Source organism: Gossypium hirsutum, chromosome D01 (genome assembly GCF_007990345.1).
Source record: "Gossypium hirsutum isolate 1008001.06 chromosome D01, Gossypium_hirsutum_v2.1, whole genome shotgun sequence".
In the NCBI taxonomy this organism is placed as follows: Eukaryota; Viridiplantae; Streptophyta; class Magnoliopsida; order Malvales; family Malvaceae; genus Gossypium; species Gossypium hirsutum.
The window spans coordinates 1405830-1527725 of NC_053437.1; the positions used below are offsets into that span (position 1 = coordinate 1405830).

Below are 121896 nucleotides of genomic sequence, written 5' to 3' on the forward strand. Positions count from 1 at the left end.
ATAAACGACCTTCAGAGCCAACTGTGGGTTTAGAGTCCTATGTCAATCAGGTTTGGAGCTATATTCAAAACGAACTAGTGGGAATTAGTGGCATATATGGCTTAGGAGGGGTTGGCAAGACAACCCTCCTAAACCAAATCAATAACAGATTCCATGATAGTACCCATGGTTACCTTGTCATTTGGGCAGTTGCATCGCAAGATCGGCCAATTGAGAAAGTCCAGGATGAGATTGCCAAAAGAATAGGCCTTTCCAATGAACGTTGGAAATCTAAGAGCCTTGATGAGAAAGCTGGAGACATACGCAGCATATTATATGGTAGGAGGTTTGCATTGTTGTTGGATGATATATGGGAATGGTTTGATCTCACAAGAGCTGGGATACCTATTCCAACACTGGACAATGAGTCTAAAGTCATTTTCACAACTCGTCGTCTTGACGTGTGCTGTCAAATGCAACCGAACATGGATAATAATATCAGAGTGGCATGTTTACCATCAGGAGAAGCTTTCAAACTGTTCGAGGAAAAGGTTGGGTCAGAAACCCTTCAAATGCATCCAGATATTCACAAGTTAGCTGAAGCGGTGGTTGAAGAGTGTGCAGGACTACCTCTCGCTCTCATTACAATTGGGCGAGCCATGGCATCCAAGAAGACCTCTCGAGAATGGGAATATGCTGTTGAAGTTTTAAGGCAATCAGCAGCCTCTGTGTTGCCAGGGGTAGGGAAAGAGATGTATCCCAAGTTAAAATTCAGTTATGACTGTTTAACGAGTGAAAGAGTCAAATCTTGTTTCTCGTATTGTTCTTTATATCCAGAAGATTATCGCATCCCAAAAGACGAACTAGTAGATTGCTGGATCGGGGAAGGACTTTTGGACGAGCATACCAATTTGAGCAGTGCCAGAAACCAAGGACATTTCATTATAGGTTCTCTTATTGACGCATGCTTATTGGAGAAAGAATGTAATCACCATGTAAAGATGCACGACGTGATTCGTGACATGAGTTTGTGGATTGCTGGTGAATCTGAGAAGGAGAAGTTTTTTGTAAAATCAGGTGTTCAGTTAAAGGAACAACCGAAAGCTAAAAAGTGGGAAGAGGTAACAAGAATGTCGCTGATGGATAATCAAATTGAAAATCTAACTGAGATATTGGAATGTCCCAATCTCCAAACTTTGTTTCTTAGGAGGAATCGTTTGAAGGTAATCATGGATGATTTCTTTAATTTCATGCCGATGCTAAGGGTTCTGGACTTGTCTAGAAATATGAATTTGGAAGAACTGCCAGTAGGAATTGCAGAGTTGGTTTCACTAGAACATCTCAATTTGTCACGGACAGGAATAAAAAAGTTGCCAGTCCAATTGAAGACCCTAGCAAAGCTGAAATATTTGAATCTGGAGTGGACACGCGATCTAGAAATGATCCCACGACAATTGATATCCAGTTTCTCCAAGTTGCAAGTACTGAAAATGGAGAGATGTGGCTATGGATGTTTATTGGTTTTGGAGGAAATGGAGCATTTAAAATATTTGAATGTGTTGACCATTAGTTTTAGAAACGCTTCGGAGTTGGAAAAAGCTTCGAGGTTCAACAAGTCCTTTAGCTGTGCAATTGAAGCTGTAAGCCTTGTAGATTTCAGAGATTCAAGATCATTGACTATTATGGCTTTAGCAAATCTACAGCATCTATGTACTTTAACACTCTGGAGGTGTACGGATCTAGAGAAAGTGAAGATCGAACGTAACATAATTTTAGGTGCAGGACGCTTCCATAGCCTTCGATCTGTAATCCTAGACGAATGCAATCATTTGAGGGATGTGAGTTGGGTAGCCTTTGCTCCACATTTGGAAGTACTAAGGATAGCTGAATGCAATGGTTTAGAAGAAATCATCAGTGAAGAAAAACTTGGTGAAGTCGCTGAGCTAAAAGGAAATTCAAACTTGTTTTCTAAGCTCGAGATTTTGTATCTACATAATCTGGCCAAACTAAGGACTATATATCATCATGCTCTGCCTTTCCCACTGCTGAAGAAAATCAGAATTGTAAAATGCGGAATGTTGAAGAAGCTCCCACTAAACTGCAAAAGTACAAAAGGACAGAGGCTGGTCATTGAAGGAGAGGAGGGATGGTGGAAAAATGTAGAATGGAAGGATGAATCCACTCGAATTGCTTTTCTCCCTTCTTTCAAACCTTATGTAATCTAAGAAATGTTGGACATTAATTAAGGCTTAAAGCCTTGATTGTATCATAACATACCTAATTGTAAGTTCTATTTTGCCTGTCCTTAGATTACATGTAGTTTGGTTCTGTGTTTTACACAAGACTTTTTTTGTTTAGTATGAATTTGAAAATATATTATGTTAAGAAATTAAAATTTGAAGTATAACTTTCAACATATTATATCATTTTCTTCTAAATTTTATAACCAAAAATTTCCATAATTATAGTAAAATTAAAATTTTTCTTATAAATGTTGTTTTAGGTTGTATTTCTGTATATTTAAATATGAGATAATTTTTTATAGGAGAGAAAAATGTGTTAAATATAAATTTGGAATTTTAAAAAATTAAAAATTTAAGTTTTAATAAGTTAATAAAATATAATTTATTTTCATTTATTATACATGTTATCAACAAAAAAAACTTATCATGTAAGATTAGACACTAAATTTATATTATAAATTTCAATATTTTTATATTAAAACTCATTAATACAAATTATTAACATTTTAAAATTGTTTATGATTATAGAATCTGATATCATGCAAGTACAAAAATTAACATATTTTTTAATGATGTTTCAATGTTGAAATATGGTTAAATGATTAGATTAGGGTGTTTCAAATTTAAATATATATATATGTAGGGTAAATTACTAAAATAATTACTTTTATTTGTCTCAAGTTACATTTTAGTCACTTATGTTTGAAATATTACGTTTTAGTCACTTACGTTATCGTGTTGTAACATTTTAGTCACTGAGCAATTTAATTTTTTTCTTTTATATTCTTTTAACTTCCTTTTTTTTCCATTTTCTTCTGCTTCTCCCTCTGCTTTCCTCCCTTCTCTATTTCTTTTAACGTAGTTTTTCTATATTTTCTGTAAGGCCCAATTTTATGCCCAGGCCCGAATATTAAAACAATAAACAACAGTCCAATTACAAAATAACAAACCAACCCACTACCTAGCCCAATAGCCCAAATAAAAAACAAATGTTTGCAGCAGAAAACCCTAGGCGCAGCATGCCTAGGGCGCGCCGCTCAGCCTCGTCTGTCCCCCTCACGCTCGCACGCCTCGGCCTTGGCCACCACGACGCCCACGCGTCTGACACTCCACCGTGCCACCACCTGCAACAAGAACAGACACCACAGCAAGGAGAGCATGCAAATGATGGGGAAAACAATAAACAAAACAAATGTATTGGCTTTAAAAGCCGAAATCGGTCATGGGAATAGGGGGATGATTTTTTTTCCTTTCATTTTTCAGTTGTAATACTACTTAGAATACAAAAAAGCAGATTGAAACGAGAAAAAGATCCGAAACAGAAAAGGCAGAGATCTAAGGTTTCTTTTATTTTTATTCGAAAATTCATCTATTATATATATCTATACATAGCATAAATTTATAAAAAAAAAGAATAACAAAAAAATAAAAATTTTACCTTTCCGGCCACCGCGTGCGGTGGCCGGCGCCGGCGCCGGCGAGCCTCCGGTGGCCGTCCGGTGACCCCCCTTTTGCCGGAAATCGCTCCGGGCTCCTCTCTCCTCTCTCCCTTTTCTTTTTTTTCTCCCTCAGCTTTACAAATGATTTTTTTGAAATTTTTTTGACTTTTATAGGGGGTCAAAACGCACCGTTTTGGACCCCCAGTTTAAACAAATAAAACGACGTCGTTTTGAACGCTGGTCGGGTCGACCCGACCCGCACCAGGGAGGATCCGCGTGTTTTTCTTTGGAAGGGCTAATTGCACTTTTAGCCCTTCCGCTTTTTCGGGAGTTTACAATCAAGCTTTTCTTTATTTTTAATCTGGCTCCATGGTTTCGCCCCGAATTCATTCTGGTCCCCCATGCTGCGCAGCGTTTTAATACTTGGGTTTATTGCGCTTTTGACCCTCCAAGTTGCACGCGCGTTACAATCAAGTCCCTTTTCTTTGTTTTCATTTTAAATTGGCCCTACAACTTCGTTTTTAATTCGATTTTAATCCTTTTTTCGTTTATTTTTGTATTTTTATCAAATATCCTTGTTATTTTTATATTATTAGTATTATTAGTATTACTATTATTATAACTATGTACTAGTGTATATTTTTATTACGTATGTGTATACACATATACTTTTGTATTTAACGTTTTTCATTTCACTTTATTTTAATATTTTATTAATTTTATGTACGTTTCTTTTATATTCCAATGTTATTATTATTATTATTATTATTATTATTATTATTAGTTTATGCTTTGTTATATATCTATACATTTATAATATGTATATATACGTACTTATACATACTTAAATATATTTTTTTTTACATTTCATAATTTTTATACACTTACATATATTTATGCATATTTTACATCATATACATACTTATATATTTTACACTCTTAAAATGCTTTTTGTATATTTCACATATTTTATAATTCACATACATATATTTTATATTATCACGATTTGTAAATATATAAATACACATTTACATTTTTTATAGTATTTACCGATTTCATATATGTGTACATACTTATCTATGTTTTCATATTCTTAATTTATATGCATTTCTTATCTTATGGCTTAAAATTATATGCATATACATTTTTACATAATTGTATTTATTGTCATTATTGTTAGTTGTTGTTTGTTTATTTATGTACACATGTGCTTTTTCTAAAATGTTAGTCCTATTTATTTATTTGTATGCTTTGTAATCGCCTCGTCATTTCATTTTGCCTATTGTATTGTTGTTACTCACTTTACTTTGCTCACCTTGTTGTATTCGTTATTGTTTTGTCAAGCATCGACACTAAACACCAAAAGGAAAATTTTTCTAAATAAGGCAATATTTCGCGTTTGGAAAATCGAGAAAACGTGCCCTAACGTGCTGGGTTTCGATTTCTTGTTCGACCAAATAGCCAAATATCCTTTTTAAACTTTTAAATAAGGCAATATTTCGCGTTTGGAAAATCGAGGAAACGTGCCCTAACGTGCTGGGTTTCGATTTCTCGTTCGACTAAACAGCCAAATATCCTCTTAAAGCTTCAAAATATGGTTTCATTAAACTATAAGGTGATCTTGGTTTCGATGGTTTAGGGTATCGTGTCCTAATGTGCTGGATGTGATATTCCTTCGGAACAAGAGAATCTTATATTTCAATTCACGTTATCAGAATTTTCTTTTAAGGATCGTATTTTTAAAACCCTTCAAATTTTCAATTTTCGACACTAAGACACTAATTAATCAACTAGGTACCAATTTTGGGCGTATCGAGGGTGCTAATCCTTCCTCGTGCGTAACCGACTCCCGAACCCGTTTTTTTAAAAAAATTTCATAGACCAAAATCTTTGTTTTAATAAAAATTAAATCGTTTATTAAAAACAACCACTTTTCAAGGTGACCCGATCACACCTCATCAAAAAGGATCGGTGGCGACTCCCGTTTTCATTCTTTTTTAATCCAAGTCGACCCCGTTTTCATATAAGAAATGGTGTCAACATTTTCCATTTGTTAAAACTAGTCCACAACCTCGCCTCACTCGAAAAAATTTAAATTGTTCAAAAAAATAAAAGTATAGGGATTAGTTTTAACAAATAGAAAACATAAAAAAACTACGTTAAAAAAATAGAGAAGGGACGAAAACAGAGAGAGAAGCAGAAGAGAATGGAAAATAAAGAAGAAAAAAGAAAGTTAAAAGAACATAGAAGAAAAAAATTAAATTGCTCAAAACGAAAAAATATGGGGACTGATTGTATAAATTAACCTAAAATTTTTGTTTGAAATGATGATTTAACGTGCCACGACAATTAACGGCTCAGTGATAAAATGTTACAACGTGATAACGTAAGTGACTAAAACGTAACATTTCAAATATAAGTGGCTAAAATGTAACTTGAGGTAAACAAAAGTGACTATTTTGGTAATTTACCCTATATAAATATGTATAATAATAATAAAATTATTATTATATAAATTATTATGGCAATAACAAGAGAACGTGAGTTTGAGCACAAATAAATACAAATTATTTTTTTATTCACACATTAAAGAGACTATAAGTAGTAATAGGAAATGTATAGAATTTTTTATTATTTATATTGGTTTTTGTTTAATTATTTTCTTTAAAAGAAATCAACTTAAGCATTTTTTCGATATCATATCTGAGCCCGGCTTAATCTGTGAACATCTTTACTCAAACTCGATTACTTAAAGTGAGATTATTTATATGAATTCTCTAGAATTACAGACTCATAAACAAGTTATTGCAATTAATACTCAAATGGCAGTCTCTGAATTTAATAAGTTACAACAAACTGATTAGTTAAATGTTTGATGAGTATGATTATTAGACATCTCCTACTTCCTTTGCATTTTGAATTGATCCCCTCTTGTAACACTAAAATAACATTAACAGGTAAAGACTGTGTGCAGAGGTAAGCATCCTATGCCCAATTTCAACTTGATTTTGTAATATTTCCATCAAATAATTTATGCGTCTTTATCATAGTGCCATAATTAAGAGTGTGTGTCCACTTCTGCTAATTCTCTTGTGTGGTGTGCTGATAATTCTGGGAAATGCTCAGTACTAAGTGGGTATAAGCTGATGAAAAAGTGAAATCTTATTTCGTATATTGTTCTTTATATCCAGAAGATGATCTTATTGAAAAAGATGCACTAATACATTGTTGGATCGAGGATGGAATTTTGGACAAACATACCAATTTGAGTAGTGCCAGAAACCAAGGACATTTCATTATAAGTTCTCTTACTGAGGCATGCTTATCGGATAATTTGGTAAATTTGAAATGTGTAAGCACAATACCTGTGATGAAGTTGTATTTGGTAAGCTTTTCTCAAACTTTTGCACCCGCGAAAGCCAGCATAGGTAATCAGTAAATCATGAGAAAAATTAACACTGTAATTTTTGGTACTAAAATCATGAGAAAAAATTGAATACTAAATGATTTATTAAGTCTTTAAATAAATATTAGCTTTAAACTTTTAGAAACAAAATTTTTTTAATTAAATAAAATATAAAACCACTTAAATTTAATACAAATATAACCTGTTCTATTATTTTAAATACTTGTTTATATATTTTAAAAAAATTTAAAACAGTTTTGGAAAAAAAACTTTTTTTTTGAAAACATATTTATAAATATAAATCATTTTAAAATATTTAAAAATATGGTATTTTAATTATAATTATTAATAATTTTAAATCTTTGTACATTTTTTAATCAACAAATTGTGATATACCTTTAGCATATTTTTTAATCAACAAATTATGCCCATTTATATTAAATTTTAAAGTAGTAATTTAACTATGTTCCAAATAGATAACGTGTTGAAGTAAAATATAAATATTAAAGTTGAGTGACACTCGATAATACTCACTACATTTACTTACCACAACCTCAATCATGTTGGAAAAGGACAGCAACTGTCCCTGAAAACTATCTGACCAAAACTTTCATCCCCACAATTAGAATATGCAATTAGTTATGGTTTAATCATATTATATCATATTGTAACCTAAAGCTCATGAGTGAAAATCCTCATATCTTTCTTCTTCTTCTTCTTCCCTTTTTTTTTTGTCTATGGTGCTCAACTTACCTCCTCTGCATTTTGAATCTAGACACCTGCTTTGACGGTTGACAACTAGATGACTGCAGAGGGCATAAATTTTGCAATAAGTTGGTGGCTATACTACTTAATAACTACATACTCACAAAGATGTGTAAGCACAATTTTTTACATGGGTTCCATGTCCTTAATTGGATTATGATAACCCCTGAAACAATTTCTGAATTCTTCCATTGGCATATATGGTCATGAATTCAGTTACCTTGATCTTCCACTGTTATTTGTTTTTTGCTGATGTTTGTCTAAGTGTCAATGATAGTGCTTGTGAATATCTCATACATGAATGCTGTGGGAAGCTAATGCAGGGCAAAGCAAGTTGTGAGTTTCTACCCAACATGCTCATCTTAGTCTTTCTTTTCTGATGGGATCTTAATAATTGAGGAAGTGGAAGCCTTTAAAGAAAGAGGTAGCTCCTAACATGCCTGCTTTTTATATTAAACAAACTTTACACCTACCATGATTAATTAAAATATGTTGTATTAATGTTGCTCAAGTTGTAAAATAGAATAATAAATTGCATATGGTATCCATGGCACACAAAAGATGCCTTACAATGGACCCATTGTGTCAAAACCAAATAAAGTGGGATAAAAAAGAGCTGTGTGCAATGCAAGTCTTCCCGCCAAGTAAATGATTTTACACACTTTACTGTAATTATCATCATATTCACCATCTTTTTTCCTTTTTTTTTTGGTATCAAAATGTATGTGAACTTCCAACAGTTTGTCTTTGTTTTTCTCCCCCTTGTAGTCTCAAACTTTCATAGAACTCCATAAGCATCTTTGATTTATTCCTTGCTTCTATTTCCTGAAATTGTTCAACTCATTGTTCTACAATCAACACCAGGTATGGGTAATATTTTCTCAATCTCACTCGATCCCATCATTACCCGTTGCTGGGATTGTGCTACTGGACAGGCAAGTTACATATGCAACCTCGAAGATAACCTCCATGATTTACAAGCTGAAGTAGCAGGACTGGAGGAGCTCAGGAGTGATCTGATGAGCAGGGTCAGAATTGCTGAAGATGAGCAGCAGCTTCAGCGCCTAAACCAAGTTGAGGGTTGGCTTTCTAGGGCAGAAACTCTGATAAACGATGCTGATCAACTGATTGTCCAAAGTCCTCCGCATGTTGAAAATCTATGTATGGGAGGTTGTTGCTCCACTCATCCTAGGTCCAGCATCAAGTTCGGGAAGCAAATTGCCAAAAAACTCCAAGAGGTGAAAGACCAGAAGGAGAATGGAGATTTCAGTGATGTGGCCAGCAAGCCACCACTTCCTTCAGCAACTGAAAGACCTAGTGAGCCAACTGTGGGTTTAGAGTCCAATTTCATCAAGGTTTGGAGCTGTCTTCGAAAGGACCAAGTGGGAATTATTGGCATATATGGCTTAGGAGGGGTTGGCAAAACAACCCTCCTAAACCAAATCAATAACAAATTCCATGATTCTACCCATGATTACCATGTCATTTGGGCAGTTGCATCACAAGATCGGCCAATTGAGAGGGTCCAGGATCAAATTGCCGAAAGAATAGGCCTTTCTAATGAAGGTTGGAAATCTAAGAGCCTTGATGAGAAAGCTAAAGACATCTTCCAGGTATTATGTAAAAAGAAGTTTGCATTGTTGTTGGATGATATATGGGAATGGTTTGATCTAATAAGAGCTGGGGTACCTCTTCCAACACAACAAAATGGCTCTAAAGTCATTTTCACAACTCGTCGTTATGATGTGTGCTGTCAAATGCAACCGAACATGGATAATAATATCAGAGTGGAATGTTTACCGCCAGGAGAAGCTTTCAAACTGTTCGAGGAGAACGTTGGATCAGAAACCCTTCGAATGCATCTAGATATTTGCAAGTTAGCTGAAACGGTGGTAGAAGAGTGTGCTGGGCTACCTCTCGCTCTCATTACATTTGGGCGGGCCATGGCATCCAAGAAAACCCCTCGAGAATGGGAATATGCTAAGGAAGTTTTAAGGCAATCAGTAGCCTCTGTGTTCCCAGGGGTAGGGAAAGAGATGTATCCTAAGTTAAAATTCAGTTATGACTGTTTACTTGATGAAAGGTTCAGATCTTGTTTGTATTGTTCTTTATATCCAGAAGATTATCTCATTGAAAAAGACGAACTAGTAGATTGTTGGATCGGGGAAGGACTTTTGGACGAGCATACCAATTTGAGCAATGCCAGAAACCAGGGACATTTCATTATAGGTTCTCTTATTGACGCATGCTTATTGGAGAAACAAGGTAGTCATCGTATAAAGATGCACGATGTGATTCGCGACATGGCTTTGTGGATTGCTGGTGAATCTGAGAAGGAGAAGTTTTTTGTAAAATCAGGTATCCAGTTAAAGGAACAACCGAACGCTAAAAAGTGGGAAGAGGTAACAAGAATGTCGCTGATGGAGAATCAAACTGAAAATCTAACGGAGATATTGGAATGTCCCAATCTCCAAACTTTATTTCTTGGGCGGAATCGTTTGAGGGTGATCATCAATGATTTCTTTAATTTCATGCCGATGCTAAGGGTTCTGGACTTGTCTAGAAATAGGAATTTGGAAGAATTGCCAGTAGGAATTGCAAAGTTGGTTTCACTAGAACATCTTAATTTGTCATGGATAGGAATAAAAAAGTTGCCAGTCGAATTGAAGGCCCTAGCGAAGCTAAAATATTTGAATCTGGAGAAAACAAGAAAGCTGAGTATGATCCCTCAACAACTGATATCCAGTTTCTCCAAGTTGCAAGTACTGAAAATGGAGGGATGTGGCTATGGATGCTTATTGGTTTTGGAGGAAATGTGTTGAAAGCTGGACTGCAATGCAACATGGAGCCAAAAGCTTGCTACTGTCGAGACCAGCAGCTATCGAGCTTAGCTCATTTTGCTTGGTGCGCACGAATGGTTTTTGAACCGAATGAAGCAACCAACCTTGCTGCTTTGTTTTGATGTAATTTGGTTCAGTTCAACTTTAGTTTGTTTGTAATGCTAGTTAAACTTAAGTTAGTGACAAGATCTTTTGATGTAATGGCTGATTGGTCAGCTATGTTTGATTATTTTTTTGGCTAGTGATCAGGTTTGTATTAGTTGGGGCAGTTAAATACATTAGGTAACTGTCAATGTATAATGTAACTCTTTTATATATTTCAAGTTGAATGAAAAATGATGTATGTTTTCAGTCACAACATTGCTGAGTATTTTTTTGATTTTTGATCAAATTTTTGCTTTGCTTTGCCTCGATTCTTCTTGCTTCAGTCTTGCACACACTGAGTTGCAACTTTGTTTTGATGTTTGCTGCTGCCATTGTTCCAACAAATGGTATTATGAGCCCGAGTCTTTGAGGGGCCTTTGTATGCAATCTGTTGTGTTCGAATCAAAACCAACAGCAAGTTCAAAATTTGGTAAGATCGAAGCATTTGGATTCAGTCTAGCAGAATGAGTTTCACTCCACCACCTCCACCAGTGTTCACTGGAGAAAACTATCACATTTGGATAGTTAAAATGAAGACTTATCTCCAGGCACATGATCTTTGGAGTGTGATCGAGAATGATGCTGAACCACCTCCATTGAGAGCCAATCCCACCATTGCACAGATGAGGCAACATACTGAGGAGCGAGCCAAGAAGCATAAGGCTATGGCCTGCTTGCAAAATGGAGTCTCTGATGTGATATTTACTCGCATCATGGCCTGTGACTCACCAAAGCAGGCTTGGGAGAAGCTGAAGGAGGAGTTCATGGGGACTGATAAGACAAGGCAACAGCAAGTGATCAACCTCAGGAGAGACTTTGAAAATTTGAGGATGAAAGAGTCTGAGACCATCAAGCAGTACTCAGACAGGATAATGGCCATTGTCAACAGCATTAGGCTCCTGGGAGTGGACTTCACAGAGAGCAGAGTTGTTGAAAAGGTTATTACAACTCTCCCTGAGAAATTTGAGTCTAAAATCTCTTCACTTGAGGACTCGAGGGACTTATCAGCCATTTCTTTGTCTGAGCTGATAAACTCCCTGTATGCACTTGAGCAAAGGGGGGCAAATAGGCAGGAGGAGAATCCTGAAGCTGCTTTCCAGGCTAAAGCCAGTGAAGGCTCGAGTGTGAGTGCAAAAGGCAAGAAGCCTTGGCACAATAGAAGGGTCAAGTCAGGAAGAGATGAAGCAAAAAGGGTGTTCCCACCATGTGTTCATTGCAAGAAGACAACACATTCAGAAAAGTATTGCTGGTTTAGGCCAGATATTCAGTGTAGAAAATGCAAGCAGTTTGGCCATGTGGAGAAGGTGTGCAAGGGCAAACCAAGGGAGGCTGCTCTGCAACAAGCTAGACCTGCTGAGGACATTCAAGCTCAGGAGGAGCAAGTGTTCACAGCAACTTGTTTTGTTGGCACAACCAAGGCCAGCAATGATTGGCTACTAGACAGTGGCTGCTCACACCATATGGCAGCAGATGAGAAGCTGTTCAAAAGCCTAGACAGAAGCTTCCACTCGAGTATTAGAATTGGAGATGGTAGGCTGATTGAGGCTAAAGGCAAGGGCAGTGTGTTGATTAGCACTGGTTCAGGTAACAAGCTGATCTCAGATGTGTTTTTTGTACCTGACTTAGACCAGAATTTGCTTAGTGTAGGCCAATTAGTTGAAAAGGGCTATACATTGGTTTTTAAGAATGGTTGCTGTATTGTTCAAGACATGAATGGTCTGGAGTTAGTCACAGTCTCTATGACTGATAGGTGCTTCATGCTGGATGTTAGCCAAATAGAAAGAAAGGCATACACCAGCCTTGTTGAAAGCACTGACTTGTGGCATAGGAGACTAGGCCATGCAAATTTTAGATCCATCGATCTATTACATAGGCTGAATCTGGTTGATGACATTTCAAAAATTGAAGCTAGTGAGAATGTTTGTGAGGTTTGTCAGCTTGGTAAGCAGGCTAGACTGCCTTTTCCTGCTGACAGTGCTTGGAGAGCTCAAGACAAGCTCGAATTGGTGCACTCTGATGTTTGTGGCCCTATGAGAACACCTTCAATCAGTGAGAACAGGTACTTTGCCTTGTTTATAGATGATTTAACAAGGTTGTGCTGGGTCTACTTCTTGAAGCAAAAGTCAGAAGTGTTTGAAGCCTTCTGCAAATTCAAGGCTTATGCTGAAAATCAGTCAGGCTGCAAAATTAGAGCCTTGAGGACTGATAATGGATCTGAATATGTGTCTGAAAGATTTCAGAAGCTTTGTGACAGTGCTGGGATTCACCATCAGCTCACAACAGTCTATACTCCTCAACAGAATGGAGTCTGTGAGAGAAAGAATAGGACTGTACTGAACATGGCCAGGTGCCTCTTGTTTCAAGGCAAGCTTCCAAGTCAGTTTTGGGCTGAGGCAGTCAACACCTCAGTGTATCTGCTCAACAGACTGCCAACTAGAGCAGTCAAGGATAAGACTCCTTTTGAGGCTTGGCATGGAGTCAAACCTGTGGTAACACACTTAAAAGTGTTTGGCTGTGTATGTTATGCACTTATTCCAGTAGAGAAAAGGACCAAGCTTGAGAGCAGAGCAACTCCAGGAATCTTTGTTGGCTACAGCAGCAACAAGAAGGGCTATAGAGTGTATGATCCTACAGCAAAGAAGGTTTTAGTCAGCAGGGATGTTAAGTTTGATGAGGAAAAGGTGTGGAATTGGAATGGTGTTGTGGCTGACTTGTCTGAATTGGACCAGTTAGACTTGGTTGCTGAACCTGCAGAAGAAGGACCAAGTAATGATGCTGTCGATGATATACCAGTGAGGGGCACCAGAACTTTGGTTGATGTTTATCAGAGGTGCAATGTTGCTGTGATTGAGCCCTCAGACTTTGAAGAAGCTGCTAAAAACAGAAGCTGGATGAAAGCTATGGAAGCTGAGTTGGAAATGATCAACAAAAATCAGACTTGGGAGTTGGTGAGCAGACCAGAACACAAGAGGGTCATAGGAGTTAAATGGGTGTATCGGGCCAAGTACAATGCTGATGGCTCACTGAATAAGCACAAGGCCAGGCTTGTGGTGAAGGGCTACAGTCAGCAGTATGGTGTTGACTACCTAGAAACTTTTGCTCCAGTGGCAAGACTGGATACAATTAAGCTGCTGTTTGCTTTAGCAGCTCAGAAGCAGTGGAGAGTTCACCAATTGGATGTCAAACCAGCATTCCTGAATGGTTTTCTCAAGGAGGAGATCTTCATCGAGCAACCTGAAGGTTTTGAAGTTGTTGGACATGAAGACAAAGTGTATAAGTTGAGAAAGGCCCTCTATGGCCTGAAACATGCACCAAGGGCCTGGTATGACAGAGTTGATGCCTACCTGACCAAACTTAGATTTGTAAAGAGCCTTAGTGAGCCTACTCTATATGTGAAAAGGTCAGAACATGAAACCTTGCTGATAGTCTCCTTGTATGTGGATGATTTGCTTGTGACAGGGAGCAAAATCGAGCTCATTGATCAGTTCAAGGTCCAAATGCAGCAAGTGTTTGAGATGACAGATTTGGGGATCATGACTTACTTCCTTGGCATGGAAGTGCACCAATCTGATCGAGGTATCTTCATCAGCCAACACTCATTTGCTTTGAAGATCCTAGACAAATTTTGCATGCATAACTGTAAAGCAGTCAGCACACCTGTGGCTCAAGGAGAAAAGCTGACTAGCAGTGGTGATCAGCAGAGGGTTGATGAGAGGCACTATCGAAGCCTAGTTGGTTGTCTGTTGTATCTAACAGCAACCAGGCCAGATATCATGTTTGGTGTCAGCCTGTTATCGAGATTTATGCATTGTTGCAATGAGGCACATTTGAAGGCAGCAAAGAGGATCCTTAAATACATCAAGGGCACTGCTAGTTTTGGTGTAATGTTTGAAAGTCAGAACCAACTGAAACTAGAAGGCTACTCTGACAGCGACTGGGCAGGATCTCTCGATGACATGAAGAGTACCTCTGGATACTTCTTCACACTTGGATCGGGCATGTTTTGCTGGAGTTCTAAGAAGCAACAAACTGTTGCTCAGTCCACAGCTGAAGCAGAGTACATTGCTGCAGCAGGAGCAGTTAATCAGGCCATTTGGCTAAGAAAGCTGCTTTATGATCTTAATGAAACTCAAGATGAAGCAATTGAAATCTGGGTGGACAATTAGTCTGCAGTTGCAATAGCCAAGAACCCTGTGTTCCATGGCAAGACTAAGCATTTTAAGATCAAATTGCATTTTGTTAGAGAGGCTGAACAAGCAAAGGAAGTCAGCCTTGTGCATTGCAGCTCAGGAGCACAATTGGCTGACATAATGACCAAGCCCTTAGGGGCTGCTCGATTTGAATCTTTGAGAAGTGCAATTGGAATGTGTTGCATACAGTCCAAGGAGGAGTGTTGAAAGCTGGACTGCAATGCAACATGGAGCCAAAAGCTTGCTACTGTCGAGACCAGCAGCTATCGAGCTTAGCTCATTTTGCTTGGTGCGCACGAATGGTTTTTGAACCGAATGAAGCAACCAACCTTGCTGCTTTGTTTTGATGTAATTTGGTTCAGTTCAACTTTAGTTTGTTTGTAATGCTAGTTAAACTTAAGTTAGTGACAAGATCTTTTGATGTAATGGCTGATTGGTCAGCTATGTTTGATTATTTTTTGGCTAGTGATTAGGTTTGTATTAGTTGGGGCAGTTAAATACATTAGGTAACTGTCAATGTATAATGTAACTCTTTTATATATTTCAAGTTGAATGAAAAATGATGTATGTTTTCAGTCACAACATTGCTGAGTATTTTTTTGATTTTTGATCAAATTTTTCCTTTGCTTTGCCTCGATTCTTCTTGCTTCAGTCTTGCAAACACTGAGTTGCAACTTTGTTTTGATGTTTGCTGCTGCCATTGTTCCAACAAAATGGAGCATTTAAAATATTTGAATGTGTTGACTCTTACTTTTAGAAGCGCTTCGGAGTTGGAAAAAGCTTCAAGGTTCAACAAGTTCTCTAGCTGTGCCATTGAAGCTGTACGCCTTGAAGATTTCAGAGATTCAAGATCATTGAATATTATGGCTTTCCCAAAATTGCAGCATCTATGTGCTTTAAGCCTCTGGGGTTGTAAGGATCTAGAGGAAGTGAAGATCGAACGTAACATAATTGAAGGTGCAGGATGCTTCCATAGCCTTCTATTTGTATCCCTAACTGGATGCAATCATTTGAGGGATGTGAGTTGGGTAACTTTTGCTCCACATTTGGAAGCACTCTTGATATCTGAATGCAATGGTTTTGAAGAAATCATCAGTGAAGAAAAACTTGGTGAAGTCGCTGAGCTAAAAGGAAATTCGAACTTATTTTCTAAGCTCGAGCGTTTAGTGCTAAATAGTCTGCCCAAACTAAAGACTATATACCACCACGCTCTGTCTTTCCCACAGCTGAAGAAAATCACAATTGTAAAATGTGGAATGTTGAAGAAGCTCCCACTAAACTCCAACAGTGCAAAAGGACAGAGGCTCATCATTGAAGGAGAGGAGGGATGGTGGAAAGATGTAGAATGGGAGGATGAATCCACTAAAATTGCTTTTCTCCCCACTTTCAAACATCGTATATTGTAAGAAATGCTGGATATATACTAATTAAGGCTTAAAACCATTATTGTATCATAACATGTCTCATTGCAAGTTCTATTTTGTTTATCCTAAATTACATGTGGTTTAATTTTTTTTTTACACAATGACGTTTTCCTGTATATAAAATAAAATATTTCAATTTGAGATTATATTATATTAATGAATTAGAATTTGAAGTATAACTCTCAACACATCACATCATTTTCTTTGAATTCTATAACTAAAAATTTTGATAATTATAGTAAAATTAAAATATTTCCTATTCTGTATATTTAAAAATGAGATAATTTTTCTTATAGGAGAGTATACTATAATGTGTTAATTATAAATTTGCAATTTTAAAAAGAGAAAATTTAAATTTAAATATAATTGACTTTCATTCAAAATACACGTTATCATAAGCATAATATCAATAAATAAAAAACTCATCATGTAAGATTTGATACTAAATATTGATAATTATATTCAGTGACGACATAATATATATGTTACAATATTTCAATATTTGCCACCAATCCTTTGTTTTTATGAGATGTGATCGGATCACCTCATAATTTGATCATTTTAATAAGAGATTTGATTTATTAAAACGATGTTGTTAGCCTACGAAAATTCAAAAAATAGGTTCGAGAGTCGGTCGCCGAGACGGCGCCGTAGTCTTTGGCTGCCAAAAAATTGAAATTTCCTTTTTTTTTGGCGATCGAAAACCGGTGAGCCTTCTTTCATTTTCTTTTATATTATATATGTATATGTATATGTATAAAAAGAAAAAAAAGCAGATTCGAAAAAAAGGAAAAAATAAACATAAAACCACCTTTTAGTTTTTGATTCGATTTCCCCTTTTTGTATTTCTTTGCTTGTATTTTGTGAACTTCTTTCTCTGTTTTTTTTTAATTTCAAAAATCTCCCTCCACAAAGATAAATTATGCTGGCTTTTATAGCCGAATGATACATGCTATATTTACTATTTTTTTACAATTTGTTTTCGTTCTGCCACAGTTTCTATTGTTATTTCTGTGTCTGTCTCTTTTTTTTCCTTGTTTGCAGGTCTTGGCGAGGTCGACAGAGATGACGGGACTCGAGTCTTGCCGTTTTGGTGCAAGGTGGCCAGGCCTCGGGCGATGGGCGCGCTGCGGAGGCACGTGGATGGCACTGGCAACAGAGGGTGCGGCGTAAGGCAGGAGGTAGGGTTTCCTGCTAGCTTAAGATAGTGGGCGATTTGGGCCATTAGGTTTTTTTATTTATTTTGGGTCATTGTAATTTTGTTTTGGGCCTGTAATAATTTATTTTTTATTTGTAAATCGGTCCCGGGCTAAATTGGCCTATTACATATACCCCACTCTTAATTTCATCCCATTAAAAAGTTCTTATTATAATTAATTAAGTTTTAATTCAATTAACACCAGACAATAATACTTAAACATGTATTTACAGATTATTTAAAAAAAATATTATTCATATCTAATAATTAAATGAATTGGTGATATTATTAGTTTTAAATAATTTTCTTTAAAAGAAGCCAACTTAATAGTTTCAGCAACCAAATTATTAAATAGAAAATTAAAGATAAACAGGGTTATAGCAACTTAATTTTTGGAAAAAAGGGTGAGAAAATTAACTCTTTTTTCATTTGAAAAATCAATAGCTATTTAATTGCTTATTTATATTTATCTTTTATCTTTTATCTTTTTATTGTTAATTTTAAAAATAAATAAAGCTAGACTTCTGACTCATATCTGTCATTTACAGGAATAAGAAAGTTGCCAGTCGAATTGAAGACCCTAGCAAAGCTGAAATATTTGAATCTGGAGTGGACAGCGGATCTAGAAATGATCCCACAACAATTGATATCCAGTTTCTCCAAGTTGCAAGTACTGAAAATGGAGAGATGTGGCTATGGATGTTTATTGGTTTTGGAGGAAATGGAGCATTTAAAATATTTGAATGTGTTGACCATTAGTTTTAGAAACGCTTCGGAGTTGGAAAAAGCATCGATGTTCAACAAGTCCTTTAGCTGTGCAATTGAAGCTGTAAGCCTTGTAGATTTCAGAGATTCAAGATCATTCACTATTATGGCTTTAGCAAATCTACAGCATCTATGTACTTTAACACTCTCGAGGTGTACGGATCTAGAGAAAGTGAAGATCGAACGTAACATAATTAAAGGTGCAGGACGCTTCCATAGCCTTCGATCTGTAATCCTAGACGAATGCAATCATTTGAGGGATGTGAGTTGGGTAGCCTTTGCTCCACATCTGGAAGTACTAAGGATAGCTGAATGCAATGGTTTAGAAGAAATCATCAGTGAAGAAAAACTTGGTGAAGTCGCTGAGCTAAAAGGAAATTCAAACTTGTTTTCTAAGCTCGAGAATTTGTGTCTACATAATCTGGCCAAACTAAAGACTATATACCATCATGCTCTGCCTTTCCCACTGCTGAAGAAAATCAGAATTGTAAAATGCGGAATGTTGAAGAAGCTCCCACTAAACTCCAATAGTACAAAAGGACAGAGGCTGGTCATTGAAGGAGAGGAGGGATGGTGGGAAAATGTAGAATGGAAGGATGAATCCACTCGAATTGCTTTTCTCCCTTCTTTCAAACCTTATGTAATCTAAGAAATGTTGGATATTAATTAAGGCTTAAAGCCTTGATTGTATCATAACATACCTAATTGTAAGTTCTATTTTGTCTATCCTTGGATTACATGTAGTTTGGTTCTGTGTTTTACACACAGAATTTTTTTGTTTAGTATGAATTTGAAAATATATTATGTTAATAAATTAAAATTTGAAGTATAACTTTCAACATATCATATCATTTTCTTTTAATTTTATAACTAAAAATTTCCATAATTATAGTAAAATTAAATTTTTTCTTATAAATGTTGTTTTAGGTTGTATTTCTGTATATTTAAATATGAGATAATTTTTTATAGGAGAGAAAAATGTGTTAAATATAAATTTGGAATTTTAAAAAATTAAAAATTTAAGTTTTAATAAGTTAATAAAATATAATTTATTTTCATTTATTATACATGTTATCAACAAAAAAAACTTTTCATGTAAGATTAGATACTAAATATTGAGAATTATATTATAATAAAATAACAGTGACATAATATAAATTTCAATATTTTTATATTAAAACTAATTAATACAAATTATTAACATTTTAAAATTGTTTATGATTATAGAATCTGATATCATGCAAGTACAAAAATTAACATATTTTTTTAATGATGATTCAATGTTGAAATATGGTTAAATGATTAGATTAGGGTGTTTTAAATTTATATATATATATATAATAAAATTATATACAAATTATTGTGGCAACAATAAGAGAACGTGAGTTTGAGCACAAATAAATCCAAATTATTTTTTGATTCACACGTTTAAGAGACTATAAGTAGTCATTGGAAATGTATAAAAAAAATTTATTATTTATATTGGTTTTTGTTTAATAATTTTCTTTAAAAGAAACCAACTTAAGCATTGTTTCGATATCATATATGAGCCCGGCTTAATCTGTGAACATATTTACTCAAACCCAATTACTTAAAGTGGGATTATGTATATGAATTCTCTAGAATTACAGACTTATAAACAAGTTATTGCAATTAATACTCAAATGGCAGTCTCTGAATTTAATAAGTTACAGCAAACTGATTAGTTAAATGTTTGATGAGTACAGTGATTAGACATCTCCTACTTCCTTTGCATTTTGAACTTAGCCCCTCTTGTAACACTAAAATAACATTAACAGGTAAAGACTATGTACAGAGGTAAGCATACTATGCCCAATTTCAACTTGATTTTGTAATATTTCCATCAAATAATTTATGCATCTTTATCATAGTGTCATAATTAAGAGTGTGTGTCCACTTCTGCTGATTCTCTTGTGTGGTGTGCTGATAATTCTGGAAAATACTCGGTACAAGCTGGTGAAAGGGTGAAATCTTGTTTCGTGTATTGTTCTTTATATCCAGAAGATGATCTCATTGAAAAATATGCACTAATACAATGTTGGATCGAGGATGGAGTTTTGGACAAACATACCAATTTGAGCAGTGCCAGAAACCAGGGAAATTTCATTATAGGTTCTCTTTTTGAGGCATGCTTATTGGAGAATTTGGTAAATTTGATATGTGTAAGCACAATACCTGTGATGAAGTTGTATTTGGTAATTTTTTCTCCAACTTTTGAACCCGTGAAAGCCAGCATAGGTAATCAGTAAATCATGAGAAAAATTAACACTGTAATTTTTGGTACTAAAATCATAAGAAAAAATCGAATACTAAATGATATATTAAGTTTTTAAATAAATATTAGCTTTAAAGTTTTAGAAACAAATTTTTTTAATTAAATAAAATATAAAACCACTTAAATTTAATACAATATATAATCATTTTTATTATTTTAAATACTTGTTTATATAATTTTTTTTAATTTAAAACAGTTTGGGAAAAAAACTATTTTTTTTTTTGAAAACATAGTTATAACTATAAATCATTTTAAAAGATTTAAAAATATAGCATTTTAATTATAATTGTTAATAACTTTAAATATTTTTTACATTTTTTAATCAACAAATTATGCACATTTATCTTAAATTTTAAAGTAGCTATTTAACTATATTCCAAATAGATAACTGTTGAACCTGTGGCCTGCAGTGCAACAAAAGACCAGCAGCAGCAAATTGTACAAGTCAAGTTGCTATACTGTTTTGAAGAGAAGCAATGGAGCTGGTTCGGCTGAAGGATCACATTTTGAATATTTTGTTCCTTTGGAACTTTGTCCAAATCTTTTGTAATATGATGACTAAGTTAGTAGGATAGATTGACTGATTTACTTTGATGTAATAGCTGGTATGCCAGCTTCTTTTTGTAAACAAGTTGCAATATTTTAGTATGTATTAAGTAAGAGAAGTTAAAACTAGTAGGTAACTGTCAAACATTTTGTAACTCTCATATATTCAAAATTTGAATGAAAATTGTTGGAACAATGGCAGCAGAAAACAAACAAAAATGAAACTTCACAGAGCATAAGCTCACAAAACAGCAAAGAAAACAATGAAAAAGATGAAAGACTAAGAACAACTAGTAACCGATAAAGCAAAATCAATTTTCTCATTGAAACTTTGAAATATATGGTGCTACAAAAAAATATGACAGTTACCTAACATTTGTAACTGCTCCCATCAGTTTTAGCAAGTTGCACTACAAAATAATACAAATTAAAGAGCTAAATAATTCAGCCATTACATCTATCAAATTCAAATCCTAAAAACTCTAAAGTCTAGTTACATTTAGCTTGGATAGCATTACAAAATAAACAAAAGTAAACAAAAGAACCAAGCTGCTTCTGATCCTGCTAGAATGTTGGTCTGCTGCAGCTGCTAGTCTGCTTCCTGGCCTTTTGTTGCATTGCAGTCCATGTTTAACACTCCTCCTTGGACTGTAGGCAACAAACACCAACCGAATCTCTAAGAAATTCAAATCTCATAGTACCAAGGGGCTTTGTCAAAATGTTAGCCAATTGGTCTTGTGAGCTACAATGTGCAAGACTTACATCCTTTGATTGCACTGCCTCTCGAACAAAATAGAATTTAAGTTTAAAATGTTTTGTTTTGCCATGAAAAACAGCATTCTTGGAGATAGCTATTGCTGACTGATTATCAACCATAATCTCGGTAGGTTCAAATTGTTCCTCATTCAAATCACACAACAATTTTTTAAGCCAGATTGCTTGGCTTACTGCTCCAGCTGCTGCTATGTACTCTGCCTCAGCAGTTGATTGAGTAACAGTTTATTGCTTTTTAGAGCTCCAACAGAAAGCTCCCGAACCAAGTGAAAAAAGGTAGCCTGAGGTACTCCTCATATCATCAATCGAACCTCCCCAGTCACTGTCTGAGTAGCCAGTTAACTTCAGCTTACTTCCTGACTTAAACATCACTCCAAATTTCAAGGTTCTTTTGACATACCTGAGGATTCTCTTTGCTGCCTTTAAATGTGATGTGTTGTAGCTATGCATGAAATGAGATAGAAAATTGACTGAGTATATAAGATCAGGTCTAGTTGTTGTTAAGTATAACAAACATCCAATTAGACTTCTATACTCCCTTTCATCCACTTTTTCTTCATTGCCATAGTTGCTCAACTTCAGTCCTATAACCAGAGGTGTACTCTCTGGCTTGCAATTTTCCATATGGAATTTAGTGAGTATATTCAAGGCAAATGCATGCTGACTAATGAAAATGCCTTGATCAACCTGACTTACTTCCATACCAAGGAAATAGCTCATAGTTCCCAAGTCTGTCATATCGAACATGACTTGCATTTTCTCCTTGAACTCTTGAATCAGTTCAATTTTTCTTCCAGTCACCAACAAATCGTCCACATATATTGACACAATCAACAGTGTCTCATCATTGGACTTTTTAAAAACAAAGTTGGCTCACTCAAACTCTTTTCAAAGTTGAGTTTAGACAGATATTCATCAATTCTGTCATACCAGGCTCGAGGGGCCTGTTTCAAACCATAAAATGCCTTCTTCAGCCTATAAACCTTGTCCTCCTTTCCTTGAACTTTAAATCCATCAGGCTGTTCCACATAAATCTCCTTTTTTGATTCACACGTTTAAGAGACTATAAGTAGTAATTGGAAATGTATAAAAAAAATTTATTATTTATATTGGTTTTTGTTTAATAATTTTCTTTAAAAGAAACCAACTTAAGCATTGTTTCGATATCATATATGAGCCCGGCTTAATCTGTGAACATATTTACTCAAACCTGATTACTTAAAGTGGGATTATGTATATGAATTCTCTAGAATTACAGACTTATAAACAAGTTATTGCAATTAATACTCAAATGGCAGTCTCTAAATTTAATAAGCTACAGCAAACTGATTAGTTAAATGTTTGATGAGTATAGTTATTAAACATCTCCTTCTCCTACTTCCTTTGCATTTTGAATTTAGCCCCTCTTGTAACATTAAAATAACATTAGCATGTAAAGACTGTCTACAGAGGTAAGCATACTATGCCCAATTTCAACTTGATTTTGTAATATTTCCATCAAATAATTTATGCGTCTTTATCATAGTATCATAATTAAGAGTGTGTATCCACTTTTGCTGATTCTCTTATGTGGTGTGCTAATAATTCTGGGAAATACTCGGTACTAGGTGGGTATAAGCTGATGAAAAAGTGAAATCTTGTTTCGTGTATTGTTCTTTATATCCAAAAGATGATCTCATTGAAAAAGATGCACTAATACATTGTTGGATCGAGGATGGAATTTTGGACAAACATACCAATTTGAGCAGTGCCAGATGACTGCAGAGGGCATAAATTTTGCAATAAGTTGGTGGCTATACTACTTAATAACTACATACTCACAAAGATGTGTAAGCACAATTTTTTATATGGGTTCCATGTCTTTAATTGGATTATGATAACCCCTGAAACAATTTCTGAATTCTTCCATTGGCATATATGGTCAAGAATTCAGTTACCTTGATCTTCCACTGTTATCTGTTTTTTGCTGACGTTTGTTTAAGTGGCAATGATAGTGCCTGTGAATATCTCATACATGAATGCTGTGGAAAGCTAATGCAGGGCAAAGCAAGTTGTGAGTTTCTACCCAACATGCTCATCTTAGTCTTTCTTTTCTAATGGGATCTTAATAATTGAGGTTCCTTTATCTTTGTTGAAGTGGAAGCCTTTAAAGAAAGAGGTAGCTCCTAACATGCCTACTTTTTATCTTAAACAAACTTTACACCTACTATGATTAATTAAAATATGTTGTATTAATGTTGCTCAAGTTGTAAAATAGAATAATAAATTGCATTTGGTATCCACGGCACACAAAATATGCCTTACAATGGACCCATTGTGTCAAAACCAAATAAAGTGGGATAAAAGAGAGCTGTGTGCAATGCAAGTCTTCCTACCAAGTCAATGATTTTACACACTTTACTGTAATTATCATCATATTCACTATCTTTTTTCCTTTTTTTTTTTTGGTATCAAAATGCATGTGAACATCCAACAGTTTGTCTTTGTTTTTCTCCCCCTTGTAGTCTCAATCTTTCATATAACTCCATAAGATTCTTCCATTTATTCCTTGCTTCTATTTCCTGAAATTGTTCAACTCACTGTTCTACAATCAACATCAGGTATGGGTAATATTTTCTCAATCTCACTCGATCCCATCATTACCCGTTGCTGGGATTGTGCTACTGGACAGGCAAGTTACATATGCAACCTCGAAGATAACCTCCATGATTTACAAGCTGAAGTAGCAGGACTGGAGGAGCTCAGGAGTGATCTGATGAGCAGGGTCAGAATTGCTGAAGATGAGCAGCAGCTTCAGCGCCTAAACCAAGTTGAGGGTTGGCTTTCTAGGGCAGAAACTCTGATAAACGATGCTGATCAACTGATTGTCCAAAGTCCTCCGCATGTTGAAAATCTATGTATGGGAGGTTGTTGCTCCACTCATCCTAGGTCCAGCATCAAGTTCGGGAAGCAAATTGCCAAAAAACTCAAACAGGTGAAAGACCAAAAGGAGAATGGAGATTTCAGTGATGTGGCCAGCAAGCCACCACTTCCTTCAGCAACTGAAAGACCTAGTGAGCCAACCGTGGGTTTAGAGTCCAATTTCGACAAGGTCTGGAGCTGTCTTCAAAAGGAACAAGTGGGAATTATTGGCATATATGGCTTAGGAGGGGTTGGAAAGACAACCCTCCTAAACCAAATCAATAACAAATTCCATGACACTACCCATGATTACCGTGTAATTTGGGCAGTTGCATCTCAAGATCGGCCAATTGAAAAAGTCCAGGATCAGATTGCCAAAAGAATAGGCCTTTCCAATGAAGGTTGGGAATCTAAGAGCCTTGATGAGAAAGCTGAAGACATCTTCCAGGTATTATGTAAAAAGAAGTTTGCATTGTTGTTGGATGATATATGGGAACGGTTTGATCTCACAAGAGCTGGGGTACCTCTTCCACCAAAAGAAAATGGCTCTAAAGTCATTTTCACAACTCGTCGTTTTGACGTGTGCTGTCAAATGCAACCGAACATGGATAATAATATCAGAGTGGAATGTTTACCACCAGGAGAAGCTTTCAGACTGTTCGAGGAGAAGGTTGGATCAGAAACCCTTCGAATGCATCCAGATATTTGCAAGTTAGCTGAAGCGGTGGTTGAAGAGTGTGCAGGGCTACCTCTCGCTCTCATTACAATTGGGCGAGCCATGGCATCCAAGAAGACCCCTAGAGAATGGGAATATGCTATTGAAGTTTTAAGGCAATCAGCAGCTTCTGTGTTGCCAGGGGTAGGGAAAGAGATGTATCCCAAGTTAAAATTCAGTTATGACTGTTTAGCCGAAAAACCGAAATCTTGTTTCCTGTATTGTTCTTTATATCCAGAAGATTATCCCATCGGGAAAGATGAACTAGTAGATTGTTGGATCGGGGAAGGACTTTTGGACGAGCATACCAATTTGAGCAATGTCAGGAACCAGGGACATTTCGTTATAGGTTCTCTTATTGACGCATGCTTATTGGAGGAAGGGAAGAATAAGGTTAGGGTAAAGATGCACGACGTGATTCGCGACATGGCTTTGTGGATTGCTGGTGAATCTGATAAGGAGAAGTTTTGTGTAAAATCAGGTGTTCAGTTAAAGGAACTACCGGAAGCTAAAAAGTGGGAAGAGGTAACAAGAATGTCGCTGATGTGGAATCAAATTGAAAATCTGACTGAGGTATTGGAATGTCCCAATCTCCAAACTTTATTTCTTGGGCGGAACCGTTTGAGGGTGATCATCAATGATTTCTTTAATTTCATGCCGATGCTAAGGGTTCTGGATTTGTCCTATAATATGTTGGAAGAATTGCCAGTAGGAATTGCAAAGTTGGTTTCACTAGAACATCTCAATTTGTCATGGACAGGAATAAAAAAGTTGCCAGTCGAATTGAAGGCCCTAGCAAAGCTGAAATATTTGAATCTGGAGTGGACAGAGCATCTAGAAATGATCCCACAACAATTGATATCCAGTTTCTCCGAGTTGCAAGTACAGAAAATGGAGGGATGTCGCTATGGATGTTTATTGGTTTTGGAGGAAATGGAGCATTTAAAATATTTGAATGTGTTGACTCTTACTTTTAGAAGCGCTTCGGAGTTGGAAAAAGCTTCGAGGTTCAACAAGTTCTTTAGCTGTGCCATTGAAAGTGTACAACTTATAGGTTTCAGAGATTCAAGATCATTGAATATTATGGCTTTAGCAAAACTGCAGCATCTATATTCTTTAAGCCTCTTGTTTTGTTTGGAGCTAGAGGAAGTGAAGATCGAACGTAACATAATTGAAGGCGCAGGATACTTCCATAGCCTTCGACATGTATACCTATTCGGAAGCCGTTATTTGAGGGATGTGAGTTGGGTAACTTTTGCTCCACATTTGGAAGTGCTATGGATATTTGAATGTATTGGTTTAGAAGAAATCATCAGTGAAGGAAAACTTGGTGAAGTCGCTGAGCTAAAAGGAAATTCGAACTTATTTTCTAAGCTCGAGATTTTGATGCTAGAAAATCTGCCCAAACTAAAGACTATATACCACCATGCTCTGTCTTTCCCACAGCTGAAGGAAATCACAATTGTAAAATGCGGAATGTTGAAGAAGCTCCCACTAAACTCCAACAGTGCAAAAGGACAGAGGCTCGTCATTGAAGGAGACAAGGGATGGTGGAAAGATGTAGAATGGGAGGATGAATCCACTCAAATTGCTTTTCTCCCCTCTTTCAAACCTGTATTGTAAGAAATGGTGGATACTAATTAAGGGTTAAAACTATTATTGTATCATAACATGTGTCATTGCAAGTTCTATTTTGTTTATCTCTGAATTACATGTAGTTTGATTTTTGTTTTACACAATGACGTTTTCCTGTATATAAAATAAAATGTTTGAATTTGAGAATATATTATGTTAATGAATTATAATTTGAAGTATAACTCTCAACACATCACATCATTTTCTTTTCATTCTATAACTAAAAATTTTGGTAATTATAGTAAAATTAAGACTTTTCCTATTCTGTACATTTAAAAATGAGATCATTTTTCTTATAGGAGAGTATACCATAAATGAGTTAATTATAAATTTGTAATTTTAAAAAGAGAAAAAATAAGTTTAAATATAATTGACTTTCATTCAAAATACATGTTATCATAAGAAGAGGTGTTTCATAAGCATAATATTAATAAGTAAAAAACTTATGATGTAAGATTAGATACTAAATATTGATAATTATATTGAGTGACATAATATAAATGCTACAATATTTCAATATTTGTATATTAAAATTCATTAATACAAATTACTAACATTTTAAAATTTTTATGATTATAGAATGCTACTACAAAAATTTAACATATAATTTTTTTATGATGTTTCTGCAAAGATAATTGGTTTGATTAAATTAGGATATTACAAATTTAAACATATTATTAAAAAAATTTGGGGAAACTTAAGTGTATACCCCACTCTTAATTTCATCCCATTAAAAAGTTTTTATTATAATTAATTAAATTTTAATTCAATTAACACCTGACTTAAACATGTATTAACCTTACATTCACAGATTATTTTAAAAAAAATTATTATTCATATCTAATATTTGAATGAATTGGTGATATTATTAGTTTTAAATAATTTTCCTTAAAAGAAACCAACTTAATAGTTTCAGCAACCAAATTATTAAATAGAAAATTAAAGATAAACAGGGCTATAGCAACTTAATTTTTGGAAAAAAGGGTGAGAAAAAAGAAAGGCTTTGCATTACCTGCTACTGAAACAGTAATGACAACTCTCCCTAAAATCCATTCGAACAAAACTTCAACCCCACAATTAGGATCAGCAATTACTTATGGTTTGATCAGATTATACCATACTGAAATGTCTCATTTTTTACATCTATTTTTGTCATACAATGCTCAACCTACTTCCTTTGCATTTTGAATCTAGACACCGGCTTCCAAGGTTGCGAACCAGATGACTGCAAAGGACATAAATATTGTAGTAAGTATTCAAGGCAGTCAATATGCAACTTATTTGCTATATACTCACAAAGATGCGTAAGCACAATACCTGTAATGAAGTCGTATTTGTTCCCACTGAACTTCTATCCAAATTCTGCGTATGCTCAACTATAGAACCCGTAAAAGCCTGCACATATAGCCAATAAATCATGATGGATAAAAGCACATAAACAACATGCATCATGCCCTAATAATTAATCAAAGTAATCAGCATGGTAGAGGTAGCATACCTTGGAACTATCAAATTTTGATTTTGAGGCCTGGACAGATTTCTGTAACACAAAATTGGAGTTTAAAAAAAATGGTTAGCAGCCCTCATTGGTGATCTTGCATTTATTAATATAATATAGAGAGGACAAGGCTCGATATAAGGTCATTGATGTTATCCAAAGATCTATTCTGAAATAACATGAATGATATCATGTTGGTTTTCTCTACTTTTCCTTCTCCCAAAGACCAGAGCTCAAATATAAGCTACGGCTACTTTATTTCATTATGATGGTTCTGCTTCAAGCTTACCTTCTCGAAAGGAGCAGAGGCATTTATGGAAGGACTTAAAGTCTTTGTGTCTTGTTGTATGATTCGACCGTGTGAAATTTCACCTGAATAAGATAAAATAAAGGAATTGCCTCATCTATAAATCAAACTCAAAATGATATTCACATCTATCAGTAGATAACATAATATCTTTACCCTCCTTGAGTTTACATGATTGACCACATGCATAAGTCAGAAACAAAACCATCATAGTTACCTTTGGTAACAGGTTCCTCTGTCAATCCAGTAGACTGCATTTCAGATATACAGATATCAGACTTCAGGATTAATTTATCATTAAGTTAGAAGGATTATCAAAGAAAGGCTAAAAGACAAAGAAGGCATACAAAGATTTAATCACTTACAGCAAACGGATTAGTTAAATCTTGATGCTTATATTTATTGGACATCTTTTCAATTGGTTCTTTGCCGTTGAACTGCTGTAGTTGTTTCCTTGACTGAGACTGATACAGCTATTTCATAAGTGACACATTCAACATACAATTGTATTAACAGGTAAAAAGCACCAAGTCCCAATTTACCTCTGAATATCTTTGACCATGATCAAGATGACTGTAACATTCATCCTTTTTTCTATGAAAAGCAGCTTTAGTCAACTCATCTTCATCACCATTACCTTCAGCAGCTTTAGTCAATTCATCTTCATTGCCGTCACTTTCAAGTGCATTAGCATCTTCATCTTCATCTTCATCTTCAAGATTCTCCTCATTATCTTCAGCTGAAAGTTCTTCTTTCTCAAGTTCTTCCAACCTTGACATTATACGAGCATATTCATCATCCTCAGATGCACCCATTTTATTGTCTGCTTCAGCCACACTAGGAGTTTCAAGTTCCAGTGAACCTGAAAAGAAAACATTTTGTCTAACTTAAATTCCTCAACTTCATTAAAATAGCCAATAACCATTTCATCACAATCAGTTAAGATAATTAGGCTGCATAATAACAAGTACCTCGACAAAAGAAGAACGAACAAGATATTATGCAACATGTTAAAAGAGATATTGCAAGCAACCAGCATATGAAGTTCACATAAAACATAATCCAGAATCTCTTTGCTAGAGTATCTGTTGGAGCTAAGTGCAACAAATAGCAAGGTTCAACAAAAAACTTGCCGAGCAAGAATCGAGACTTGCGGCAGAAACAAAGAAGAAAAATGAAATAAATTTTAAGCAAAGCTAAAATAGAGAGTATATGGATGAAATCTTGATTGAATTCATTCATTTTTTTTTAAATGGCATAAAGCCTATTTATACAAGCTTACAACTTAACAAACTTAGTTGGAATACAACTAAGTTTCATCATTACATCCACTTAAAATAAATCACCACCTACTACCACTAACAAACTTAGTTGGAATACAACTAAGTTACATCATTACATCCAAACAATAATAATAATAATAATAATAATAAACATGTGATTGCTACATGCTAACCATTGCTTCAATACTCCTCCTTGGTTTGCATGGAGCAAACACCTAGCTTCCTTCTTAGACATTCGAACCTTGTGACATTAAGGGCTTTAGTCAAAATGTCTGCAAGTTGATCCTCAGAATTACAATGGATCAGCTTCACTTCCTGAGCTTGCTCCATTTCTCGAACAACATGCAACTTGATGCTGAAATGCTTTGTTCTTCCATGGAACACTGGATTTTAGCAATTGCAACTGAAGATTGGTTGTCACAGAAGATCTCAGTAGCTTCCTTTTGATGCACTTTCAAATCAGCTAAGATTTTCCTTAGCCAAATGGCTTGGTTGACAGCACTTGCAGCTGCCACATATTCTGCTTCAGCAGTAGATTGAGCCACCAGACTTTGCTTCTTCGAGCTCCAGCAAAACATGGCTGAACCAAGGTTGAAAGCATACCCTGAGGTGCTTTTCATGTCATCTATCGAGCCAGCCCAGTCACTATCAATGTAGCCAACCAGCTTCAGATTTCCTTCCTTGTTGTACCTTAAACCATAGCTCAAAGTGCCTTTGACATATCTAAGCACTCTCTTAGCAGCTTGTAAATGCTTTTTATTGCAACAATGCAAGAACCTTGAGAGCAATCCTACAGCATACATTATGTCTGGTCTAGTGGCAGTTAAATATAACAGACAACCAACTAGACTTCTGAAGGTTGTTTCACAAACCTTCTCAAAATCACATTGGCTCGATAGTTTTTCTCCAACAGCAACAGGTGTTTTAGTTGCTTTACTGTTTTGCATGGAGAACTTGGTTAGAATCTTTGTGGCAAAGTTTATCTGACTTAGAAATATCCCATTTTGTGCTTGAGTCACCTCCATTCCAAGGAAATAAGACATTTCCCCTAGATCAGACATTTCAAATACTTCTTGCATCTTGGTCTTGAAATCGACCAGCACTGCTCGATCTCCTCCTGTCACCAGCAGGTCATCAACATATAGGGATACAATGAGCTGTGTTTGTGTCCCTTGCTTCTTGACATACAGTGTTGGCTCACTCTTGCTTCGATCGAATCCCAAATTAGTCAAGTAGCCATCGATTCTGCTGTACCAGGCCCTTAGAGCCTGTTTTAAGCCATATAGGGCCTTCTTCAGTTTGTAGACCATATGCTCTCTGCCAGCTATCTCAAACCCTTGTGGTTGTTCAACATAGATCTCTTCATCTAAGAGACCATTCAAAAAGGCTGATTTCACATCGAGTTGATGGATCTTCCACTCGAGCTGTGCTACTAAGGCAATCAGTAATCTGATGGTGTCTAGCCTGGCCACTGGTGCAAAGGTCTCCAAGTAGTCCAGGCCATACCTCTGACTGAACCCCTTGACAACTAGCATTGCTTTCAGTTTGTTCAAGGTACCATCAGCATTTTGCTTGGCTTTGTACACCCATTTCACCCCAATTATCTTCCTTTTGACTGGCCTTTCAACTAATTCCCAGGTCTGGTTCTTCTCAATCATGCTAATCTCCTCAGCCATTGCCTGCTTCCACTCTTGCTGAGCTTCAGCCTCTTCAAAATTGCTTGGTTCAGCTATGGCTACATGAGCTCTTTCATAAATCTCAGTCAATGGTCTTGTTCCTCTAACTGGTTCATCATCAATGTCCAATTCAGGAACATTTTGATCTGGCTCAGCTTGATCTGCTGCAAGTCCTTCTGAAACTTCCTTAGGTTCATGTTTTTCCCAGTTCCAACATGACTTTTCATCAAATACCACATCCCTACTGACTGACACTTTCTTTGTTGAAGGATCCAAGATCCTATAGCCCTTCTTAACAGTGCTGTAGCCCACCAAAATACCAGGTCGAGCCCTTTTCAGACAATTTGTCCCTTTTGACAGCAGGTACATGAGCATAACAGATGCATCCAAAGACCTTCAGATGAGCCAGTGATGGCTTGAATCCAAACCAGGCTTCGAATGGAGTCTTCTGATCCAAGGCCTTGGTTGGAAGCCTATTTTGAATGTAGTTTGCAGTGTTAACTGCCTCTGCCCATAGTGCTTTAGGCAGATTCTTCTGAATCATCAAGCACCTGGCCATATCCATCAAACTCCTATTCTTCCTTTCACTTACACCATTTTGCTGAGGTGTATATGTGTTGGTAAGTTGATGTTTGATGCCTGCCTTATCACAGAAGGCTTGGAACTGAGCTGAGGTGTACTCAGTCCCATTATCAGACCTTATGGACTTCAGCTTGCAACCTGTTTCAGTCTCAGCAGCAGTCTTGAACTTCCAAAACACTGAGGCCGCCTCTGATTTCTGTTTTAGGAAGTAAAGCCAGCAATATCTTGAAAAATCATCAATGAACAGTATGAAGTACCTGTTTCCACTTAATGACTCAGTCCTCATAGGGCCACACACATCAGTGTGCACCAGTTGGAGTTTTTCAGAGGCTCTCCAGGCTTGATTCAAGGGAAATGGGAGTCTGGCCTGCTTTCCTAGCTGACACACTTCACACACATCATCATGATCCACTGAGTTGATGAAGTTTTCAGCCAAGTCCTCTCTGACCATTCGAGCCATCGATCTGAAGTTGGCATGTCCCAGTCTTTGATGCCAAAGCTTGGATGCATCTGATGTGACTGTGTAGGCAATGTCTGACTCCCTGGTCCAGTCAACTACAAAGCTCTTATTAGCCATAGGAACTGCCATTAGCTTGGATCCACTTGGATCATTGATTTGGCATTGGTTGTCTTTGAACACAACAGAATAACCTTTCTCCAGCAACTGAGCTATGCTGAGCAGGTTTCTGTCAATTTCAGGTACCAAAAGCACATTTGAAATCACTTTGGCACCTGTGGGGGTGCATATCAGCACATCACCCTTGCCTTCAGCTTGAATAAAATGTCCATTTCCTATCTTGACTTTAGTTCTGCAGCTTCTGTCTAAAGACTTGAAGATTGTAGCATCAGGTGTCATGTGGTTGGTGCATCCACTGTCTAGAAGCCAACCAGATGAGAACCTTTCTTGAGCAGCTGAGCATAACCCAGCAAAGACTTGCTCCTCTTGGTCACTGTCCTCCTTAGCTACTCGAGCCTCAGCTTTCTTCTGTTGAAATTGACTCTGCCTTGATTTGGCCTTGCTCTTGCAGACTCTCTCAACATGACCCTTCTTTTTACAATGCTGACATACAGCATCTGGATTGAACCAGCATTTTTCTTTTGGATGACCAGCCCTTCTGCAGTGCTTGCAAGTCTGACCCTCTTTTCTTGCAACATCAGTCATTGGCTTGTCTCTCCAGGCCTTCTTGCCTTTGTAGGCAGTGTTTGTTCTTGCCTGAAAGGCACTTTCTTGATGCTCCTCCAGTCTGCTTGCTCTTCGTTGCTCTTGAGCATATAAAGCATTGATCAACTCTGTCAGGGAGATGGTGTACAGGTCCCTTGAGTCCTCGAGAGATGAGATTTTTGCCTCATACCCCTCGGGCAGAGTTGCAATAACCTTCTCCACTATCCTAGCTTCCTTGAGCTGCTCTCCAAGGAGCCTTATGCTGTTAACCACAGCCATAATCCTGTCAGAGTACTGCTTGATAGTTTCTTCTTCCTTCATCTTCAAATTCTCGAAATCCCTCCTTAAGTTCAGCAACTGTTGCTGCCTTGTCCTCTCTATCCCTTGAAACTCCTCTTGCAACTTGTCCCAGGCTTGTTTTGGTGATTCACAGGCCATAATCCTTGTGAAAATCACATCTGACACTGAGTTCTGGATGCAAGACATGGCTTTGTGCCTCTTGGTCCTCTCATCAGCATGCTGCCTGATTTGAGCCACTGTTGGATTGCCTCTAAGTGGCTCTGGTTCAACATCTGAGTTGACTACCTCCCACAGATCGAAAGCTTGTAGGTAGGTCTTCATTTTAACCATCCATATGTGGTAGCCTTCTCCATTGAAGACTTGAGGTGCAGCTGGTGAAAAGCTTGATGAAGCCATGAATTTGTATAACAGATCCCTTAAGAAATAGGCTCTTGATACCAATTGTTGGAGCTAAGTGCAACAAATAGCAAGGTTCAACAAAAAACTTGCCGAGCAAGAATCGAGACTTGCGGCAGAAACAAAGAAGAAAAATGAAATAAATTTTAAGCAAAGCTAAAATAGAGAGTATATGGATGAAATCTTGATTGAATTCATTCATTTTTTTTAAATGGCATAAAGCCTATTTATACAAGCTTACAACTTAACAAACTTAGTTGGAATACAACTAAGTTTCATCATTACATCCACTTAAAATAAATCACCACCTACTACCACTAACAAACTTAGTTGGAATACAACTAAGTTACATCATTACATCCACTTAAAATAAATCACCACCTACTACCACTAACAAACTTAGTTGGAATAAAACTAAGTTACATCATTACATCCAAATAATAATAATAATAATAATAATAATAAACATGTGATTGCTACATGCTAACCATTGCTTCAATAGTATTATCCTTACTAAAACAAGTAGACTACAAAGTTCTCCCACAACAATTGATATCCAGTTTCTCCAAGTTGCAAGTACTGAAAATGGAGAGATGTGGCTATGGATGTTTATTGGTTTTGGAGGAAATAGAGCATTTAAAATATTTGAATGTGTTGACCATTAGTTTTAGAAACGCTTCGGAGTTGGAAAAAGCATCGAGGTTCAACAAGTCCTTTAGCTGTGCAATTGAAGCTATAAGCCTTGTAGATTTCAGAGATTCAAGATCATTCACTATTATGGCTTTAGCAAATCTACAGCATCTATGTACTTTAACACTCTCGAGGTGTATGGATCTAGAGAAAGTGAAGATCGAACGTAACATAATTAAAGGTGCAGGATGCTTCCATAGCCTTCGATCTGTAATCCTAGACGAATGCAATCATTTGAGGGATGTGAGTTGGGTAGCCTTTGCTCCACATCTGGAAGTACTAAGGATAGCTGAATGCAATAGTTTAGAAGAAATCATCAGTGAAGTCGCTGAGCTAAAAGGAAATTCAAACTTGTTTTCTAAGCTCGAGAATTTGTGTCTACATAATCTGGCCAAACTAAAGACTATATACCATCATGCTCTGCCTTTCCCACTGCTGAAGAAAATCAGAATTGTAAAATGCGGAATGTTGAAGAAGCTCCCTCTAAACTCCAAAAGTACAAAAAGACAGAGGCTGGTCATTGAAGGAGATGAGGGATGGTGGAAAAATGTAGAATGGAAGGATGAATCCACTCGAATTGCTTTTCTCCCTTCTTTCAAACCTTATGTAATCTAAGAAATGTTGGACATTAATTAAGGCTTAAAGCCTTGATTGTATCATAACATACCTAATTGTAAGTTCTATTTTGCCTATCCTTAGATTACAAGTAGTTTGGTTCTGTGTTTTACACAAGACTTTTTTTTGTTTAGTATGAATTTGAAAATATATTATGTTAATGAATTAAAATTTGAAGTATAACTTTCAACATATCATATCATTTTCTTTTAATTTTATAACTAAAAATTTCCATAATTATAGTAAAATTAAATTTTTCTTATAAATGTTGTTTTAGGTTGTATTTCTGTATATTTAAATATGAGATAATTTTTATAGGAGAGAAAAATGTGTTAAATATAAATTTGGAATTTTAAAAAATTAAAAATTTAAGTTTTAATAAGTTAATAAAACATAATTTCTTTTCATTTATTATTCATGTTATCGATAAAAAAAACTGATCATGTAAGATTAGATACTAAATATTGAGAATTATATTATAATAAAATAACGGTGACATAATATAAATTTCAATATTTTTATATTAAAGCTCATTAATACAAATTATTAACATTTTAAAATTGTTTATGATTATAGAATCTAATATCATGCAAGTACAAAAATTAACATATTTTTTATGGTAACAACAAGAGAACGTGGGTGTCGAAACCATTTTTTTGAAAACAAAAAATTTTAGGTTGTCGACTCTAAAAAAATGAAAATTGGGAGTCGCCACCAATCTTTTATTAAGGTGTGATTGGGTCACCTAATACGACTTTGGTCTACGAATTTTAGAAAAACGGGTCCGAGAGTCGGTTACGTATGAGGAAGGATTAGCACCCTCACTACGCCCAAAAATTGGTACCTAGTTAATTAATTAAGGTCTTAAGGTCGAAAATTTTAAAAATATAATCTTTTAAAAAACTTAAAACGTTGCATATTAAAACCCTTTTCAATTCAGAGAAGCAAAAATGCCACATCCAATACGTTAGGGCACAACATTCTAATTTCCTCCAAAATGAATTAGGTCAGAATACTTATGCAATAAAACTTTTAAAAGAACATCCACTCATCCAAGATTTAAGAAATCACACCCAATACGTTAGGGCACGATCCCTTTAGAATCCCAAACTCGGAATATTTCCTTTACTTTAAAAGAACATCCACTTATCTAAGATTTAAGAAATCAAACCCAATACGTTAGGGCACAATTCCTTTAGAATCTCAAACTCGGAATATTTCCTTCATGATTTTTTAAAAAAATCTTCATTTCGAGAAATCAATACATCACATCCAATACGTTAGGACACGTGTTGAATTCCCAATAATGAGTTTATTTTGATTTAAAGAATATTCATTTCGAAAGAGCTTGATTTTTTTTTAAAAAATATTGAGTAAAAAATGTAATGTTATGCTACATTAAATATATAGTGCAATAATAAATACTACGATAGCATAGAAATAATGCAAATATATGAACAAATAAATAAAATAATGGTCTGCAATATATCAAATAAATGGACAAGATAATAAAAAATATGTAAACATAAATTAATAGACAAATAACTAAAATAAATAAAAATATACATACATCCATGAAAATATACAAGTTTAAAATAATTAAGATAATATCAAAATTAATAAAACATGTGTCGAAAATATACGAAAAATATTAGTTTTCTAAGGTGTAAATATATGCAAAAGAAACATATTTATATATATACATATAATAATAACAATAATTTCATAAAAAATTATTAGAAATATTGATTTTAAGAAAACTATGAGAAAGGACTAAATTGGGTCGGAAATAAAAAACAGGGGCGAATCCGCAAATAAATAAAGTTTGGAGGACCAAATTGAACGCGCGAATTACATAGAGGGGCTGGAAGGGCAATTTTCCCTTCTCCTCTAAAACGGTGTCGTTCAAGAAGGGTCAAATTGAAATTAAAATAAATTACAGGGCGAATTTAAAAAAATAAAAAAACCTAATTATAAAGACATTTAAAGGCGGAGGGGCTAAAAGTGTAATTTTCCCCTCCGCGCAAAAACACGTGGATCCTGGGTCCGGGTCGGGTCGACGCGCGGTCCTCCCCCCCCCCAAAACGGTGCCGTTTTCAATTGGCTATTTAAGCCATAATTAAAGCCCCAAATTTTATTTTCAAAACCTTCTTTAAAAAAACAAATCCTTTTTAAAAAAACCTCTCAACCCTTCAGTCCTCCGACCATCAGTCAGTCATCGGACCCTCACCGGCCACCGTACCGGCCGCCTATTTACGGCGCCAGTACCACCGTCCACGGTGGCTAGGAAAAGGGAAAATTCCCCTTTTAACCTTCTTAACCTCCTGAGCCTACATCCAGGCTCAAATCTCGCGAAATATTGACGAATGGGCCCCTAGAAGCAAAGAAACCTTTCGGCTTCCGGTCGTCAATCCTCGGTGACGACTTCCTCGGCCATCCACGGCGGTTAGGGGCTTAAAAACAGGTTTTTTCCTTTCTTTTATATTTATATTATTTATATAAATAATAAAATAAATAGATATAATCGAAAAAAAAGAATAAAAATAAAATAGAAACGCAAATATCAACCTTTATTCGCTTATGCCTCTGTTTGTGATGTAAAAGATCTAAATGTAACACCCCTTACCCGTATCCAACACCGGAATAGGGTACGAGGCATTACCAAAACACATACACTTGTAAACGTATTTAACCGAGTTATAAAATTTCATCAAAATTAAAACTTTCAAAATAATTAACATGTTTCTATAACTTTTCACAATATATCCTCAAAATATTATAATCATAATAATTAGGGCCTGCGAGACCCGATACATACTCATGCAATTTAATGCTTCATTTCCATTTCATTCAATTCGCAATTTCTCATGCTCATAATTTAAATCATATCACTAGAAATTTCCATTTAATTCACGTACAATTCAATGACATCAAATTCAAAACTAATACGTATTTACCATTTAACTCAATGTTTATTGATTATACCATTCAATAACACATTTATGAAATTCTCAATTTAGCAATGAAAATATCACTTTAGTTTGAATAACAACATCGTCCTGATATAAATACACTACCACTTATCCATTTACTTTAATTCTTTTGGGCCATTTGTCACTTACCATCCTTAATCAAATTAGGGAACGGTCACGGAAAATTGAGTACTTCACTTTCACTTTGCCATAGTATAACTATGGTCTTACGTATGATCACTTATCACTTGTCCCTTGATCAGATAAGTGTAGCCACTTATCACTTTGTTTCTTGATCAGATAAGTGTAGCCACTTCTCACTTTGTCTCTTGATCAGATAAGTGTAGCTAAAGCTATCACTTATCACTTTGTCTCTTGATCAGATAAGTATAGCCGAAGCTATCACTTATCACTTTTCACTTGTCACTTGATCAGATAAGTGTAGCCGAAGCTATCACTTATCACTTTCCACTTGTCACTTGATCAGATAAGTGTAGCTGAAGCTATCACTTATCACTTTGTCACTTGATCAGATAAGTATAGCCGAAGCTATAACTTATCACTTTATCACTTGATCAGATAAGTATAGCCGAAGCTATTACTTATCACTTTCCACTTGTCACTTGATCAGATAAGTGTAGCTAAAGCTACCACTTATCACTTTATCACTTGATCAGAAGTACTCAAATCCGGCGTTCCGCTCAATTTGATCATTTATTCATATATCATGCTTACCAACATGTGTTAATTCATAAACCATTCATGGTATTATTTCATGCCAAATCATATACTGAATATACCATACACACATACTATGAAACTTTATTTTCACACATGAGCTTAAACCATGACCAATAATGCACAAAAATAAGCATCATTCATATTTCATCGTTTATGAGTTATAATCAAACATATGACCATTTATACACGAATCATTCATATATTTCCCAATTTTCCTCCTCCTCCTCTCCATTCCACATCCTTAATGTGTATAACACACTTAAACAACATTAACCATAATTTCAATATTCACTAACATGTATATTCAAAGCTGTTTATCCGAGTCAGAGTCACTAAATTATTTTTATCCGGAGCTACAGAGCTCCAAATTAAGATCCGTTAATTTTCCCTGAAACTAGACTCACATATCTTCATACCATAAAATTTTCATAATTTTTGGTTCAGCCAAATAGTACAGTTTATTCTTTAAAATTTCCCCTGTTTCGCTGTCTGACAGTTCCGACCACTCTTCACTAAAAATTAATTATCTCATTGTACAGAATTCGAATGATGTTTTAGCTTGTTTCTTCTAAAAATAGACTCATTAAGGATTCTAACCATATAAACTATAACTCATAATCATTTCTGTACAATTTTTAATGATTTTCCAAAGTCAGAACAGGGGAACCCGAATTCATTCTGACCTTTTCTCACAAAATCTATTATATCTCATGATTTTCAATTCCATTGCTCACATCATTTCTTTTATAAGAAACTAGACTCAATAAGCTTTAATTTCATATTTTATTCATCCTCTAATTCAATCTCTACAATTTTTGGTGATTTTTCAAAGTTACACTACTGCTGCTGTCCAAAACTGCTTTAGTGCAAAATGTTGATTTCCATTTTGCCCCAAATTTCACAGTTTATACAATTCGGTCCTTTCTCAATTAACCCCTCAATTAATCTAATTTTCTCAATTAGTACTTTACTAGACATTATAAGTTGTTACACAACTATTGAAATTCAGAATTGCCACATATAACTCTATCTTCAAACTCTTTTACTATTAGGTCCCAAACATTCACTTTCTATTCAATTCTTTCAATAAAATCAGCATATGAACAATTTAAAACTCTAATTTCATGCTAAATCATCATATACTTCCAGCACATATTCATATCAACTTTCAACTTCTTTCATAAAATCAAAAACTAATGAATTTAACAAGTGGGCCTAGTTGTAAAAGTCATAAAAATACAAAAATTTCAAGAAATAGTCAAGAATTGAACTTACTTGTAATAAAAATATGAAGAACCAGCTTGAAGAAGCCCTTCCATGGTGTTTTAGCTGATGAGAATTCAGAAAAATGAAGAGAAATCTAGATAATTCCACTTGGGTCCTAATTTTATTAAGCAAATTTTGCAATTTTCCAATTTTGCCCTTAATTCTCCTTACTTTCTTGCTGATTTCATGCCTCTGCCGTCCAGCCCAAATATACCTTGGGTCTATTTGCTTTTAAGCCCTCTTCCTTTTATCATTTAAGCTATATAATCATTTTCCAAAATTTTGCATTTGTTACAATTTAGTCCTTTTTGTTCAATTAATTATCGGAACTTTAAAATTTCTTAACGAAACTTTAATACTAACTTTTTAACACTCCATAAATATTTATAAAAATATTTATGGCTCAGTTTAAAATCCCCGAGGTCTTGATACCTCATTTCGATTCTAATTATTTTAATATTTATTTCTAGTGCACTATTCACTATTTCAAAAATTTTCCTAACTTCATATTTAACTTATACTTGCTAAATTAATAATATTTTCTACCCATTTGTCGAATTTAGTGATCTCGAATCACCGTTCCGACACCTCTGAAATTCAAGCCATTACATTTTTTTTTTCGTCGGATTTGTGGTCCCGAAACCACTGTTCCGACTAAGCCTAAAATCGGGCTATTACAACTCTCCCCCCTTTAGGGATTTTCGTCCCCGAAAATCTTACCAGATGGTAGGTTAATGATTTACTTCCACAGTATATTTCAAATTCGCACATGATTTGGATTTTCATATCTTTTACAGATAATCACATAAATTCATAAGAAAATCAGGATAGCGATATTTTAGCATCTGAAGCTACACAAAGTATCGAAAAATTACAATCCATATAGAATGATATCCATTTTGATAATCTGAGTAGTTTTCAGAACTATCAAATATTTCTCTCTTTTTATATTGTCCTCATTTTCTAATTCATTCACTTTTCCGACCACATTATTATTCTTCCGTACACGAACTTCTGTAACACTACACTCGTAAGCTTATTCAACCAGAATCTCACAAATTTCATTGTAACATTTTACTAATATGGGGTGAGTGTAGTAAAGCCTCAAATTTATCTTACACATAAATGCGCATAACACATACCATCACAAATAGCCAATTCATTACTAAGTTCACATTCTCAAAGCATTTAATAAACATTTGCTTTTAATCACTTTTGTTCTCAACACAAAATTCTAACTCAAATCACTAATTCACAATCAAAATTTCTATATAGCATCATAATCCAAATATCATAACTCATATGCTTGTATAATTATAACATTCATCAATAATAAAAAATGTTTTATTCTTTGATCCATACTTTTATGAGTTTCAACTCATAATTAATACATTTTCACTCAAACATTTTAGTATTTATTTCTATACTATTAGAATTAACTCAGTTGAAAAACATATCTGTCTCATCAAGATAATTTTCGTCATAGAACAATACTGATAAGGGGGTGTTGGTGAAGTCATAAATCTTTCAACTTGCTCTCATAGATACATATATATATATGATTTTGTATTCATCATCAATGTAATACCATCAAAACCACGTAATTCATTCCAAGCAAATTAACACATCTATTTATTACAAATGTTTTCTGTCACTCACAATTTCACACAACGAATTTACTTACTCAAGCTCAATGTTAATATCTAATTAAATTCCAATACTTGGCTTCTATTTTACTTACCGACATTTGCCAAATTAGAGAACGTCTTACGGAATTGAGTACTTCGTTTTCTCGATGCCATAGTCCAACTATGGTCTTACACGTAATCACAAATCACATACCGATGCCATAGCCCAGCTATGGTCTTACACGGAGTCACATATCACTTACCGATGCCATAGCCCAGCTATGGTCTTACACGGAATCACATATCACTTACCGATGCCATAGCCCAGCTATGGTCTTACACGGAATCACATAATCACATGTTCACATGTTGCCATGGTCAAACCATGGTCTTTTCCGTCAATTCATCACATATCACTGAACGAAAGTACTCATTCCTGCGTTCTACTCAATTTGACTTCCAATTCAATTTTCATACTATTATAATATTCATGGTTTAGACATAAAACAAAATATCTTATTATCTTTAATTTAACAATTAAACATAAGATTCTATCATATGAACATACTAATTTCACTTATTCAAGCAGATGTACATACACACGTTCCATCTATTTAAGTAAATTTGCTTATCATATTCACTTAATCAAATATGTTGAGCACATAGCATTATATAATCACCAACATACTTGGATGAGCTTATCACAACATAAAAATTTTTTTTTTTAACTTATAGTCATCTCTTTTCATACATGAACACATCCATATCACAAATTTTTATACTTACCTTTCCAAATTCCAACATAACGTGAGCATTTTTCATTTATCTCAATATCATTTTTAGCATTATCGAAAATAGCTCGATTGAAAATCATCTCTGTCTTAACAAAGCAATTTCGTTAGAGCCCGGAGATATCACATCATCAAGAGTAATAACGTGGCATGTATAGCTAGGCTCACATATGCTACGTTTGGTCCGAGAACCGACTAAACCGTAGCTCTGATACCACTAAATGTAACACCCCTTACCCGTATCCAACACCGGAATAGAGTACGAGGCATTACCAAAACACATACACTTGTAAACGTATTTAACCGAGTTATAAAATTTCATCAAAATTAAAACTTTCAAAAATAATTAACATGTTTCTATAACTTTTCACAATATATCCTCAAAATATTATAATCATAATAATTAGGGCCTGCGAGACCCGATACATACTCATGCAATTTAATGCTTCATTTCCATTTCATTCAATTCGCAATTTCTCATGCTCATAATTTAAATCATATCACTAGAAATTTCCATTTAATTCACGTACAATTCAATGACATCAAATTCAAAACTAATACGTATTTACCATTTAACTCAATGTTTATTGATTATACCATTCAATAACACATTTATGAAATTCTCAATTTAGCAATGAAAATATCACTTTAGTTTGAATAACAACATCGTCCTGATATAAATACACTACCACTTATCCATTTACTTTAATTCTTTTGGGCCCATTTGTCACTTACCATCCTTAATCAAATTAGGGAACGGTCACGGAAAATTGAGTACTTCACTTTCACTTTGCCATAGTATAACTATGGTCTTACGTATGATCACTTATCACTTGTCCCTTGATCAGATAAGTGTAGCCACTTATCACTTTGTTTCTTGATCAGATAAGTGTAGCCACTTCTCACTTTGTCTCTTGATCAGATAAGTGTAGCTAAAGCTATCACTTATCACTTTGTCTCTTGATCAGATAAGTATAGCCGAAGCTATCACTTATCACTTTTCACTTGTCACTTGATCAGATAAGTGTAGCCGAAGCTATCACTTATCACTTTCCACTTGTCACTTGATCAGATAAGTGTAGCTGAAGCTATCACTTATCACTTTGTCACTTGATCAGATAAGTATAGCCGAAGCTATAACTTATCACTTTATCACTTGATCAGATAAGTATAGCCGAAGCTATTACTTATCACTTTCCACTTGTCACTTGATCAGATAAGTGTAGCTAAAGCTACCACTTATCACTTTATCACTTGATCAGAAGTACTCAAATCCGGCGTTCCGCTCAATTTGATCATTTATTCATATATCATGCTTACCAACATGTGTTAATTCATAAACCATTCATGGTATTATTTCATGCCAAATCATATACTGAATATACCATACACACATACTATGAAACTTTATTTTCACACATGAGCTTAAACCATGACCAATAATGCACAAAAATAAGCATCATTCATATTTCATCGTTTATGAGTTATAATCAAACATATGACCATTTATACACGAATCATTCATATATTTCCCAATTTTCCTCCTCCTCCTCTCCATTCCACATCCTTAATGTGTATAACACACTTAAACAACATTAACCATAATTTCAATATTCACTAACATGTATATTCAAAGCTGTTTATCCGAGTCAGAGTCACTAAATTATTTTTATCCGGAGCTACAGAGCTCCAAATTAAGATCCGTTAATTTTCCCTGAAACTAGACTCACATATCTTCATACCATAAAATTTTCATAATTTTTGGTTCAGCCAAATAGTACAGTTTATTCTTTAAAATTTCCCCTGTTTCGCTGTCTGACAGTTCCGACCACTCTTCACTAAAAATTAATTATCTCATTGTACAGAATTCGAATGATGTTTTAGCTTGTTTCTTCTAAAAATAGACTCATTAAGGATTCTAACCATATAAACTATAACTCATAATCATTTCTGTACAATTTTTAATGATTTTCCAAAGTCAGAACAGGGGAACCCGAATTCATTCTGACCTTTTCTCACAAAATCTATTATATCTCATGATTTTCAATTCCATTGCTCACATCATTTCTTTTATAAGAAACTAGACTCAATAAGCTTTAATTTCATATTTTATTCATCCTCTAATTCAATCTCTACAATTTTTGGTGATTTTTCAAAGTTACACTACTGCTGCTGTCCAAAACTGCTTTAGTGCAAAATGTTGATTTCCATTTTGCCCCAAATTTCACAGTTTATACAATTCGGTCCTTTCTCAATTAACCCCTCAATTAATCTAATTTTCTCAATTAGTACTTTACTAGACATTATAAGTTGTTACACAACTATTGAAATTCAGAATTGCCACATATAACTCTATCTTCAAACTCTTTTACTATTAGGTCCCAAACATTCACTTTCTATTCAATTCTTTCAATAAAATCAGCATATGAACAATTTAAAGCTCTAATTTCATGCTAAATCATCATATACTTCCAGCACATATTCATATCAACTTTCAACTTCTTTCATAAAATCAAAAACTAATGAATTTAACAAGTGGGCCTAGTTGTAAAAGTCATAAAAATACAAAAATTTCAAGAAATAGTCAAGAATTGAACTTACTTGTAATAAAAATATGAAGAACCAGCTTGAAGAAGCCCTTCCATGGTGTTTTAGCTGATGAGAATTCAGAAAAATGAAGAGAAATCTAGATAATTCCACTTGGGTCCTAACTTTATTAAGCAAATTTTGCAATTTTCCAATTTTGCCCTTAATTCTCCTTACTTTCTTGCTGATTTCATGCCTCTGCCGTCCAGCCCAAATATACCTTGGGTCTATTTGCTTTTAAGCCCTCTTCCTTTTATCATTTAAGCTATTAATCATTTCCCAAAATTTTGCATTTGTTACAATTTAGTCCTTTTTGTTCAATTAATTATCGGAACTTTAAAATTTCTTAACGAAACTTTAATACTAACTTTTTAACACTCCATAAATATTTATAAAAATATTTATGGCTCAGTTTAAAATCCCCGAGGTCTTGATACCTCATTTCGATTCTAATTATTTTAATATTTATTTCTAGTGCACTATTCACTATTTCAAAAATTTTCCTAACTTCATATTTAACTTATACTTGCTAAATTAATAATATTTTCTACCCATTTGTCGAATTTAGTGATCTCGAATCACCGTTCCGACACCTCTGAAAATTCAAGCCATTACATTTTTTTTTTCGTCGGATTTGTGGTCCCGAAACCACTGTTCCGACTAAGCCTAAAATCGGGCTATTACAATTGATTTCTAAAAAAAATCTTGGATCATGTTACAATATTACAATGGCTTTATATAGCCGAATGAAAATACAAGAAACGGAAATGAGAAATCTTCTTGATTTGATATGGTTTGATTTGATTTTTGTTTCCTTTCTTGTGTTCGCAGGTGTAGATCGTGAAGATTCGGGGCTTGGTCTTGTGGCGCTGTTGAAGATTAGAAACCCTAGGGTTTCATTATCTGTCTTGGGCATCTGTATTCGGGCTTTTGTTTGTTTTGGTTTGGGCCTTGTGGCCAATTTGTAATTTAGGTTTTTAAACCCGGGCAAAATTGGGTATTTACAGTGAGTTTGAGCACAAATAAATACAAATTATTTTTTTATTCACACGTTTAAGAGACTATAAGTAGTAATAAGAAATGTATAAAAAATTTTATTATTTATATTGGTTTTTGTTTAATGATTTTCTTTAAAAAAAACCAACTTAAGCATTGTTTCGATATCATATATGAGGCCGACTTAACCTCTGAATATCTTTACTCAAACCCGATTACTTAAAAGTGAGATTATGTATATGAATTCTCTAGAATTACGGACTCATAAACAAGTTATTGCAATTAATACTCAAATGGCAGTCTCTGAATTTAATAAGTTACAGCAAACTGATTAGTTAAATGTTTGATGAGTATAGTTATTAAACATCTCATTCTCCTACTTCCTTTGCATTTTGAATTTAGCCCCTCTTGTAACACTAAAATAACATTAGCAGGTAACGACTGTGTACAGAGGTAAGCATACTATGCCCAATTTTAACTTGATTTTGTAATATTTCCATCAAATAATTTATGTGTCTTTATCATAGTATCATAATTAAGAGTGCGTGTCCACTTCTGCTTATTCTCTTGTGTGGTGTGCTGATAATTCTGGAAAATACTCGGTACTAAGTGGTTATAAGCTGGTGAAAGGGTGAAATCTTGTTTCGTGTATTGTTCTTTATATCCAAAAGATGATATCATTGAAAAAGATGCACTAATACATTGTTGGATCGAGGATGGAATTTTGGACAAACATACCAATTTGATTAGTGCCAGAAACCAGGGACATTTTATTATAGGTTCTCTTATTGAGGCATGCTTATTGGCGAATTTGGTAAATTTGAGATGTGTAAGCACAATACCTGTGATGAAGTTGTATTTGGTAAATTTTTCTCCAACTTTTGAACCCATGAAAGCCAGCATAGGTAATCAATAAATCATGAGAAAAATTAACACTGTAACTTTTGGTACTAAAATCATGATAAAATGTAACAACCCCTGACCCTAAACCATCGCTGGAACAGGGTTATGGAGCATTAACATATATATCGGATAACTTATAACTAATTCACAAATAAATAACAGACATAACATACTTTAATTGTAACAGCCCGATTCTGGGCCTAGTCGGAACAGTGGTTTCGGGACCACAAATCCGACGAGGGAAAATATTATTGTCATTATATTTTTATGATCTAAAATTTTAGGGAAAAATTTTGTAAAAATTTCATTCGAAAATTTCGACATTTGGGCACTCAATTTAGTCAAAAGTATTAAATTGTAAAAAGTGCAAAAGTTGAGTTCTACATGTTAGAAGTGTCTAATTGTTATGAAATTATAAATTGGGGGTCCTTATATGGTAATTAGACCATTAGTTAGTGATGGACAAAAATAGACATAAGAAATGGGTGAAATAGATTTTTTTTTTAAAATGGGGGCATTTTAGTCATTTAGTAATAAAAAGAATTAAAAAGGGAAAAAGATGGTAAAATGTGCTCATCTTCTCCATGGTGAACAAAATCAGCAAGGGGAAAGCCATAGTTAGGGTCTTTAAGCTTCCAAGCTCAATAGTAAGTGATTCCAAGCCCCGTTTTTAATTTTTTTTACGTTTTTGGAGTTCCGGTAGCTTAATTTAGTTTATTCTAGCAATAATTCATGTTAGGGTTCATATTTGGAAAAAATTCATCGGTGAAATGTGTTTATTTTTCTGTTTTATGGTAGAATATGAAGCTAGAAATTATGTTAAACAACTTTTGCTAAGCGATTTTAAGCGAAAACGGGTAAATTGACATAATCGGTAAAAATAATTAATATTCAAAAGTATGTGTTAGGGTGAGAATTTGATGTTGTCATAGAAGGGAAAAATGTTCAGCATGTTATAAAACATAAGAATAAGAGATGAAATTTAATTTCCAAGCTTAGGGATGAAAATGGAAATATGCAAAAGTTTGGGGGCAAAATTGTAATTTTTCAAATAGTTGAGTGGAGGACTATTTTATTAAATGTGAACAGGGAAAAGAGAAGATAGTGGAGTAAATTACAAAATTACGATACTTTGCACCGAGATAAGTAAACATGTGAATTAAGGCATTATTTTGATATTATCTAATATATGTTGAGATTTAATTGAACATAGAATAATTTTCTTGGTATAGATACTAGAAAAAAATGGTTAAGTTGGGAAATGTGGTAAAGTGATGGAAAACAAGGTTTCCGGTTGAACACTCAGAATAGGCCGGAGTACATTGAATATAAAGGTGGTTGCTAAGTGCTGATTCCCCCAAGGGGTTATTAAGTGCTGATTCCCGACTCATTGGTGGTTGCTAAGTGCTGATCCCACCGTATCTTAAATGTGAAAGGGGTTGCTAAGTGCTGATTCCCCGAATCACTGGTGGTTGCTAAGTGTTGATTCCACCGTATTTTAAATGTGAAGGGGGTTGCTAAGTACTGATTCCTCCAAGGGGTTGCTAAGTGCTGGTTCCCCGAATCACTGGTGGTTGCTAAGTGCTGAATCCACCGATAACGGACAACATTCTGAGTGTTCAACAGGGGAAAATCGGAAAGGTGAATATATATATAAGGTGGACGAGAATATATGAGGGATATTGGGTTTGATACTTTGTAATGGCCCAAATTCAAGGTTATTGGAATAGTGGTTTCGTAACCACAAATCCGATTTAAAGAGAAATTTATTTTAATATTTTTGCATGAATATTGGTATGATAGGAAAATCGTATGAAAATATAAATAGAAAAATTTTACCGATTTAGTGGTTAGTTAGAAAAAGAAATTATTGAAGAAATTGGGTAAAATAAGGTACCGAGACTTCAATCTCAAAAAACCGAGTCAAAAATATTTTTATAACTATTTGTGAAGTGTTAGTAATATGGTATTAAAATTTAGTTAGAAAATTTTAATGTTTGGGTAGTCAATTAAGCGAAAAGGACTAAATTGAAAAAGGTGTAAAAGTTACTAGAAGGGTTAAATAGCTCAATTGTTAAATGAAGAGGGACATAAATTGAAAATAGCCCCAAAAGAAGATATTTTGGGCGGCATATGATGAAAAAATCAGGAGAATTGAAGAATTAAGGGTAAAATTGGAATATTGCAAAATTTGCTTTAAAAGTTAGGACTAAAGTGGAATTATCTAGATTCCTCTTTATTTTTCTGCATTCCCATCAGCCAAAAACGTCCTAAGGGTTTCTTCAAGCTGTTTTTTCATAATTTTTGCACCAAGGGAGTTAATCCTTGCCTTTTTCTTGTAATTTTTGTGTTTCTAAGACTTTTACAACTAGGTCCTATTACTAAATTCATTAGTTTTTTATTTTATGAATGAATTTGAAAGTTTCTATGAATATGTGATGGAATTTTATGATGAAATAGGATGAAATTGAAGCTTTAATTTGTTTATGAGATGATTTTATTAGGTAATTTCAATAGAAATTGATTTCTAGGACTTAATTGTGAAAAAGTTTGGAATTAAAGTCTAGTGCTAAAATTATGATTTCCAAAGCTTATAAAGTAGTTTAAAGTGATGGGATAAAGTGTTAATTGAGAAAAATCAGCTCAATTGAGAGGTTAATTGAGCAAGGATGAAATTATCATTTATTGAAAGTTTAGGGAAAATGGTAATTAACATCATACACTAAAACAGTTTTGGACAGCAACAGTACTCTAACTTTGAAAAATCACCAAAAATTGTAGAGATCGAATTAGAGGATGAATAAAATATTAAATTAAATCTTATTAAGTCTAGTTTCTTCTAAAAAGAAATGGTGTAAGCAATGGAATTGTAAATCATGAGATATAATAGATTTTGTGAGACAAGGTCAGAATGAACTCGGGTTCCCCTGTTCTGACTTTGGAAAATCATTAAAAATTGTAAAAAAAATTATTATGAGTTATAATTTATATGGTTAGAATTCTCTATTTTCAGAAGAAACAAACGGAAACATAATCCGAATTCTATACAATGAGATAATTAATTTTTAGTGAAGAGGGGTCGGAACTGTCAAACAATGAAACAGGGGAAACTTTAAAGAATAAACTGTACTTGTTGGCTAAACCAAAAATTCTGAAAATTTTATGGTAAGAATATATGTGAGTCTAGTTTCAGGAAAAATTAACAGATCTTAATTTGGAGTTCAGTAGCTCAAGATATAAATAATTTAGTGACTATGACTCAGTGAGACAGCTTTTAATGCACTATAAATGATAATGGAATTTTAGAGAATGTTACATATGAACATGAAATGTATTAGATTAATGATCAAATTTATTTATTTAGATCCGGAAATTCAAATACGAAGCAAGATCGAGGGAAAGAAAAAGTTTGGGATTAGTAGATTTTTGTTTACGAACAAGTGTCGAGGTAAGTTCGTGTAACTTGAATTATATTCTTAAATGCTTGAATTGTTTGTTATTGATGTGAAAATGAGTTGGATGTTTATTGTATGATAATTGATGAAGTATTGATATTCTTGATGAAAAGAGAAAATAAATCCCGGTTGAATGGAAGGAAAATTCGATGGATCTCTGAAAAGGAATTGACGGTAAAAAGGATCTAGCCCGGACGGGTGATCCTATCCTGATATAGCCCTCCCAAAGAATATGTGGAAAATGGATTTAGCCCGGACGGGTAATCCGAATTGGGGTCTGAATTTAGCCTAGACTGGTAATTCAGATCCAAGCTCATTAGAGTAATTGTCGTTGCAGGGGATTTAGCCTGGACTGGTAATCCCGACAATACTCTATGAGTTTATATTACAGGGGATTTAGCCTGGACTAGTAGTCCCACTGTAAGGATGAGGTTCGCGGGAGTGTGCTCTCTGAAATGGAAATGTGCGCACATGAATATGAATTGACGGACCCGGATTTGTACACTAAAGTGTACCTCTGAAAATCCATTGAAATTCCGAGAAATTCAACGGGATAAATATGGAAAAATAACAAGGGAGTGGAAAATATGGAATTGATGAGCTCATCAATCATTTGTCTTTGTAATGAATTTATATGATGTTTACTTAACTAATGCAAAAGTTGAGTTTGTATGTGATAGGTATATGTTTATGTAAATTGGAGGTGTGCTCGTGCTATTAAATGATAGGTGTATAATATGGTAAGTATAATTCTTGTTGCATGAGCTTACTAAGCACAAAGTGCTTACCTGTGTTCCTTTTTCTCTGTTTTGTAGTGTTAAGAGCTCAGAGGTCGAATTTGATCGGAGACTCATCACACTATCAACCTCAAAATCTCGGTATATAAAGAAACTTTATTTTGGAAATCAATGGCATGTATAAGCTAGTAAAGTAGATGTTAAAGTGAAATGAATGTATAGTTAGCCATTGGTATGGCTAACAAATTTTGGTTTTGGTATGTGATGAGATTATCTTATGAATACGATAAATCTATCTTGAAAATATATTGAAATGGATAGGTTGTGTCGGATTGATCTCGGTTGAAAATTTGCAGGGAAGATTAGATATTTATAAAGGGGTTATATTGAGTTTTAAAAAATTAGTAAAATCTGATAATACCTCGTATCCCATTCTGGCGACGGATATGGGTAGGGGGTATTACATACTTAATCAACCCATGTGTGAGGTGGAAGGAAACATCAAACCTACAAAAGAGCAAATTTAAACACAAAACTGTTGTGAACAACAACAGTTGGGAAACTTTAAAAAAACACTATAAATGGTGGAAAATGAATTAAAAGTTTACTAATATATGAAATCGAAGCTGGATGAGCCTATTTTCATATGAAAGAAAAAGGGGAAGCAAAAGAGTTGTATATTTGGGGATATTTGAATTTTATTGAGACAAGGTTGAACTGATTTCAAAATCCCCTATTCCAACTTTGGAAAATCACAAACAATTGTAAAAAACTAATTATGGCTTGGAATTTACATGCTTGGATTTGTTAATGAGTCTATTTTTAATATAAAGAAACGAGAACATTGTTTGAATTTTTTACAGTGAGATAAGTAAATTTTAGTAAGGCGAGGTCAGAACTGTTAGGCAGTGAAACAGGGGAAGGTTTAAAGAATAAATTGTACTAATTGGATAAACCAAAAATTCTGAAAATTTTATGGTGGAAAGGTATATGAGTCTAGTTTTGGTGAAATTTTATGGAACTTAATTTGGAGCCTTGTATCTCCAGATAAAAATAAATTGGCGACTGTGATGCAGAAAAACAGCTTGCTAGAAATTGAGCAAACAATGAAATTTATGTGTGTTAAAAATTATGTCACTATGGAATCTTGTGAAAAATTTATTTACTTGTCATATGTTTACTTACTAAGCTATATGCTTACTCGTTTGTATTTTCCCTTGATTATAGTGATATCAGCCAGTTCAGAACTTTGACGAAGTCAGGAAATCATCCACACTATCATCAACTTTTTGAGTATTTTGGCAATCAACACTTTTGAAAAATGGCATGTATAGATGGCTTTATGTAATGTAGTATAAATATGTATATATATTATTGTTCGGTTTAATAGGTTGGTGTTTATTAATGGATAAATTGTGTATACACATATATACCTGCAATTGGTTGAAATGTTGAAATCGTTTGAAATTGTGTTTTGAAAACTTGCAGGGGGTTTTATGTAAAAATAAGTAGAAATGCTGCCGAAATTTTTTTATAAAAAAATTTAGTAATACCCCATACTCTATTCCGTCAATGAATATGGGTAAGGGGTGTTACATTAATCATTTTCATTTCATACTTGTATCAATTATGTCATTTTAGTTCCATTTCATACTTATAACCAATTTAAACATCACTCTACAATCGTAATCACAAAACTCTTATACTTAACCTATACATCACCTAGGTACATGCCACATTATCAAAATAAAGATGCATCACTAAAATTTCTCTGAGGTCGAGATTGCTCTGGATGCTGGACCAGACACTGACTTTCTACTAACTTGCGCACGGAAACAAACCGTACGCTGAGTATATTTACTCAGTGGTATTACTATAATTCAAATACTTAAAGTAAAATATTAAACTTGTATTTTCAATCATAAGCCATTCTCTTCCAATGAATCACTTATTTGTTCATCTTTTAATTTCATACTACCACCTAGTTTAAATAGCTTTATTCATTTCAATTTGCACTTCAAACTACTGTATCATTATCCATTTTACATAGATTCTTTTGGTTCATATATCTTATTCCAATAATTCATTCCATTTCATATATAAATCATTCAATTCAACAATTCATACAATATCAATTCTAATTATCGAATTGTTCATTACCTCTATTAACAACTTATAATCTTTATACTAATAATCTTTAATAACCATTTCATGCATAAAACAATTAGTTTCATTAATAGTATTAACTATCTCAAATTCATTTCCCTTTCCCTTTCCATTTTAATAACTCATCCATTATCAATTCCATTGTCAATTCGTTCTTTTATAATCAATTTACAGTTATAGTCTTTTAATACTCAATTCATACATTAAATCCATAAATAAATTTCAATAACTTCTATTCAATTAAATTCAAGTATTATTTCACTATTTCAAATCAGTTTATTTTCACTTCTCATTTCAATGTCTCATTTTAATTCAATTTAATTCAATTCAATTCACTTTTAATTTCCAATCAATATACCTTCAAATATTCACATAATTCATAATTCAATATTATTTCTTACCTCAATTCTTTTATTTTTCCCCTATTAACATGATTCGGACTCGGCGAATACACGAATTCCAACCAACACACCAGTAAACAGTAATCAGTAACGGTAGCAGTAACAGTAACAGTAACAGTAATAGTATTCAACACACAAAGTGTTGAATCTGTAACAGTAGCAGTAACAGTATTCGACACACAAAATGCCAAATCGGTAACAGTAACGGTAGTCAAAACATAAGTGCTTGATCAGTAAGCCGGCAAAAACCCATACTCTTCCATATCCTATGGCATGCTGACTAGTTAAAACGGTATTCAATATATATTGTAAAGACCCATTTTTTCCCGGTGGCCCAAAACCCAAAATAAATAAATAAAACCCAAAAAAAAAACAGTCCAACTACAAAGGAAAAATAACAGGCCCAATGTAGCCCATGGCCCAAAACAAAAATAAACCCTAGCCCAATAACAAAAAATTTTCAGCCAAACAAAAAACAAAAAAACCCTAGCTAGCCGCCGCTTCTGACCCCTAGCCGCCATGCCTCTGCCATGCTAGCCTGCCGCCGCTGTTCACCTATCACCGGCCATCCATGAGTCTGCCACCTGCAAGAGAAAGACACATGCAACAGCAGAAACAAAAACAACAAAACAAATCGCAAAACGACAAAAAAAGAAGAAGTTAAGAGTTTGTAATCTAGCTATAAAAGCCACAAGCAATTTCTTGTTGTTTTTTTTCAGACACTGAGTAATAAAAAATACATATTTCAACTATAGAAGGTGATTTTTTTATTTTAGTTCTTTTAGATTTACTTTTAAGAATAAATAAATAAATAAATAAGAACAAAGAAGGGGGTTGAACGTACCCGTAGCCGGACTGCACGCCATCGTCGGAGATCTCCTCCGTTCACCGAGGCCGCGGAAGCTCTTTAGAGTTTCGCTTGGGTTGCGGCCGAAAGGACAGTAAGCCCGAAAGGCCGTTCTTTTTTTTTCGTTTTTCCTTTTCCTTTTTATTTTTTTGTTTAAAACACCCAAACCGGGTATATATTTCAGAAGAAAAGGATCCTTTTTTTAAAAAAAATTCTGGTCGTTTTTGGGTCCGTTTTCAATTCAGTCCCTAGTCGGTTTAATTGTTTTCATTTATTTATTAAAAAATAGTCTTATTTAATATTTCATTTAATGTTTTTTTATTTACTTATTTGCGATTTTGATCAAACTTACATTAGTTTTTATTTTTTTTATTTATTTATTCATTATTTTTAATATTGATTTTGTTTATTTTAATTCTTGCCATTATTATTGCAATTTTATTCAGTTATTTTTTTGTTATTTTTCAAATACTTTCGAAATTTGGATTTATTATTATAGTTATGTTGTGGTTATTATCGTTATTATTATATTGTCATTTACTGATGCGGCATTTATTCATACATCAAATTTAACATTACATCAAATTTTACCCAAATTCGTAAAAAAGGAAAATTTTGAAAATAAAATACTCGATACTTGGGATCTTCGGGAGGATTGAGCCCTAACGTGTTGGGTTCCAATTTTCTTCGTTGAATCTAAATAATCGAGAATGATCTTTAATAAAAAAAAACATAAATAAAAATCTCATTATCGGGAATTCAATATGTTGTGTCCTAACGCATTGGACATGACATGTTGTTTTCTCGATACGAGGATTTCTCTAAGAAATAATAAATGCAATATTTTGCATTTAGAAATTCGAGAAAGTGTGCCCTAATGTGCTAGGTTTCGATTTCTCGTTTGACCAAATAGCCAAATATCCTCTTAAAACTTCAAAGTATGGTTTTTTGAAACCATAAGGTGATCTTGGTTTCGATGGTTTAAAGTATCATGTCCTAACGTGCTGGATGTGATATTCCTTCAGAAGAAGAGAATTTTAAATTTCAATCCATGTTATTCGACTTTTTTTTAAGAATCGTATTTTTAAAACTCTTCAAATTTTTCAATCTTCGACACTAAGACACTAATTAATCAACTAGGTACCAATTTTTGCGCGTTACGAGGGTGTTAATCCTTCCTCGTACGTAACCTACTCTCGAACCTGTTTTTCTAAATTTTGCAGACCAAAAGCGTTGTTTTAATAAATCTAAACCGTTTATTAAAAACAATTGTTTTTCGAGGTGACCCTATCACACATCATCAAAAAAGATTAGTGGCGACTCCCATGTTCGTTTTTGTTTTCAAAATCCAAGTATTACCCCGTTTTATCAAAAAAATGGTGTCAACATATATATTTCTCAATTCAATTTCAATTAATGCCATTTCAATCACAATATCTCATATTTTCCATTTGATTCAATTTCACATTTCAATCGATATTTCATTAAATTTCGATAAGCAAATTCACTTCCAATATCAGCATCACATATCAATTTCCACTGTCTCAATTCAATTCCAATAAAATCCATATCAATCACCAATTTCAATCTAATTTCATTCAATTCAATATTAATACTTAATTTCAATAATCATATTCACTTGAAATCAACTCCATTCAAAACAATATTATCATACCAAATTTCTTACCTTATTTATTTACCATGCATTTCAATTAAAACACAATAATTAATAATAATAGATTTGAATTATAGTAATACAAATCGTAATTTTCTCGAATCACTCCTAATTAAATCAAATTCACCTAATCAAAACATAATTAACTACACAACTAACTTCGTAAATATTTATTAAAAATATTTACGAGTTTAATTTACCAGAATGGAGTCGTGGGAATGCATTTTATTTATTTATTTTCCTTTTTAAACAATTAACCATTGAAACGTTAAAATTTCTTAACGAAACTCTAATACTACTCTAATGACACTCCGAAAATATTTATAAAAATATTTACAGATCAATTTATAATATCGAGGTCTCGATACCTCGTTTTCGACCTAATTTACCTAATAATTTCTTTTAAATCACAAAATTTACTAATTCAAAAATATTTCTAAAATCACGCTTAAATTATAAATATTAATTAATTAATTTTTTTTAACTCTTTCATCGGATTTAGCGATCTCAAATCACTGTTCTGACACTATTAAAAATTGAGCTGTTACAGAAAAAATTGAATACTAAATGATATATTAAGTCTTTAAATAAATATTAGCTTTAAAGTTTTAGAAACAAAAATTTTTAATTAAATAAAATATAAAACCACTTAAATTTAACACAATATATAATCATTTTTATTATTTTAAATACTTGTTTATATAGTTCTTTTTAAAATTTAAAAAATTTTTGGAAAAAAACTTTTTTTTTTGAAAACATATTTATAACTATAAATCATTTTAAAAGATTTAAAAATATAGTATTTTAATTATAATTGTTAATAATTTTAAATCTCTGTACATTTTTTAATCAACAAATTGTGATATATTTTTAGCATATTTTTTAATTAACAAATTATGCCCATTTATATTAAATTTTAAAGTAGTAATTTAACTATATTCCAAATAAATAACGTGTTGAAGTAAAATATGAATATTGAAGTTGAGTGGCACTTGACAATACTCACTACATTTACTTACCACAACCTCAATCATGTTGGAAAAGGACAGCAACTGTCCCTGAAAATTATCTGACCAAAACTTTCATCCCCACAATTAGGATATGCAATTAGTTATGGTTTAATCATATTATATCATATTGTAACATAAAGCTCATGAGTGAAAATCCTCATTTTTATTTTTATTTTTTTGTCTATAGTGCTCAACTTACCTCCTCTGCATTTTGAATCTAGACACCTGCTTTGAAGGTTGAGAACCAGATGACTGCAGAGGGCATAAATTTTGCAATAAGTTGGTGGCCATACTACTTAATAACTACATACTCAAAAAGATGTGTAAGCAAAATTTTTTATATGGGTTCCATGTCTTTAATTGAATTATGATAACCCCTGAAACAATTTCTGAATTCTTCCATTGGCATATATGGTCATGAATTCAGTTACCCTGATCTTCCACTGTTATCTGTTTTTTGCTGATGTTTGTTTAAGTGGCAATGATAGTGCTTGTGAATATCTCATACATGAATGCTGTGGGAAGCTAATGCAGGGCAAAGCAAATTGTGAGTTTCTACCCAACATGCTCATCTTAGTCTTTCTTTTCTGATGGGATCTTAATAATTGAGGTTCCTGTATCTTTGTTGAAGTGGAAGCCTTTAAAGAAAGAGGTAGGTCCTAACATGCCTGCTTTTTATATTAAACAAACTTTACACCTACTATGATTGATTAAAATATGTTGTATTAATGTTGCTCAAGTTGTAAAATAGGATAAGAAATTGCATTTGGTATCCACGGCACACAAAAGATGCCTTACAATAGACCCATTGTGTCAAAACCAAATAAAGTGTGATAAAAGAAAGCTCCGTGCAATGCAAGTCTTCCCACCAAGTCAATGATTTTACACGCTTTACTGTAATTATTATCATATTCACTATCATTTTTCCCTTTTTTTCTTGGTATCAAAATGCATGTGAACTTCCAACAGTTTGTCTTTGTTTTTCTGCCCCTTGTAGTCTCAAACTTTCATAGAACTCCATAAGCATCTTTGATTTAATCCTTGCTTCTCTTTCCAGAAATTGTTAAACTCACTCTTCTACAATCAAAACCAGGTATGGGTAATATCTTCTCAATCTCACTTTCCCTCGATCCCATCATTACCCGTTGCTGGGATTGTGCTACTGGACAAGCAAGTTATATATGCAACCTCGAAGATAACCTCCTTGCTTTACAAGATGAAGTAGCAGGACTGAAGGAGCTCAGGAGTGATCTGATGAGCAAGGTCAGAATTGCTGAAGATGAGCAGCAGCTTAAGCGCCTAAACCAAGTTGAGGGTTGGCTTTCGAGGGCAAAAACTCTGATAAACGATGCTGATCAACTGATTGTCCAAAGTCCTCGGCATGTTGAAAATCTATGTATGAGAGGTTGTTGTTGTAATGGCCTAAATTTAAGGTTATCGGAACAGTGGTTTCGTAACTAAAAATCCGATTTAAAGAGAAATTTATTTTAATATTTTTGCATGAATATTAATATGATAGGAAAACCGTATGAAAAAATCGATAGAAAAATTTTACCGATTTAGTGGTTAGTTAGAAAAGAAATTATTTTAGAAATTGGGTAAAAATAAGGTATCAAGAAATCGATCTCGTAAAAATTGAGTCGGAAGTCTTTTTATAAATATTTGTGAAATGTTAGTAATGTGGAATTAAAATTTCGTTAGGAAATTTTAATGTTTGGTTAGTCAATTAAATGAAAATGACTAAATTGTAAAAGGTGTAAAAGTGGCTGGGATGATTAATTAGGTTAAGTGTCTAATTAGAAAGGATTTTAAAGGCAATTGGACACAAAATTTATTTAGGCTGGACGGCAAGGGCATGGAATCAGCAAGAAAATGGATGATTTAAGGGCAAAATTGGAATACTGCATAATTAACTAAATAAAATTTGGACTAATATAGAAATATCTAGAGTTCTTGTAATTTCTCTTCATTCTCATTAGCCAAAACACCATAGGAGGGGTTTTTTTTAAGCTGGTATTTCATAATTTTTGCACCAAATGAGTTAATCCTTGTATTTTTCTTGTAATTTTTGTGTTTTTAAGACTTTTACAACTAGGTTCTACTATTAAATTCATTAGTTTTTGATTTCATGGATGAAATTGAAAGTCACCATGGTTGAGTGCTATAAGTTTATGATTAAATATCATGAAATTGAAGTTTTAATTTGTTTACGAGATGATTTTATTAGGTAATTTTAACAGAAATTAACTTTTTAGGACTTAATTGTGAAAAAGTTTGGAATTAAAGTCTAGTGCTGAAATTCTTATTCCCAAAGGTTATAAAGTAGTTGAAAGTGATAGAATAAAGTGTTAATTGAGAAAAATCAGCTCAATTGAGAGGTTAATTGGGCAGGGACGAAATTATCATTTATTAAAAGCTTAAGGGAAAAATGGTAATAAACATCTTGCATTAAAATAGTTTTAGACAGCAGCAGTAGGCTAACTTTGAAAAATCACCATAAATTGTGAAAATCGAATTAGAGAGTGAACAAAATATAAAATTAAATTTTATTGAGTCTAGTTTCTCATAGAAGAAACGGTGTAAGTAATGAAATTGTAAATCATGAGATATAATAAATTTTGTAAGATAAGGTCAGAATGAATTCGGGTTCTCCTGTTCTGAATTTGGAAAATCATCAAAAATTGGAGAAAAATAATTAGGGGTTAAAATTTATATTTTTAAATTATTAATGAGTCTATTTTCAATAAAAATAAATAGAAACATCATCCAAATTTTGTACTAAGAGATAATTATATTTTAGCAAAGAAATGTCGAAGCTATCAGACAACAAGATAGGGATAAGTTTGAAGATTTTACTGTACTTATTGCCTGAACCAAAAATTCTGAAAATTTTATGACAGAAAGGTATTTGAGTCTAGTTTTAGAAACACCAAGCAGTTTTTAATTTAGAATTCTGTAGCTTGAGATATAAATAATTTAGTGACTACGACTCAAGTAGACAGCTTTTAATGAACTATAAATAATAGTGGAATTTTAGAGAATGTTACATATGAACATGAAATGTATTAAATTGATTATTAAATTTATTTATTTAGATCCAGAAAATTTAAATATGAAGCTAGATCGAGGAAAGGAAAAAGTTCGGGATTAGTAGATTTTTGTATACGAACAAGTATCGAGGTAAGTTCGTGTAACCTGAATTATTTTCTTAAATACTTGAAATATATGTTATTGATATGAATATGATTTAAATGTTCATGTTATGAAAATTGATGAAACATTGGTATATTTGATAAAAAGGGGGAAGAAATCTATGTTGAATGAAAGAAAATTCGATGGATCTTTGAAAAGGAATTGACGGTAAAAAGGATCTAGCCCGGACGGGTGATCCTATTCTTATATAGCCCTCCCGAAGAATACGTGTAAAATGGATTTAGCCTGAACGAGTAATCTGAATTAGGGTCTGAATTTAGTCTGGACTGGTAATTCAGATCCAAGCTTATTGAAGTAATTGTCGTTGCAGGGGCTTTAGCCTAGACTGGTAATCCCGACAATACTCTATGAGTTTATATTACAGGGGATTTAGCCTAGACTGGTAATCCTGCTGCAAGGATGAGGTTCACGGGAGTGTGCTCTCTGAAATGAAAATATGCGCATATGAATATGAATTGACGGACCCAGAATTGTACCTCTGAAAATCCATCGAAATTCTAAGAAATTCAACGGGATAAATATGGGAAATAATAAGGGTAATAGAAAACATGGAATTGATGAGCTCATAAATCATTAATCTTTTTATTGAACTCATATGATGCTATTTGATTAATGTTTTGGTTGAGTTTGTGTGTGATAGGTAAATGGTAAATTGAATGGATGTATGAATATTAATTGTATTGTATCGAAAGTATTAGGTAAGTATACTTCTTGTTACATGAGCTTACTAAGCACAACATTCTTACCCTGTTTCTTTTTTCCTGGATTTATAGTATTAAGAGCTCGGAGGTCGGATTCGGTTGGAGACACATCACACTATCAACCTCAACATTTTGGTATATCAAGAAACTTTATTTTGGAAATTAATGGCTTGTATAAGTTGATAAAGTAAATGTTAATGTGAAATGAATGTAAAGTTAGCCATTGATATGGCTAACGAATCCTGGTTTTGGTATGTTATGAGGATATCTTCTGTATATGCGTAAATCTATCTTGAAAATATGTTGAATTGGATTGGTTGATTTGGTTTAATCTCGATGTATGTTTTGAGCTTCGGAGGTCCATCTAAGGGACGTCATAATATGTTTTAATAAATAAATAGTATTTAACTCGTAATAACAGAAAAATTAGTTTAGAAAACTCCAGTAATGAATCGTACCCTATTCCAGCAACGAATACGGGTAGGGGTTGTTACAGTTGCTCCACTCATCCTAGGTCCAACATCAAGTTCGGGACGAAAATTGCCAAAAAACTCTTAGAGGTGAAAGACCAGAAGGAGAATGGAGATTTGTGTGATGTAGCCAGCAAGCCACCACTTCCTTCAGCAACTGAAAGGCCTAGTGAGCCAACTGTGGGTTTGGAGTCCAATTTCAACAAGGTTTGGAGCTGTCTTCAAAAGGAACAAGTGGGAATTAGTGCCATATATGGCTTAGGAGGGGTTGGCAAGATAACCCTACTAAACCAAATCAATAGCAAATTCCATGATGCTACCCATGATTACCATCTCATTTGGACAGTTGCATCACAAGATCGGCCAATTGAGAGAGTCCAGGATCAAATTGCCAAAAGAATAGGCCTTTCTAATGAAGGTTGGAAATCTATTGAAGAGAAAGCTGAAGACATCTTCCAGGTATTATGTAAAAAGAAGTCTGCATTGTTGTTGGATGATATATGGGAATGGTTTGATCTCACAAGAGCTGGGGTACCTCTTCCAACACAAGAAAATGGCTCAAAGTCATTTTCATAACTCGACATGTGCTGTCAAATGCAACCGAAAATGCCTTACAATGGACCCATTGTGTCAATAAAACTTTCAAAATCAAAGAAAGTGGGATCACAGAGAACTCTGTGCAATACAAGTCCATGGTTTTACGCACTTTACTCTGAAATTATCATCATTTTCACTATTAAAGTGCATGCCAACTTCCAACACTTTGTCTCTGTTTAACTGCCAATTTTCTTTCTCTGTTTCTGTTTACGAAAAAAATTCTTACTCTTTCATGTAACTCCATAAGCATCTTTGATCTATTCCTTGCTTCTATTTCCTGAAATTGTTGAACTCACTCTTCTAAAATCAAAACCAGGTATGGGTAATATCTTCTCAACCTCACTTTCACTCGATACCATCATTACCCGTTGCTGGGATTGTGCTGCTGGACAGGCAAGTTATTTATGCAACCTCGAAGATAACCTCCATGCTTTACAAGCTGAAGTAGCAAAACTGAAGGAGCTCAGGGGTGATCTGATGAGCAGGGTCAGAATTGCTGAAGATGAGCAGCAGCATAAGCGGCTAAACCAAGTGGAGGGTTGGCTTCAGAGGGCTGATCATGTGATAGCCGATGCTGATCAACTGAGTCGGGAAAGTCCTCAGCAAGTTGAAAAGTTATGTATAGGAAGTTGTTGTTCCAGGCATCCCAGGTCCACCCACAAGTTCGGGAAGCAAATTGCCAGAATACTCCAAGAGGTGAAACACTTGAAGGAGAATGGAGATTTCAGTGATGTGGCCTGCAAGCCACCACTTCCTTCCGCAACTAAACGACCTTCTGAGCCAACTGTGGGTTTAGAGTCCTATGTCAATCAGGTTTGGAGTAGTCTTCAAAAGGAACAAGTGGGAGTTATTGGCATATATGGCTTAGGAGGGGTTGGCAAGACAACCCTCCTAAACCAAATCAATAACAAATTCCATGATACTACCCATGATTACCGTGTCATTTGGGCAGTTGCATCACAAGATCGGCCAATTGAGAGAGTCCAGGATCAAATTGCCAAAAGAATAGGCCTTTCTAATGAAGGTTGGAAATCTATTGAAGAGAAAGATGATGACATCTTCAAGGTTTTATGGAAAAAGAAGTTTGCATTGTTGTTGGATGATATATGGGAATGGTTTGATCTCACAAGAGCTGGGGTACCTCTTCCAACACAAGGAAATGGCTCTAAAGTCATTTTCACAACTCGTCGTCTTGACGTGTGCTGTCAAATGCAACCGAACATGGATAATAATATCAAAGTGGAATGTTTACCACCAGGAGAAGCTTTCGAACTGTTTGAGGAGAAGGTTGGATCAGAAACCCTTCGAATGCATCCAGATATTTGCAAGTTAGCTGAAGCGGTGGTTGATGAGTGTGGAGGGCTACCTCTCGCTCTCATTACAATTGGGCGAGCCATGGCATCCAAGAAGACCCCTCCAGAATGGGAATATGCTATTGAAGTTTTAAGGCAATCAGCAGCCTCTGTGTTGCCAGGGGTAGGGAAAGAGATGTATCCCAAGTTAAAATTTAGTTATGACTGTTTACCTGATGAAAGGTTCAGATCTTGTTTCTTGTATTGTTCTTTATATCCAGAAGATTATCTCATCGAAAAAGATGAACTAGTACATTGTTGGATCAGGGAAGGACTTTTGGACGAGCATACCAATTTGAGCAATGCCAGAAACCAGGGACATTTCATTATAGGTTCTCTTATTGACGCATGCTTATTGGAGAAACGACAAAATAGTGTTAGTGTAAAAATGCACGATGTGATTCGCGACATGGCTTTGTGGATTGCTGGTGAATCTGAGAAGGAGAAGTTTTTTGTAAAATCAGGTGTTCAGTTAAAGGAACAACCGAAAGCTAAAAAGTGGGAAGAGGTAACAAGAATGTCGCTGATGGATAATCAAATTGAAAATCTAACTGAGATATTGGAATGTCCCAATCTCCAAACTTTGTTTCTTAGGAGGAATCGTTTGAAGGTAATCATGGATGATTTCTTTAATTTCATGCCCATGCTAAGGGTTCTGGACTTGTCTAGAAATATGAATTTGGAAGAACTGCCAGTAGGAATTGCAAAGTTGGTTTCACTAGAACATCTCAATTTGTCACGGACAGGAATAAAAAAGTTGCCAGTCGAATTGAAGGCCCTAGCAAGGCTGAAATATTTGAATCTGGAGTGGACAGCGGATCTAGAAATGATCCCACAACAATTGATATCCAGTTTCTCCAAGTTGCAAGTACTAAAATTGGAGGGATGTGGCTATGGATGTTTATTGGTTTTGGAGGAAATGGAGCATTTAAAATATTTGAATGTGTTGACTCTTTCTTTTAGAAGGGCTTCGGAGTTGGAAAAAGCTTTGAGGTTCAACAAGTTCTTTAGCTGTGCCATTGAACAAGTAAGCCTTCTAGATTTCAGAGATTCAAGATCATTGAATATTATGGCTTTAGCAAAACTGCAGCATCTATGTACTTTAAGGCTTTGGAGTTGTATGGATCTAGAGGAAGTGAAGATCGAACGTAACATAATTGAAGGTGCAGGATGCTTCCATAGCCTTCGATATGTAATCGTAGACGAATGCAATCATTTGAGGGATGTGAGTTGGGTAACTTTTGCTCCACATTTGGAAGAACTATGGATAGCTGAATGCAATGGTTTAAAAGAAATCATCAGTGAAGAAAAACTTGGTGAAGTCGCTGAGCTAAAAGGAAATTTAAACTTATTTTCTAAGCTCGAAATTTTGATTCTAAATCGTCTGCCGAAACTAAAGACTATATACCACCATGCTCTGCCTTTCCCACATCTGAAGAAAGTATACATTATAGGATGCCCAATGTTAAAGAAGCTGCCACTAAACTCCAATAGTGCAAAAGGACACAGGCACATCATTGAAGGAGAGGAGGGATGGTGGAAAGATGTAGAATGGGAGGATGAATCCACTAAAATTGCTTTTCTCCCCACTTTCAAACCTCATATATTGTAAGAAATGTTGGATACTATTAAGGGTTAAAACCATTATTGTATCATAACATGTGTAATTGCAAGTTCTATTTTGTTTATCTCTAAATTACATGTAGTTTTATTTTTTGTTTTACACAATCACGTTTTCCTGTATATAAAATAAAATGTTTTAATTTGAAAATATATTATGTTAATAAATTATAATTTGAAGTATAACCCTCAATACATCACATCATCTTCTTTTAATTCTATAATTAAAAATTTTGATAATTATAGTAAAACTAAAATTTTCCTATTTTGTATATTTAAAAATGAGATAATTTTTCTTATAGGAGAGTATACTATAAATCTGTTAATTATAAATTTGTAATTTTAAAAAGAGAAAAATTAAGTTTAAATATAATTGACTTTCATTCAAAATAGATGTAATCATAAGAAGAGGTGTTTCATAAGCATATATAACATTAATATATCATGTAAGATTAGATACTAAATATTGATAATTATATTGAGTGACATAATATAAATGCTACAATATTTCAATATTTGTATATTAAAATTCTTTAATACAAATTACTAACATTTTACAATTTTTATGATTATAGAATGCTACTACAAAAATTTAACATATAATTTTTTATGATGTTTCTGCAAAGATAATTGGTTATATGATTAAATTAGAACATTACAAATTTAAACATATTTTTTTCAAAAAAAAAAATTTGGGAAACTTAAATGTATACCCCACTCTTAATTTCATCCCATTAAAAAATTTTTATTATAATTAATTAAGTTTTAATTCAATTAACAGCGGACAATAATGTATTAACCTTAGATTCACAGATTATTTTTTAAAAATTTATTATTCATATCTAATATTTAAATGAATTGGTGATATTATTCGTTTTAAATAATTTTCTTTAAAAGAAACCAACTTAAAAGTTTCAGCAACCAAATTATTAAATAGAAAATTAAAGATAAACAGAGTTATAGCAACTTAATTTTTGGAAAAAAGGGTGAGAAAATTAACTCTTTTTCACTTGAAATATCAATAGCTATTTAATTGCTTATTTATACTTATCTTTTATCTTTTTATTATTAATTTTAAAAATAAATAAAACTAGACTTCTGACTTATATCTATTAAAAATTCAAATGTTTTAATTACCATGATAAATTTAATTGTTTATCATACATAATATTCCATGTTAATATCTCATTATAAACAAAACCAGACTTAAATAAATTTAAAATTAATCATTTACAAATATCGACAAGCAAAAACTTGCAAGACTTGAGCACTAAATTGATCTATGACTACTTATACTCAAAGTGAGATTATGTGAATGAATTCTGTAGAATCACAGTCTCATAAACAAGTAATAGCAAAGTTATTAAAAGTGAAGAGTGGAGAATATGATATGCCAAATTGTAACAAACACTACTACATGTGCTTACCACAGCCTTAGCTATAATTGCACAAACCATGAAAAGGAGTTCGAAAAAAAGAAAGGCCTTGCATTACCTGCTACTCAAACAGTAACGACAACTCTCCCTAAAATCCATTCGAACAAAACTTCAACCCACAATTAGGATCAGCAATTAGTTAATGGTTTGATCAGATTATACCATACTAAGATGTCTCATTTTTTACATCTATTTTTGTCATACAATGCTCAACCTACTTCCTTTGCATTTTGAATCTAGACACCGGCTTCGAAGGTTGCGAACCAGATGACTGCAAAGGACATAAATATTGTAGAAAGTATTCAAGGCAGCAAATATATACTCACAAAGATGAGTAAGCGCAATACCTGTAATGAAGTCATATTTGTTCCCACTGAACTTTTATCCAAATTCTGAGTATGCTCAACTATAGAACCCGTAAAAGCCTGCACATATAGCCAATAAATCATGATGGATAAAGGCACATAAACAACATGCATCATGCCGTAATTATTAATCAAAGTAACCAGCATGGTAGAGGTAGCATACCTTGGAACTATCAAATTCTGATTTTGAGGCCTGGACAGATTTCTGTAACACAAAATTGGAGTCAAAAAAGATGGTTAGCAGCCCTCTCATTGGTGATCTTGCATTTATTAATACAATATAGAGAGGACAAGGTTCGATATAAGGTCATTGATGTTATCCAAAGATCTATTCTGAAATAACATGAATGATATCATGTTGGTTTTCTCTATTTTTTCCTTCTCCCAAAGAGCAGAGCTCAAATATAAGCTACAGCTACCTTATTTCATTATGATGGTTCTGCTTCAAACTTACCTTCTCGAAAGGAGCAGAGGCATTTATGGAAGGACTTAAAGACTTTGTGTCTTGTTGTATGATTCGACCATGTGAAATTTCACCTGAATAAGATAAAATAAAGGAATTGCCTCATCTATAAATCAAACTCGAAATGATATTCACATCTATCAGTAGATAACATAATATCTTTACCCTCCTTGAGTCTACATGATTACATGCATAAGTCAGAAACATAACCTTCATAGTTACCTTTGGTAACAGGTTCCTCTGTCAATCCAGTAGACTGCATTTCAGATATACAGAAATCAGACTTCAGGATTCATTTATCAATAAGTTAGAAGGATTATCAAAGAAAGGCTGAAAGACAAAGAAGGCATACAAAGATTTAACCACTTACAGCGAACTGATTAGTTAAATCTTGATGCTTATATTTATTGGACATCTCTTCAATTGGTTCTTTGCCGTTGAACTGCTGTAGTTGTTTCCTTGACTGAGACTGATACAGTGACACATTCAACATGCAATTGTATTAACAGGTAAAAAGCACCAAGTCCCAACATTACCTCTGAATATCTTTGACCATGATCAAGATAACTGTAACATTCATCCTTTTTTCTATGAAAAGCAGCTTTAGTCCACTCATCTTCATCACCATCACCTTCAGCAGCTTTAATCAATTCATCTTCATTGCCGTCACTTTCAACTGCATTAGCATCTTCATCTTCATCTTCAAGATTCTCCTCATTATCTTCAGCTGCAAGTTCTTCTTTCTCAAGTTCTTCCAACCTTGACATTATACGAGCATATTCATCATCCTCAGATGCACCCATTTTATTGTCTGCTTCAGCCACACTAGGAGTTTCAAGTTCCAGTGAACCTGAAAAGAAAACATTTTGTCTAACTTAAATTCCTCAACTTCATTAAAATAACCAATAACCATTTCATCACAATCAGTTAAGATAATTAGGCCGCATAATAACAAGTACCTCGACAAAAGAAGTTCTAACAAAAAAAGAACGGAGAAGATATTATGCAACATGTTAAAAGAGATATTGCAAGCAACCAGCATACCAAGTTCACATAAAACATAATCCAGAATTTGTTTGCTAGAGTATCATCCTTACTTAAACAAGTAGCCTACAAAGTTCCAATATCCGATAGTGAACAAAAACGAAAGAAAAGACAGGTTAACCTGCCTGATTGAGACGCCCGTTCGGTAGAATTATCCTCCTCATACTCTCTAATCTCCACAAGTCCCTCCTGTAACAATAAAATCATAGTAACAGGTAAAGACTAGGCACACACAAGAAAAAGTGAGCCTACTTATGCCCAATTTAACTAATGTTTTATGAATACTAATGTTTAATGAATAAACAACACAAAGCAGAAAATTGAGGGAAGCTTACAGCAGCTTCAGAAGCAGTGGAATCAAAAAAAGAAGCCTCAGCTTTAAGATCCTGCATTACGGCCTTCAATGTGTTCACTTTAGACTCCAATGATTTCCCTCTCCTCTTTAGGATTTCAACAGTTTGTTTAGCTGTTCTTTCAGTATAATAACTTTCTCCCAGTAAAACCTACAACAATGATTTCATATTCCTAATTAAAACCCTAAACCCTAAACTTGTCAAATATTAAAATAAACTCCTAATTTAGCGCGTAACGCAAAAGCTATACCAGAAACTCATTCGTATGAATCAAACGACCAGGAAAAAACGCCGCTTTCCCAAACGGAACCTGGAAAAAAAAAAAGCCTAAGCAACCTTTTTTATTTTTTGCTTTTTTACTAATATGTATAAATAGAGTGAAACTGATTGATCGTAAATTTGAAATTCTTGCCATGATATCGTGGTGGAGTTCGTCGGGGAGCTTTTGAACGAGGTTGATGAGGGAAGTGTTATTGGCGATGAATTCTTTTAATTGATTCATTTCGTTCTGCTTATCCGATAACTTGTCCTCCACCATCTTCGCCGCCTTCTGAACCTCCTCCGCCGGGAACATTGAAGACAGCGACGTCACCGTACCTTTCACTTGAGATTTCCCCATTTTAATTTTTATTTTTTGAATAGTGAGAATTGAAGAGAATGAGCTTACGACGAACTGGCTGCGACTCGAATTGTTTGATTCTTTGGAGTGGCTCAGGACTCTTCTAGAAGGTTAGATGACTGTGAAAATTTAGGGGTTATAGCATTAGACGTCCAGAAATTATAGCCAATATTCTAAATTAGTCCCAAAAGTTCAAATTGCTATACTTGAGTCCTTAATGTATCAATGGTAAGCCCCGGATCTAACTTGGACATATTTAAAACATAAGAATCAAATTTTAAAGCCATAATAATAAATTTAGCCTTATGTTTACATCTTTTATCAATTTGGTCATTTTATTCATTTTTTAGCTATATTCAACCCTCAATATTTGAAAAAGAATCAAATTATTTTTGTTTAATAGAAATTCTACCTAAAGCATTAATTTTTTTTAAACAATATTGGCATGACGACCTGCATGGTAGTCCACATGTCTTTCATTCTAATATTACATTATTTGTCGTATATATCATCACGTCAAAAGATAATTTTAAAATTATAGAATATTCAAAAAATAAAAATAAATTTAAAATTCAAAAAATTATAAAAAGTTTATAATTCAAAAAAAATAGCATGAAGTATACATGTAGTGCCATACGGGCTTTTATGTTTACAATTTTAATGTTATAGTCATTATTTATGTTAAAAAATAGTAATTCGATTCTTTTTAAAAGGTCAATGGTTAGATTTGACTCTTTTTAAAAGGTTAAGCATTAAACTTAGCTAAAAAAGAATATGACTAAATTGACAAAAATATAAATATTAAAGACTAAATTTATCATTATACCATTTGATGGTGATTGATGATGGATGAAAATATAGAGCAATGATATAGGTTATTGTTGAGAGGCATTTGGAAGGGGCAGAAGTAAATTTCTTCTCCAAATATTTACATTGAGTTTGAATTTTGAAATCATCGTCGTTGAGAGAATTTTACATGAATACTATCTCGACTTAAACATGATTAGTCTTAAATCGTAAAACAAATTAAAACATTTATAATTATACGGAAAAAAAAACATACAGCGACGAAATCAAGTAGTGAAGAAACTTGGTAGCAACAATAGATCATACCTAATTAGTGATTATTAATTCAAAATTTTTTTACTCGATTCAATCAAACGCACACACCTAATTAGTGATTAACCATAAATTTTACTTTGAAATGATTTGTGATAATTGAGGTTATTTTGATAATTATTTGATTAAATTAATATATTATTATTTCGTATTTATTTTTAAAATTAACAATTTAATAATATACAAAGAAAATATAAACTAATATAATAATATAATATTGATAATTAAAATTTTCAACTTATGGTAACCGGTGGTAATTAAAACCAAATAGATAGGGTTTTTTAAGTTTTAAAAAATTGATAAAAATAAAATATTATTTGCTATAAAATATTTAAATCAATTTTAGTTTTAAAATATATTTTAAATTAGTGTATTAATATATTAAAATAAATAAAAGCATGCAAGGGTTTGGCGTCGCGATCCTCCCTAGCTTCTTCCTAAATATACAAATCATACCAAATGTTAGTTTTGAGAATCAAATATGTACGTATAAACTAGATGTATATATATATATATATACAAATTAGTATGCATGAACAAGTTTATGAATATATAAGCTAAATCATAGACATGTAAAAATAGAGCAAGGGTTAGGCAGGTAGCAGATGGTGAGAATTATAATCAGGCACTCCAAGATTGCCAACAACACCTGCCAACGTCCAAGGGTTTGGTTGCTGGTTTAAACATGCAGAGAAGGGAGGTGACGGTGAGAAGCCTCCTACTTCTGCAGCCATATAATCAAATGTCTGATTCTCCTCGGGCACGATAGCAACATCATTTGTTGAATCCGATGGCACCTCCATCAACTTACGTTTCTTGTTCTTCTTGATTTCTCCTTCACTTTCTTCGTAATCCGAGCTCACAACAGCAGCATCCTTATTCTTAATCTCACAGATAACGGAATCACTCAAACCAGCGCTAGCATCTTCTTGGTCTTTCAGAGAGTACGATCGTGCATAATCCATTGACCATTTGATTTCTTGCTTTTCTTGCTGGTGAATGTGAAGTATTTATCAAACCCTATGACTTAGCCGCCGTTCTTGTGCTTCACTTCTTTGACATATTGTTGGAGCCAACATCCATCTCCCGCGGTTCTTTCGATTCTTGATTTGCTCCTTTTCTTCAACTTCGTGATAACCCAGAAAGACCCTGTAGAATCTTGGTCGAAAATATTCCAAGGCTAGCGATTTGCACCATAAAACATCATCACACCAGAAGGTATGGGATCGCCCTTGATGATTGGTTTAAGGTAATCACAAAGGATTTCTTCTTTGGTGGGAAGAAATCGAAACCCTATAGGAATCTGAAGCTGCGATCTAACAGTTGACATGATCGGGGGCTCGTTAAAGACGAAGAGAAAGATGAGACTAATTTGGTGGTTTTCAAACGAATTTCTAGAAGTGTTCCAGAAGATGTCAGGTTATAACCTCATATATATATATATGTGTATATATATATTTCTTTTGTATCAAATAAAAAATAATTCGAGAGCGTAAATGTTAACCTCATAAGTCATTTTTCTTATGTTCATCATCATTATGCAGTATGAATGTAGCTTAATATTCAAAAACAAATGAATTGATAAATATGAATCTTTAATGAACTCTCTAAACAATGATGCTATCGTATAATCATTAGAAATACTGAAGGTCTGGTCCTAGCTTCTCCTGATAGGTACATACCCAACGCGTTTGTGGCGGAGGCTGTGGCAGCGATCCAGGCGATGACATTTGCAGCAGATCCGGGGTTTATGCATGTTGTTTTTGAAGGCGACTCATTGACGATTATAAAGAAACTCACATCACCCAATGAAGACAGATAGAAAATTAGTGGTTTTTTTTCTGGTGGAAAGGATTCATTAAAGAAAAACTTTTGTTGAGCAATGTTACTTACATCCATCCAAGTGCCAACATTGTGGCTCATCTGCTTGCAGGAAGTGGTTTGGGGTCAGATGGAAGAGGTCCCGGATGTGGCCGTTGACGGATATCGGCGAGGGTGGTTCGGTTGACTTAACTTCTGCGACCTGGCTCTATCTTGATGAGGAAATGGAGCTTGATTCCCTTTGCATTGTCAGTTTTGGCTTCTTGTTTGGGTCGAGAGCTCAACTATGGCTTCTACTTTTCTTTTGTTTGCTTTGGGAGAGGAAAGGTTTTGGTGTATTTTGGTTCTTTTGATTGATGTAGTTTTCTTGACCAGGCCTTTTCTTCTCTCTTGTTAATGGAACTCACTTTTCTACATATACCCACTTATCAAATTCAAAAATTATAATTGAAATGTGAGTAAATTACACTGACAGTCACTCAACTTCAGGATAGTTGACAAAACAGTCACTTAAGTTTCAATTCAATCACTCAGCTTTCGAAAAATAACAAAACAGTCACAAACATTATCAAAAAGTGACAAATCAATCACTCATTTTACGTTAATGTCTTAACGGGACTGCTGATGTGGCAAGTTAACTAGCTGATGTGGCCAATTAACTTGCCACGTTGACATGGCAATGCAATTAAAATTGGTCTTATTCAGAATTTGGTCATTGTACATTATGAAAACTTAAAAAGTAGTTCAATTAATTATCAATGTTAAATCTTGAAAATTAGTTCAAGTATCAATGTTAAATCTTATCTGTTGACTCAAAAATTAGCATTTCAACAAATTATATGCAAGAAATTAGTAAAAATCAACAATTCAATCAATAATTTACATCAAATTTGAGGACTATCTTTTCATTTTTCCTAAATTACAAGGATGACATTTACAATTAGACCTAAACAATGACAAATTACAAATTTAAACCCTAAATACCTTTGTTCAGAGGTTTCGTAGCCAGCGTAATCGGTGAAATCGACGAAGATGGAACTCATGCATTTGGTGTGAAGATGGAACTCAATGGAGCAAAACTCACACTATCCGTTGAGGACGGAAGAGTTAACTTTAATTTCGATGAGGTCGATGACTATGGTGGGAACGTCAGCGATCATGATGCGGCGGAGGGCGTTAGCTATGGAGGCGTCAATGTCGTGGAAGCATAGTCATCTTTGAGCTCCCAGATTTTGACCATTGGGAATCGCTGGTACCAATCTCCTTCCATTCTCTTCTTCTTTTCTTCTTCTTCTTCTCCATTTCTTCTCTTATTCTTCTACTGTCCAGGGCTCTTAAATGGGGCTGTTTAAATGACAAGTGACAACAAGCCCACCGTTAAATGCCATGTTTTGAAAGTTGAGTGACTGAATTAAAACCTAAGTAATTGTTTTGTCAGCTATACCAATGTTGAATGACTGGTAGTGTAATTTACCCTTAAACTTTACACTTTTACTCATTTTTCTCATAAAATAAGGAATTTACAATTTAATCCTTATATTTCTAAATATTTTTTATGATAAAATATATATATACAAAAAAACGTTAACATTAAATAAATATAATTATATTAATATTAAATAAAATAAAAATTAATCTCCCTCTGGCTCCCTTCCCACCACTGAATACTTACTTATAATTTAATAACTAATAGTGTCATTCATCAAAAAAAGAAAAAGTATAATACACATAAACTCTTTATCCACCTCCTACAAACTCCAATCATATATATATATATATATATATATTTTTTGTTTGTTATAATCAAAACTTACATTGCAATCAACCCCAAAAAATATTAATAACAGACTCAAACCTAAACTTTGAGATAAAGATACAAAATTTTAATAACTTAATATATTATTAAAAGTAAAAAAAAAACAAATTCAGATTATTTATTTCTAGTAAAATAACATCATTTGATTTATTCACAAAGGTATAAATCATCAAATATAAATCCTATACATATCTTGTAACTTATTCTTCATATTTGATATACATATATATATACATTTTCAATCAACTAGTTAATGCCACCTTTCTCAAATCTAAATATAATATCGTGCATTAAATATAAATCCTTTTATTTATGCATGTCCTGGAGCCATAAAAGGTGATAACATCGGTGTAGCCACCGGTACCATAGCCGGAGGAATCGCAATCGAACCACCGCCCCCGCCACCATAATGGTAATCAAAACAGTCCACCGGATGTTCAAGCGCTGCTTCACACTCTTTCTCACTTCTTTGCCTCGGCTTTTCCGGCAAACAATTCCGGCGATCATCAAAAGCCACACCATTCGAACTCAAATTCCCACAAATCCCTTCTTCTTCACAAAAAAAGTTGTAAGAAAACGTGAAATTCTTCAAATTAGGCAAAACACAAACACCCGAAGGTACAATCCCACTCATCATGTTATGAGCTAAGTTTAATATCTCCAAATGAGCTAACCCGGCAATACTATAAGGTATTGGACCGACCAAATTATTATTACTAACATCCAATACTTTGAGTTTATAAAGGTAACCCACTTCCGGCGGTAAGCAACCCGACAAGCTGGTGTTGATCAATAAAAGCTCTTCTAACGTGTTGGCGAAGTTTGCAATGCTCGGCGGCAAACAGCCGCCGAGTTTGTTATTGGCGAAGACGACAACGGAAGCCGAGCTAGCGACGAAATTGTTCGGTATCACGTTAGAGAACCGGTTGTTGTTTACGAAGATGGCGTCGAGGTTTTTAGCGAATAGTTGAGCCGGTAATGACCCTTCGAACTCGTTGTAACGGATATCGAGATACTTAAGTGACGGTAAAGAAAGGACGACGGTTGGAAAAGGGCCGACGAATCGGTTGTTACTTAAATCGAGTTCGAATAAGTGAGAGAGATTGGATAACGTTTGTGGGACGATGCCACAGAAGCGGTTGCTGTTGAGGTGGATAAGAGCAAGGTCGGTGAGAAGACCGAGTTCATCGGGGAGGTAACCGGCGATGTCGTAGCCGTTTAGGTCAATACCGGCGACGACTTTGATGGTTTTGTCGTGAGGATGTGGTGCACAGTACACGCCTGTGTATTTGCATACGTCGGGTCCAACCCAGTTTGTGGTGATGTTGTTGGGGTCGGAGTAGATGACTTTTTTGAAAGCTTGGAGGGCTGTGTAAGCTTGTTGGAGCTTTGGGTTTGGAGGCAGTGAACGGTGGTGGTGATGGTGGTGGTGAGTAGCGGCGGAGGAGGAAGAGAGGTGGAGTAGAGAGAGGAGCAAGGTTTGGGAAATGATGAATGAACAATACCAAGTTGAAGCCATTGTTATTTTTGGTGGATGCTTTGTTGATCGAACTTGGTTTTTATGTAGGAAAACACGTCTTTCATTTTCATGAGAAAAGGCTTTATTCCCCTATTTAATCATGTTGTTCATATATATGATTTCGGGTTAGATAATTCGAGTTGCGTTACGTATTTAGAGTTATTAACTTTTAATCATCAATCTGAGTTAATCAGATTAATATTTAAGTTAATCAAATTACAAATAATACACGTTTAAGTAATTATAAATAGAAAGTACAATCACATTAAAACTCGAAATATATTCGGACAAAACCTATACATGATGAACTTAAACCTAGAGTAAATCATCTTTTATAATTTCTTATACAATCAATATTTTAATTTTACTTATCATGTAAATTTTTAAATAAATTCGATATTTTTTATTATATCTAAATATAATTTATATTTAAATAAATAACTACTTTTATTTTACACCGAGTATTTCTTATTTTCAATATATATATAATCACATCGACATTGATTTGTTTTTAGTAGAAGAGGACATCCCAACCCATTTTTATAGTGACAGTTAACCATTACAAAATGGTACGATTTTGCATCACATAACATTGAATTTTCATTGGGTCGTAAGTTCAAGGAATGTTGGTCATTGTTGGCCACTAACTCTTTGACCAAAACATTAATAAATTCTAATAAAATTATTCACTAAATATTTGTAAAAATTGAGTCTAAAAAATAAAATCGAGCATTCAAATTCGTTATCTACAAAAGTAAAATAGATTCAGTTAATGAATGTTCATAGACAGAAGCGGAAAATATTTGTAAAAATTGAGTCTAAATAATAGAATCGAGCATTCAAATTTGTTATCTACAAAAGTAAAATAGATTCAATTAATGAATGTTCATAGACAGAAGCGGAAGGTGAACAATGATCTTAACCTTTTAGAAATGAAAAGTTGCTTATATTGCCGTAAATATTGTCAATGGAACCACGGAAGTTACACATAACCAATTACGATAAATAGAAAAAGAAATCGTAAAATGATAGCCGTAACGTCGTAATTATTGGGGAAATGGAAGAGGAGGAGCACGCTAATAAGGACTTATCTCCTTCCATGGGGAGAAATTGCAGTTGTTAGAAGTGGAGGAGGAGAAAGACAGGTTTAGACCACCTGAAGAAAAATGAAAGGGAAAACATTGCTTGGAACTCAAGGGATAATAGAAACAGAAATACATGCTTTCAGTCAATGCTCTATCATGTTTTAATCAGACAATTGCAACAAAACATGCCTCTCAACAGTTATTTTATGTTTCATCCGTTTGTAATGTTCGAGTTTCTGATATTTTAGTTTTTTATGTTTTTGTTGTTCATGAATTTTCGTTAAATTTTAAAATGTGATATTTAAATATTTAAATATTTATTTGAAAATTATGATACAATTTGATAAGACAACAATGTGTTATTAATTACATTTTGATTTTCAAATTAATGGAATAAATGAGATATGGGAGATAATTATATCGTGTATGTTCGGTTTGTTCGACGGACAGAAAAACTTTCCAATGGGTCAAGTCCTTTGTATCTAAAACCATATACAATAACAAATATATATAAATTTAAATCCGAAATTATTCAAATTTTAAAATTCTAAAACTTAAATTGATTTGATTCATATAGACTTAACTCGAAACTCAATAGATTGTAAGTCTAATATTATCTCATTGAATTTTCAATTTGGATCCTCAACATTCTTTTATAAAAATGTCATTTATTGTTCTTATATATAATTCAAGTCAAGTCCATAGATGATCAACCTAAACTAGTATTTAATTATAAAATATATTGCTTGATTGGTATAAGCATTGTTGTTAATACAAGAGGATGTGGGCTCAAACGCACTGAAGTCCATTATCCTCCTATATTTATAGGTTGGAGAGTGGATAGGGGTAGTTCTAGACATTGTGTCAAAAAGAACAAATATGATCAGAACTTATAATTAGATTGTTCAAAAAATATATATAATATATATTAATATTTTGTTATATTATTTTTAGAATAATAATAACATATTTTTTTGGCAAAACATAGAATTTTGAAAACTCCTAGTGACAAATTTATTCGGTTTATGAACATGTCTGATCAATATTTTTTATATATGATGTGCATTGAAAATAGAACAAACACAAATGATTTTTTTTTTCTATTTGTCAACCATTAATATTCATATTAACTAATATGTTGTGCATTTAGTTGATCCTGTTAAAAATTATTAATTTAATTTGTTGAAATTTATTATATTTCTTTTAACAGTTAGTGGAATTCAATTATAGATATAATTTTGAAGCAATCAAACTTATTTTGATTAATTTAACTACAATTTAATTAAAAATGATGACAAAATTCCATCATGCTACAATCATGTCTTCTTTTTAATTAACTTTTTTTTCTTTTACTTCATTATTTCAATTTCCAGAACATAATTATTTTTCATTTTGTTTAGTCATCATGATTCTTTGTATTATCAAATTTTACCTTGAAAAAAAAGATAATAAAAAGAAAATATTTAATATTTTAACTTTTTTAAGGACCTTTTTTAAATTTTTTTTTAAAAAAAAAACTAGCTGTTTTAGGTTAGTATGACTAATTTGAATTAATTAAATTGATTTATTCGCCGAATAGTCTTAGATTTATTCATAGATCACCTAACAGACATACATATAACATTCCATGTTTATTAAAACGTGTCATGTTTGCATGACTTAAAATGGTAACAAAAGAATGTTTTGGAGTCTACTTTCATTGTTCTTCACTACTGAAATTTTAAGTACATATGAGTTCAAAAAGTGTACATAGTTACACAAATGAATCTGCAAACTGTCATAGTTAATGGATCATGGAGTTGATTTCACAAGGGGTTCAAAGTTCTTGAATAGTCTTAGATTTATTCATAGATCACCTAACAGACATACATATAACATTCCATGTTTATTAAAACGTGTCATGTTTGCATGACTTAAAATGGTAACAAAAGAATGTTTTGGAGTCTACTTTCATTGTTCTTCACTACTGAAATTTTAAGTACATATGAGTTCAAAAAGTGTACATAGTTACACAAATGAATCTGCAAACTGTCATAGTTAATGGATCATGGAGTTGATTTCACAAGGGGTTCAAAGTTCTTGAATTGATTTCACAAGGGGTTCAAAAGTTCTTGAACAATCCCCTCCACCGTGACGCCGCCTGCCAGATGACTTGGTTTCCCTAAACCAAAATCACCTCATAAGAGTGGCAGGACTCGAAGTTGGTGTGGCAAATGAACTGATCCTTTTCTTCCTTTCTATTCTTTGGAGAACTCGTAGATGTGGCGGTTTCGGTTTTGTTGTTTCCTTGGAAGACCTGACAAAATCATACACCATCAAAACACGAACATGGCACAAATATACGAATGTCTCGAAGCAAATTATCAACATAAACACAATATACACCAATTGCCATGTATTTTTGTCTTACTTTTGTGGGCAGAAAGGATGATCAAACTTGGGAAGAGGCCTAGCATGGGGAACCATTGTCCTTCTAAGTTGCTTCAATGCTTTCTCTTCCTCAATCTGGTAATGGTTTTATGACATTTTTTTGTTTTAATTCACGTCAAGAACTAGAATTGATAACACAAAGTTTAGGGGACTAAGAGTATATATATGCATACCATTCTAGCAGCCTCACTTTCCTCTCTGAATCTCTTGTAAACCATTTCTTTCTCTTTAATCTGTTAAAAAAAAGATTCATTATAAGAATGTTTATTGAATGGAAATATTGTTTTTTGAACGGAAATATTTATTGAATGGAAATATATATAAACTTTACAAGGGATAAAGAAACTAGAATTTACTTTTTGATCGAATTCCGCTCTATCCACTGCTCGATGATTGACATGGAGGTCGAATGCTTGCACTTGTGTTAGAGGCTTGCGAACCTTTTCAGGAACAGGAATTGGATCCCTGCATAACATTGCATGAAAAGAAAAGAATTTAATATATGTATATGTATATGTATATGTATATGTATATGAATCTTACTCTTTTAGAACCGGCTGAGCCTTAAAGATCCTCATCTGAGCTTCTTCTTTCTCCTTTCTCTGCCTTTCTTCCATCTCTCTTTTCATCTCCTCCTCGTGCCTAACCAGACTCTCCAACTGGAACGGTTCTGGTTTTGTACATTGTTTTGGTTCGGGTTTTGAAGGTAACTGAATAAGATGACACCCATTTAACTAACGTTAACTATAAATTCATGATTGACTTAAAAAATTAAATGAAAGCACACAAAAATTAACATACCACAGGGTAGTCAGTGGTGTATGGATATGGATTAGCCTTGGGAACCCTGGCTCTTTCTTCTTCAAACTGCTTCTCTATAATTTCCATCACGAACTTCTTTTCTTTTTTAGCACCTCTTTCCTGAAAGACATTTGGGGGACTTAATAAAATACTGAACTCTATGTATCTTTTTTGGTCTTATATACCATTCATGAACAAATAAATAAATCAAATATATACCTCTGTTTGGAGATGGAATGGATTGGGAATGGTGTTTCTTGGAATTGGATCATGGCTAGATTCTGATTTCAGAGACAGCTGAAAGGAACAAACATGTAAGTTAGTGTTGCCTCAGATCAGTAGCATAATAACTATTTGGTGGATTTGTATAATTACCTTATCAAATAAATCAAAAACTGCTGGTGGTGGTGGAATTCTCTCATGTGTTGCAAAATGGAATTCTTGAGGTATAGTCACCTGTTTCTTTGTGTTACAGAAGATTCCCAATTCTCCTTTGCTCTCAAATATCTACACAATGCAAAAACAACTAGGGTTACTTTCGCAAGTAACAAAGTTACTATCTCATACAATGCAGAATTGAAATGAAGGAGAAAGTTACCTTTTTATTCAATGGCCTTGCCTTAAATTTAGGAGCTTTTTCAAGTTCCTCCTGCTCAAGTTCAATAGAACTTTTGACCGTTATAGGTCTTGCCCTTAGAGATGTTTGAAGCACTGGGGTTTTAGGTTCTGTGAGATGAGGTTTCCATTGAGTATTCTGTAGGCAGGGAAAAAGAGAGAAGGTAAGCAATATTTAAGGTTCCAAATGAAAATGAATCACATACATGCGAGATAGTTCTCCGAACCTGGCGAGACACTTCTGTTGAAGCTACTGAAGATGTCTCTGCATTCTTACTTGCTCTAGCCATTGTCTCAAAGTGAAATTCCTGAAACTCTTGTGTCTTCGGAGTACTTCTTGGTAATGAAGGTAGTGTTGAAGCTTCAAAAATCTGCACCGGAGAAGGAAATGGGAAACAAATTAAATAGAAGCCTTATAGGTAAAATAAAATCTTAAACGGTAAAGAACAAAGAAAGATCAGTTACACATAAACCAGATGGTACATGCATTACACCTTTTTGTTCAATGGTCTTGCTTTGAACTTCGGAATTTTAGCCATCATTTCTTCCTCAAGCTCTGCTGTGCTCTTCACCGCAACCGGACGCATTCTCTGTGCTGTTTCGAATTCGGGTTCTTTAGGCCTTGTCAATCTGAGCACTGGCATCTGAACAGTAGCAGCATTATCCTGATTAGGTAGAGAAGGAATTTAAAGAAAGAATAAAGGAAACAAGGATGTGTTAGGAGTCAAAATGATGTGATTCTGTTTATTTACATTTGATGAACTGTGCGGACGTGACAAATCTCTGGTACTTGATTGGAACTTTTTCATCATTTCTGCCATTGAAACAAATAGTGCTGCTTGTTCTCGGACATAAACCTTTCTGTCCAATTTGTTGGAAGGTTGGGCCGTAGAAGAGCACAAGTTGGAACTACCACTGGTAAGGCCAAGCTTTGACTTGTGGGGCAAGTTGTGGGGCTTTACATTTAGGATCTGAGGCACATAGGGTAGCAACAAAAAGGCAAAACTTTAGATTGAAGTTACAAAATAACAGTAGTTAAAACATGGACAAAGGAAGAGGCGAGGAGCATATAAAGCACCTGTCTAGATCTTCCTCCATCTAGTTTCTGACGTTTAACGGCTTGGTTTTCTTGAGCCAAATTAGGTGTTCCAGCATTGCCATTTTTCGGCTTCAACATTGACGAATTCCGTATTGTACTAGCTATCTTTTTAGCTGTCTGATGCTTCTTGTCGCTCACCAGTTTTTTCTGAGAATTCATCAATGGTTTAGGAGTGCAAGCTTCAGTATCTACTTGCACAGTGGATTTGCTTTTCTCTTCACCACCAAGACCATTTAAATGTGATTTATTGGCTAGGGCACTAAAAGTTCAACAGAAGGGAACCAAAGATGGGATAATGAGAACCAAATTATTCATACAGAACTCAGTTAGCATTGAAAATTTTTTTAAAACCCCAAGGACAAACCTTTCATTTTCTTGAGCACCTACGGTCCCTATGTTCTCCTTCTCTTTATTATCATTAGCAATCTGCAAAGCATTTAAATCATGAGAATACATAAAAACTAAACAAAAAATAATAATGGATGATGAAAAAAAATGAAATCCACTAATTACCTTGGTGACAATTTGTTTGATTTCAACCTTGGCCTCAGGGGGTTTAGCTTCTTCCTTTACTTTATCAGGCACCTGCTCCGCTTGAGGCTTATCTTCTAAGTTACTGTTAGGAGCTGTTGCATCCGATGATCCCGATGCCTGCAGCAATAATATATATATCATCATGATTGAAAGGAGAGAAGTTGCTTTACAAGATATTGAAATTTAATAAAGGGTATATATAAAGTAATTCAAACCTTCTGCATTTGATCTTCTTCACTGAAATTGCAGAGACTCTCCATTTGAAAGGTTCTATTACCAGCCTTGATTCTAATCATAAAAGCTGCATTATGAAAAAAATGCAACAGTTTTACTTGGTAGCAGATAATATATGGGAATATAGTATTAAAGGTCTAAAACTATAAATTGATGATTAAATTCACACTTCATATCCCTGAGAACCAACCTGATTAAATTATGCTTAATTCATTTATATTCTCTTGAGAAAAACAAAAATAATTAAGTTAAGCTTAATTAAATCACATTTCGTTTCTTTCCCTATCAGATCTAAGGAACCAAACACAACATTCCTGGATCAAACCCTAGATCAATTGCACCTATGCATAGAGAAAATGGGAGACCTAGAACCCTAGAATTTCGAAATAAAAAGTTCAGTAATAAGCAATTAAAACCAATCAATTTACAACCAGAAGTCACTAATTACTAATAAAAAAACTAATCAGTAAAATTAAAACCCTAAAATTCCAAGAAAAATCAAGAATCACCTCCCGAAAACGTTTTGACTGACAGAGAATAAGAATGATCCAAAAGAACACACAATCTTTCAAAGAGTAAGAATCACTTAAATTCTGTTACTTTTTAACGGTTAACGGTTAAACACAAAGAAAGAAAACAGTATATAGAAAGAAGAAGAAGAAAATAGAGACAGAGAGAAAAGAACATACGAGAAGGTGCATAGCTTAAGGCGGTTTCGAACCAAAGCTCGGCATCACGTATTTCTTCTTCCGATTCCCCTTTCGTGAAATCGAAGAAACACGGCGCCGAGAACTCATATAACTCGTCGATCACCGTTACCGTTGCCGTTTCCGTTGATACCTCCATCGGATTCCAAAACGGAGAGATTCTCACTGTTGGGGGAAGGGGAGGAGGGGTTGAATCGGTGAAGGGATTATCGGTAGGGGATTTTTTCTGAAAATCTGTTGTTTTTTTGGTAGTAAATTAAAAGGAAATGGAAGGAAGTTCACTTAAACGTTGGGAGGGGAGGGGGGTAATGCAACGGTCGATTTCTTTTCCTTTTCTTTTTTGAATTTTGGGAAGGTAGTCTAACGGTCGGGTTTTATGACAATTGTTATGGTCTAATTCTAATATTAGTCCCTTTACTATGTTAAAATTTTAGAATATATGTTTTTACTTTCATTTGACATATAATTTGGTGTTTCACTTAAAAAGGGTGTAATTTTCTTCTTTTTTTTGAGTTTACGAGTATAAATATAATACAACTATAGTATATGTTTGAACAACTAGAAAGTATAATCAAACTAATACAAAGCACAAATAGGGAATATGATTGAATCAAAGCCCACACATGATAACTACATATGGTGGGATTGGAGATTTACATATCAATTGTGTATGATGTGATTCAAACCTGGATGTTCAAGGACCTAAGGTCACAACTTTTGCTAACAATACCATTGTTTCTTTAGTCGGGTGTAACCCTTCAAACCTTGTTTGTTTCTAAAGTTTTTATTCGTAGTGTAATAAATAATTTTTCAATTATTAATATTTTTTATAGCCAATTAATAATATTGTTAGTTAATGTTGTTAAAGTGATTTGTGGAATTTTTTTGTTTTAAAAAACGATTTTAAGCAATTAATTGACATGTAAATTTATTATTGGTTGAACGTAACTGACTATACAATCAAATAATAATAATAAAATTCTTGTCATTGCTTTAAAGAAAGTAGCTAATGATATGTCAAATTGAACTTACTAATAACGTTTATAAAAGTAGAATACTAAAAATGTCAAATTGAAATAAAATGATTAAATTATGAATTTTAGAATAGTAGAGGGACTTAAATCAGAATTAAACCATTAGTTTCTGATATGATGTGTCGTTCTAACGGCTACTTCCGCACGCTCTTTAGGCCTCCAAGGCTTGCCGTTCCATTTTATTTTCTTTTTAATTATTTTATTTGCATAAAAGACACTGTAGGAATGAAACAGCACATGTCTTGGTTAAGTTTGGGTTCACTGCTAGAATTGGAGGTGTTGATGGTGGGGCGAGTCTAGGCTCGATTTTAAACAATGTTTTAAATTTAGGTTTGAGTACTTATTAATAAATATTATTATTTAAAATAATAAAAATATTTAAAATTTATCTAATTTAAATTTGAATCGGGTTGGATTAGCTCAAAGATAAGAAAATTTTGTCTAAGCTTAATCAAGCCAAGTCAACTAAGCATATTGGATCGAGTAAGGTATGCACTAATCCATGGATGAGTTTAGGCATGGTAAAAGTATTATAGAGATCTATATATTAAAAATCAGATTACGTTGTTCTTTTACTCAAAAAATGAATAAATTGATCATTGTACGTTAGATCAAAGTGTCAATTGGTACTTCTGTTAACAATATGTTTCTAACGTTAAAAATTAGTATGGTTGACAAAATAATTAGACCACGTATACTTGATACTAACATATAAAGACCAGTGTTACACTTATAATCTCGATTTTAGAGTTCTTTTAAATTCTATTGTTAATATAATATTATTTGTTTTTTGTTATTTTATTTTATTCGATTTGATTTGATTTGATTTAAAATAATTTAATTTATTTTTTATTTCTTAAATCAAAAAATTCACAATTATAATTTAATAGAAAAATCACAATTAAATAATTGTATATTAATTTTAAGTTAGTTTTAATTGGTTGATAATAAAAAGAATGAATGATATATATAAATTAGTTGTGTTTATTTAAGTATACATTAAATGAACAATATAATAAATATGACACGAAATTTCATGACATTTTATGATAACTCTAAATTAAGTTAAATTTATTTTCTAATATTAAATGAACAATAAAATTTTCATCCACCTTAAGAGAATAAATAAATAATTTACTATAGTTCAATCATATTAGTGAATAGGTCTATTTTATTAGTTTGATAGTTGTGCTATATACCGGTAAATTACGATGCGAGTGAAAAAAATTATATAATAAATTCTCGAAATTCTCTAATAAAACGATATAATTTTTTTACCCACATCATGTACGTGTTACGGTCTGGTATTTTTTTAAAAAAATTATTGCTTAAGTAACATAAAATAAAATACCAAGAACTATGAGTAATCCATGGAGCATGAGCTTTACCTGTTACAAAATTTTAGGCCAATTCTACTTTTATAATCCCATCTCTTCAACCCACCACCACCTGATTTCCATCATTTTAAACCACATCAATGTCTCTTCTTTTTGCTTGCATCACCGTGCTTTTCTCGATTATCGGATCAGCCGTCGGACAATCAAGCTATGATTGCTCAGAAGTGGCGGATAACTTCATCCCATGCGTAACGTACCTGGTTGAACTCGAATCGAGACCGGCGAATCAGTGTTGCAGTGGCCTTCAAGTGCTGAACCAAATGGCGAAAATCAATGACAAGGGTCCGAGAAACATATGCCAATGCATTGAAGATTTGGCCTACACAATGAATGCTCCGTATGTTGCTTCTCGGATCCAGTCTTTGTCTCGAGAATGTCATATTCACTTCAGTTTTCCGATTTCGATTGCCATGGATTGTCATAGGTAACATACCTCACTTATGCACAAATTCAAATTGAGTAAACTTTTTAAGGCCAAACTCAGCAATTAGGCGAGGTGGACTTCCCGATCAATGAACAACTCTAGGGAAAATTAAACTTAGAAACATTCATGACTAGGCATTAAATTAATGTTGTCTAACTCACCCATATTAATATAAATGGTCAATTCAAGTTTGTCTAATCTCATCGTCACCGCTATTTTTACACTAACAGCAAGTAAACGCACCGTCCATCCAAACTCACCTTAAATAACTCAAGTTTTGTATAGTTCTAGTTATACCTATTTATCTTTCAGTATCTGAAAATGTTAATGTTGTGTCATTTGCAGGATTTAAATATGCCAAGAAGATTTATATGAAGACTACTACCCTTTATATACATACATTATGTATTTATATATTAAAGTAAATTAAATTAACTAATTAATCATCTCAAATAAATTTTATATTTAATTTAATTCTGTGCATTACAAATTAAAATAGTTGAAACTATATTTTTGTTTGTCTTTTCATTTTATTTACAAACTATTATTCATGGACATTAAATGATTTGATTTCTAATATAACTATTTTTTAAAAAAAATTTACCATCTTATAAATATGAATTTTAAAGCCAATATAAATACTATATATAATAAATTACAACATAATTACAATTTTTTTAAATATAAATCTTAAAAAAGAGAGATGCATGCATGGTCCAAAATTCACAAGTATATAGACAAAATAATCATTTTAAAAAACAAATACAGCAAAAGGTAATTTTTGTTTATACCTTAAAAGTACAATAAAACAAAAATTGTTATATAATTAATTAAAGTTGGAAACTTTACATTTTATACAATCAAAATAAAACTATATTTTTGTTACACATTGTATGTCAATTCTACTTATAAAAAAATTTAAAATGTTCATCTCAAAAAAAAATTATTTTATAAAAAGAAAATTTTCAACTGAGTTAATATTCAGGTAACTCGTAATACCGATTTAATTAGACATGTCATATATTGTAGATTATTTTTTTAAGTAAAATTCAATTACAAAATAATATTTATTAAAATCTAAAATTTAAACATTATTACAAGTATAAATAGTGGACTAATTTCGAGGAAAAAATAAATGCAATTACAAATATTATAATTTGATATCAAATTAATTTTTAACACAAAAAAAATGAATAATCATAATATAGCCGAACATAAATTACCTATGACAACGGCACATGGTATAATTCAAATTCAAGTATTTAAGTACTCAAGACTCTATATATGAGAGTATTATTTTTCCACATGTTTTAGTTATGAGTTCGCAACAAACTAATTACAATCAGTAATTCTTACCCACTCATATTAGTTATTTGGGTATAATGGTAAGACACATTACACTTTCAAGAGAAGAATATAGGTTCAAACTTTGGAGATAACATTGTTAGAGGAAACAACTACGAACTCCAAACATGAACTGTGAACAAAAAAATTTAAATTTTAGCGTGAAAATAATTGTCAATTTTAAAATTTATCTTAAAAAAATTCAAAACCCAATATAAAAAACTGTAAAATTCAAACTCTAAATAATAATTTAACCCTCAATGTTAATACTAAAAACTTATCTAAACCAACACTAAAATACCATAACCCATTATCTAAACCAACCATACCAAAAACTCAAATGAGATTTAGAGATGGATTTTTGTATTTACTTTTTTTTTCTTTAAATGTAAATTTAAAACTTTGATTATATTAAAAAATATTATTAATTTATTAATATAAAAGAATAGTTGCAATTGACATTTGACAAAGTATAAAGAAGCCACATGGAGGGAGACTTGGATCCCAAAATTCCAAAGGGCATGACAATGTCAGGCCTCATACCTCCCTAAAAAGGGCAAAAATCCAAAGCTATTCTACTACGCAGGGTTTTCAGTAACCAGCCAACACATAGCATCTCTTTGCTTTGCTGTGCTTTCTGATGCTGCCACGATTCCCTTTTTGCATGCTTATCCCTAATTATACTTTGCCACGCCTCCCTCTACCCCCATACCCTTTCTTCTCTTCTGGATTCTTCTCATTATTTTAATCACATTCAATCCCCATTATTTTATAATTTAAAAAACTCTTGATTGAGTCTCTATTATTTTATAATTAAAAAATTCACTTGATTGATATTAATATTAATGTTATTTTCAGTGTAAGAGATAGTGAATTCGAGTATATTTTAAAAATTAAAAAAAATTATAAATAATTTTAAGTATTATATTAAAAAGAACAGATATAATAAAAAACTTACATTTACATAAAATTTGACATAATATTAACGAAATGCAAAATATAATGGTCTAATTGTTATTACAAAAGTAAAGAGAGCATAATGTTGCAAACACACTCTATAATATAGAACTAACCTTTGTTGGGTCGAAAGATAAATAGTTTAATATCTTTTAAGTAAGATCTCGGATTTAAATTTCGTGAATGAAAATATTAGTGATATCAGAGCTTTATTCCTTTTTATAAGAGTTTGGCCCTTACTTCAAATATAGTTGAATCACTAATATAATTACCAAATATAAAAAATTTAAAATAATATTGAAAACTTTCAAATTAATATATAATTTAAATTTAAATTTAATGAAACCTAATAAACTTATCTTAAAAAATTCATAATAATATATTAGTATTCCACACTCCATTGCCTCCTATATATATCCAACTCCCCATCCCAATCTATTTGTCCCCTTATCACTCAGCACTTTATTCTTCTCTCTCCATTAATCTTCATTGAAAGAAAATCATCTTTGCTTTCACCCATGACCACTGTTTATGACCCTTCACACCATCTCACCTCCAAAAAATTGTGTTTCAAGGACCTTGAAATCCCTCCAAGGAAAAAGCAACTCCATTGTTGCCACAACGCCGCCGCCATGGAACTTCCCCACCACGAAGCTAGGCTCCACAAATACCTTCCTTCCAATGAAGACGATGACGGCACCGATGATCCATACGGCACCGACCATTTCCGCATGTACGAGTTCAAGGTAAGAAGGTGTACAAGGAGCCGTAGCCATGACTGGACTGACTGTCCTTTTGCTCATCCAGGTGAAAAAGCCCGACGTCGTGACCCTACTCGGTACCAATACTCCTCCACCATCTGTTCTGACTTCCGCCGTGGCGGTGGTTGCCCTCGCGGCGATGACTGTGAGTTCGCTCATGGAGTGTTTGAGTGTTGGCTACACCCTACACGTTACAGAACCGAAGCTTGTAAAGATGGTAAGAATTGCAAGCGTAAGGTTTGCTTCTTTGCTCATTCGTCACGTGAGCTTCGTCTCTTGCCGGAATCACAACCTCCATACAAAAACTCTGACAAGAACTATAACCATTGCTGCTTGTTTTGCCGGTCCGTTACATCGTCGTCGTCGTTGTCCCCAACAAGCACTCTCTTGGGTTTATCTCATTTCTCGAGATCCCCATCCCTGTCACCGCCTCTATCTCCCTTAAAACACCAGCAAAGAACACCAAGGTACGGCGGTGATCGTATTAGTAAATTTGGAACCGAAATGACAAGCAGTTACGATGATGTTTTGTTGAAGGAAGTCATGAGTTATTTAGGAACCATGAATTTGTCCGAAGTATCTTCACCAATGGCTACTACTGCAAATACAAACATTCCATGGTTCGATGTTTCATTCAAAGGAGCTCCTTCAACGGTAAGTCCTTCTGGTTCTGGTGAATATTTCAATGGTGGTGGTGATGATGAGAAAAACAATGGAAACGGTGTCGTTTTGGATCATGATCTTGACCTCGGGTGGGTTAATGAGCTCTTGATGTAGAGGAAGAAGATATATATATATATGATCTGCAAAGTGTATATATTTTATGTGTGATTGGGTTTAAAAAGATTGCTGATCTGATGATTGTTTTTAAATATTTTCATATTGCAAACCAAGTTAATTTCAATTTGTAAGGCTTTTTTTTCTTGAAGAGATCTAATATGATCTTCTTTTTATTTATGTACTTTTTGAACTTATGAAATATTGATGAAGTCAAAACTTCTGTTCTCTTCTCCTTATGCATGCATGTATGTATGTTGTTTGAATTGCATGTGATGTATGTGATTGACCTAATAAAAATTAACGTGATATTGGGTACAGCTTAAAGGAGTTGGAAGAAATATGGGGTGATCACACATTAATTACGTGGTAAACATGCAAGCATCGTGTCCGATAATACGTGTACAAATACTACGTGTCCATATTAGGAGGATATTTGTCAATAAAAATTCACATATTTCATCTATTATTTATCTTTCATATTTTATCGAAAATGATTTTTGCAAAATGTGATCTTTATTATAGTATTAACGACAACATTTTAGGGAGAGCAAAATTTAATTATTAATTAATTAAAACAATGAAATTTATTGATTTTGAATGATTTTTTATAATAATATGGAAGTATAAAATTTAAAAGTAATCAAATGCATAAATTGAGCAAACGTATCATAATTATATGGTTCCTACAATAATGTCCAAATGTATAACTGGAACTACACGAAAATTGTCCATAAACTTGAAACACCAATGTCCAAGTGCATAATGTTCTTTAGGTAAGACTTTGAAGTCCAATTTTCCTGTACTTCTTATTTTCAGTCAAGAAAGTTTTGGTGTTGGTCTCATGCTAGATAATCAAAGACCTTACACATAAAGACTTCATCAAATCCCTCCCATTCCATTGATATTACTTCTTTAATAAATGCTTGGTGTGTTTTATTCTCGTTAAAATGGGCCTGATCTCAAAAGTTTGTGAGGATTTAAACAAAAATATAAATTTAGGGATTTAAATAAAAATATAAACTTGGGTTAGAAAAATTAAGGCCCGTGGGCCTTCAATAATATTTTATTGGCTTGGTTTGATCGTAATATTTTATTGGCTTAGTTTGAAAATTCTATAATTTTTATTTATTGTTAATTTTATTACTATTTTAGAGTTATTTACTTATTGCACGTGTTTTAGTTTTATTTAATATAAAGAGTTTTTCTAAATTTTTCTTCAATTTATTAAAGAATATTTATTTACATAAAATAAAAAAAAATTAAATATAGGCCAAGCCTAAATTTTATATCCATAGACGAATTTAAACAAAAATTTAAACCCATCATAATATTTTTTTCACTAACTTCAACAGTTGTACTTTTATTTCTAGAAATTAGTCCCTCTATTTTTCATATTGAATTTTCCATCAAATAAATATGAATTTTAAAGCCAATCATAGATATTATATATTGTGTATTACAAAATATTTAAAATATATTTAAAACATAAATTCCAAAAGGAAAATCTTTAAAAAAAATTTAACTAATTTAATTATCCATTATGAAAAAGCTAAACTTGAAAAATGTATATAAGGCATGATCCAAAATTCACAAGTACATAGACAAAATAATCATTTTAAAAAGGTTAAATTTTGCTATTGGATCCTGTATTTTGTGTAAATTGTGAATTTAGTACATATACTTTAATTTGATCAATTTTAGCCCTTATACTTTTCGAATTTTAAAATTTTAATCCTAACCCAATAGTAACGGTTAAATTTGTTTGGTTAAATTATGCCATTAGTCCTATATTATGCGTGACACTATAGATTTAGTTCACATTTACCAATTGGATCATTCTTAGTGACTATATTCTTTGAATTTCAAAACTTAAGTCTTAATGCAAATGACAATCGTTAAAATCTATAAACTGACTTCTGTGAGTAATATGTGAAAATAACAAATAAACATAGCATTACACATGTGATAATATGTTTGACACATCAAATTTTAAAAATAACATAACTTAACTTAATGAATTTAATAGTTATCATTTGGTTAGGACTAAAGTTTTGAAATTCTAAAAGTATAGGGACTGAAAATAACAAAATTAACATACAAGTACTAAATCCACAATTTACGTAAAGTACAAATTCAAAAGGTAATTTTTGTTTATACCTTAAAGTACATTAAAGAACATTTGATTTTTTTATTATCTTTAATTTTTATATTTAAATGGATTTTTATAAATTTTATATAAAATATAAAAACAAAAAAAGTATTATTTAGCGAAAGGAATAAAGTTTTTAGTCATTTCTTAATTAAATTGATAGGTAATTGACTCTCACACCATGATAACTGCGATGATAATAATCAAATCTAAGTATTCCAGAACTCAACACTTGGTAATAATTATGCTACGTTTGGTGGAGTATATATTTTACTTTTCCACTTGTTGTAGTTATGAATTAGCAATAAACTGATTACGATTCGTAATTTTTAGCTACGCACTTTACTTGTTTAATTTTTGGTTCAATTAGGCACTTGTATCTGACAAAAGTTGTTTAATTTGATATTAAAAATAACAGTGTTAACTTTTCAATGTTTAAATCGAATTTTAGAATTGATTTAATGAAAGTTAATTGCTAATATTATTATGTTTGAAACTTTTTTTTCCATGATTTTGTTAAAAGAATAATTTTAATGTCAATTGCGAATATGTTTAAGTTTGCATTTAATTTGTCAAAGACATTCCAGTAATTGTGATTTAATTCGGGTTTCAGAATAGATTAGCTAAGACTATTACATTCAAGTATAAAAATGTATAACTTTTGTCAAATGCATATACCACACTAGACTAAAAAAATAACATAAATATCACATTAAGTATTTATATATTAATCCCATTATAGGTTCTTATCATATTTGTTCATTTTGATATAATACCTGAAATTATTCATAGCCACTCCCCAAACTTTAAATGAAAGTATAATACATTTCAACACACTTGAACTTACATCCTCCTACACTGATAACAATACCGATATATACCGATTGAGCTAAGACTCAATCGATTTTAAATGTAAACTTCGATTATATTAAAAAATATTATTAATTTATTAATATAAAAGAATAGATGCAATTGACATTTGACAAAGTATAAAGAAGCCACATGGAGGAAGACTTGGATCCCAAAACTCCAAAGGGCATGACAATGTCAGGCCTCATACCCCCTAAAAAGGGCAAAAATCCAAAGCTATTCTACTACACAGGGTTTTCAGTAACCAGCCAACACATAGCATCTCTTTGCTTTGCTGTGCTTTCTGATGCTGCCACGATTCCCTTTTTACATGCTTATCCCTAATTATGTTTCGCCACGCCTCCCCTCACCCCCATACCCTTAATTTCTTCTCTTCTGCATCCTCGTTCTTATTATAATCACATTCAATTCCAATTATTTATTATTTGAAAAACATTAAACTTATTACCAAATTGATTATTAATATTTTAATAATTTATTTATCGAATTTATTAATATAATTATACTTGTTATACATCTAAAATTTTAAATCTTGTTCGATATTTCTATCATTTTGAGGTATAACATTATCTTAATTAATATATATTCAACATGGTAATTTTTTTGACTTAAAATAAATAGTTAGTCAAAACCCTAATATAATTACTAGATATACTGAAAATTTTCATATTAATTTAATGGAAGCCGAATATAATTATCGAAAACCTAATATAATTACAGGATATTAATATTCCACACCCCCATGGCCCTTATATATACCCAAGTCCCCCATCCCAATCTATTTGTCCCCTTATCACTCAACACTTTATTCTTCTCTCTCCATTAATCTTCGTTGAAAGAAAATCATCTTTGCTTTCACCCATGACCACTGTTTATGACCCTTCACACCATCTCACCTCCAAAAAATTGTGTTTCAAGGACCTTGAAATCCCTCCAAGGAAAAAGCAACTCCATTGTTGCCACAAAGCCGCCGCCATGGAACTTCCCCACCACGAAGCTAGGCTCCACAAATACCTTCCTTCCAATGAAGACGATGACGGCACCGATGATCCATACGGCACCGACCATTTCCGTATGTACGAGTTCAAAGTAAGAAGATGTACAAGGAGCCGTAGTCATGACTGGACTGACTGTCCCTTCGCTCATCCCGGAGAAAAAGCCCGCCGTCGTGACCCTATTCGGTACCAATACTCCTCCACCATCTGTTCTGACCACCGCCGTGGCGGTGGTTGCCCTCGCGGCGATGACTGTGAGTTCGCTCATGGAGTGTTTGAGTGTTGGCTACACCCTACACGTTACAGAACCGAAGCTTGTAAAGATGGTAAGAATTGCAAGCGTAAGGTTTGTTTCTTTGCTCACTCGTCACGTGAGCTTCGTCTCTTGCCGGAATCACCACCGCCATTGAAGTATAAAAACCTTGACAACAACTATAACCATTGCTGCTTGTTTTGTCGGTCGGTTACATCGTCGTCGTCGTTGTCCCCGACAAGCACTCTCTTGGGTTTATCTCATTTCTCGAGATCCCCATCCCTGTCACCGCCTCTATCTCCCTTAGGACACCAGCAAAGAACACCAAGGTACGGCGGTGATCGTCTTAGTAAATTTGGAACCGAAATGACAAGCAGTTACGATGATGTTTTGTTGAAGGAAGTCATGAGTTGTTTAGGAACCATGAATTTGTCCGAAGCATCTTCACCAATGGCTACTACTGCAAATACGAACATTCCATGGCTTGATGTTTCATTCAAAGGAGCTCCTTCAATGGAAAGTCCTTCTGGTTCTGGTGAATATTTCAATGGTGGTGGTGATGATGAGAAAAACAATGGAAACGGTGTCGTTTTGGATCATGATCTTGACCTCGGGTGGGTTAATGAGCTCTTGATGTAGAGGAAGAAGATCATATGATAAATATATATGATCTTCAAAGTGTATATATTTTATGTGTGATTGGGTTTAAACAAGATTGCTGATCTGATTATTGTTATTAAATATTTTATTATTGCAAACCAAGTTGATTTCAGTTTGTAAGTTCTTTGAAGGGATCTAATATGATCCTTTTACTTGTGTACTTTTTTAACTTCTGAATATTGATAAAGTCAACCTTTTTATTCCTATGTATGCATGTATGTATGTGATGGTATTTATGTATGTTTGAAATGCATGTGATGTACGTGATTAACCTAATAGTAAGAACGAGATTTTGGGTCCAAAATTCATGCCTAGAAGTTAAGGAAGGAATATGTAAGGGATGATCACAGCTTAATTACGTGGCAAACATGCAAGCATCCTCAAATATGAGGGAGTTACCTGATAATACGTGTCCGGTGATAATTGACCTAAATAATATAATTTTTACTTGGTGCACCATAATTTTAAAAACAATATATATTTAAATTTGGTCAAAATAAATTTAAAATCTAATATATTTTATATATTTGAATAATAATAATTTGAAATTAAATTAATAAAAAAAATTAAATAAAATTTTGAGAGAGAATCTATATATTTACTCGTAAAATTTAAACTTTACATTAAGATCTCACATAGCCGGGATCTTTAAACATCGATAATTTTTTATTTTATTTAAAGTTTTAATGACTCAACTTTGTGATTCTGGTCAAGCTTTTCAAGATTGTTATTGTTTTATTCTTAATGTTAATTAAGAATTCAATTGAAAATTGATAAAAGGATATAAATTAAATTGTATTATTATGACAATATTTTCATATTTTTATGAGTCAATAAAAATCTGTCCAGGGTTTGAATTATAAATTTTATATCTTTCATTTTACCATTTTATTTAATATTTTATTTAATATTTAATATTTAAATTAATATTTTTTATATTCGATTTATTGTTTATGTTCGAGGTTGATAGTTGCTCATCTCCACAATGTTATTCCTAAAGGTGGATAATTTTTTTTATTCTAAAAGTGGGAATCTTAAATTATTAAGCTTATGCAATCTTAATTTATCTAAATTAAATTTAAACTAAATATTATTATAAATTTGCACAATTTTTTAACTAAATATTTCAATACATAGATCATTAATATTTTGCACGAAAAATGTTAATGAGACATATTAATATTATATATATTAATTTTCTTTTCAAAAATTATATATATTAAAAATCCAACTTAAGTTTTTCTGAATCCCAAATATTAATATTAATATTAATATTTATTTAAATTCATCCATAATCATAAATAGAAAATTCTGTATCATTCACTTTTTCTTAAGAAAATATAGGTTTGTTAGATTTAATTTTTTTAAAATTTAAAATCTTTCTTTTAGATATTAATAAATGAGTTAACCAGTTTTGCATTTTTTACATTCTAATATTTTACATACATTTATTTTTATGTTTTTTTTTCCATCATTGGTGGCTTAAATGGTACCATACTTACAAATATGGGTACTAATCCTCCCACATGTAGTTGATTCACATAATTGAATATTAACATCTCTTCCGTGAACCCTTAACAATACCTTTCCGTTATTAAGGGCTCGATCAATTACAAGACAAAATATAACCCATTTTGAAAATGGATTTTAATTGCTTCTCTAAACTCATTTATCGACCAATCATTTTATCTTAAGCTTTAAAGCGTATTCATAAACACCTTTATTTCTCTGTAAATAACAGTAAATAATATATAAACTCATTTCCTTAGTTTTTGCCAAACATATATTTATTTATGTGTATGAGAGAAAGAAAAAAGCAAAAATATTACTCCATTACCATAGGTAGTAGTGGGGTAATTAAAAACTTGAGGTTAAATTGATTATTTATGAGCATGAAAGAAGAAAATCATTGACATTATATTAATTTGTTTCCTAGGAGGGTACACTTGTATTTGAAACATTTAGCTGTGGTGGTGGGGAAATCACCCACATGCTTCTGCTTCCTATGATTCAATTCATTGCTTGTCTACAGCGATGACTTAATCGGGATGACAATAGAACGAGACGAGATTATATACATAAATATCGTTCAACGATGCTTCATATAACTCTACCATATTTAGGGTTTCTTTTGTTTAATATTGTCGAATTATATATATTTATATATTAATGTATATATTCAACATGTATACTAAAAGATATATAGTATATTATAAAATAAATAAAATAGTAAATTTAAATGTAAAGATCGATTGAATTTTAATTCGAGTGGCATCGGCATTGTTGTTAGTGTAGGAGGATGAGGGTTCGAGTGCACTGAAGCGTATTATCCTCCTATTTAAGGGTTGGGAAGAGGTTATGGGTAGTTCTAAGCATTATATCAAAAAAGAACAAATATGATAATAACCTATAATGAGATTAATGTTACACTTTACTTCTTGATTGAAACCGATTTAGAAGCAATTCAGATTTATCATCTTACATAAGCTAAGACTATTTGTGTATTTTCTCGTGAGATGTTTTATATTCATTAAACTTTTAAGGGTTCATAAAGTTTTTTGCTACTTGTCAATTAAGTCCACTTTGGTATCAATACTTTTTGTCTATCCATTTTGATACTTAAACGATGATAATCAAGTTTATTTTGATCTCTGAACTTAAACTCCATTTTCTTTTTAATTTCCGAGTGATAACATAATACAATTTTAAAGTGTCACATCATCACTATTTTACATTTTTTTATTTCAAGGATCCAAATGGACCGGAAAATATAGGTACAAAGACCTCTCCAATCTTTCTGAATTTCAAAATAGAGCAAATTAGTCCCTTTCTTAAAAATCAAATCAATTTAATCCTTGTTACCATACATAATTTTAATTGGTACGATAACAAATTTAGCTCTTGATGTTTACATATTTTGTCAATTTGGTATTGATTTTAAAATATTCAACAAATTTAACCCCAACATTTACATATTTACATAAAATATTACCGGCTAAATTTATTAAACAAAACCAAATTAATTGAATGCGTACACTTTGAAGGTTAAATTTACTATTATACCAATCAAATTATATACAATTGATGAAAGCATTAACATCATAATTAGTTAATTTCAGTTATTTGCATTCAAAAATGTCAAGAATTAAATTAATCCGGTCAAAAAGATACAAATACCAAAATAGATCTAATTATAAAGTTTTACATTAACCCTAAACTCTTTACTGTCTAAATAACTAGCGTATCCCATATTTTTATATATTCATCTACCGAGTGGTTGGTCTCAGCTCACAAGAATGGTGTGGTGTGGGGGGTGGGTGGGTGGGTAAGGGAACAGCCTAATCGCCCATGCTAAAATGACCCTTAGCTGTGGGCAAGGACTCTGCCTTGGGTCCCCACCTACCCTCACCTTTTTTGTTTTGTTGGCTCACAATTTTGCATTGTTTTCATTCAATATTTGTGACATTCGAATGTGGTTCATGGGACCCAAACACCCATACTGACACTTTTTTCGCTCACCCAAGTTACTATTTCATACAAGCTTAGCTAGCTAGCTAGCTAGGTATGGTCTCCCCCAACACCATCAAATGTATTGGTGCTATTCAATGCAATGAATGGTATAGTTGTATTTATAGATCTGCATGGCACCACATCACATACTAATTATTTATTCACTAAGTAAAAATTTATTTATTTTTATTTATTTCATTTCATGTGAGTGTAGCATCACGATTCTTAGTCTTTATTTTTATGATACAATGCCTAGAACTACTCATAACCCCTTCCTAACCTTTCAATAAGAGAATAATGCGCTTCAATGCACTCGAATCCACGTTCTCTTGCACTGACAACAATGCCAATGCCAACTGAGAATAGGGGTCTATTTGATTGCCAGTAAAATGTTTTCCGTAAAATGATTTCTGGAAAATGTTTTACTTTTCTGTAAAATGATTTACTAGAAAATATTTTTTGCTGTTTGGCAGATTTTCTGAAAATATTTTCCGGAAAAGTTGTTTTTACATATATTAATATATATTAATAAATTTTTATATTTTAAATTGTTTTAACATATATTGCAATGATTTATTTATAATAATATTCAATTATTAAGCTACAATATTAATCGTTATAAATTGAAAAAAAACTAATATCAAATAAATTATTTGTAATTGTGTTAAAAAAACAAGTATTGAATAATTAAAAAAAAAAGTTACTGGAAAATCAATAAACAGAAATAGTTTTCTACCGGAAATGAATGAAGGAATGAAGGAGGCGATAGAGAGGAGAGCACGGAAAATGTCTTAAAGAAATTGAAAGGGTAAGACATTTTCCCTAAAATGTAACCCATTTTCCCTTGTTTTGGAGTTCATTTTCCAAATGGAAAATGTTTTCCGCCAATCAAACGCTGGAAAAGTTAGAAATGATTTTCCGGAAAATCAATTCCGTTAATCAAACAGACCTAGATGTATATACCAAGTCTAATTGCCTTAAAATTTATTCTATTTGTTGTGAATAAATCTATCCATGAGTTGTGTGGACTATTCAGACCGGGCTAGACAAAACTTGAACAAAGAATATTACACCTTGAACCAACATAATCCAAGGTAAATTCTAACTTCATAGTTAAAATTTTATTTAAGATAAATTGTCTCGTTAGTTACTTTAAATATGAGTCGTTCTTATTTCAATCACCTAAATGTTTTTTTGTTGATTTGATCACCCCGAAATAAAAATTGATCAAATTGATTACTCCACTATTAAATGATAATGGAAAACTAATTGTGCATTTCCACGTTAGCCACTCTTAGACCTATTTATGAATCGGGCTACCCGCCAAGGCCCACTCAAAGTTTAGTAGGGTTTGGGCCAAAATATTAAACCCAAAATATGGGCATAGACAAAAAATTTAGACCCATTTAAAATATGGGTTAGGCTCGGCCTGGTTCATTTCTAAATTTGTAATATTTTATGCTATGTTATTTTTATGTATTATGTAATTTATAACACATAAAATAAATCTGTACTAAATATACAATACTACTCTAATGTAAACATTAGAAAAATGTTAAGATGATTATATAAAAAATTTTAATAAATAAAAAATATATTAAATTAAAATAATATAAATATTTTTTTTTTAAATTTAAAAAATAATATGACCATATCTGAAATGAGCTTGGGTTAGCCTTTTGCAAATATGGACAAATTCAGGTAAAAATTTAAGCCCGTATTTCCGGCCGAGTCGAGCTTTAACAAACATAAAATTTGTTAATATCATATTTAGACCGACCCGACCCAATTCATGAACAAGTCTAGTCACTCTAAAACTAGGGTAAACTATTGTCAATCACTCTAAATAAGGGTCATTTCCATTTTGGTCACCATAATTTTTTTTCATATAAATGCACTATTAGTCTTCCGTTACTATTTAACAGTGGAGTGATCAATTTGTTCAATTTCTTTTTTGGATGACAAAATTAACAAAAATAAATTTTAAGTGGCGAAAATAACAACAAACCTGATTAGTTTACCCTTTTAATTTTAAACAAAAAGAACTTTTAAGCAGGCTTCTGGCAGCATCATTTTACATGCAATCGACCATTTTCATATTTATTCAGCAATCAGCAATGCATTTTTGCAGCATTTAAGCATAAGGATAAATTTGGTAATAGATTTTTCACCCATTGTTGTTTATGAACTACAAAGGCAATCAGAAAGAATTGACTTACACTTTTAGTACTTTCAAGGATCTCTCTGTCTTGGAAGCTAAGGAAATTCAACTTGGTTCTTCAACAGTTCACTGATTTTTTCCTGTTATCTGCATACACTCTTATAATGGTGAATTGTGTGCAGAAACTTGCTCCGTTCCCTCTCAACATTAGTCACGCATCATCATTGCATCGATTCAACACAGAAGCTAGATTCAACTGGACACTTTCAACACCAAAAAAGAAAAGGTTTCTATAAATTGAAAAAGAAATTTGGATTTATTGTCACAATTTAAATTGAAGGAATGGTGTTTTTCCTTTAGAGCAGACGAACGAGCGACCTGAAAATGCGAATTTGAGAGACGAATCCTGGAAGAGAGACCAAGCGGGGAAGAAGCGGCTTTGGCTTTAGCTCGAGGGAGACCCAAGCTGCAGCTTTCCGAACAGAGTTTGATCGGAAAACTGATCTTGCGATGGCGGTGGGGCCAAAAGACGCCAAAAATCACAAAAATTCTCAGGGTTTTAGACCTTTAATTTTGGATTCATAAAGTTCTAAAACCCTGTTTCGGAGCTTGAGAAGTTGAGAAACGGATCGGGTGGCGTTGAATCTAATGAGCATGAATGAGTAAATGGGCCAAATGTGTTAAATTCTTTGGACATCCTCGATTAATAACTCATATTCAAAATTGATTCTTAAAGTTTAAAATGTTCTGATTGAATCAACAAAATTTCAATATCATATCAATTAAGTCCTATCAACTTATTTAAAACGCATTAATTAATATATAAACGAGTTACTTCTATACGAACAGCTCAGATCTCATATATTTAAATAATAATTCCCTAAATTTTGCCGTCCACTATTTTCTTAAATATCAAATCCAAGTTACAATAAAAACAAATATATTTATATTTTTTTTTGTTGAATATAACAAATTCAAAGTGTTTACATCAAACTACTGGAAATAAATAAAAAAATCATTTACTTTATCTGAACATAAGTCTTGTAAAATCTCCCTAGGAGCCTCCTAATAAATAGAACACCTTCCTTACTATCAAAAGTCAACTTCGGCAATCCCATTAGCAGCTTGATCATCCTTGGTGAGAACATACCTAAAAAATCATAATTTTCCATATTTTAATATTTGTTTGATTCATCTATCTTCAATGGGTTTAACCACCTCCATGTTATGCATATGAATCAACACTATCTAAAATCTTCATCATTTAAAATAATCACCCCATCCAGAATGCCCCAAAACTCAACTTCAAATACTAACACTCCATTGCGTAATGATTTTATCCCATTCATCAATGTATACATTTAATGCCAAAAGTATTAATTAGAGTGGCAACATTTAATGGCAAAATCAATAAATAGCTAATTAAAAAGGCTAGATTTATGCATATTAAAGATGTGTAAATTTTTATTCACTTTCCAGTTTATTTCAAAAGCAAATGAATGAGCATCTTGGATGAAATTTTGGTGTGATTAAAGCTGGTTAATTTTTTAATACATTTACAATTTGATTACCTCTACTTATCATGAACACTACTAAATTCTTTGATTACTTTCAAACTCATTAGAACCTCATTGTCAAACCAACAATTTTAATAAAATTTTAACAAGAATTGAATTTTAAAATTTTACAAACAAATATAAAAAAAATTCAAAACTAAGCAAATTTTTAACCCCATATTTGAATGCTAAACTAATGGAGTCGGTCAAAACATCAAAATGCGCAGCAAAAGAAATGTAAAAGGGAATATTGCCGTAAAGAAAGCTTGCCTGGTTTAACTAACATTTTCATATCTAGTCGTTCTGACTTAAAAAACTTTTATCATGAAAAAAATAATAATAAAGTTCGAAACTTTGTTTAAAAACGGTGTCACATTACAATCACCAACCATGGAAGTAGCGGCCGAGTTCTTGCTTTTTAACTTAACTATCCTCTCTGTAGTCTGGGTTTTCTTTCAAAATAACATGCCCCTCCAGGATGGGTGAAAGGGGAATATACCTGTAAAAACGAGATATTTGTTAGCGAAAATCAGGGTTAAATCAGACAATTCACTCGGGAGAGGTTTTAACTTACTTTTCGGTAGCCAGTTCTGCTCTATCACCGGCAGCAAGAAGAACCGGAGTGGAATGAGTTTGGAAGCCAGTGATAGTCTTGGGTCGACCAGCCTGCCCAACAACATCAACAGCTTGACCTACACGGACTGGGACCGATAGAGGTTTGAGGTTTTCGTCGACGGTCATCAACATCCTTGGCTGTAGACAATAGAAAACAATATTATACGAGAACAAGAACAGCATTGAAAAACACATGCACTGGGAGAATAACTAGTACGACTGTAACTGATTACTGACCTGCATTGCCAGAACAATGAAGTAGAGGACATAATGGTATTTTCCCAGTACCATAGCTTTCATATCGAGGCATGCGTGCAACATTGTAACCAAACCAGCAAGTGCAGTCCTGGAGTCAACAAAAGAAAGAAAATTTCATCCAGTTTAACCAAGATAAAGCAGAGTATACGATTATGTGTTTTTGGAAGAGCCACTTACGGTGATAGCAAAAAGCGGTCAGAATGATATGGATTAAGAGTCAATAGACCCTTCCCCAAATGAACTAAACCTTGAGCAATTCGCACCTGGACAAGCAACCGAGCCTTAGTTTGTCTCACAAAGCACACGGTATCATGGATCGAATTATAAAGAGTACAGAAAACATACACAAAAGAGAAGGCTAGCATCCTTGTAGTAATAACTTGAAAGATTGCGAAGCATGCCAGCAATGCGAGCATTATTGGTTCCAGCACCTATTAAACCCAAGGAGATAACTGCAGCCTGCAGCATCCATACAAACACTTTGAGTGCAAGCTGATGGGAGAGATGGAGCGGGAAAAAAACACTAATTCTAATCATCTTACCATTGCAACTTCTGAATCCGAATCATGACTAAGCCTGCTTAATGTGTCCATAACATTAACCTGCATAATATCACATCGATCAAGCTCGTTTGCTGTGATGAAAAAGTGGTGACTTGAAAAAGGACAAACTAGGCTGTTCAGCAACATTTAATGAGATTAGTTTACCTTTGGGTTTGATATACAAAGAAGACCAAGAGCCAAAGGAACTGCACGACGGATATTCTGCTCACCATACTGCAAAAGATGCTCTAGTGAACGAATTGACATATCAAGACCCAATTCTTCAGCCATTGCTACCATGGCGATACCAAGCACAGCTGGACCTTGGTGGGTTTCGCCCTTCTCAAGATGCTGAGCACAATGACCAAGAAGGTTTTGGACCTGCATATAAAAAGGGTTTAGCTAATATTCATGCCAAATCAAATTTGCACAGCATATTGATGACTCACGAGATTACCTTCAGAACATTCCCAGTTCCAGCATAAGCACAAGAAAGTAGTGTCATATCACAATATTTTCTTATTTTTTCATTGAACGTCTTTGAGACCTCCGCAGTCGCCTCCACTCTTTCCTGTAGTTTGCAGCACAAGTTGGGATGAAATGTTGCAAAATTGTAATGAGCAGACTAATTTTCTCAAGCTGAAAATTAAAACCTATGCAACCTACGACTAAAGCATACATAATTCATACACTTATATATTAAGACGCGTAGCACACAAACACCAGCTCCTTTTCTTTTCTTTTTCTTTTTTTCATTTTTTGAGAAATGGTTAATTTCCAATTTTGGTCCTAATACATTAAAATTTGAGTTTTAATCCTTATACTTTAATTTCTAACATAATTTGATCTCTATATTTTTATAATTTTATGAATTAGCTCAAATGGTTAATATCGTTAGCTCTTCAATTAAAATGTTATGTGGTTATATATAATTCGAAAGCCGATTTTTAAATCCATAAAATCGAGAGATAAATTCTTCAAAATAAAAGTAAGAGGATTAAATTCCAAATGTATGAAGTGTAGAGACTTAAAGTCATGGTTGTTTGAACCAATCAAACAGCTGGAGTACCAGTCCCGAGAGAGGCATCAAACCAGTTGACCCACGAACCAATACGGGTCAGTAGAATTAGGCTAAAAAGCCAATTGAGCCGGTCTTTTATTTTTTAAAATATTTTTATTTTTATGTTTTTTAATGATTTATTTAATCGAACCATATGAACCATTGGTCTGACCAGTTCAACCACCATTTTGGTTCTAAAATCTTTGCTTAGAGTATTTATTCTTCAAATTTTTACTCTATAATTTGATAGAAACAAATAATCAACCCAACGCGGAGCATGGGTGGACCATACTAGTTCACTAGATATACCAGAACCCGAAAAAGTCATTTACCTGCTTCCCAAGGTATAAAAGACCAAGAGCAAGTGGCAGAAGACGAGTGAGAGGCTCCCCCAACTCTGACTCACTTCGGTCCATTAAAGCAAATATAATAGCCTGTGCAACCTCCTCATTGCAGGAACCCACGTATATCAAACCCAATGAAATTGCAGTAAATGCTATCACATCAAGGGGAGCCTTTGCATCATTAAGTATCAGAGTCAAGCTGCTACGGATCTGTAAATTAAATTGGTAAACATTCATTATAGCCGCCAATGCCATGCACTAGGAGGTTCATTAACAGGAGATAAAGCGCAAGATTTATACCTGCTCATTCTGGGCACCAGCATATGCAATTCCCAAACCCATAATTGCACCAATACGAACTGAAGAATCCTCTTTACTAATATAATCACTCAATAGAGCCAGTGCCTTATAAAAGGAAATAAGACAGTAATATAGTGAGCATTATACTCTGAATGAACCAAACAATGATGAGGAGAAAGGGAACTCACAGGGTCACAATCATTCTTAACACCGCAATTGACAATCCCAACTCCTAATAATGCTCCAGCAATCACATGGTTATCGTTGCTATGGAAATACTTGTCGATCTGAGCAAGCCCAGAGTCGACATCCCACAATAGAATCATACCCTGTTATGGGGAAGCCAAATCATATACTTAAGCTAGATTCCAATTATGAACTTGATTACCAACCTATGCATACACATATTGGGGCAAAAAATAGTAGGGTAAGCGTACCAGACTTGCTGCGGCACTGGTCTTCCCGTGTTCTTTGTTTTTGAAAAGCCAATTTCCAGATGAACCACCAATTGAAGAGTCTGCTGGTGCTGTCATTAACTTATCCTGCAAGGCACACATCAATTGATATTAAAACTTAAGCTACCATGATCTCATTATTTTTAAGCTTGTAAACTATACCTGGCCAAAACCAGCATTAACAAATGCATTGACGAACGTAGCAGCCAAATTCTGTCTAGCTGAATCAACACTTGCACCAGCACTAGCACGGCCATCAAGCAAGTGAGCCTAACAAATCCAAGCATGTAAGTTGTCAATCCATTAAGCAAATTATCCAACATGGTCAATGCAGTAAGATGCACACTTTAATAACTGAGATAATTTAAGCACTTCACACCCTATCAAAACCGGCAAAAGAAAAATAATCTTTTATGAGGAGGGGGGCAGCCAACCACTAAAGGTACAGCACCAGGTCTTATATACTACCTTAAAATGTTTAGCAAGTTTTGAAGTCCAAACCTTATAGATATCTTCTGGAGATTTAGGCTCCATAACCTCGATATCACGAGCAAGGGTGAGATAACTTTCACTTAATTTAGTATTGTTGATGATATCCTGTAAAGTCTCTCTTTCATCATCATCTGCAACCATATCATCATCAAGCTCAAAGGTGATCCCCTGCAAATAGTCACACGTCCATAATCAGAAGAAAATATAAACTAACGACATACTTAGCAACAAACAGTTACAGATGCTTTCAGCACAACAAAGCAAAATAAAGCAAGCTGCGTACTTACATGTCGAGCAAGAATGTAGCAAAATTGCATCTTCTTTAGCTGATTATCACAAGATCTAAACACCTGTCTCACATGCTGAAAGAGCACATACTAAATTGTTAATACAAAAATCAATTTAAAACTGAAATCCTGAAAAGGATTTGCAAAACAATGCTGCATGGCAAGAAAGGAGAAAAACATAATAGGAAACAAACCTGCATGTTGTCAAGGGAAAGTGCAATTTGAAGTGCACTCGCGAATTCCTCAAACTTAAGATATATTGTGTATGCAATATCCAAAACTAACATGTCATCTGGTCCAGGAAGGTATCTGAAAAAATATTGCACCATGAAATGTCATCACAGGAAGAGCAGGCTCGACGTTATTTGTCATGGGAACGAACGTTAAAAGATAAAATTGTATATTTTTTTTAGACTTAACAAGTTCAACACGTGATTGATTGAGAATACTATCAGAAGAACAATAAAAACACTGTATGTATATTGGAAAGTAGTCCAAAGCTTTTAAACTCCATACCTAGCAGAACTGGTGAGGTATAGACAAGTTCTCTTGAAATTTGTCTTATCAACATGCTCAATTAAAAGGTCAAGATCCTCAACCTGCAGTTAGGTGTTTTGAGCTCAGTAACAAGAGAAGGGAACACAGATAAGAAACCTGAAAAGATTAAAAAAATGTTGTCTGGTACCTCCATCAAGAGATCAACAGCTTCAGGTTCAGCATTGTGCTGTATCAAAAAGTACAGAGGTGTTAGAAACATGAAGCCAAAGAAATTTCCGAAAAAAATTTGTTCTGCAAAAAAAAAAAATCAATTGCCTGTTACATATGACAAGGAGAAAGCTATACCTTCATGTGAAATGACACAATCTGTTGCACAAGCTCCATTAGATCTTCAATTGCAGCCTCTTCACTCTGCATTAGCAACAAAGTAAATAACATTATCATCCAGATTAATGTCTCGCCATTAAAGATAACCCTACATTACATAACTCATAGAAACTACAAAATGTCTAAAGATTTCCTTAGACTTCTAACCTGTCGCTTCCCATACTCTTGTGCAATTTCTCCAGCCAAGTTCCTGAGCGCAAATAATGAAGTGAGAACAAAATTATTCCAGTTATATGTCATCACGAACATGAAAAGATGATGCATAAAATGAAAGATTTCGCATAGGTGATCTTCTGGTTACAAATCCTAAGACGGAGCACCAACACAAAGTGGAACTTGAAACCAATATACCAACAAATAAACACAAAAACATTATCATAATCTAAAACCACTCACAAGTTTGACCAGATATAGCTGATGAAGAACCCCTAATACAAAATTTTCACAAAAAGTAGAGTAAATTAGCATGTTATCAAGTCGGACAATGCTCACCTCACATACTCATGACCCCACGAACCAATATCACCTTCTGAACCCAACAATCTGTACTTCAAACTCTCCTGTAGGATTGTCAAACGAAAAAATGATAAACAAAGATAGAACTCAAAACAAGTGGGGTAAGAAAAATCGATACAAAAATGTGTAATTCCACAATTATAGTGTTCCCAAAAATAAAAAACTTGAAAGCTACCCGCTCTCCCTCTGCAGACATGGTCAGTGCCAACACAGACAGGATATCGGCCAAGTATTTCTGCAAACAAGTTAAGGTAAATTAGTGATGCAGAGTATATGGGAAAAAAAGGGAATATCTAGGAAAGCAAACACTTTAAGAAAATTGAAATTCTTGATTTTCAAAAGTGTGGTTAATTGAGATATTTATATAAGGAACAATTCGCAGCACCCCTGAAATAAAAATTATAAACAAAGTCCCTATATAAAATATTAATGCCTTCATCTAAATCATCCTTCAGTGAATTGCTTAGCCCAATAAACATTACCCTAATAAAAGATGTAATGGAAGATAATCAAAGCAAAATTCCTAATACCTTTAAATCAGATTCTGGCATTGTCTCGTAAAAAGCTTTTAGGGTTCCATAATGAGGACGGAGAAACTTCAATGGCTTCGGAACAGAAGTCATAGAGCTTGTTGAAGTCCGGATTTCATGCCTACATGGCATATCAAATCAAATCATAATTTTTTTTTAAATAACCTTTAACTAACAGTGACAAAAAAAACCCTAATTAGATTCAATCACCTCATGCTCTCAAGAGCTACTTTCTGTAACCCAGGATCGGAATCCTGAACTCTCTCTACATATAACTCCAACTGTTGTTTCAAAGCCAAATCCTCCTCCGACTGCATAAAAAAAAAGCCAAGTGTTAAAAAATTCGATACAGTTAACCGGAAAAGCTAAATCCCGAACAGCCACTCACCAGATCCTCATCATCTTTCTTCTTTTGGTCCTCTTTCTTCTTTGGATCATTCGCCGGAGCATTCGCCTGAGAAGTTCCGGCGTCGTTTTTCTGATCCGACATCGTAATTAGGGTTGCTTTTCGAGTTATTGGGTTTTAGGGATTTCCTTTTGGAGGAGAGCAAGAACAAAAGAGAAGTGGAACTCTTTTAAGTACTAATATTTTTTACAATGAATTTCTCTCCAAGCAATCAGGGCATCTTTTTTTTTTTCTAAACCGGCCCCTCTCCGAAGATGAAAGAGCGGAATGTACTTGGACCGAGCCGAACCAGATTTAATAGTTTACATGGGTTTTATTATTTTAAAGCCCATTTAAAATATATGATTGAAACAAGCCGGGCTCGATAAGATAATTGGAATTTTTTGAAAAGGTCCAATTATTGTTTTACTAAGGGCCCTTTTGGATGGGCGTTTACCTCCAATGCAGTGTGTTTTGCTTTTTTTTATCTCACGTTACAGTATTGTTACCGTATTTAATTTTACCGCCACTGTTGTTTTTATACTAACTGCAAGTAAACACACCGTTCATCCAAAGGGGCCGTAAGGCCCTAATTATCTTTTTTGGTAAGTTACACCAGGTCACTAAACTACTATTAGCAAAATTTTATTTAAGTCACTGGGTTGTTAAAATCGTTGTTGTATGGCCTATTTTGTTCGCACTATCTACACTAATCGAAAGCTCTCCTTCCTCTTCTCTTCTATATAGTTCAATTTTTTTTTCATGAAACAACTTTGAATGTCACGAATTTGTGAATCAAAATCTAAACAACTTTCTTTTTCGATCTCTAACACTAACCATCAAATCGGCCTAGATTTAAGGTATGTTCTTTTACCCGTTGATGGGTGCTAATCAACTATGTCGATCGCCAAATCGTTGCTTGGAGCTCATTAGTCGAACTTTAAAAGAGAGAGAGAGAGAGATCAACTGCCCAATGACTTAAATAAAAACTTTTCAATAGTTTAGTGACTTAAATAAAAACTTTCGAATTGCTCAGTGACCATTTTTATAACTTTTCCAAGTTGAGTAACCAAAACATAAACTTACTAATAGTTTAGTGACCTTAAATTTAGTTTACCCTTATTTTTAAAATATTTTTCACACACCTTTTTTAAACATTAACTATAAAAACCCATACTTAACTTATATAGATTTTCTCACTTATGTAACTAAAGTTTTATTGGTCAAAAGTAATACTTAAACTATCAATTTTTTTTTTTTGTCTTGGGTTTTATCTTCATAAACCACAGCTAACAATTGTACCCATATTACCATTTGCTTATCGGGTCCATTTTATTTCACCCTTAACCCGTTTGTGGAGTCTAAAAAACTCCAACAGCAATGTATCAAATAATTACCCCTATAAAATATATAGATATGCACGAGTTTGAGAAAACTTTTGAATTGACGAGAATGTCGTTTATTTTTTGTCATACTACTCAATTCGCATTTTAAAATAAAAAAAGTTGAAGTAAGATAGAGGTTGTGATAGTTATTACATATTTAAAAATATTATCATTTAATTTATAATTATTAGTTAAAAAATATTGTGCTAATTTTAAAATATAATTATTAATTAAAAAGAACTCTAAGCACACCTTAATTATTGAAATAAATATAATATTTAAAAAATTGATTAAATGTTAAACCTATGTGACATTAGAAGCCAATACATTTAAATCAATGAGATGCAGTAACATTTAGTTCCTAAACTTAGCAACTTTTCTCAACTTATTCCTCTAACCTTTCAGGGTCTATATTAGCTTAAGAACATCACTTTTTTTTTTTCAAATTGGTCACTGAACTCAAATTTCATTAGCTGTGATGACGTAACACCCTCTCGGAGTGCCTTATTATTGTTTAATTTTTTTAAAAGATTATGTTAAATCTAAAAAAACTCAAAAGACACTTCAAAAAAATTACAATTTTTCAACATAATGATAAATTTAACCCTCGATGTTTAAATTTTTTTGTCAATTTAGCACTTATTCTTTTTTAGCTAAATTTGACAATTAACCTTTAAAAAAGAATCAAATTGCTTTTTATTAGCGGAAATACCGACTAAAACATTAAATTTTTAACGATATTTGCATGACAACCCGAGTGGCAGTCCACTAGTACTTCATGTTGGCATGACATTATTTGTCTTATATGTCAATTCAACTAATAATTAAAAAATATATTAAAAATTTTCAAAATTTTAGGGAAAAAATACATTCTTAAAAATTCAAAACATAGCATGAAACACCCGTGGATTGCCAAGTGAGTTATCATGTTTAAAAATTTAGTCACTATTTTTATTAAAAACAACAACAACAAATTAACTCTTTTTTGAAAGATTCATAGTTTAATTCAACCTTTTTTTAATACGTCGAGGGTCAAATTTAGTTCAAATAAAGAATAAGAGTCAATTTGATAAAATACGTAAATGTTCAAGACTAAACTTATCATCATATCTATTTTTCTAAAATCAAGTGATAATGTGGCACGAACTCGTATGACCATATCATCACACTTTAATAGAATCCAAATTTACAGACTAAACAAAAAAAATTGTAAAATTCCAAAATTAATGTGAAAGATGATCCCTTAAATTAAAATTAAAAATTAATATAAGATATTAAAAATCAAAATAAAAATCATTTCTATCCAAAACTTGCAACTTGAATGAAAAGAGTGAAAGTTCCATTCAAAAAGGATCAAGGTCTGCATTGTCAACTTTGATGAAACCTCAAATGTTTGGAATTTAGGAAACTTCCATGCATCAATTGGCTCCTTTGCTCCTTTTGTGGTTATCTCATTGTCTCCCTTCATTTTCATATTTCAGTTTCAGGCTTTTAGCTTCCTTTCATGCCCCACTCTCCACATGTGTATGCTAGACCCAATTCTCTGACTATAATTTTATTTTCCGGTATAATTATAGATGTTTTTTATTCGTTTCACGTTTGGACAATAATCATATTCGGGTTAGAAGTAATATTTATGTAAACCTTTCCCACTAATGATAGTTAGGGGTAAATATTTGGTTGAATCGAGTGAAATAAGAGGGGAAAAAATCAAGATAATTAGTATGATAAACTTAATTTGATAATTTACCCGTTTAAGGCATTAAATATTTCATTTTAGATTCTCTTTTAATATATATTGCCATATTTACATTTTTTTAATTTATACATATTTTAAAAATTTTGGAAGAAAAATTATAAATATTTTGATTTTTTTGTAATTTTTTGGAGGGACCAAGTTGTATATTTTTGAAACTGTCAGGGACCTAATGAGTATTTACACCAATCTATTATTCGAGCTGTAAAATTCAACTTGAATAGAACTCGAAAAGTCGAATTACTTAATTGAGTTTATTAAACAGCCCCGAATAATACAATTTGATTAACTTGCAATTCAAAAAAAAAAAATTTTAAATCAAATCGAATTTTACTTATCTCTAATGATAGTTTTAAGGTTCATACATTGTTCAAATACCTGAACAAGAAGTTGACCACCACTTTATCCAATCATCCATTGGTAATTTAATTTTTATTTTACCCTATGTTTGGATTTCATTAAAATTAAACAAATGAATGAAAAGCTATATTTCTTATTGCTTAAATAATTTTTTTATTCAAGTAATGGAAAGTAAAGAGAGTCGATTATCTCTTGTAGATTTGTTCAATGATAAGATAATCAGTTTAAGTTCAATGGATAGCTTGAAACTTAAGAGAGATTGGACAAAAATATTAGACCTAAAAAATGTTATTGGACAAAAGAAAATTATATGTGTGTCGTTGAACACTACAAATCTCTAATGTTTATATCTGCGTTTGCCATAAATAGATTTGTTTGGTTCTCTTCGATTCTCCGTCCACTCTCAAAGGCAACGCTAAAGGGACTAACAAGAGCCTAAGCCCTTAAAATGAAAATTTCAATTTTGGCCCTTTACAAGTTACAAAATTTTATATTAATATATGAAAAAAAACTATATTTTGACCCTCTAAATGATAAAATTGTACTTTTACTCATAAAATCATATAACTTGATTCCGAGTTCCGACCTAGAGAAAAATTTTATAACTTCACCCTTACTCACTCTATTTTAGAACTGTCCATGGGCCGGGCCGAGCCCAGAAAAAATTTTTGGCCCGCCTACTAGGCCCGGGCCCGGCCCGAAATATGGGCCTAAAATTTTGCCCAGTCTCGGCCCGAGAAAAATATCATAAGCCCGAACTCGACCCAGCCCGGCCCATTTTTAATAAACATTAAAAAATTATTTTAAAATTAAAAAAATAAAAACAAAATTATTTTAAAAGTATTTTAAAATTAAAAAATAAAAAAATATATTTATTATATTCGGGCCAGGCTGGGCCGAGCCCGGGCCAAAAAAGTAGTGCCCGAGGCCCGGCCCGTTTTTTAAACGGGCTCATTTTTTTGCCCAAGCCATATTTCGAGCCTATATTTTTACCCAAACCCTCCCATATTTCGGGCAGGGCCGAGCCTGGCCGTCGGGCCCATGGACAGGTCTACTCTATTTTGTATGGATTAAATTCCATTATATAATTACTCATGATTGTAATTGTAATTTAGAGAATTTGCAAATGTAAAAAACTTTAAAAAATTTATAGATATGGTTAACAAAAACGACAGTAGTACCATGAGTAGTTAGTCCACCCTATTTCATCAGAGGGACACGTGTTATTTAGTGTGGTCCTTGGTCCCACTAAATATATACCACAGATTACTCGGTCACTAACTTTTGTCTCTATTTTTTTTCAAAAAAAAAACTTTTGTCTCTATTTATTTCAGAATCTCGTGCATCCGATAATATATACAAATAAAAAATATATTAAATTTAAATATAAACATTTTACACTATTTAATTTTAATATATATGTTATATTTAAAAACATTACAAACACAATATTTATCCAATTTATAAATAAAAAATTTTATGTTTCATAATTAATATATAATCTTTTTACTATGAAGATTAAAATTCACGTTATTTTTTTAATCTCGTTTTGATCGTATCTATTTTTTTAACACAATACCTAAAATTATCTATAATTCCTCCTGACCCGTAAATAGGAGGATAATTCACTTCAACGCAGTAGAACCCACGTCTTCCCTGCATTAATAATAATACCCATACTAATCGAACTAATACTCAACTGACAATTCAAATTATTCCTAATTAAATATGTAAACATTCTAGATAATGACTTTATTAATATATAAATTTATAAGTATATATACACTTATGTAGTTATAATCGATATAAACAATAGATAATTAATAGTTTAAAAAAAAAAGAGATATATATAGTTTGAAATATATGTATTTAAGATAAAATTTCGATGATATATTAGTTTAATGGTAAAGAAAAAATTTTAAAGATATTTTTTTTTTAAGTTTTGTGATTGTTCTTATCAATAATGTCGTCATAATTTTCAGGTATCAAAATCGATTTTCTCTCCTCGTGAGTGAAATCAATGTTTCCAAAATTGGGCTACTATTTAAACTAGTTAAGTCACCGATTATCGGTTCGACTGTTGGTCTAATAATAAATAAACAACTAAAAATCATAAGAATAAAAAAATTTATGAACTTGTTCAGTCGTTGTTTTTAACCTCTTAATTTCTTGTTTTTCACATGTTTTGAGTAGTTCACTTAGAGATCAATTCAATCCCTTTGTTTGGACTAGTATAGCATTCAATTTTTAGTCAAACAATCTGACTAGGTGATCTAGTTCGATTCCAACAACACTAAGGTAGTATTTAGTGCTTTCTCATGTTATGATTCCAATGAAATGTGATTGTCGAGAATGCTACTTTACAACATTTGGTATACATTGGAAGGTATTGATTAAAATCCTAAGAAAGATACATTATGACGTTTGTTTCACTAAGTATTCTCCTGCGAATGTAATAATAATTTACAAATTTAACCTTATTAAATAAAATAAAATATTCATTTATTTAATTTATATGTAAACTTTATTCTTAACAAATATTTAGATTAAATATTTAATTAATAATATTTAATTAATAATTTAAATGAAAGTAAGATTGTTTCAATTTGTTTTGCATATATTTTCTAAATATAACAATGCATATATAAAATTAAGTATATATAAAACATGTTTTGGAATAAATTTAAAAAGAATTATTGAAATCACGATTTGTTTTAGCTAAAAATTAACTCATAAAAATGTTAAAAAAAGGGTTGATTTTAGGTATTGCTTTGAGCAAAACTACAAATAATTAAACCATATATAGGAATGTAAAACCAAATGCGGTCTAACTCACAATCCTACACAACTTAAATGAAACAATTCTACCCATATCCTACGAAAAATAATAAGTATTTCATATAATAGAGAAAATCATACAGGAGGATGGAGGCAATACCTTTCTTTTTACATTTATTAATAGATGACTAATACCTTAAACCAATATAAAATAGAGTTAATTTGTGTTAATATAATTTTTTTAGCTTTTCAATTTACATGGGAAAACTACTTTATCGTGTTTTATCATGGGAATCACATTACCGTATTCATGAGAATGTAAATAAAATAAACACTTTCCATCATATACTAAGCGTTACTTAACTGCAATGTATTTTACCATTCATCCAACATTTATCAATAGATTTTATTTTAAAAAATTATTATAATTGATTTATTTAAATTAATCAAAACTTAATAATCAAGGTCGGATGGTAATTTTCACTATTCTTTTGATTTATTTGAAAATTTTAATTAAGCCCCTCTAATTTTAAAAATTATCATTATACATTTTATTTAAAAATTCTCATAAATCTCACAATTTTTTGAATATTTTAATTACACCCTTCGAATTATTTAAAAAAAACATTTAACTCCTAAATTTAAAAAAATTAATTAAATGCCCACATCAATTTAATTTAGTAATGGGAATGTTTTTTTTTTTCTTTGAGAAGAGTAATGGGAAATGTTAAGTCACTATTTTATTGACAGTGACCCAACAATTTCATTATCAAAACATAAATCCAAATAAATTATCTCAATTCATTAAAACCATTACCAAAAAAACTGGTTTTTCATTACAAGACAATGGATCGATTAGGCAACCTTAATTAATAAACCTGTCCTCGCACGGGAACAAAAACAACAACCAAGTTGCTCCGCAACTTTAGCCGGAAAAAAAAAAAAACCCTTTTGAAGGATTAGATTTCTACATGAATTTAACGTCGAGATATGTCGTCGGATTTAACAGTTTTCGCCGCTGTGGGCCGGAAGCGGTTCAAGCACAAGAAGGTGGTATCTTTGGGACTCCTTGACGTTGTAGCTCCACCAAAACGCCATCCGTTGATGGCGGTTTCAGCCCGATAGGAAGCGGCAGCCACGGTTTCGATAAAACGTCTCCGATAGCGGCATCGATGCTCTCTTTCGACTGTGTTACATAGATTGTAGATATAAATATTAAAGATTATAAATATTATGGATGAAATCATAGATTTAACGTCAATAATAATTATTGAGGGTTATTTTGTTAAAAATGCTTAAAATTTTTATCTTATATCATAAGTATGTGAATGAAGGTTTATCCAAGAAAAAGAAAAAAAAACATTTAAAAAAAATGCTTTGCTTTTATTTGTTTATTAATGAACTAATATAACTAAAATAATTGGTTTAGTTTAAGATTAGAATTTAAGTTTTTTTTCATCGTAATTGTTATTTTAATAATATTCAAATTTAAGTTTTTGTCGGTGTTTTATCACTAATTCATTGATAACAAAGTATAAGCTACTAACCGGATGTAAGTCGACTAGAGGGTGGCGACGTAATTGGCTGGCCGGGACACCGATGCCGGTGTCAGCTTTGTACATTGCATGGTGGGGAGGAATGCCCGGCACCGGTACTGCACCAAATCTCTGCATGTAAATTAGCACCAAATCCCACTAAATTAATAACCTAATCATTTTAATTAGATTATATAAATACATACATGTATACAAAACAAGAAGCATCCAAAACGGTAATGAGTGAACGGTTTACCGTTGGTGCCGCCGTCAATGGGGGTGGAAAGCACGGTGTTCCCGGGGTTTGTCCATTTGGTACCTATTAAACCAAAAAAAAAAAAACTTTTAGCAGCTAATTTACTTTTAGATTTCTAGTAAAGAATAGGGTGACAGGAGCATACACGGTGGTGCTGATGGTGCCAAAAGCTAGGGTCTGCCGGTGGTGGAGGTCCCCAAGCTGGCCGTGGTGGTGGCGGAGGGGGTGCTAAGTGTTTTGGCCATAAGTGCATTAAAGACTGATCCATAGTGGGATGACCCCATACATGCAATGGCCTAAAAAGGTGGTTCTGGTGGTGCATGGGTGAAGCTGATGGCGGGAAACCCATTGTGGGTGGAAGCCAATGGTTCACATCTCGCTTCCCTCCTCCACCAACCGGCGTAGCGCTGCCATATATTTGCCGTCTGTGTATCCAACTTGCCGCCTCCGCTTCACGAGCTAGTAAATGCTTCCTATGAGATCTATATTTCTGCACCACAAAACATAATTATAACAAAATATATATATTTATCAACAAATTTAATGAAATTCTTAAAATTTTAATCGATGAACAGCCAAAAAAATATTTTTTTTGAAGAATTAATGGTTATAATTATATTTACTTGAAGATGGCTGGCGATGTTATGGCGAGTGAGACAATCAATTCCCATAAGCTCTAAAATTCTCGACGGCACCGCCTTGTCCACCCCTAGCTGCTCCACCGCTTGTACAAATCTCCGGTGAAGCTCCGGCGTCCAATCCACCTTCAAACAATTCAAAATAAGAGAAAATTAGCAACAAAGAAGCCTAATTCTTTTTAGTGACGGATTTTGAATGCGTAGCAAAAAGTATCAATACTCAAACCCATAGAATTCTGGACAAACTAAATGAAACCCTAAAATCCGAGTATCAGTTACCTTCACTTTTCGAGTGCCTTGATTGTTGTTGTTGCTCTTTCCTTTTATTGACGATTTTCTTCCCTTATCACCATCTTTAGAGCCTGTTTTAACTGCTTTAGGCTCCTCTCTTTTACTGACGGTTTCCTCGTCGCCTTTACTCGTCGAAACCTTATTTTCTTCTTCATCTTTCCTCTGATTATCACTTTCCTCGGTTTTTTCTCCCGACGCATTCATCTCCGATTCCTCGCCGGCGGGGGGCAATACAGCCAAAATTTCGGGGTCCAACTCCAAATCAGGTAAGACGTCGCCATCAACATCGATGCTGAGAAAAAGATCGTCGAAATCGATACTTTCAAGTAAGTTCCCGTCAGCGAAATCCGGGAACTCGTCGGAGCTGATTGTGAAAGTACTCTCCATCTCTCCTTCGTCATCATCTTTGCTTGTGTTGTTCCTCAAAGGTGACACAGCTAGCATTAATTCAAACTTTTTTTTTTCCCTTCTTTTTTGCTTCCTTCAAAGATTAAAACCAAAACTACAAACAACAAGAAACGATTGAACCCAGAAATTATATATATAACGAGTTGTTGAGAATTATGGCTGTTTGTGTACCGTGAAAATCTGGGGAAATGGAGTGTGGAAAATGGGATATGCACCACAACTTGGGTTGAGAGTTGAGACCTCTTGCAATTTGTTTGTTTTTGTATATGTTTTTGTTCTTATTTGGAGTTTTGGCTTGAAAGCTTCCAATTTTTTTTTAAGACTAATTTATATTATAAATAATAATTAAAAATTACTATATCTATATTGCTATTAAAATTACATTATTAAAAATAATAATAATGAAGGGGTAGAAGTGGATTACTCTTCAAATGGGGTTTGCTGGGTCATCATACCCTACTATAGGAGTGTGCCAAGCACACATTAAATTTTAGAACCAAAATTTTAAATTAAGATTCAGATTCGAACTTTGGAGACGACAGTACTTGAAGAGGCAGTTCCGAACCCCGAACATAGATCGTAAAACAAATATGAAGTAATCATTCAAGCAGTGTATATATACTAGAAACTCTATCACACGCGTATAGTATGAAAATCATATGTTTAAAATATAAATTTGTATTTAAAAATAGTATACAATAAACAATGGAAAATATTATTTGGAACTGATTAATAATAACAGATGAAAATATTTTTTTAATAGTATAGATACACAAATATGGTGATAGGAAACATTTTATGTTAAAAGTTAAAAATTTTAAGTTTACTCGAGAATTATTATCGGTGTAATCGTAAAGAATTTATTTATAAATTCATTAAACGCGAATTCAATCCCTAGATATGTTAATTTGAGTTCTTTGATTTAAAAACTATATAAAATAATGAAAAGACAAAAATGCCATCAAAATAACAATAGTAGACATTTAATAAAATGGCATATTAATAATTTTCTAACTAAGTTAGTACACCATTAGCTTGTGACACCAAATCAATTAGGGGGTTTTATTAATGGTATGAATAACGGAACAGAAATTAAATATTTAATTAGATGTTTCGTAAACAATCCAAACACCCCCTTCTAATCGATTTTTAATTTCTAGATTTTGATTTGCTTAACCCTAATCTCAATCCACGTAAGATGTTTAACATCGATTCACTCATATCATTGTAATTCCATAATCAAAATTCAACATTTTAGGTATCCTTTTGAAAATATATGAATGAGGATCCTTAATCAATTTATGTCCGTCAATTTCTCAATTTGGTGAAAGCATATGTACGAGGATTCACATAATTATTGCATAAAAAAAGAAAAAAGTTGGATGATTATGTAATTATCTTCAAACATTTTAATTCATTCAATATTCGCAAAACTTGTCTCGATCAATGTTTTATTATTTTTAATGCTAAAATTTAATTTCGAATGAAAATAAGTTTAAATATTCTATAAATTCCTATGCTCTTTTGTAAATTTAGAAATTAGTCCTTATACTTTTAATTTCAAGGGTTTATAGTTTATCTATTTTTCAGATTTCAAATTTTGGATCTGATTGTTAAAATTGTTAATTTTTTTTGGTTAAATTTATTGGTGTGACATTTTGAAATAAAAACAAGTTACTCGTTCAATATCAATGTAACTAAAAAATGACGTTGTAAAGAACCAGAATTTAACAAAATTGTTAAAACCACATCATCTATGGTCTTTTTCTAATTATTTAATGGTATTTCAGTAATTTTTTCATGTCATTAACGCATAATTTTTGTCTTTTACCCCGAAGCCTAAACCTTAAACCTCGAACCTAAACCCTAATATGTGTCAAAAATTTACCAAAATTATGTGTCAATGACATAAAAAAGTTATTAAAATGTCATTAAATTATTAAAAAGGGATTATAAATAATGTGGAGGAAAAAATTCATAAAATAAATTAATGCCACTTTTAATTTCTTGTAAAAAATATCAGGAGCTGGTTGGTCACTTTTCACTTTTTGTCTCATTGAGAGTAAACAACAAAGAAAGTACACTTATATATCCCTACCTTCACTTATAGATCCCTAGCATCATAAATATCAAAGAAAAAAGTGATAATAACTACTTCTACATTTAATTTCAGCCACTAGATGTGTATATAAATAATGTGAAATGAAATATTATTTTTTTATATTTTTTTAAATATATTGCGAATCAAAATGATGAGAGCAACAATGTTTGTACATCAATGAACTTAACATTAACTTTCGTGTAAATTACAATAAACTTTTATTATTAACAAATTAGATTGCTTAGACTGGTTTTGTTAAATAATTTCAACATGAATCGGTCCTATTAAACACATTTAGACTTAATCATGGGTCAAGCAGAGTAAGATTAGGACTAGGTTGATGCAAAATTTTAAATTTGGTATGGCCCAAAAATGGCCTAAAATTCTACCCAATCCTAACCTAAATTAAAAAAAAAAAAGCTAAACTCAAGCCCAGCCTAGCCTACTCGTATTGATTTTTTGAGTTTATGTTTATATAAAAATAAATTTAAAAAATATAATACATCAAATACATTAAAAACATTAAAATAAATGGTTACCAACAAATAGAAAATACATTAAAATATATATTGTACTTAAATAACACTAAGATAGTTGCAACTTAGTAAGTAGATGCCTCTAAAAACAATATAATAGCAAAATAGCACCATAACAACAGCAAAAAAAAGTTTAGGCTGATTCGAGCCGGGCCGGGTCTGTGTAAGAAAATCCTACCCAAGGTCCGCCTTTGTTTTAAGTCAATTTTTTGGGTTTATATTTTTGTCCAAACTCTCCAACTTTTCGGACGAACCTTCAAATCTAAATCAGAGATGATTCAACTCATGATAATGTCTAGAGACAGATGACATATTGATTTTGAGTCAATTCTATTCATGGGAATTTAGAATTACTTAACGGAATTAGCATAAGTAA

General features: G+C 33.1%; 13 protein-coding genes and 1 long non-coding RNA gene across 18 annotated transcripts in view; 7 read left to right on the plus strand and 7 right to left on the minus strand.

Annotated features, from left to right (window-relative positions):
• LOC107933026 (probable disease resistance protein At5g63020) overlaps positions 1 to 2316 on the plus strand; it is a 4691-nt gene extending 2375 nt beyond the window's left edge. The window contains exon 2 of the mRNA XM_016865164.2: positions 1 to 2316. This exon is cut by the window's left edge and continues 483 nt beyond it. Within this exon, the coding sequence (XP_016720653.2) occupies positions 1 to 2204 (2204 nt within the window). The 3' untranslated portion in view covers positions 2205 to 2316.
• Positions 2317 to 8698: 6382 nt separating this feature from the next.
• Positions 8699 to 10654, plus strand: LOC107933064 (probable disease resistance protein At1g15890). Its single transcript, XM_016865215.2, has one exon. The coding sequence runs from the start codon at positions 8699 to 8701 to the stop codon at positions 10652 to 10654; it is 1956 nt and encodes a 651-aa protein (XP_016720704.2).
• A 13662-nt stretch (positions 10655 to 24316) lies between these two features.
• On the plus strand, positions 24317 to 27405 carry LOC107933100 (disease resistance protein SUMM2). The gene has a single exon (XM_041086665.1). The coding sequence runs from the start codon at positions 24612 to 24614 to the stop codon at positions 27246 to 27248; it is 2637 nt and encodes an 878-aa protein (XP_040942599.1). The 5' UTR covers positions 24317 to 24611; the 3' UTR covers positions 27249 to 27405.
• An 872-nt stretch (positions 27406 to 28277) lies between these two features.
• LOC107933102 (uncharacterized) lies at positions 28278 to 29316 on the minus strand. The gene is made up of 5 exons (XR_001693554.2): positions 29283 to 29316; positions 29048 to 29130; positions 28759 to 28800; positions 28578 to 28655; positions 28278 to 28485 (listed from the first exon to the last, which is right to left on the minus strand). It is a non-coding gene; the product is annotated as an uncharacterized lncRNA (long non-coding RNA).
• Positions 29317 to 29418: 102 nt separating this feature from the next.
• Positions 29419 to 29968, minus strand: LOC107933063 (uncharacterized). Its single transcript, XM_016865214.2, has 2 exons — positions 29608 to 29968; positions 29419 to 29529 (listed from the first exon to the last, which is right to left on the minus strand). Exons 1-2 carry the CDS (start codon positions 29878 to 29880, stop codon positions 29419 to 29421), a joined length of 384 nt encoding a protein of 127 aa, XP_016720703.2. The 5' UTR covers positions 29881 to 29968.
• Positions 29969 to 63242: 33274 nt separating this feature from the next.
• LOC107933062 (probable disease resistance protein At5g63020) lies at positions 63243 to 65888 on the plus strand. Its single transcript, XM_041087820.1, has one exon. The coding sequence runs from the start codon at positions 63243 to 63245 to the stop codon at positions 65886 to 65888; it is 2646 nt and encodes an 881-aa protein (XP_040943754.1).
• A 1214-nt stretch (positions 65889 to 67102) lies between these two features.
• On the minus strand, positions 67103 to 70256 carry LOC107933032 (RNA polymerase II subunit 5-mediating protein homolog). 2 transcript variants are annotated; one of them, XM_016865179.2, is made up of 11 exons: positions 69970 to 70256; positions 69808 to 69867; positions 69540 to 69707; positions 69330 to 69393; positions 68697 to 69010; positions 68531 to 68629; positions 68383 to 68416; positions 68152 to 68234; positions 67861 to 67902; positions 67680 to 67757; positions 67103 to 67603 (listed from the first exon to the last, which is right to left on the minus strand). In XM_016865179.2, exons 1-11 carry the CDS (start codon positions 70174 to 70176, stop codon positions 67547 to 67549), a joined length of 1206 nt encoding a protein of 401 aa, XP_016720668.1. In that variant the 5' UTR covers positions 70177 to 70256; the 3' UTR covers positions 67103 to 67546. The 2 variants fall into 2 exon arrangements, with proteins under 2 accessions (XP_016720668.1, XP_016720667.1); XM_016865178.2 differs by having other exon boundaries at positions 68371 to 68416.
• Positions 70257 to 74965: 4709 nt separating this feature from the next.
• Positions 74966 to 76491, minus strand: LOC107933048 (leucine-rich repeat extensin-like protein 4). Its single transcript, XM_016865199.2, has one exon. It carries the CDS (start codon positions 76449 to 76451, stop codon positions 75243 to 75245), a length of 1209 nt encoding a protein of 402 aa, XP_016720688.2. The 5' UTR covers positions 76452 to 76491; the 3' UTR covers positions 74966 to 75242.
• A 2657-nt stretch (positions 76492 to 79148) lies between these two features.
• LOC107933035 (protein TPX2) lies at positions 79149 to 84302 on the minus strand. Of its 3 annotated transcripts, XR_005909150.1 has the most exons (18): positions 83939 to 84270; positions 83231 to 83316; positions 82995 to 83132; positions 82846 to 82907; positions 82461 to 82740; positions 82135 to 82353; positions 81877 to 82047; positions 81610 to 81753; positions 81366 to 81521; positions 81143 to 81274; positions 80987 to 81064; positions 80768 to 80887; positions 80510 to 80676; positions 80323 to 80431; positions 80140 to 80199; positions 79947 to 80041; positions 79558 to 79832; positions 79149 to 79303 (listed from the first exon to the last, which is right to left on the minus strand). XR_005909150.1 is itself a non-coding variant. In XM_016865181.2 (17 exons), exons 1-17 carry the CDS (start codon positions 84093 to 84095, stop codon positions 79709 to 79711), a joined length of 2298 nt encoding a protein of 765 aa, XP_016720670.1. In that variant the 5' UTR covers positions 84096 to 84302; the 3' UTR covers positions 79149 to 79708. The 3 variants fall into 3 exon arrangements, 2 of the variants coding, with proteins under 2 accessions (XP_016720670.1, XP_016720671.1); XM_016865181.2 differs by having other exon boundaries at positions 79149 to 79832; positions 83939 to 84302; XM_016865182.2 differs by having other exon boundaries at positions 79149 to 79832; positions 81877 to 82026; positions 83939 to 84290.
• Positions 84303 to 86467: 2165 nt separating this feature from the next.
• On the plus strand, positions 86468 to 87163 carry LOC107933081 (non-specific lipid-transfer protein 13). The gene is made up of 2 exons (XM_016865229.2): positions 86468 to 86811; positions 87157 to 87163. The coding sequence occupies exons 1-2, from the start codon at positions 86468 to 86470 to the stop codon at positions 87161 to 87163; spliced, it is 351 nt and encodes a 116-aa protein (XP_016720718.1).
• Positions 87164 to 89460: 2297 nt separating this feature from the next.
• Positions 89461 to 90878, plus strand: LOC107933034 (zinc finger CCCH domain-containing protein 2-like). The gene has a single exon (NM_001327361.2). It carries the CDS (start codon positions 89631 to 89633, stop codon positions 90648 to 90650), a length of 1020 nt encoding a protein of 339 aa, NP_001314290.1. The 5' UTR covers positions 89461 to 89630; the 3' UTR covers positions 90651 to 90878.
• A 3562-nt stretch (positions 90879 to 94440) lies between these two features.
• Positions 94441 to 95784, plus strand: LOC107933033 (zinc finger CCCH domain-containing protein 2). The gene has a single exon (XM_041086667.1). It carries the CDS (start codon positions 94534 to 94536, stop codon positions 95557 to 95559), a length of 1026 nt encoding a protein of 341 aa, XP_040942601.1. The 5' UTR covers positions 94441 to 94533; the 3' UTR covers positions 95560 to 95784.
• A 7279-nt stretch (positions 95785 to 103063) lies between these two features.
• LOC107933092 (26S proteasome non-ATPase regulatory subunit 2 homolog A) lies at positions 103064 to 109756 on the minus strand. Its single transcript, XM_041086668.1, has 25 exons — positions 109480 to 109756; positions 109302 to 109402; positions 109092 to 109212; positions 108737 to 108796; positions 108538 to 108605; positions 108193 to 108235; positions 108004 to 108069; positions 107846 to 107884; positions 107677 to 107759; positions 107355 to 107469; positions 107161 to 107235; positions 106883 to 107041; positions 106544 to 106651; positions 106364 to 106468; positions 106115 to 106255; positions 105927 to 106031; positions 105615 to 105836; positions 104680 to 104793; positions 104388 to 104603; positions 104223 to 104282; positions 104026 to 104139; positions 103858 to 103943; positions 103660 to 103768; positions 103382 to 103560; positions 103064 to 103306 (listed from the first exon to the last, which is right to left on the minus strand). Exons 1-25 carry the CDS (start codon positions 109579 to 109581, stop codon positions 103231 to 103233), a joined length of 2667 nt encoding a protein of 888 aa, XP_040942602.1. The 5' UTR covers positions 109582 to 109756; the 3' UTR covers positions 103064 to 103230.
• A 6780-nt stretch (positions 109757 to 116536) lies between these two features.
• LOC107933038 (transcription activator GLK1) lies at positions 116537 to 119191 on the minus strand. 2 transcript variants are annotated; one of them, XM_016865185.2, is made up of 7 exons: positions 119055 to 119191; positions 118464 to 118977; positions 118170 to 118310; positions 117692 to 118036; positions 117547 to 117609; positions 117303 to 117422; positions 116537 to 116941 (listed from the first exon to the last, which is right to left on the minus strand). In XM_016865185.2, exons 2-7 carry the CDS (start codon positions 118917 to 118919, stop codon positions 116792 to 116794), a joined length of 1275 nt encoding a protein of 424 aa, XP_016720674.2. In that variant the 5' UTR covers positions 118920 to 118977; positions 119055 to 119191; the 3' UTR covers positions 116537 to 116791. The 2 variants fall into 2 exon arrangements, with proteins under 2 accessions (XP_016720674.2, XP_016720673.2); XM_016865184.2 differs by having other exon boundaries at positions 118464 to 119191.
• Positions 119192 to 121896: the final 2705 nt, after the last annotated feature.

What these genes read in the sequence shown, in the direction of transcription:
- LOC107933081 (XM_016865229.2), top strand. Translation starts at nt 86,468, where the DNA reads ATGTCTCTTCTTTTTGCTTGCATCACCGTGCTTTTCTCGATTATCGGA.
- LOC107933064 (XM_016865215.2), top strand. Translation starts at nt 8,699, where the DNA reads ATGGGTAATATTTTCTCAATCTCACTCGATCCCATCATTACCCGTTGC.
- LOC107933062 (XM_041087820.1), top strand. Translation starts at nt 63,243, where the DNA reads ATGGGTAATATCTTCTCAACCTCACTTTCACTCGATACCATCATTACC.
- LOC107933038 (XM_016865185.2), bottom strand. Translation starts at nt 118,919, where the DNA reads ATGCTAGCTGTGTCACCTTTGAGGAACAACACAAGCAAAGATGATGAC. An exon ending in GGCACCATCAGCACCACCGT is followed by an intron (nt 117,610 to 117,691) that starts GTATGCTCCTGT and finishes TTGGTTTAATAG; the next exon opens with GTACCAAATGGACAAACCCC. An exon ending in CTCTAGTCGACTTACATCCG is followed by an intron (nt 116,942 to 117,302) that starts GTTAGTAGCTTA and finishes TATGTAACACAG; the next exon opens with TCGAAAGAGAGCATCGATGC.
- LOC107933032 (XM_016865178.2), bottom strand. Translation starts at nt 70,176, where the DNA reads ATGGGGAAATCTCAAGTGAAAGGTACGGTGACGTCGCTGTCTTCAATG. An exon ending in ATGGTCAAAGATATTCAGAG is followed by an intron (nt 68,630 to 68,696) that starts GTAATGTTGGGA and finishes TCACTGTATCAG; the next exon opens with TCTCAGTCAAGGAAACAACT. An exon ending in ATTTAACTAATCAGTTCGCT is followed by an intron (nt 68,417 to 68,530) that starts GTAAGTGGTTAA and finishes TCTGAAATGCAG; the next exon opens with TCTACTGGATTGACAGAGGA.
- LOC107933100 (XM_041086665.1), top strand. Translation starts at nt 24,612, where the DNA reads ATGGGTAATATTTTCTCAATCTCACTCGATCCCATCATTACCCGTTGC.
- LOC107933035 (XM_016865181.2), bottom strand. Translation starts at nt 84,095, where the DNA reads ATGGAGGTATCAACGGAAACGGCAACGGTAACGGTGATCGACGAGTTA. An exon ending in GTCCGCACAGTTCATCAAAT is followed by an intron (nt 82,048 to 82,134) that starts GTAAATAAACAG and finishes CTACCTAATCAG; the next exon opens with GATAATGCTGCTACTGTTCA. An exon ending in CAACAGAAGTGTCTCGCCAG is followed by an intron (nt 81,522 to 81,609) that starts GTTCGGAGAACT and finishes CCCTGCCTACAG; the next exon opens with AATACTCAATGGAAACCTCA.
- LOC107933033 (XM_041086667.1), top strand. Translation starts at nt 94,534, where the DNA reads ATGACCACTGTTTATGACCCTTCACACCATCTCACCTCCAAAAAATTG.
- LOC107933063 (XM_016865214.2), bottom strand. Translation starts at nt 29,880, where the DNA reads ATGGGTGCATCTGAGGATGATGAATATGCTCGTATAATGTCAAGGTTG. An exon ending in ATGGTCAAAGATATTCAGAG is followed by an intron (nt 29,530 to 29,607) that starts GTAAATTGGGAC and finishes TAGCTGTATCAG; the next exon opens with TCTCAGTCAAGGAAACAACT.
- LOC107933092 (XM_041086668.1), bottom strand. Translation starts at nt 109,581, where the DNA reads ATGTCGGATCAGAAAAACGACGCCGGAACTTCTCAGGCGAATGCTCCG. An exon ending in GTAGCTCTTGAGAGCATGAG is followed by an intron (nt 109,213 to 109,301) that starts GTGATTGAATCT and finishes TATGCCATGTAG; the next exon opens with GCATGAAATCCGGACTTCAA. An exon ending in CTGGTGCCCAGAATGAGCAG is followed by an intron (nt 105,837 to 105,926) that starts GTATAAATCTTG and finishes TTTAATTTACAG; the next exon opens with ATCCGTAGCAGCTTGACTCT.
- LOC107933048 (XM_016865199.2), bottom strand. Translation starts at nt 76,451, where the DNA reads ATGGCTTCAACTTGGTATTGTTCATTCATCATTTCCCAAACCTTGCTC.
- LOC107933034 (NM_001327361.2), top strand. Translation starts at nt 89,631, where the DNA reads ATGACCACTGTTTATGACCCTTCACACCATCTCACCTCCAAAAAATTG.